At 43.0% G+C, this 118,468-nt stretch overlaps 7 protein-coding genes and 1 long non-coding RNA gene across 19 annotated transcripts; 1 reads left to right on the top strand and 7 right to left on the bottom strand.

The window, feature by feature from the left end:
• Positions 1-5,047: 5,047 nt before the first annotated feature.
• LOC134131265 (probable polypeptide N-acetylgalactosaminyltransferase 8) lies at positions 5,048-11,155 on the bottom strand. Its single transcript, XM_062563173.1, has 11 exons — positions 10,973-11,155; positions 9,844-10,168; positions 9,576-9,742; positions 8,729-8,915; positions 8,275-8,472; positions 7,960-8,074; positions 7,055-7,240; positions 6,797-6,934; positions 6,558-6,650; positions 6,247-6,417; positions 5,048-6,103 (listed from the first exon to the last, which is right to left on the bottom strand). The coding sequence occupies exons 1-11, from the start codon at positions 11,139-11,141 to the stop codon at positions 5,984-5,986; spliced, it is 1,869 nt and encodes a 622-aa protein (XP_062419157.1). The 5' UTR covers positions 11,142-11,155; the 3' UTR covers positions 5,048-5,983.
• A 10,840-nt stretch (positions 11,156-21,995) lies between these two features.
• On the bottom strand, positions 21,996-27,514 carry LOC119195553 (probable polypeptide N-acetylgalactosaminyltransferase 8). Its single transcript, XM_062563194.1, has 11 exons — positions 27,254-27,514; positions 26,420-26,744; positions 26,152-26,318; positions 25,304-25,490; positions 24,850-25,047; positions 24,535-24,649; positions 23,941-24,126; positions 23,683-23,820; positions 23,444-23,536; positions 23,133-23,303; positions 21,996-22,989 (listed from the first exon to the last, which is right to left on the bottom strand). Exons 1-11 carry the CDS (start codon positions 27,420-27,422, stop codon positions 22,870-22,872), a joined length of 1,869 nt encoding a protein of 622 aa, XP_062419178.1. The 5' UTR covers positions 27,423-27,514; the 3' UTR covers positions 21,996-22,869.
• A 611-nt stretch (positions 27,515-28,125) lies between these two features.
• On the bottom strand, positions 28,126-34,210 carry ndufa9a (NADH:ubiquinone oxidoreductase subunit A9a). Its single transcript, XM_037452427.2, has 11 exons — positions 34,060-34,210; positions 32,585-32,758; positions 31,707-31,804; positions 31,431-31,522; positions 29,992-30,133; positions 29,814-29,916; positions 29,493-29,563; positions 29,331-29,407; positions 28,755-28,850; positions 28,483-28,549; positions 28,126-28,383 (listed from the first exon to the last, which is right to left on the bottom strand). Exons 1-11 carry the CDS (start codon positions 34,136-34,138, stop codon positions 28,213-28,215), a joined length of 1,170 nt encoding a protein of 389 aa, XP_037308324.2. The 5' UTR covers positions 34,139-34,210; the 3' UTR covers positions 28,126-28,212.
• A 414-nt stretch (positions 34,211-34,624) lies between these two features.
• On the bottom strand, positions 34,625-57,219 carry dyrk4 (dual-specificity tyrosine-(Y)-phosphorylation regulated kinase 4). 5 transcript variants are annotated; one of them, XM_037452245.2, is made up of 15 exons: positions 57,043-57,219; positions 56,469-56,538; positions 44,625-44,705; positions 42,895-43,047; positions 42,513-42,663; positions 42,122-42,285; positions 41,452-41,588; positions 40,884-41,024; positions 39,977-40,115; positions 39,713-39,794; positions 39,439-39,611; positions 39,283-39,343; positions 38,958-39,087; positions 38,679-38,815; positions 34,625-36,465 (listed from the first exon to the last, which is right to left on the bottom strand). In XM_037452245.2, the coding sequence occupies exons 1-15, from the start codon at positions 57,072-57,074 to the stop codon at positions 36,194-36,196; spliced, it is 1,923 nt and encodes a 640-aa protein (XP_037308142.2). In that variant the 5' UTR covers positions 57,075-57,219; the 3' UTR covers positions 34,625-36,193. The 5 variants fall into 5 exon arrangements, with proteins under 5 accessions (XP_037308142.2, XP_037308140.2, XP_037308143.2 ...); XM_037452243.2 differs by having other exon boundaries at positions 34,625-36,468; XM_037452246.2 differs by lacking the exons at positions 56,469-56,538; positions 57,043-57,219 and adding an exon at positions 49,249-49,871 and having other exon boundaries at positions 34,625-36,468.
• Positions 57,220-58,793: 1,574 nt separating this feature from the next.
• Positions 58,794-68,052, bottom strand: wfdc1 (WAP four-disulfide core domain 1). 3 transcript variants are annotated; one of them, XR_005114329.2, is made up of 7 exons: positions 67,819-68,052; positions 60,722-60,917; positions 60,524-60,607; positions 59,940-60,080; positions 59,529-59,585; positions 59,379-59,438; positions 58,794-59,277 (listed from the first exon to the last, which is right to left on the bottom strand). XR_005114329.2 is itself a non-coding variant. In XM_037452476.2 (7 exons), exons 1-6 carry the CDS (start codon positions 67,912-67,914, stop codon positions 59,380-59,382), a joined length of 624 nt encoding a protein of 207 aa, XP_037308373.2. In that variant the 5' UTR covers positions 67,915-68,052; the 3' UTR covers positions 58,794-59,277; position 59,379. The 3 variants fall into 3 exon arrangements, 2 of the variants coding, with proteins under 2 accessions (XP_037308373.2, XP_037308372.2); XM_037452476.2 differs by having other exon boundaries at positions 59,538-59,585; XM_037452475.2 differs by having other exon boundaries at positions 59,379-59,465; positions 59,538-59,585.
• A 4,670-nt stretch (positions 68,053-72,722) lies between these two features.
• si:dkey-246g23.4 (uncharacterized protein LOC559426 homolog) lies at positions 72,723-84,992 on the bottom strand. 3 transcript variants are annotated; one of them, XM_062563196.1, is made up of 7 exons: positions 83,791-84,992; positions 78,347-78,401; positions 77,271-77,504; positions 76,714-76,857; positions 76,011-76,609; positions 75,621-75,861; positions 72,723-74,132 (listed from the first exon to the last, which is right to left on the bottom strand). In XM_062563196.1, exons 3-7 carry the CDS (start codon positions 77,500-77,502, stop codon positions 73,984-73,986), a joined length of 1,365 nt encoding a protein of 454 aa, XP_062419180.1. In that variant the 5' UTR covers positions 77,503-77,504; positions 78,347-78,401; positions 83,791-84,992; the 3' UTR covers positions 72,723-73,983. The 3 variants fall into 3 exon arrangements, with proteins under 3 accessions (XP_062419180.1, XP_062419181.1, XP_037307485.2); XM_062563197.1 differs by lacking the exon at positions 83,791-84,992 and having other exon boundaries at positions 78,347-79,056; XM_037451588.2 differs by lacking the exons at positions 78,347-78,401; positions 83,791-84,992 and having other exon boundaries at positions 77,271-78,037.
• Positions 84,993-90,886: 5,894 nt separating this feature from the next.
• Positions 90,887-112,276, bottom strand: kcng4a (potassium voltage-gated channel, subfamily G, member 4a). 3 transcript variants are annotated; one of them, XM_037451584.2, is made up of 4 exons: positions 112,019-112,276; positions 109,045-109,182; positions 108,314-108,955; positions 90,887-94,036 (listed from the first exon to the last, which is right to left on the bottom strand). In XM_037451584.2, exons 2-4 carry the CDS (start codon positions 109,150-109,152, stop codon positions 93,158-93,160), a joined length of 1,629 nt encoding a protein of 542 aa, XP_037307481.2. In that variant the 5' UTR covers positions 109,153-109,182; positions 112,019-112,276; the 3' UTR covers positions 90,887-93,157. The 3 variants fall into 3 exon arrangements, with proteins under 3 accessions (XP_037307481.2, XP_037307482.1, XP_037307483.1); XM_037451585.2 differs by having other exon boundaries at positions 109,045-109,762; XM_037451586.2 differs by lacking the exon at positions 112,019-112,276 and adding an exon at positions 111,873-112,009 and having other exon boundaries at positions 109,045-109,762.
• Positions 112,182-116,883, top strand: LOC119196129 (uncharacterized). Of its 2 annotated transcripts, XR_009956651.1 has the most exons (5): positions 112,182-112,279; positions 114,728-114,927; positions 115,087-115,143; positions 115,528-115,626; positions 116,609-116,883. It is a non-coding gene; the product is annotated as an uncharacterized LOC119196129 (long non-coding RNA). The 2 variants fall into 2 exon arrangements; XR_005114265.2 differs by lacking the exon at positions 112,182-112,279 and having other exon boundaries at positions 113,387-114,927.
• Positions 116,884-118,468: the final 1,585 nt, after the last annotated feature.

Consider the following 118,468-nt stretch of genomic DNA (forward strand, 5'->3'; position numbering starts at 1 on the left):
TTTCTCTGCCTCCGCATGTTTCAGAACAGTATTACGGGTCTCTCCGATGGTCTTTCCTCTACCTCAGCTCTGCTCTTTATTTATTTTTCTTAGCAACGCTCTGCTGGGCGGAGCTTTTTTTCCTCTTTCTCTTCTCTTCTCGCCCAACTTTCTTTTAATACTCAAACATAATAGTCCCGCGACACAACGAATCGATAATGAAATTCGTTGCCAACGCTTTTGATAATCAATTTTGATCGATTCGTTGTTGCAGCCCTACTAGTTTTTCTGCATCACTTTGAGACAGGAAGTTCCTGATTTTCGATATATTACGTAGATGAGAAAAGGCAGTCCTTGAAGTCTTCTTCATATGAGAGCTGGAGGACATATCCTGGTCGAAGGGAACTCCAAGATTTCTGACGGTGCTGTTGGATACCAGAGCAATTCCATCCATAGAGACTGTATCACGTGACAGCTGACTTCGAAGGCGCTCTGGGCCTATCATGACAACTTCCGTTTTTTCCGAGTTTAACATCAGGAAGTTGCAGGTCATCCAAGTTTTGATGTCTCCAAGACAATCCTGAAGTCTAACAAGTTGGTTGGTGTCCTCTGGCTTGATCGATAGATACAGTTGAGTATCGTCTGCATAACAATGGAAGTTTATGCGGTGTTTTCTGATAACGTCGCCCAAAGGAAGCATGTACAGGGTAAATAGAATTGGTCCAAGCACAGAACCTTGTGGAACTCCGTGACCAACATTGGTGGTCCTTGATGATTCACCGTTCAAAAACACAAACTGGGATCGATCCGATAAATAAGATTTAAACCAGCTGAGTGCAGTTCCTTTGATGCCAATCAAGTGTTCCAGTCTCTGCAGCAGGATACGGTGATCGATGGTGTCAAATGCAGCCCTGAGGTCCAGCAATACAAGAAACAAGTCCTTGGTCCGATGCAAGTAGAAGATCATTTGTAGTTTTCACCAGTGCCGTTTTGTAGAAAGTCACATAATTGATTCGTGACAGATTTCTCAAGGATCTTAGCGAGGAAGGGAAGATTAGAGATGGGTCTGTAGTTAGCCAACACCTCTGGAGCTAGAGTAGGTTTCTTAAGAAGAGGTTTAATTAGAGCTACCTTGAAGGACTGTGGTACATGTCCTGTCAACAAAGACAGATTTATAATATCCAGTAGGGTAGGCTTAGTTGGATTCGGATCCAGGAGACAAGTGGAAGAGTTGGATTTCTGATAGGGCACAGTGGGTGATTATGCTTTTGGAACATCTTATACAAATTTTATCACGTGCAGCTAAGGAGTGGTACAGCACCAGCTGACTGTAAACACTGGATGTTCACATAAGCGCGTGCATGTGAACCCTGCACCCCTGACACAGATGTTGTACACATAAGCGCATGCTTGTGAACTTTGCACCCCTGACACAGGAGTAGATATCAATACATATAAACTCTGAACCCCTCTAGAACAGAGGAAGCCCTCGCCCCCATGTTCCACTCTGTTGTTGTGTATGTGTGATGGATGCGAATAAAAGGCTGTTGTAAAGGAAAGTACGTTGGAAGTCGACACTGCATACGCTGTGTGGCTGGGCTTCCCCTTTGCAAAGTGAAATATATACGACTTGTCTGTGGTTTGTTCTCACTATCATATTTTGGTGCCGTGACCCGGATCCCAACATACCCAACGCCTGGACCTCAGCCTGCAGAGACACTGAAGCCCGTTGACGGCCCGACTCAGCGTCGGAAACAAAGACCGAGGGAGCAAAATTCTCCGCCCGGCCAGTGGCTAGAACTTCCGAGGACAAGGGGTCCAGGCGTGAATTGACGGGATCCGGCAAATCGAGGACCGAGGGAGAAGACCCAGAGCAGAGTACTTGTCTGTGGTTTATTCTCATCTCTCGGTAAGGTAGCAGAAATACCTATCAGTAACCACATTACCCGAGTCTATCAGGGCTGACGTGTCCTGGTTCCCCACCCGAACCGGCACGGTTGCTGCGCCGGGTATCGGGGGGGGGTCCAACAGGTAGTCATGATACACTTCCCTCGGCGGTGCTGTTCCTCAGTGCTGGCGGAGGGCACGGGCACATCGCCCGCAGGGCACTGCCGGGCGATATCTCTTAACTGGCCACACGAAAAACATCTCCTCTCAGACCTGTCGGGTGTTGGGCGCGGCGAGGTTCTCGGAGCCGGGCGAAGAAGGGTTGCCGGTGGCCGGACTGGAGCCCGTCCCTCAAGTCCTCGGGGAGTTGGGCTTGTCCATGCCATCATCTTCTGGCTGATCCGATGGTTCTCCAGTAGGTTAATCAGCCCGTCCACCGACACTGGGTGGTTCTGGGCTGCCCATCGCTTGGCGTCAAGAGGCAGGGCCCGGATGCAGCGGTCTATAATGACACGGTCGATGGCAGATGGACCCTCTCCGGTCACCAACCAGCTGTGGGTAAGCCTCCCCAAGCGCACCACATGGCTCCGCACGGGACCCTGGGAGTCGTACACCCAATCATGGACCCGCTGGGCGCGCCCGGCTAAATTGTGCCCATAGTGGCTGCACAAAAAAAGGGTACGGTTTATTTTAACGTCCAAACAAAAGACAAAGGGAAAAAGGCAAAAACAGGTTCTTCCTCAGGTCACTCGGTCCAACTCAGCTGTCCAGCCTTCGGTGTCCTCACTGCAGAAAACACAGAAAAAACCCCAGTGGATAATACACATGTCCCAAAAAATGCCCCGGCATGACGCCAGCTCCTACTCACGTCTATTTCCCCTTTGCTGTTGGAATGGTTGGTCCTTTATAGTGTGGCCAACCTTCATCAGCCTCATGAGCCGCAGCTGAGCCGCTCGTTGTCTCCAGGGGGGGCGTTTCCCCTTTTGGTCACCTGACCTTGGTGCTGATCTCTGCTCCTGAACAGTCTTCTGAGATGCTGTCTAGGGGCCTGCACCCGTGGGTTGCCACAGTACCGAGTGCCGCTTTTCTCCGCTACACCGTGATGCTTTGAAGCTTCAGCTTCAGGGCCACTCTCCTGTGATGGAGCGTAGCAGCATCTGCAGGGAGCACACAGACCAGAGGTGTCCAGGATTAGTTATTGGGAAATTCAAAATGCACTACTGGGATGCACAACCTTTTTTCTCCTCAGTTTAGTTTTAACGAGGTATTTTCTTTATTTTCCTACAAAAAAAAAACACTAGACACTAGAAATGGTGCCTGTTATTGAAGTATCAACATATTGTTAATACGGTTTGTATGGTTCATTTTATATATATATATATATATTTTTAACAGTGAAAGCGATTTACCTGCAGAACAGTCAGTTAACATGAATGTTTTAGGTAACCCTACTCACCATGAGCGCTTTTTTCCTCTTCTGCTGCCTCTTGTTTACCATTTGTTTATTGAGTTACTGTAAACCACCTCAGCTTGAGGATCGGTCAAATAATCACACACGATGGCTTGAAGAACTAAACATTTTTCATTGAAATTATTTGACAAATACCTCTTTTAAATTTGATTATCAAAGCATTGTGACCTCAAACATTAGCATTTATGTTGTGCATGAATTACAAACCATGGTTGGGATCTAGATTCAAAGTTTAAAGCGGGATGTGGTAGTCATGAGTCTTTGTGACACTTGAACTATGGCTAATGTAGAGAGCCATCATCAGACTATTTAGACAAATCATTATTTTTTATTATATATTCAGAGAAAGGTGCTTTCATGAAACACAAGTTTATTCAGAACTATGTGAACAAAATATTTATTACACCTAAAGTAATGAAATTGATCAATTTATTGATCATGAGCAAAAGATTATAGTAAAATAAAATAATTTGACCACTCAGTATAATATGTCATAAAAACACGTTTTAAAAAGGCAACAGGATAAAATGCCGTAAATATATTTACAATATGACATCTGCATTATTAATGAATTATTTTTAAAAAGGCATTCTTAGTTTTTGTAAAATGTCATGAGAAAAGTCTTGCATGAAAACCATGATATGTAGTCAATTTGTATTGTATATAGTTGTATTATTTTATTTTCATAATGTTTTTCCACTGTATTGAGCTGTTTTTTCAGTGAAAAGAACATGGACACAACATGGAGAAACTCTGTAAATGTGTTCACCATCTCTACCAGTAGATGACAGCATACATGTATTTAAACCATAGATTTTTATTACGTTTTCTTGTGTCCGTTTATCATCTCGGTTAATGAGACCGATGCATGCAATGCTGTTTGTTTCATGTGATGTTTATGGTTAATTTTGCAACAACAGTTCATGTGATTACTTGTTATATTTATTTCATTTAGGAACCGAATACAGCTGCAAGGAAGAAGATGTACTGGTTGTACGCAATGAAATGCCTAATGATTATTAGAAAATAGAGACTTTGGGTTTATTTCTATAAAGCATTAAGCATAATTAACCAACATTATGATTGTATTTGTCACACTTCAATCCTGAATTGAATAGTTAACCCAAAGAGGTTAGAGGATTACTGAAATGACTGAAGAAGACGACCTATTCTCTCACCTATTTACTTTTTTACTAAAGTTTTTCAGGGAAATTGAACTTTTCTCTATTTTTTTCTTCTTTGAAAGTCTACCCATGATATAAACCACCCATTTAAAAGTATAAAAGCATAGTCTTTCTGACTGAGCTTAAGGAAAAACTTTATTTGAAAGAAATTTTGAATGATGAACCTGCACTTAGCAAATGTTAAAACAATGTAATTTGTAATGTCATTGATCACCTGTTTGGCTCTTGTGTATCATGCAGGACGTTGCATTGGGACTGTAGCGTTCCGTCTCTAGCAGCTTGGGGTCAGATCTTTTACTTGAACACATGCCTTCACACTATTTCAGTCATTCACTCAGTTTAGCGCAAGTCAATTAATTTTAACCCACCGATTTGCCTTCTTTCTGTTCCCACAATGAATGGCAATTTTCCAAATAAGAGTTTGGTTACAGTAAATTATCCCACAACTGGACTTTATCCAGTAGCTGGCTTAACCAGCAAGGCAGCCTTTAGAGATGACAGGCCAGTCTCACTTTTTTAGAAAATGAATTACAAAAACCTTTTTTTAAAGAATGTTTATTTCCAAATTGTACACCCCTGTCAGTGCGTAACAACAAACGCTGTGTAGGGTTCCACTGATGTGTGCTTTGAATAAAAAAAAAAGAGACAACCAACCCACATACAAATTCACAATTAAGTCCCAAATATAGCTTTCCCTTTTGTTGACGCTAGAGGTGACAAGGCTGACCAAGACCCCCTTTAACGCTCAAAGCGATTAACTAATACATAGTTTCCATTGCATAACTTTTTTGGAATTACAAATATAACAAGACAAACCTTGAATAATAAAAAAGCCATTGTGCATCAGCTTCAAACCTCTTGGGAACCTGGTTATTGACAAAGCCGCCATGGTTGGAGGAGGCCTTGCTTAGTGGGTTGAACGCTTCACCTGTTAAATCTCGGTATTGTTGAGTTTGCCTTTATGAATGCACATGGATGTTTACTCATCTATTATTGACTCCTTTTCCTTTTACCAGATGTGTTTGACTTTCTGTAAGGAGTCTACTTCAGCATCACCCAACTTTGCACAATGGTAAGTGTAAATGAATGACAAAAAAACAACATTTATACTATATTTTCAAACCTGATATTCACCCAGTAGCACCAAACCACGTTGAATAAAAACCATTCCAGATGAAACATTTGTAATCATTAGCTAATTGTTATAGAACTAAAGCCTTAAATAGCAATGCATGTTCTATCTAACTTAGACATGCATTTCTTTTCTGAGCACTTCCCAAATAACCAAAGCTTCGTTTTTAGGGCAGATGGTTTAATTTAATATTAACAAAATATCTTATAATAGAGAAGCATTAAATAATAAAAGATCGTCATTAAGGTCATAGCTTGAAAACATACAGGTGAAAGTATCCACTGACCTATGGAAAGACAAGTGCACTTCTGGATGGCCACAGACACTCTGTTAAAAGGGCTTGATTATGTTTTGGATTTCCCATCTTTGACCAGAGCATTCTTGTATTAGAAGTTTGCCCTTTTTGATCTCCAGACATTTTTTTGAGTCTCTGTTCTTCATTTCTTTGCCCTGGAAAAGACGGTGTCAAAGTGTCAAGAAAGCTGGATGCAAAGTCCTCTGAAACATTCAAATTCTGTTTACTTGAATACAACGTCCTCTCCCTTGTCTTTCACAGACTTTGCTTTGTGTTTTGATAGTTGAACTTTTATTACCTGAGTGAAGTCCCAGTAAATCCCCATCCCTTTTTGCATAGCCTCTTTGCAATTGTAAAGGCCAGGCTCTGTGTCTTTTTTCCCAACATCAGTTACACAACGGTTGTCATTGTACTTGTGGGACTTGATGCCGCCGATATAAAGCTCACCGTTTGAGCGATAGTAGGTGAGCTGTAAAATATACATATTTTATAGTTAAACAGCAAGCGGATAGATTGTTCGAATATGATAACAGCGGCAATATTAGAATGCGTATTTTTTAAGAGACTTTAATTGTTCATCTTTAAACCATTTCAGGTTGCTTCACTCACTTGAGGTCCATAGTAGTAGCAGTTGTAGGCGATGGGTGTGTTGCCCGGTACTGGGCCTTGGTCTAAGCACATGTCAGCATCAAGATTCTTCAGCTATAAATGGGGAAGTTCATCATTTTGTCAAATCCACAGGTGCACGTGTGAATTAATCATATAAAATGAATACATTTGGCAATGCATGTGGGCCGTGAGACGTGTCTCTACTACCCGAACAAAGCACAACGTGAAACTCAACTTACTCCTCCATAAGCAACTATGTTGTCCCAGGGATCCAATTTGGGATAAACGTTTTCCAGGTACCATTTGAAAGGTTTACATTTTAACGTTTCCCGGAGTTTCTTCCTCTCTGAGATGTCCCCGATGTCAATTCCGTGATTCTGTAGACAATATGGACAGAAGTGTTCTGATATTAAAACAGAAGAAGCTCAAACACACGCTTAGATGTGTGTGGGAGCAGGCAAGGATGCCCAAAAAGGGCCTCATCACTTCGGTTCTACCTCAAATGGCAAGTTCCAAGCCAAGTTGACGTTGTGTTTGTACTCGTCCATCCAGATTTCCGCGACCCTCAGGGCGTTTCTCTTCATGGCGTGGCTCAGGTCGGGCATGTAGGGCTTGTGTGCCCTCTCGATGTGAGCGATCCGGGAGCATGGAACTACTTCTACACTTCCTCCGCAAGTCCACACCTGTGAGAGAAAATAAAACGTGAATGACTCATTATTGACCAACGATTATTGTGCCACTGAAAACATTTTGTTTAAACGTGGTCCAGTGAGCGTAGCCGGGTGGCTGCTCCTCATCTAACCGTCAGAAATCAAGTCCCTCCAGTGCGCTGCGATTGGTCGGGTAGCTGGTTTAAGTTTGTCTTCATGTACAAACCAACCACAAATATTTGAATTAAGTCGATTTCACTGCAGTGATATTGACCTCAAAGGAAGGAAAGCAAACCAACCAGGTAATATACGCACAGCACAAAAAGATATTTGTGCCACCCTGTGATGGGTTTCTCCACGAGGACTGAACAGCTGACTGTAGTCTCTCTCGTGACTAGATTACAACGCAGCATTTGATTTGAGACTTGCGTGGGGTTTCATATTTTATAATTGACGGTGCTTATGGAATAGGTTCACTTGCACAGGCACAAATAAAACTGCCAGTTTGAATCCTCATGATAATCTATAGGTGAAGTGGGATGTTTAATGAGGCCTCTCGCGTTTCTGATCCCACTTTAAGTCACACAAGTGACACACAGTATGCGTTGCCAAATGCCTCTTTTCACAACGTGTGCATGACGCGTCCTCTACATTCTCCTGTACTCTTTAAACTTTCCCCTGGGTAATCGGAGCCGGGATCTCAAATCTTTTTTTTGCCGATAACTACCATGAGGTGTAATATTTGTACTCACACGAATTCCCAGCTCGACATTCTCTCCACCGTATACTTTCATGCCTTTGTCGATGACTCCAATTTCTCCAAGATACTTCCTGTCAGCCACTAGGATCCCCATGACAGATGGGCTTCTGAGGTGAAAGAAGAGAACTGTAACAACCGTCATCCTTTTTATCAGCATTACCGTCAAATAAGTCAAACTTTCAGATTACCATGATGCGATAAATCATTGATCGTATCTTTTGTACAAAACAATTGTGTCATGAATCATTAATGTGAGCATTGGGTTTGATTTCTTTGTACATTGGCAGTTGATTCTGCTTTTACTTACTTCCCTGGCAACGAGGCGTCCTGGAGTTTGTAGTAGTCGTCTGAAAAGCCCTCGTACATGCACCATAGAGCCCAGTCGAATGCGTGCGATGCTGGTTGGTATTTGATCACCTTGAGGTCATAAAAGTTGATTCTATCAAACACGGGGGACGTCACCACCGTCCGGTCACCTTTGATCTGTGTGAGCAGGGGTTCAGCCCTACAAGAAGGGAGCAAAAGGGAGTCCATTTTCAGGATATTTTAAATATTACATTTACAAAGAAACCAGTTTGACTAGTGGTGAATAGGAGGAGGAATTGGAGTTAGTGTATATTTGGGACAACCCTAGTGGTATAGATTGTATAACAGTATACAGCACACACCTATATTTGCTTAAAAAAAGATTCAAACCACACCAAAGTGAACTTGGCTTGACACACTGTTAAACTACAAATGGGCCTGAGCTTTGTTCTCACCACAGCTCATGGACTTCGATGTGCGCGTCCAGGATGGCCACCACGTCAGCCGTAGCCACCTCCCATCCAGAAGCTCTGGCGTGTGCGAGACCTCGCTGCTCACTGTGCCTCACCCTCGTAATTCGGAGACTCGGGTTCTGCTGCTCGATCATCTTCATGTACAGATCAAGGTCCTCCTTCAAGTCATCTGACATGAGAGGAAAATGTGGGCTTTCTGTTTAATGGCCTTGAATTGTACAGGTAATTTATTATGTGTTTATAAAGGAATTGTAGTTTTTTTTTCTGCCAAGAGATTAACATCAAGGGCCATTACGACCATCTGGTCATAACTTAAGATATTGCAAGCATTACATTATTTGTTGTTTGCTCATTCATTTTTATATTAAAGTGAGAGAGACAGAGATTATTATCTTTTCAACTATGCAGAGCCATGATTTTACTATTGGGCAATTACTGTCCATTTCGGAGAAGGCAGATCAAAGTTTACGATTCTTTATGCTGACGTAAGCTTATCTGCTGCTGACTGTAATTCCATTTGTTTAACAGTGGCATCAATATTCTTTCAAAATCTTGGAAGTAAATTTAAAATACAAAACTAAAACATTAAAGCAGAAGAATTCGACTAATCTTACTCTGCTTTTTAAAGCACACATGTAAATCCCACAGACACATAAAAATGTAGCACATCAATAATCAAAAATATTTGAATGAAACCTTTATGTTGCAATATCAGCAGGAGCTGCCAATGCCATTGCACAAATAATTTATCAGCACAAAGAACATTTTGGAACAAAAAACAGGACGAACTTTTGTTCATCAAATGTAAAAACATTTGTTGCCAACCAACCATTGGAGCTGTTGTCATCCACCAATATTATTTCCTTCAGCAGGTTTTTCGATGTGCGGTCGATGATGCTGCGCACAGCTCTTTTAATAACAGACAAGGCCTCGTTCAAGTAGATCAACACCACACCCAAACTTGGCAGGTCCTTGGGATAAATCTTGTTCATACACCTATTGACAGGAAGAGACACCACATGAGCTGGAGGGTGAAGAGCTGGTCAGACGACTTCACTGTGTGTTACAGGAAATTGAACGTTTGGATTAGAGTGTACCTTTTGTCCCTGGTATCTGGAAGAGCTCGATCCAGAGGAAGGCGATCGCTGAGATAAACGTTGTATCCGTACTTCAAATACAAACTCTGTGCCTCCGTTTGGACGTCCTCGGACAGGTTTTCCCCCCACTGCTTGAATAGGGCTGAGTCTGGGAACAGTTTGTTTGACTTCTTCTCCTTGGGGGGCTTCTGTTGGTCTTTAATCTCTGCGTTAGGTTGCTCCGGCTGTTTTTTGACGTCCGCGGCTGCGCTCTGATCACCTTGGTCCTCGTCAAGCATTTTCTGCATGATTTTCTGCTTTTGCTCAAAAGCTTGGAGTACATTGACTTAACAAACCAATGACAAGGAGAAAGCAAAATGAGCTGAAGATAGCGGAAAATGAGGCAGTTTTTCCATTTTCCTTGAGATTAGTTTTATCCAGATGGATTCCACACAGCTAACCCAGAGAGAAATTAATCATCAGGACATGTCAGCACACAAAAGACACAGGCTTCAAGAAAACACAATAATGACTGAATGGAACATTGCTTCATTCATTAACTCAGAAAGGTCATCTTTTTTTCGCTTAACAAAAACACTTTTGTCCAAGATCCTAATCCATGCCATACCATGCCATATATTTTTCTGCTGACATGCGTTATGTACAAAAAAAGAGAAATTATGAGAAAAAAATTATATTATAAAAATTATATATAAATTATTATGAAGATATGCGCATGCGCAGGCGTCTTTCCAAACCCTATTGGCGACTTTTTGTCAAAACAACCAGTGACGAATCGAGCAATCTGGATTAATTGGAAACTTTTGTAGTGCCTGACGTGAAACTACATGTTGTTTTACAGTTATAGGGCTCAGCGAGTCTCACAGAAACCTCAAAATTTGCAGCCGTCATGACCACAGAGGAGCCACACGTCACGTCCAGACCGACAGTCACGCGCGCATGCGCAAAGCCGCCGCTGATTTTGCAGCGTCTTTCCTCGTTGAGGAATAGGTCACACTGGTTCCACTGGTTCCTGAACTTTCTTCAGGACTTATCAGTCGTTACTTATCATGACAACTACTGAATTACCATGTTAAATTTTAATCTAAATGTTAAGAAAGATAGAGATAAAACCGTTGCTTCAACTCACAGATATCGCTGATGTTTTTCTGCACATCCGAGAAAAAGCGGATAATCCGCGGTTCTTCCAGCTCTTTGTCAGCAGGTTCCTGCGTGCTCCTCAGAAACGTGCTCAAGTAGAAGACCAGCCCAAAGCCCCCCAACACCAGGACCACCCGCTTTAAAACTAAGGCCCTCATACTGGAAAAAAAAAGAAAAACACGCCAACCGATCGTGAAACACGACGTGAGACCGCGTGAAGTGACTGCGCGGCGCGCGTATTACAGCATCATCAGCACCTTGAGTCGTTAACTGCAGGTTATCCGCGACTGATTAACGCAGGTGTTCCCACAAGGCGAATGTTGAACGTCACCTGCTAACACTCAATCTGGAGAACTAACGCCATCATGTCATTGTTGGAATGCAGTGATGCAAGATTTGGCGTACACGTTTTTTTCTAACTTTGTGTGACTCCAGCACATCACAACATTAAATATATTGCAATCCAGTGACACAACAATCAGTTTCAGTAAACATCCCACTATGATTCAAAGCAAAAAGGTATTAACCTTTAACATAATTTTCTAGGAAACGTCGGACCAGTTGCGACGTAATGTTTTCAGCGGCGCGTATGTAGTTAATAAATCAGCATATTTTTTTCCTATTGGTCAAGGTGGGGCCACGTCCCATTGCCCTTTATGGACCAGCCGCCACTGCAGAGGAGACACTTAACGCACCATCACCCTTAAATAGTGCAGATATGCTGAGCTGAGATGAGATAATGAGTGCTGTTTAACACAGGATTTTGCCTAGTTGTATTGTTACGACCGGCTCGTAAGCTGCAACATAAGGATGGACCACAATGCCAAGGTGGAGGCCAAACCCTAAAGGGGACAGTTTTATTGCGACACAGGACCAGCATAAGGTGCAACTCAAACTCGAGACCAGGGTCTAGTGGCAGGCAGAGACTGATGGCGAAACAAGGAGGCCCTTATATATGTGAGGTCCACACCTTCATCCAGATGCCCTCCATCACTCATCAGGGAGCTGCACCTAGGACACAGACATCGAATACACACATATGCACATAGACACACATTCACAGCAGGACATAGCATAACAGTATCTCCCGTCTTTTACAGACCAACAATTTTGTTCTACAGTTGAGAACAAATTCTCATTTACAATGATGACCTGGCCATGAGGCAGTAGCACAGTCCACACAATTGACACAAACAGCACAGATACAATACAGTACGACAAAAAAAACAAAAAAAATACTGTAATGTCTTTGCAAAATTGGAAGAGAGAGAGAAATGGATATTACTAGGCTGATGGCAGTTAGTTCAATCCAATACTTTTGAACAAAAAGCCAATACTTCTACTACTTTCAATAAAAGCAGGGACATGTAAACAAAAGTGAACCCTTTTTGCCGTCCACAATCTGCTTTTTGTAATTTGCTTGGGAGGCAATCCACCACAAAAAATTCTGTCTGTTCAGGTAGTTCGTTCATACAAATTTACAAAAAAGTGTATAAGCAGAGGGAAGACGACAGAATGCAGAATTTAGTGCAAACAAAAATGACTGAAATTTGGCGAAAGATTGGAACATATCCTAAGAATATGTTCATGTGGACTAGTTTGTGTTGACCAATCAGAAGACACCCCTTTACAACCAGGACCAGGAACCAGACTCTTTAGAAATGTACCCTTTGAGACCCTTCCCCTCACTGTGACCGTTAGAAGTTGCAATTAAACACTGTTCCATTTGCACCGGCAAGAGATTGAAGTGTGCAAAGATCAGCAGAAGGACTTGGATCCGCATCTGCTCCTGTGTTTGCCTGTTTTGGGTCAGCGGGAAGCTGAGCCGTGTACAAACAGCTCAAGATCTGCATTGAGAAGAGGTGTGTCCAACAGATCAGGCAATGAAATGCATGTCTGCTGCAAGACTTCGACACAATCATGAGGTGTAGCTGGGTTAAGGACATAAGGGATAAGTCACTTGTTTTAGAGCAAATTGAAGATTTTGTAGGCTAGCCTCATCTACATAGTTTAGAAGGGCCAATTTTTTAAATTATGATACATTTTTATCAAACAATGCATTTCCCACTAAGAGCAACAACAACTACCACTACCTTCTAAATGGCCTCAACGTGACCCAAGGGTTTTCCCTGCAAAGCTGCTCCATGTAATTGCGCATGAAGTGGGCGTTTCCTTTTTGGAGAATTTTGAACGACAAGAAAATTTCTAAATTTCTCTGCCAAGAAAACCTCTAAAGGGAGGCATTTTTTATCAGATACCAAATCTCGCCAGCTGGCCCGCAGAGCTGTTCGGGTAGGCTCGCTTGAGCCTACTATCAGTAACCCTGTCCCCGCATAAATTGAATGATTACATAAAACCAAGACCTAAAAGAAAGCTAAAGTGTCAGATGAAGTACTTTGAACAGGCTGTCAACTATTTTTGCCAATACATATAATACTTTTATTCATAATTTCATCACTCGGCGCAATTCCTTAACTGGTAAATCATTGTTTCATAATATTCATTGTCCTGTTGAGATTTCTGTTGGTTCATATTGGTTTGACATGGTAGCATCCACCCGACGCTGCAAGTACCCGAGTCACCCAAACACAGCGAGGAGCGGTGCCACTGAAAATAAAGTCACTTAAAATGAACAGTATTAATCCTAATACTTTCCTTTGCCGAACTGTGATCCCAGCATTTTACTTAAAGGATGTGTGTGCATTTGTTTGTTTAATTTGTAGATTATATTCTAAAGTTAACTCACCCAATGGAGTGTGGTTTATGAGGTCTGTGCTGATCCATCCACCTCGCCCCCCCCGCTACTCCTCCCCTCCTCCACCGCTGATGTGACCTTCTTGGTTCCAATGTCCATGTTGCCATGGTGGTCACGCACAATATTCTCAACTGGTGTGTTTCAAAAGTCTTTGCGCATCAATGTTTCTTCGTCCCTGGTACAGCTCCTCTTCTCTGCCCTCGTCAGGGCTCTTACTTTGTCAGCTCGGAATCATTTGTGCTGACAAGACTTATGTTGTTCTCTAAAAGTTCTGCTTCCTTGACATTTTAATTTCATGTCAAAGTCCAAAGGAGTAAAAGTTCTTAAGACTCACCAAATGAGTCCTGGTTTCTTTGCTCGTCAGACTCCTGTCGTCTCTCGTTCAGATCATCCAAGCATTTCGTAATGTTCATTGATGGGGCTGTAGTTGTTGGTTCTTCTTCTTCATCCTTGGTGTGGTGAGAGGTTGGTGGTACCGAGGGAGATCACAGCGGGTGGCAAAGCGGAGTCCAATTCAGGATCCACTGGAACATGTTCCTCATATGATAAAAACAAAAACAGTTCTTTTATCCATTTAAGATACATATATATTTTTTGTTTACGGTTTCTTCACTATTTATCTTTCTCATTTAGGAATTGCGCTTAGGTTAAAAACATTAATGTGTGTATATATCTAGATCTGTATTCTATTACCATTAATGTAACCAAACCAAAAAATACTTGTAAGTTGACTGGTGGTCTAGGTGGCACCATTGCACACCAATCCCCAGTGTATCCCCAGGGATAGTTCACTTTCTACATGAACTAGTTCAAAGTTCAGTTCACACATTTTTAAAATGAACTAGTTTAGTTCATAGTTCAAACTTAAAAGTTCCAACTAGTTCAGTTCGTTTTTTCCAAACGTTGCTGTGAGCTATTATTTTTCAAAATTATTGCCACAGCCCATATAGATTCACAGACAGCAATTATTTTATCAGTTTTAACACTGAAGCTATGCATCAGATTTGATCTTCATATCCAATTTTGAATCCTTATCCAACCAGGATTTACATTAGCATTGAGGGGACAGCATTTCCCCATTGTTGCTTTAATGTTGCTGTCCATTCACTCCACACTAGCAGCAGCTGCAGCGTTCACCCCTACAGTACATTCTCAAACACATGCTGCTTGAATGGTCTTTTTTAAATAAGGAATAAAAACACGACAGTTATCATTAAGGTGCAAATGTTTGCAAAGAAAGGTCAGATTCCTCCCATCCTCACCGACCTTGTCAGTAACTTCATAAAACTCATTTAAATTATTATACGCCGTCTCTTTGCTACACTCAGCTGTCGCCTCCATGCATTTCTTTTTTTTTTTTATGATGATGCATGCGCGGTGCGACGCTGGAGGCTGGTGTTGCCAGATTGGGTGTTTTTTCCGCTACTTGTTAAGGCACGTTTACGGTGTGTTTTCTATAGAAATCTGGCACCCTATTTGAACTATGTTAACCTGAAAGAACGTGCCGTTCATAGACACCAGAATGAACGAGTTGCATGATGTATACTTTACAGCCGCCAAATTAAATATATTAGGCACAAAAAATATTTAGATTAGATTTTTCCAACATGTTTAAGTTACTGAATTATCGCGGTGGTGCTCCCGTGCCAGGCCATGTCGCTTTTGCATATCTTACAATCAGACATGTCAAACCTCCCGAATTTCAAAGCCCCTCCCGAAAATATCCCGGACCGACCTTTCTCCCGATTTCCACCCGGTCAACAATATTGCTGCACCATCCGTCACTGGGCGCGCTGTTTCAGACCGAACAATAATAAAGGTTACACCTTGAAGTCGAGCGCGGCGATTAGAACAGAAAAAGATGGCGCTGCAAAGAAAACCGCAGCACCCCCCCCCCCCGTTGCCCGCTAGGACCCGCACCCCCCATCTCAGTGTGAAATACCTGGGAGGATTTAGGTCGCATTGGTTTCTCTGCCTCCGCATGTTTCAGAACAGTATTACGGGTCTCTCCGATGGTCTTTCCTCTACCTCAGCTCTGCTCTTTATTTATTTTTCTTAGCAACGCTCTGCTGGGCGGAGGTTTTTTTCCTCTTTCTCTTCTCTTCTCGCCCAACTTTCTTTTAATACTCAAACATAATAGTCCCGCGACACAACGAATCGATAATGAAATTCGTTGCCAACGCTTTTGATAATCAATTTTAATCGATTCGTTGTTGCAGCCCTACTAGTTTTTCTGCATCACTTTGAGACAGGAAGTTCCTGATTTTCGATATATTACGTAGATGAGAAAAGGCAGTCCTTGAAGTCTTCTTCATATGAGAGCTGGAGGACATATCCTGGTCGAAGGGAACTCCAAGATTTCTGACGGTGCTGTTGGATACCAGAGCAATTCCATCCATAGAGACTGTATCACGTGACAGCTGACTTCGAAGGCGCTCTGGGCCTATCATGACAACTTCCGTTTTTTCCGAGTTTAACATCAGGAAGTTGCAGGTCATCCAAGTTTTGATGTCTCCAAGACAATCCTGAAGTCTAACAAGTTGGTTGGTGTCCTCTGGCTTGCATAACAATGGAAGTTTATGTGGTGTTTTCTGATAACGTCGCCCAAAGGAAGCATGTACAGGGTAAATAGAATTGGTCCAAGCACAGAACCTTGTGGAACTCCGTGACCAACATTGGTGGTCCTTGATGATTCTCCGTTCAAAAACACAAACTGGGATCGATCCGATAAATAAGATTTAAACCAGCTGAGTGCAGTTCCTTTGATGCCAATCAAGTGTTCCAGTCTCTGCAGCAGGATACGGTGATCGATGGTGTCAAATGCAGCCCTGAGGTCCAGCAATACAAGAAACAAGTCCTTGGTCCGATGCAAGTAGAAGATCATTTGTAATTTTCACCAGTGCCGTTTTGTAGAAAGTCACATAATTGATTCGTGACAGATTTCTCAAGGATCTTAGCGAGGAAGGGAAGATTAGAGATGGGTCTGTAGTTAGCCAACACCTCTGGAGCTAGAGTAGGTTTCTTAAGAAGAGGTTTAATTACAGCTACCTTGAAGGACTGTGGTACATGTCCTGTCAACAAAGACAGATTTATAATATCCAGTAGGGTAGGCTTAGTTGGATTCGGATCCAGGAGACAAGTGGAAGAGTTGGATTTCTGATAGGGCACAGTGGGTGATTATGCTTTTGGAACATCTTATACAAATTTTATCACGTGCAGCTAAGGAGTGGTACAGCACCAGCTGACTGTAAACACCGGATGTTCACATAAGCGCGTGCATGTGAACCCTGCACCCCTGACACAGATGTTGTACACATAAGCGCGTGCTTGTGAACTTTGCACCCCTGACACAGGAGTAGATATCAATACATATAAACTCTGAACCCCTCTAGAACAGAGGAAGCCCTCACCCCCATGTTCCACTCTGTTGTTGTGTATGTGTGATGGATGCGAATAAAAGGCTGTTGTAAAGGAAAGTACGTTGGAAGTCGACACTGCATACGCTGTGTGGCTGGGCTTCCCCTTTGCAAAGTGAAATATATACGACTTGTCTGTGGTTTGTTCTCACTATCATATTTTGGTGCCGTGACCCGGATCCCAACATACCCAACGCCTGGACCTCAGCCTGCAGAGACACTGAAGCCCGTTGACGGCCCGACACAGCGTCGGAAACAAAGACCGAGGGAGCAAAATTCTCCGCCCGGCCAGTGGCTAGAACTTCCGAGGACAAGGGGTCCAGGCGTGAATTGACGGGATCCGGCAAATCGAGGACCGAGGGAGAAGACCCAGAGCAGAGTACTTGTCTGTGGTTTATTCTCATCTCTCGGTAAGGTAGCAGAAATACCTATCAGTAACCACATTACCCGAGTCTATCAGGGCTGAAGTGTCCTGGTTCCCCACCCGAACCGGCACGGTTGCTGCGCCGGGTATCGGGGGGGGTCCAACAGGTAGTCATGATACACCTCCCTCGGCGGTGCTGTTCCTCAGTGCTGGCGGAGGGCACGGGCACATCGCCCGCAGGGCACTGCCGGGCGATATCTCTTAACTGGCCACACGAAAAACATCTCCTCTCAGACCTGTCGGGTGTTGGGCGCGGCGAGGTTCTCGGAGCCGGGCGAAGAAGGGTTGCCGGTGGCCGGACTGGAGCCCGTCCCTCAAGTCCTCGGGGAGTAGGGCTTGTCCTTGCCATCATCTTCTGGCTGATCCGATGGTTCTCCAGTAGGTTAATCAGCCCGTCCACCGACACTGGGTGGTTCTGGGCTGCCCATCGCTTGGCGTCAAGAGGCAGGGCCCGGATGCAGCGGTCCATAATGACACGGTCGATGGCAGATGGACCCTCTCCGGTCACCAACCAGCTGCGGGTAAGCCTCCCCAAGCGCACCACATGGCTCCGCACGGGACCCTGGGAGTCGTACACCCAATCATGGACCCGCTGGGCGCGCCCGGCTAAATTGTGCCCATAGTGGGCCAGGATGGCCTCCTTTACCGTTGGGTAGTCTGTAGCGTCCCCTGTCAGAAAAGGCGCCAGAATGTGTGACCTGTCTTCCGTTCAAAGACCTCAAGGAAGGCCTCCACATTGTCTCCGGGGGTCTGTTTTGTGAGTAGGGCTGTCGGGGAAGCGTGAGGGGCCCTTGGAGTTAAGTTCTCAGGCAGCCTGTCGAATGTCCCCTGAAGTGCAGCCATGCTCTGCACCTGGGCTTGGAGAAGCCTGGCCATTGCGGCCTCCATTGCTTCTTCCATGCTCCCTTGCTTTCAGGGTTACGGCGGTGGAACTAAAGATGTGCCCGCATTCTCGCACCATAGGTAGCAACCAACGGGGGTGGGCAAAATGATTTTCGCTCAGAGTCACAACTGGCTGCACAAAAAAAGGGTACGGTTTATTTTAACGTCCAAACAAAAGACAAAGGGAAAAAGGCAAAAACAGGTTCTTCCTCAGGTCACTCGGTCCAACTCAGCTGTCCAGCCTTCGGTGTCCTCACTGCAGAAAACACAGAAAAAACCCCAGTGGATAATACACATGTCCCAAAAAATGCCCCGGCATGACGCCAGCTCCTACTCACGTCTATTTCCCCTTTGCTGTTGGAATGGTTGGTCCTTTATAGTGTGGCCAACCTTCATCAGCCTCATGAGCCGCAGCTGAGCCGCTCGTTGTCTCCAGGGGGGGCGTTTCCCCTTTTCGTCACCTGACCTTGGTGCTGATCTCTGCTCCTGAACAGTCTTCTGAGATGCTGTCTAGGGGCCTGCACCCGTGGGTTGCCACAGTACCGAGTGCCGCTTTTCTCCGCTACACCGTGATGCTTTGAAGCTTCAGCTTCAGGGCCACTCTCCTGTGATGGAGCGTAGCAGCATCTGCAGGGAGCACACAGACCAGAGGTGTCCAGGATTAGTTATTGGGAAATTCAAAATGCACTACTGGGATGCACAACCTTTTTTCTCGTCAGTTTAGTTTTAACGAGGTATTTTCTTTATTTTCCTACAAAAAAAAAAAACACTAGACACCAGACATTAGAAATGGTGCCTGTTATTGAAGTATCAACATATTGTTAATACTGTTTGTATGGTTCATTTTATATATATATATATATATTTTTTAACAGTGAAAGCGATTTACCTGCAGAACAGTCAGATAACATGAATTTAGGTAACCCTACTCACCATGAGCGCTTTTTTCCTCTTCTGCTGCCTCTTGTTTACCATTTGTTTATTGAGTTACTATAAACCACCTCAGCTTGAGCAGAGGATCGGTCAAATAATCACACACGATGGCTTGAAGAACTAAACATTTTTCATTGAAATTATTTGACAAATACCTCTTTTAAATTTGATTATCAAAGCATTGTGACCTCAAACATTAGCATTTATGTTGTGCATGAATTACAAACCATGGTTGGGATCTAGATTCAAAGTTTAAAGCGGGATGTGGTAGTCATGAGTCTTTGTGACTATGACTAATGTAGAGAGCCATCATCAGACTATTTAGACAAATCATTATTTTTTATTATATATTCAGAGAAAGGTGCTTTCATGAAACACAAGTTTATTCAGAACTATGTGAACAAAATATTTATCACACCTAAAGTAATGAAATTGATCAATTTATTGATCATGAGCAAAATAAAATAATTTGACCACTCAGTATAATATGTCATAAAAACACGTTTTAAAAAGGCAACAGGATAATATGCCGTAAATATATTTACAATATGACATCTGCATTATTAATGAATTATTTTTAAAAAGGCATTCTTAGTTTTTGTAAAATGTCATGAGAAAAGTCTTGCATGAAAACCATGATATGTAGTCAATTTGTATTGTATATAGTTGTATTATTTTATTTTCATAATGTTTTTCCACTGTATTGAGCTGTTTTTTCAGTGAAAAGAACATGGACACAACATGGAGAAACTCTGTAAATGTGTTCACCATCTCTACCAGTAGATGACAGCATACATGTATTTAAACCATAGATTTTTATTACGTTTTCTTGTGTCCGTTTATCATCTCGGTTATGTTAGGTTCTGAAGGCCGAAGGGGAGACCAGCTTCCCTTTCTTCTCGTCCAGGCAGGACACGATGAATCAAAAGTCAACTAGCTTGGGTTTTAAAAATCAAAATGTATTTAATAACTAAACAAAGAGTAAGGCCTACAATTACAAAGTGAAATAAAATTGTGAATAGTGATATATTTCGCGAAATAGAGATTTCCCCGGCCAAGTCAAAAGTGACTCCTCAGGACGGCTGCAGGAAAAATCTAACTCTTCTTCCTTGGTGTGCTGATTTGAAGCTCCCGGGGGGGGGTTGTCTTCTGGGTGTATTCGAATGTCATTGGCTCCTTCAATGTATCTCTTCCTGGTCCAGCCTTTTCACATCAAGGTGTGAACTGCCACGCGTGACTCTGGATCCCCCTCTCTGTCTCTCTCTCCCTTACGTTCCAATGCATCACAACATATAAGATCAGAGTACTTAATGGTTTATCACAGTTTATCTGGGCAACACATTGCCTCATTCAGCTGTCTTACATTGCTAAATTAATACCTGACAGGAGAAAAAACTCCTACATCAAAACCCTCTCTGGGGAAAGGTAGGAGAAATCCATCAGGACAGAAATTAGCTTCTGTCCCCAGGTTTTAACATTACATCATGACAGGATGTTAATGTGTACAGTATTTATATGATTTATATGGCTTTAAATTGTTATTGTCTATAATACATTCACTTCATTTAACATACAAATGTAATATCTACTATCTGACATCACACAAACTACAATTCTAAACTAAGCATTGATACATGTAACCTACTTCTCACCGCTAGGGGTGCACTTCTACTCAAATTCCTAACAGTTAATGAGACCGATGCATGCAATGCTGTTTGTTTCATGTGATGTTTATGGTTAATTTTGCAACAACAGTTCATGTGATTACTTGTTATATTTATTTCATTTAGGAACCGAACACAGCTGCAAGGAAGAGGATGTACTGGTTGTACGCAATGAAATGCCTAATGATTATTAGAAAATAGAGACTTTGGGTTTATTTCTATAAAGCATTAAGCATAATTAACCAACATTATGATTGTATTTGTCACACTTCAATCCTGAATTGAATAGTTAACCCAAAGAGGTTAGAGGATTACTGAAATGACTGAAGAAGACGACCTATTCTCTCACCTATTTACTTTTTTACTAAAGTTTTTCAGGGAAATTGAACTTTTCTCTATTTTTTTCTTCTTTGAAAGTCTACCCATGATATAAACCACCCATTTAAAAGTATAAAAGCATAGTCTTTCTGACTGAGCTTAAGGAAAAACTTTATTTGAAAGAAATTTTGAATGATGAACCTGCACTTAGCAAATGTTAAAACAATGTAATTTGTAATGTCATTGATCACCTGTTTGGCTCTTGTGTATCATGCAGGACGTTGCATTGGGATTGTAGCGTTCCGTCTCTAGCAGCTTGGGGTCAGATCTTTTACTTGAACACATGCCTTCACACTATTTCAGTCATTCACTCAGTTTAGCGCAAGTCAATTAATTTTAACCCACCGATTTGCCTTCTTTCTGTTCCCACAATGAATGGCAACTTTCCAAATAAGAGTTTGGTTACAGTAAATTATCCCACAACTGGACTTTATCCAGTAGCTGGGTTAACCAGCAAGGCAGCCTTTAGAGATGACAGGCCAGTCTCACTTCTTTAGAAAATGAATTACAAAAACCTTTTTTTAATGAATGTTTATTTCCAAATTGTACACCCCTGTCAGTGCGTAATAACAAACGCTGTGTAGGGTTCCACTGATGTGTGCTATGAATAAAAAAAAGAGACAACCAACCCACATATAAATTCACAATTAAGTCCCAAATATAGCTTTCCCTTTTGTTGACGCTAGAGGTGACAAGGCTGACCAAGACCCCCTTTAACACTCAAAGCGATTAACTAATACAGTTTCCATTGCATAACTTTTTTGGAATTACAAAAATAACAAGACAAACCTTGAATAATAAAAAAGCCATTGTGCATCAGCTTTAAACTTGTTGGGAACCTGGTTATTGACAAAGCCGCCATGGTTGGAGGAGGCCTTGCTTAGTGGGTTGAACGCTTCACCTGTTAAATATTTGTATTGTTGAGTTTGCCTTTATGAATGCACCCGGATGTTTACTCATCTATTATTGACTCCTTTTCCTTTTACCAGATGTGTTTGAATTTCTGTAAGGTGTCTACTTCAGCATCACCCAACTTTGCACAATGGTAAGTGTAAATGAATGACAAAAAAACAACATTTATACTATATTTTCAAACCTAATATTCACCCAGTAGCACCAAACCACGTTGAATAAAAACCATTCCAGATGAAACATTTGCAATCATTAGCTAATTGTTATAGAACTAAAGCCTTAAATAGCAATGTATGTTCTATCTAACTTAGACATTTATTTCTTTTCTGAGCACTTCCCAAATAACCAAAGCTTTGTTTTTAGGGCAGATGGTTTAATTAAATATTAACAAAATATCTTATAATAGAGAAGCATTAAATAATAAAAGATCGTCATTAAGGTCATAGCTTAAAACATACAGGTGAAAGTATCCACTGACCTATGGAAAGACAAGTGCACTTCTGGATGGCCACAGACACTCTGTTAAAAGGGCTTGATTATGTTTTGGATTTCCCATCTTTGACCAGAGCATTCTTGTATTAGAAGTTTGCCCTTTTTGATCTCCAGACATTTTTTTGAGTCTCTGTTCTTCATTTCTTTGCCCTGGAAAAGACGGTGTCAAAGTGTCAAGAAAGCTGGATGCAAAGTCCTCTGAAACATTCAAATTCTGTTTACTCGAATACAACGTCCTCTCCCTTGTCTTTCACAGACTTTGCTTTGTGTTTTGATAGTTGAACTTTTATTACCTGAGTGAAGTCCCAGTAAATCCGCATCCCTTTTTGCATAGCCTCTTTGCAATTGTAAAGGCCAGGCTCTGTGTCTTTTTTCCCAACATCAGTTACACAACGGTTGTCATTGTACTTGTGGGACTCGATGCCGCCGATATAAAGCTCACCGTTTGAGCGATAGTAGGCGAGCTGTAAAATATACATATTTTATAGTTAAATAGCAAGCGGATAGAGGGTTCGAATAAGATAACAGCGGCAATATTAGAATGTATATTTTTTAAGAGACTTTAATTGTTCATCTTTAAACCATTTCAGGTTGCTTCACTCACTTGACGTCCATAGTAGTTGCAGTTGTAGGCGATGGGTGTGTTGCCCGGTACTGGGCCTTGGTCTAAGCACATGTCAGCATCAAGATTCTTCAGCTATAAATGGGGAAGTTCATCATTTTGTCAAATCCACAGCTGCACGTGTGAATAAATCATATGGAATGAATACATTTGGCAATGCATGTGGGCCGTGAGACGTGCCTCAACTACCCGAACAAAGCACAACGTGAAACTCAACTTACTCCTCCATAAGCAACTATGTTGTCCCAGGGATTCAATTTGGGATAAACGTTTTCCAGGTACCATTTGAAAGGTTTACATTTTAACGTTTCCCGGAGTTTCTTCCTCTCTGAGATGTCCCCGATGTCAATTCCGTGATTCTGTAGACAATATGGCCAGAAGTGTTCTGATATTAAAACAGAAGAAGCTCAAACACACGCTTAGATGTGTGTGGGAGCAGGCAAGGATGCCCAAAAAGGGCCTCATCACTTCGGTTCTACCTCAAATGGCAAGTTCCAAGCCAAGTTGACGTTGTGTTTGTACTCGTCCATCCAGATTTCCGCGACCCTCAGGGCGTTTCTCTTCATGGCGTGTCTCAGGTTGGGCATGTAGGGCTTGTGTGCCCTCTCGATGTGAGCGATCCGGGAGCATGGAACTACTTCTACACTTCCTCCGCAAGTCCACACCTGTGAGAGAAAATAAAACGTGAATGACTCATTATTGACCAACGATTATTGTGCCAGTGAAAGCGTGAATAAACCTAAACATTTTGTTTAAACGTGGTCCAGTGAGCGTAGCAGAGTGGCTGCTCCTCATCTAACCGTCAGAAATCATCTGCCAGTTTGAATCCTCTAGATTAGAGAATCTATAGGTGAAGTGGGATGTTTAATGATGCCTCTCGCGTTTCTGATCCCACTTTAAGTCACACAAGTGACACACAGTATGCGTTGCCAAATGCCTCTTTTCACAACGTGTGCATGACGCGTCCTCTACATTCTCCTGTACTCTTTAAACTTTCCCCTGGGTAATCGGAGCCGGGATCTCAAATCTTTTTTTTGCCGATAACTACCATGAGGTGTAATATTTGTACTCACACGAATTCCCAGCTCGACATTCTCTCCACCGTATACTTTCATGCCTTTGTCGATGACTCCAATTTCTCCGAGATACTTCCTGTCAGCCACTAGGATCCCCATGACAGATGGGCTTCTGAGGTGAAAGAAGAGAACTGTAACAACCGTCATCCTTTTTATCAGCATTACCGTCAAATAAGTCAAACTTTCAGATTACCATGATGCGATAAATCATTGATTGTATCTTTTGTACAAAACAATTGTGTCATGAATCATTAATGTGAGCATTGGGTTTGATTTCTTTGTACATTGGCAGTTGATTCTGCTTTTACTTACTTCCCTGGCAACGAGGGGTCCTGGAGTTTGTAGTAGTCGTCTGAGAAGCCCTCGTACATGCACCATAGAGCCCAGTCGAATGCGTGCGATGCTGGTTGGTATTTGATCACCTTGAGGTCATAAAAGTTGATTCTATCAAACACGGGGGACGTCACCACCGTCCGGTCACCTTTGATCTGTGTGAGCAGGGGTTCAGCCCTACAAGAAGGGAGCAAAAGGGAGTCCGTTTCCAGGATATTTTAAATATTACATTTACAAAGAAACCCGTTTGACTAGTGGTGAATAGGAGGAGGAATTGGAGTTAGTGTATATTTGGGACAACCCTAGTGGTATAGATTGTATAACAGTATACAGCACACACCTATATTTGCTTAAAAAAAGATTCAAACCACACCGAAGTGAACTTTGCTGGACACACTGTTAAACTACAAATGGGCCTGAGCTTTGTTCTCACCACAGCTCATGGACTTCGATGTGCGCGTCCAGGATGGCCACCACGTCAGCCGTAGCCACCTCCCATCCAGAAGCTCTGGCGTGTGCGAGACCTCGCTGCTCACTGTGCCTCACCCTCGTAATTCTGAGACTCGGGTTCTGCTGCTCGATCATCTTCATGTACAGATCAAGGTCCTCCTTCAAGTCATCTGACATGAGAGGAAAATGTGGGCTTTCTGTTTAATGGCCTTGAATTGTACAGGTAATTTATTATGTGTTTATAAAGGAATAGTAGGTTTTTTTTTCTGCCAGGAGATTAACATCAATGGCCATTACGACCATCTGGTCATAACTTAAGTTATTGCAAGCATTACATTATTTGTTGTTTGCTCATTCATTTTTATATTAAAGTGAGAGAGACAGAGATTATTATCTTTTCAACTATGCAGAGCCATGATTTTACTATTGGGCAATTACTGTCCATTTCGGAGAAGGCAGATCAAAGTTTACGATTTTTTATGCTGACGTAAGCTTATCTGCTGCTGACTGTAATTCCATTTGTTTAACAGTGGCATCAATATTCTTTCAAAATCTTGGAAGTAAATTTAAAATACAAAACTAAAACATTAAAGCAGAAGAATTCGACTAATCTTACTCTGCTTTTTAAAGCACACATGTAAATCCCACAGACACATAAAAATGTAGCACATCAATAATCAAAAATATTTGAATGAAACCTTTATGTTGCAATATCAGCAGGAGCTGCCAATGCCATTGCACAAATAATTTATCAGCACAAAGAACATTTTGGAACAAAAAACAGGACGAACTTTTGTTCATCAAATGTAAAAACATTTGTAGCCAACCAACCATTGGAGCTGTTGTCATCCACCAATATTATTTCCTTCAGCAGGTTTTTCGATGTGCGGTCGATGATGCTGCGCACAGCTCTTTTAATAACAGACAAGGCCTCGTTCAAGTAGATCAACACCACACCCAAACTTGGCAGGTCCTTGGGATAAATCTTGTTCATACACCTATTAACAGGAAGAGATATCACATGAGCTGGAGGGTGAAGAGATGGTCAGATGACTTCACTGTGTGTTACAGGAAATTGAACGTTTGGATTAGAGTGTACCTTTTGTCCCTGGTATCTGGAAGAGCTCGATCCAGAGGAAGGCGATCGCTGAGATAAACGTTGTATCCGTACTTCAAATACAAACTCTGTGCCTCCGTTTGGACGTCCTCGGACAGGTTTTCCCCCCACTGCTTGAATAGGGCTGAGTCTGGGAACAGTTTGTTTGACTTCTTCTCCTTGGGGGGCTTCTGTTGGTCTTTAATCTCTGCGGAAGGTTGCTCCGGCTGTTTTTTGACGTCCGCGGCTGCTCTCTGATCACCTTGGTCCTTGTCAAGCATTTTCTGCATCATTTTCTGCTTTTGCTCAAAAGCTTGGAGTACATTAACTTAACAAACCAATGACAAGGAGAAAGCAAAATGAGCTGAAGATAGCGGAAAGATTAGTTTTATCCAGATGGATTCCACACAGCTAACCCAGAGAGAAATTAATCATCAGGACATGTCAGCACACAAAAGACACAGGCTTCAAGAAAACACAATAATGACTGAATGGAACATTGCTTCATTCATTAACTCAGAAAGTGTGAACTCGTGAATTTTCCTTAATTAAAAGGCAGCAAACGAAAAGAAAAGTCATCAGAAGAAATTTAAACTAATATTGGGGATAATCTTTTTTTTCTTAACGAAAACACACTTGTCCAAAATCCATTTGGTCTTTTTATGTGCCATATATTTTTCTGCTGACATGCGTTAATCCTAAAGTGGAGAATAAAACAAAAGAGTTGGTTTTATCGCGAAAATTTGAAGTTTTAAAAATTCAACCCGAAAAAAACTAATGAATGAATAACTACATCAGAGAAAGAAAGATATAGATAAAACCGTTGCTTCAACTCACAGATATCGCTGATGTTTTTCTGCACATCCGAGAAAAAGCGCATAATCCGCGGTTCTTCCAGCTCTTTGTCAGCAGGTTCCTGCGTGGTCCTCAGAAACGTGCTCACGTAGAAGACCAGCCCAAAGCCCCCCAACACCAGGACCACCCGCTTTAAAACTAATGCCCTCATACTGGAAAAAAAAGAACAGAAAAACACGCCAACCGATCGTGAAACACGACGTGAGACCACGCGAGACCGCGTGAAGTGACTGCGCGGCGCGCGCATTATCAGCACCTTGGTTCGTTAGAAGGCGCGTGAGCGTGCCGACTGATTAGCGCAGGTGTTGAACGTCACCTGCGTAACACTCAATCTGGAGAACTAACGCCACCATGTCATTTACGTTGTTCTAAAACTTTAATATCAAATTGTAATATGAAAGAAAAAGTTATTTCGGGAAGAAAATCGCAACGTAAACGTCAATGTGTGTTGTGGTCTGCTAAACAAAAATAAAGATATTTTAAAGAATGTCGGTAATCAGACAGTTGATGGACCCCATTGACTTCCATAGTAGGAAAAAAAAAACTATGGAAGTCAATGGGGTCCATCAACTGTCTGATTACCGACATTCTTCAAAATATCTTTCTTTTTGTTTAGCAGAATAAAGAAATTCACACAGGTTTGAAACAACTTGGGGGTGAGTAAATGCTAACACAATTTTTCATTTTTGGATGAACTATCCCTTTAAAGAGCACAAACCCCTCTTTAATATGAGTTTTTTCCATGACTTTTCCAGACCTGGAAATGCCCATTTTAAAATGTCCAGGTTTTTCATGATCGTACAAACCCGGTCAATGGTAAAAAGTCATATCTAATAAAAAGACTAAAAAGCAGATAATGGTTAGAGGATTTTTATTATTTATTTACAGAATATGGTTGAAGACCAAACAATCAGCGGTACTGCCCGAATGTTGCTGGTAGTTTAGTAATTGACCGTCTTGGCTGGCCTCGTCTCATCCAGGTCAGCTTCAAGGTAACGGAATCTGCGATGACGACGCAGAATCTCAATTGCCTTTTGTTCGACGGTGGAGGGGGTGATGCCAAGATCCTCCAGACCGGGGAGTCCTGGGTACTTCATGTCTGTTGCGTGAAACTGGAAAAACAAAAGCACGGTAGAGAATGCGTGATGGCTGGAGAACTTCTGCGAGTGAAAGCAGTTCATCAATACATTCACCCGTCCTGGTCGTCTTACCCTCTCCACTTTGTCTGCGGTTGTCCAGGGTTCAAATGGGCTCATTGCGAAAAACCTAGCAGCAAGACTGAAAAGTAGAAACACAAAAGCCATCACATGATGATATTAAAGATACAAATTACACATAACAAATGCTTTATGCCAATGTTTCTATGATGCGTTTATGTAGCACATATGTATAAAGCTAACATGTTATGATATAGAGGTGAAAATGAATGAATGCGCGAGTCAAGAGGGCTTTTCTCTGAAAATGCTGAAAAACATCATCTTACTGATAGAGCGGGCGAGGCAACGGGTAGGGCACAAAAGGTCTGTGTGCCACGGCATAGATGTACTCCACCAGGTCATGGAGGAGGTAACGGTTGGGACTGGACGACGAGAGAAAACAGGACAAGAAATAATTCAGGAAGGAGAGCATCAGCGAAATCTCTATACAAATACATCTATATCACATTTGTCTCATCCTTGCAAGCTTTCCTTCCTCTCACACCTAAATTCATATAATAATCCAACTTCATGAATGTGTGGACCATGAAAACAACATAAAACTAAAAAATAACTTGATTACAATTTCAAAAAGGATACCAAAGTAATATACTTAAAATCACAGTATTGGTAAAACAGCATGCAATAAAAAAGGCATCAATTAAACAATGATATAAAAAAAAGAATATCTTCAACACTCTGAGCAGCTCAGGCAGACTGTTCAAAAGGGTTACTCTTGCACTTTGGAAGAATATTATGTACTTTACTTGCTACAAATATTATGGGATTTATGGAAATACTGCTATCCACTTTCAGTATTTGCTCCGTTCTTTTGCACACAATTTTGAGTGATGGACACATACCCCACTAATGCATACGTCTTGCCATTAGCATCAGGGTCTCTGACAGCACTGATGATGGCCTTAGCCACATCCACCACCTGAGGAAACAAACAGGCGGGTTAGCTGGGCTCATTTGATCATCGATTATTTTGCAAAACAGCCGTCCCTTCACAACCAACGTACATGAACGGGCTGCTTCACGGTCTTCTTTCCCATGGATATGAGCGGAGTAGCATTGCCAAACCAGCGCATGTCTGAGAATTACAACCACACATTACATTTTCACTGGTTATCTGGGAACCGTTTTAATTCTGTGAAACAAGTCGTCCAATAGTTTTAGTAACAGCTCCACTTGTGCTCGCAGGCTTCGTCCACGAAAGACCACTCGACGCATAAGCAAATCACAGAAACCGAATCACTATCTGATGTGTTGCCCCACTAGTCGATTATAATCAACAACTGAATTTTCAGGGTCTCTTTCACTCACACCAACAACCGTCTTACTGGCATAATAGTTGAAGAAGCGGTCCTCCCGGCCAAACATCTCAGACGGCTTCATGATGATGGCGTCGGGAAACTCGTCTCTAACTGCAGCTTCGCCTACAGCCTGTGGGAAAAAGTACAACGATCAAGATCATGTATACAGATACACCAGTTTGAATGAACCAAAACGGCCCTTCACCTTGTTCCTCAGGTATTTGGACTGGCTGCGTATGTCAGCGTTGAGGTGGGACACGTGAACGAACTTTGTGATGCCAGCCTCTCTGGCCGCCTTGGCAATCTGCTGAGGGATGGTCACGAAGACATCGTCGAAGAGGTAGTTGCTGTTCAAAGAGGAGGAATACTCGCATGTGAATGCTCCCCTATAATTCAAAAGGCCATTCAGCAACCGACACTCTGTGTCCTCCCTAGGGTTGGGTTACTGGTACTAGAAAGGTACCGCGGTACCCGTACGTTTAATACGGTACGGTTCTGACTATTTTTAGTAACGGTACTTTATTAAAAAAGCCCACTCAGTGTTCCGCTGCCTGCACGCATTGACTGGGTGGGCGGGGCTACCAGCTCACATGCAACAGGCAGCTGTCACTCAGAGTCATCTCAGGGAGACATGACCTCATGCTGGCGCATCTGCGACTATTCGCGCATGTAGCTTTCAAAGAAGCCCACGCGAGAGCACTTAATAGTAGCATCAATGTCCGTGTTATAACCAGCTGCTAACATCGCTAACGAGACGTCTTGCTAGCGGCTAAACTTAGTGAAACCCGTTGAAATCTCCTTACTTTGTTTATGACAAACAGATGCGCCATTTACTGTAGGTGAGGTTGCAGATGAAGCAGCGCGGATTGTGTTTTTAGCGTGAGACGCAGAAGCGTGTCTGTCACGCGGGGAAACCGTGAGAGATGGCAGCCTGTAGCGGTGTTGGCTAGTTTGACAACAACTTTCCTAACAGTTAAAACATCAAGCAAGTGCAACACCAGACAAAGCAAGACAGCAAATAAGTTACTGAATAGTCCAGCAGAAATATAAACATGCAAAATGACCTACAATTTCACTTATGTGGGCCTATGTGATCATGAGGTCAGAATGCACACAAACTTGTACAAAATAATACACACTAGATGCAATTTTCATTGTCGTTTTTCAATAAAGGGGAGAAATTGGCCTTTAATTATGTGTCTATCTTTAATGTACCCAACCCACATAGCTTTCGTTTTTTTTCCACCTCAAACACATCTGTAAAATTATGTCATTCATACTTATGTAAATAACTATATAGTCATAAAGATACGGACATTAGGTCTACATAGCTGTGTATAATCAATGTTTTTTACCATGTCATTTTCATTAAAATCTAAAACTAATATGAATGCCATTTGTTAAGTGTTCAAAAAGCTGAGCAGGAACAAGCTGCTAAAAAGGGAACCTTACAGATGTTTTATTTATTACTATCATAGATAAATATTCCAGTATCTTATTTGTAGTATGGTATCGAAAAGTATCAAGTATCAAAATATTCTGCCAGGTATAATATCGAAGTCTGAATTTTCTGTCCTCCGCCAAGTGGACAACATTGGCCATAAACCAGACACCGGGCAGGACGTCTTTGCAGCCTACACATACCTCGTTTCCCACTCTCTGCCGACAAGGTTGATGACAACATTAGAGTTTTCCAAGGCCCGTTTGATGGAGTCTTTGTTCCTCGCATCCCAATCCTGTGAGAGGGCAGAGACAACGCCTTTTCATTTCACTCAAGACTTTAAATGTATCATTCCTCTAAGTGAGTACATGCAAATCAAAGAATTCACCATCAAAGATTGGCAAGATTTCTTCAAGACACCTGTGTGTGTGTGTGTGTGTGTGTGTGTGTGTGTGTGTGTGTGTGTGTGTGTTTCTTACCATGAAAATGATCTGTCCAAGATCCCCCATGGGCCTCAAGTACATGACGTCATACTGATCACAACGGTGAGGGATAACAACCTGAGAGCCGATGCGACCTGCAAGTCATCAGTTAATAAACAGACAATCACGTCTTTGCGTCGTTCTCTGAACATGATCCTCATTTTGGCAAAGCAGGTTCTATTAATTTCTACAGTTATATTGAATAACATTCAAACCACTTCATATTAGGAGCTTCTTAAAAATTGGAAACATTAAAATATACAGGGTAAATTTCCCCATTAAGCCCACTTAACATATAAACTAACTTCTAATTCAAATTCTTATTCCTGGTAATATAATGTTGTAGCGACACTGCTTTGTGTGCGTTATGTCAGGTCACATCATTCTCCTCACTCTGGCCAATCGGGTGGGCCAGCGATTGGGGGAGGCGGTTTTCCCGAGTTTTGGGACGAGCTAGAAAAGTCAGGAAGTTCCGGTTGTTGTTGTCGTTATCGCTGGAGCAGAGAGTATAGTATTAAAACGCAATTTACACTTTTATGTTGTTATTGGTTTCATTCCAAAGAAGAGTCCATTAGGTTCCCATTAAGCCAGGCCTCAACATGTTTGTATATGTATTTGTGTATGATCTGTTACACATGCTTTTGTATTTTTTCTATCTCAAATAAATCACAATAACTCAATTCTGACAGTTTATATTTAAATGTTCGACATGGTAATTTACATTTTTTATTTTTATTTATCCTAATAGCGCTGAGATGAGATCTTAAATGAGATATTGGGCACGTCATGATATGCTCAAAATACACAAGATTGTATAGACATATACAATAAAATATAGACATCAGTCATTATTTAAACAATATTTTTCAACTCACCCAGCCTGTTGACCACGTATCGACCCAGAAAGCCTGTAGCACCAAACACTGTTGCCGCTATTCCACTGGAGGAGGAGCGCCCTCCTTTACCTTTGGGGACGACAGCATGGTGTAGCTTCCTCTGCTGGACTTTGGTGACGCAGGCAGCTGAAAGCACAGCAGGGGAGCAGCTACCTATTGAGAGCAAAGGGACAGCGTTCAATCCACATCATAGAGGTTAGCAGTGCTCCTAATATCCATTATATCAATAATTACATGTCATTTAGCTGACGCTTTTATCCAAAGCAACTTGTATTGCATTATAACCCATGCTTTACATTTTGCCTGGGGAGCAATTAGGGGTTAGGTGTCTTGCTCAGGGACACGGATTTGAACCGCCAACCTTGCGGCTCCCATCGCCCCACATATCCCAATCATATTAATAGGGACTAGGGAAAAGATATTGCAATTCGAAACAATATAGTTCAACAACATTACTAAGTACATAGTTGAATCATCAAACAGAGATCCAGAAGTGGCCGGTGGTAGACTACTGTGACTCAGCGGCATGCACCGATACAAAGAGTGGAGTGGACCCGGGTACAGGTGTGTCTGTCTATAAAGGACTCCAGCGTTCAAGATGCACCTGCATTTAGGAAAAGATAAATGCAGTTGGAGAATGAGTGCCATAACACATCTGTACCTGACTGAGTCAAAGTGGTCAACCAACGGCCACTTTCTACAATCCCGGCATTCAAAATTGCAATGAATCTTTTCACGTTCTGGCTTTTTTCCTCTTTGTTTCACTTTCTGCAAACATACTTGAAATTAACTGTAAAACATTATTACAAATGAAAGTGACGCAATGGGATACTATTGTATGCACTGGCCAGAAAACACGCAAATTAGCAAGAAGGTTTGTTAAAAGGCTGCAAGCTTCCTAACTAAAATTCATGAGGAGCCTCAGACTGCGTTGAGTACTACAGAAAAAGACCTGATGAAAAAATATAACTAACTCTTAACACTTGTGAAGACACTTTACTTAAAAAAATCCCAACTGTAACACAACATATAAAGCGCTATTGATATTTTAAAGGTAAAAAACACCTCGTGACGTTAAGGTAAATAAAGTAATAATAACAAGTGAGCAAACATGACAGACGCAACGTTAACGTTAGGCCACCGTGCATACAGATGGCTATAACTCAGCCTAACTTAACTAACCATTATTTCATTAACAAACAAGGCAATGCAGGTTTGTTGTAGTCACGTAACGTTAGACATTCATATTAAAGTAATCCAAAAATCTAAATGTCAGCTACTAGCAAGCTAAAGCCCTTTAGCCCGAGCCGGTTAGCAAGGTCACTGGAACCGACTGTGTGATCTAACTGTGAGACCGGGTTGGCATGGACTACGTGTTAATATGTAATATAACAACAATATACTCCCAAATGTCAATGCAAGCACCACAAGCCTTCCATTTTGACATTACTCACTTGAAATCTTGGGAAGGACACTCGCAGGACGGCTAACCAGTGCTACGGTCGCCATCTTTCCTACTACGGCAGAGCGCATGGGCCAAAAAGCCTACGTCAATTCACATTAGCGGCGCTTGGAACTGGGCCGAGGTGCGAAGCACACTTTTGAAAGCTGGACGCGGTGGTCCAGACACTACTGAATGTACAAAAGGTTTATATATCTATACCTTTTTGTGTGTATATATATATATATACTGTATATTCAATAATAATGTCGTGATTAAGATAACAAAACCTATTTGCATCTTGTTTGGTCTTGCATGTGTCTTTTCCGATTGGCACCAATATTTAAATTAAATACAGTCCAATACTATTCAAGTGGGCATGGACGGGGACTACATGTTAGGCTTACATTTTTATGAACAAAAAACGCTTTTAAGCATAGTTTATTCTTAAGTCGTTCAAATCATTTTAGATACCTGTTTGCATACGTATATGACAACATGCAAACTGTTATTCCAAGTGGAAGCATGGAAACAAAAACACTGAAATCTGGGTAATTTTAATTCAATATGAAAGCAAATGCTCTTGAAAACAAACTTTTATTCATCATAAAAGACATAGAGACATAAAAATGTTAATGAGCACAACATAACTTTTCTTGTTTGAGCTGCAATCCACTCTCTTGGGATCACTTGTTGCTGAGCTAGATATAGAGCATGCGGCCTATCAATGTCCAATTCAATCTCCGTTGGCGACTTAAGACATAAATCCATTGTAAATATGGTATTTTCTGTATTGTTAGACGAGAATTATTATATCAAATGAAAGGGATTGTGGCAGGTTTGAACCCTTGTTGACAAGAATCGCACAGTATCTAATCCAGGTGTACGCACACAATAATAAAGTGCAAGATTTCTAATACTGCAAGGCACAAACTATCAATAACTTGATTTTATTTTTGATACTAATAAAAATTATATTATGAATAACAGACCCAAATATTTTTATACAGTAACAACACAACAAGTTAAACCTTGTCCAAACCCTCAACAAATATCGGGAATATTCTTTTAACATGTGTTCTGTATTACACCATAAAACACAGCAGAAATATATACATTCAATTATATTACAATTACATATTTTGTAAAAGTTTGGATTAAATTGTTGAACAAATATGAAACAGGCTCAAACATACTCCATAATAACTATGTTAAATCATTATTAATCAATATGTCATCGATAAAATTCTGCAATTAAAAAGGGTATGACAATTAGTTATTTGAGAACATGATTTAAAAAACTCCTTTTTTGGCTCAGCCTTTATTCCACACACTTAAAATAGTTTAGGATTATGAAAGTTATGTGTAAAATAAAATAAAATGCAATCCCAAACAAAATTTTCATTTTATAACCCTGTAGTGAGTTTAAATTTGATTTTAAACTTAAAAACTGAGAACATTAAAAGTATTATGGTATTATGGTATAACCTGTTTATCAAAGATGTCAATGCACAGCAAAGATTGGGTTTAATAAATAATACAGAGGACAGTGTACTATTAATTAGTTTTTCTTTATCAATATTCAAAATATGCAATTGTATTTGGCAGACGGCTTGGTATCTCAATGGCGACACGCAAGTGAAATGTCTGCAACTGCACCTTCATATAAAAAAGGACAACTGGTTGATTGACTTCCCGGTCATAAAAACTCAAAGTTTCACAGAATAAAAGAATGCGCTACGACTGCATTCCTAAAACAATAAATAGGGGATGTCCCCTTTTTGCTGATTATTGTCTAATTAATACATTTATATTTTATTCACAGCATGTGGGGACTGGTTTGCTTCCTACCTTGAGGTTCAAAACATCCACTTCTTTCGGACTCGAAACTCAGAAAATGAGACTTTCCCTCTGGCTCGGACGTCTCTAACACATCGTTTTTGTGACACAGAAGCAAAATGGCAGTGTTTGTAGTAAATGGATTAAGGAGATCTTCACATGTTCTGTTTTTTGAGGGCCAAACAAATGGCCCGTTTTTTCTTAGCTGTCCATTTCCTCGCACTTGACCAACTCGATCGCTCTTGGAACACTGAGCCGAAAACAACAGTTCCCCAATGTCATGAGCGCAGCGCGATTGCCTTTGCCGGTTATATGATAGGGGGCAAACACTGAGACAGCTCTTGGCTGTCTTTTCTCTCCGTGCCCACGCCCTCTTGCGGCTTGATGATGATGTGAACGGGCCTCTCTCCACCTCCTTCTTCGTGCTTGGTATCCGTGGACATCTTCCCCTCAGTCTCACCCACCTCCTCCTCCGCTGAGGCCCCGATGGGCCGCAGGCGTTCGCCAGGAGCCGTTTTTGCGGCTGCTGCTGCGCCGTCTCTTTTCAGCTTGTCGCTGCTGCTTTCTGAGCTGTCTTTCTCTGCTGTGCCGTGGAAACAAAAGACATTAAAGGAACACATTCAAGGGGAATGCAAAACAACTTTATTATGTATTATGCATCTATTTCAGCTTAAATAAGGGTTATATTTAAAGTACATAGCATGGGTGATGAAATGGACTGTTCCTTGTATGTCCATCATACAAATGAAGGGTTCTGATTGTGATCCAACCCAGTCTCCAAAAAAAGCGTGAAATGGCTACGTTGGTCCACCGTGATAAACGTAGTCATGTTACGTTTTCCCCCAAAATAACGTTACTATGTTACGTTTCTTTTGGCCCATTCATTTACATTGCTTTGCAAATAGGTCACGTGACTATCAAGTTTCCCGTTAGTGAAAAGAAAAACATGGCTGACGGTCAGCATAATCTCCGTGAAAAACACAATATTTTAAGAAAGCATCAGCATTTGTATGCATTTCGATGGCATTTCTAGCGAGAAGTATGCGTTATTCTTTCATAATCTTCTATCAGAGACTGTAGAAGACCTTCCGTTTATTCGTTTCTGCGAAGATTTGAGTGTCCCTTTGGGAAAGCGTGGCTACGCAACGCCTTTAACGGCGCATTATTAAAAAAACACTTCCAGTGGGGGCGTTACCGTAAAGAAGCGTTCAGCCTTAAAGCCACTAATCGCCAAACAAAACAAACTCAAAGCACTCGAATCACATTATGACTTTTTAAACATAAATTCCGTTATTTTTATGAGTTTTCAATGAAAGAATGCATCATTTCCGGGGGTAGGCAAGCCCGGGACATCCCGAATTATGGGCAATTTTGATTTGTCCAGCTTTTTGACAGCTCCAGTCCCGACTTCCAATCACAGCCTCCTAAATCAATGACGCGCCTAAAACTCTCGGTTCGAACATTACGTCTTGTTTACATGGGAAAGGCGGATAGGGGCCCCCGGACCGTACACTGCTGGGCATTTACACACTAAAACTGTATGATTTATGAAAGCAAAAGGTTTATCTTGAAATTTCTTGTTGTCATGATAAAAGGGAACATAAGTGAGTGTGTTTGGATGTGAAAATCAGTATATATATTTTGATATTTGTATGGAACACACAAAAAAAGAAGAAACTCAGATTTGCTTGGGAAAAAACTACTTACAGGGGCTTTATCCCCATAAAACATAAAGGACGAAGCCTGGAAGTCTCCATTATGTTAGCCTAGTGTGTGGACAGTATATCTGTAAAGGTTTTACTTTTATTGAGTAAAGCAGAACAAATAGAGAGAGACTTTAGTGGAGGCCTCACGGCCACTTCACGCACAGTGGAAGCAATGCAGCTCAAATCTCTCCGTTTGCCGGGCAAATTATAAGTCCCGCCTCTCTATGGATTCGTCAGAGCCAATGGAATGGAGCCAGACCCACGTGGGATAGATCGCCCGTTTTCCTGGCCAGTAAAAAGAGGAGACGTGTGGAGCGAGAAATGACGCTCCGCTCTGAGGGCGAAGCCCCGCCCCCCTTTCCCATGTAAACAAGACGTAATGTTCGAACCGAGAGTTTTAGGCGCGTCATTGATTTAGGAGGCTGTGATTGGAAGTCGGGACTGGAGCTGTCAAAAAGCTGGACAAATCAAAATTGCCCATAATTCGGGATGTCCCGGGCTTGCCTACCCCCGGAAATGATGCATTCTTTCATTGAAAACTCATAAAAATAACGGAATTTATGTTTAAAAAGTCATAATGTGATTCGAGTGCTTTGAGTTTGTTTTGTTTGGCGATTAGTGGCTTTAAGGCTGAACGCTTCTTTACGGTAACGCCCCCACTGGAAGTGTTTTTTTAATAATGCGCCGTTAAAGGCGTTGCGTAGCCACGCTTTCCCAAAGGGACACTCAAATCTTCGCAGAAACGAATAAACGGAAGGTCTTCTACAGTCTCTGATAGAAGATTATGAAAGAATAACGCATACTTCTCGCTAGAAATGCCATCGAAATGCATACAAATGCTGATGCTTTCTTAAAATATTGTGTTTTTCACGGAGATTATGCTGACCGTCAGCCATGTTTTTCTTTTCACTAACGGGAAACTTGATAGTCACGTGACCTATTTGCAAAGCAATGTAAATGAATGGGCCAAAAGAAACGTAACATAGTAATGTTATTTTGGGGGAAAACGTAACATGACTACGTTTATCACGGTGGACCAACGTAGCCATTTCACGCTTTTTTTGGAGACTGGGTTGGATACTCTTACCAGGCTTGCTGGTCAAACTGTCTGAGGCCTTCTTCGCTGGCGGCTTGGTTCTTGGGCGGACTCTGTTGAAATTCCCCTCCAGGATCCACTCATGCTGTAGCCCCTCATCTGGAGTCATGCGCTTGGTAGGGTCCCAACTGAAAACACACACACAAAAACAATTCAAGTCTGATCAATAATTTATCTTCAATAATGTATCAGTGAAGCAAACAAATGAAGTCACATCCAGTTGTTTTGATCTCTGGTAGACAGTGCAGCAAATGTTTGGAGTAAACATACGTGAGGCAGCGCTTGATGAAGTCTAAGAACAAAGCGTCATTTGTTTTCAATGTGGCTGACAGGTCCTTGGAGTTGGGTCGTCTCTTCTTCCCTTTGCTATTGGTGATGTTCCTGGGATTTCCTTTTGAGTCTGCACACAATCACCCAACACACCATTGATTTGTAATCTCGGCACATTGTTCCTATGGAGTAGTGTCACACCTATTGCAAAGCATGGCCTAGTTATTCATCGTATTCGGATGTTTAGCAATCCTTTAGTCTACCTTGTGTGCTACAAAACGTAAAATATGATATAAGAAATATCTGAAACTCAATAAATCCTCACCAAAGAAAAGTCTCCTCCTTGCAGCTGACTGAACAAAATCATTTGGGGGCATGCCAAAAACCTGTAAATAAAATATCACATCACCAACTCAACAAATATTAGAGGAAGTTTAAAAATAAACAATAAATGTGCATAGTTATTTTTTTCAAGTCGTGCCTCCATTATGCAAGCTATCTGCTCCACTTCGCTCTCTCCTGGGAAGATAGGATAGCCTGTGTAGAGCTCAGCAAGGATGCAACCCAGACTCCACATGTCAATGGCCATGCTGTACGGGTGACCCAGGATGACCTCTGGGGAGCGGTAGAAGCGACTCTGGATGTAGGTATACACTAATGGTTGAGACAGAAGAGACTATGAGGACCATTTATTTGAATAGCTTGACATGGTTAAGTTTAATTACATATTAATAAATGTAGTTCAATGCTGTAACCTCTTTGTTGTTCATAACAGCTTGATCCAAAGTCAACCACCTTGATGTTCCCCGGCCCTCTCTGAGAAAGAAGGATGTTCTCCTGTTGAAAAGTAAGCAAAGCAAAAACCTTCATACAAGTTGCTTTTATAAAATGCAGCTGCAATGTTGCTTCGTTCCACAGGATGGAGAAGTATTTGCACTATTGTTGTGAGGGAATTCATCTGATCATCAACAGCGGGACAATGATTCAGTGCAAAGGAGTGGTCCACATCAGGTCAGTACCGGTTTGAGGTCGCAGTGGATAATCTTCTCCCTATGCAGCATCTGCAGGCACCTGAGCAGAGCGTGGGTGAACCGACGGATGAGAGCGAGACTGAAGCCCTGGAAGTTGTTTTTTTTAATCAGCTCGTACAGGTTCACTCTGACAAAAGACACAACAACATAAGATACTGTTAGTTTATAATGCTGTTGAACAGCATTTTTTTTTTCTTCACAATAATCACCATTTAAGTACTTTGTTTGATGTATAGAGAATGAGGTCAGAACTAATTCACTTTTAAAAAGATGCACCGCAGGAATCATTTATAACAAACGCCCCACACTTTACATCCCCATCAATGAAACATCCACTGAGTGAGAAGCACATCAATTAATAATCCTTGATTCCGCTCCCATTTAGAGAGAAACTATCCCGCTACTCTTTCATGCTACTTGCAATAAGGATTCACCTCTTGTGTAATTTGAGCCTTCACACCATGAAGCAAGAAGAGGTAAGAGGTAGGGCTCTAATCAAGGCCTTAACTAAAGGATTCGGGTTACAGTAATGTAAGACGAGGGGGGGCACTCCCAGACGTCCTCTAAAGGTCATTCAGCCTGAGCGATACGCAAAACTCCCTTCAAATAGAAGTTGTGTCTCATGCCTTAAGGTACAGGTGATCACTTGGCACCTGATTGACTGTGGTCCAGTGTTAAGAGTCAATGAATTGAGACCAGTAGGAAATGCCTTCGTTACGACAGCACAGTGATCTTCTACCATGGAATGACAGTAAAGTCTTCATATTCTCTTGTAGCTTATAAGCGTGCAGGCCTGGTTGCTCTCATGCGGAATACGTAGTAAGTAGGTAAAAAAAACAACTGAAGTAGGTAAAAAAATGTCAACAGGTGAGGCAATGCACAGACACGCACTAACCCGAGGAGCTCAAAGGAGATGCACAGGTGATTTCGGAAGTAAAAGTACTCCTTCATGTGGATGACGTTGTGAAGGTTGTCTTTGTCTTTCCTTTTTATCACATCCAGGATCTTCAACTCCACCAGGGCTTGCTGATGAAACCTACAGACCCATTTACAGAGAGTGTTAGATAGGTTGAACACTAAAATATTACCTGAGATTTACAAACATTTATTTCTGTAATTTCAAGTTAGGGAAAGGGCCACAATACAGTGATATACATCTTTGATGATGATATAAATTGTGACATACCAAAAATGGATCAAAAGCACTTTTGGGAAATATTTTTTGTTCTTTATGAAAGTTTCTGCCGTTGATGATGTCTGATGGGTTTGTCAATCCCTGGATATGTAGTATTGATATATATATATATATATATATAATGCTCTCGGCAGAGGCCTTTGGCAAAACCTCACAACAGATGAAAATGAGGCATGCCACAAATTTAGTCCTTTCTTCAATCAAAAGTGACATTAGAGTCAGAAAAAAATGAAATAAATCTAAAATAAATATGCGAGTGTAGTGGTACCTTTTCTTATTGCGTATCATCTTAATGGCTACGAGCTCATTGTTCTTATGGTCCAGGCATTTCAGGACCTGCCCAAAGGAACCTTTCCCAATCACTTCGAGCACTTCAAACCTGTATCCAATATGGTCATGCAGCACCTGCAGAAGACAAAGGAAGGGCACTGTGAATACTGGAGCATTATGCACTGCATGCTTTTCATTGAAACAAAAATATGCATCATTTCATAATAACAACATGAAAATACGTGTTTATTTTCTCGGGGACAACACAGTTGATGGGCTGTGCATCACGCTCACTCCCACTGATCCGCTGTGTGCTACAGTTTCCACTGTGCTTTTCTGATGCTGACAGCTCAGCCTTGCAGTAGTGACGTGAAAGTCGCTAAGCCTTAAACAGCTCATTCATCACACATTGTCTCATGAATAACCTGCCTATCAGTCACCTGATTAATACAAGCCAGTTCAGCCTGTTGTCACCGGGCAGGATAACCGCAGTTCAGTTCATTAGGTTTAGTCACTTCTGTTACTTTGCAAAAGTTGCAAAACCTTTTTCCTCCAGGATGCTTATGTGCATCTTTACAGTTTGCGAGTCAGGCTGGAGTTTCAAAGACAACATTTCTAAATATAAAACCCTTTGACATTCAAAAATAGCGACAGACCAACCATCTTACCCTGACGTAGCTTCCATGCTCGTCATCATATCCAGAGTTCTGCGGTGTACCTTGGGATCCCTCGATCTTCTGAGAGCCCAGACCAAGGAACCAGATCTCTGCATAGTCCATGATTTCCTCCTGCTCAAACTCCGTCATCCGTTCCTTGAAGTTCTTGAGTGCCTCTGCAACCGGGAGTAAGGAGGAGGGTGAGATGAGTCACTATCACATGGATGACACCTCTGCGAGCAGAGGAGGATTGTGAACAGTCGGCTTCAATGCTATTTTTACGGGGGATCAAAACTGCATGTTACTTAGAGCCTAAGCCTCTCTTAGAAAACCCTGAAAGACTCAATGTGACATAAAAACTGTGTAATTATCTCGTGTTGTATCCTCATCCACAGTACCATACCTGTGGGGGACATGGGTAACTTCTGTCCTTCATATGCCTTCTCTTTCTCCAGCTTGTTGCTGAAAATCTTGCTGTTGCGGGAGACGGACACTTTATCCACTGCTGTACCGATGCGCTTGCTGAACGGCTGGGTGGGCTTCGACCTCTCATCCTGTACAATAAACACAGACAGACAGCAAAGTACCACTGTAATTATGGGCAAAGAAAAAATGAAGAATGAACCTTTTCCCGGTCATTGCATCTAATTTGCTGTTTTTTTTAGTTTGGAGTTGTATGAGCTACTGTGGAGAAATATTGATGCTTCATTTTTGATGAAACATCATTAGGCACAAACAGCTGCCACTACAGGACATCACAGTGTGCTGATGTGCGAGGGTCTCACCGGGTGTGCCTGGTAGTTGTTTTGGCCCCCTTTGTTGGCAATTTGGGGCAGGATGTTGTCTGACTGCTGTTGCTGGTTTTTGGCATTGCTGACCACAACCTGGACCACCGGTGGCTCAAGCACGGGCAGGGTCCCCACACCAGTGCCGAACTTCTGTGAACCAGAAGGATTTGTTTCATTTCACTACATCGACTAAAGAAACTGCTGTTAGATAAAACACAACCACTTAACAGACACACAAAATAAGGGCTGAGGATGGAGGAAACAAGATCGTTCGACCTATATAAATGTCTGGCAAAGTGACCAAGGACTCTGATGAATGCAGACCTCATTCTAATCCCCCAAAAAATAGATAGTCAGAAAAACAACAACAAAAATGGCCAATTTACACAGCTAGAAACTTTTCAAGTTTTTCCCTGTATGGAAGAGCCCACTCTATTCCAATATCAATTACTGAACTGCACATCTCCACACAACAAATGCATCCAGAAATACTGCATCAGCAAGTGTGAATTCTAAATGAATTTTTCTTTTTTACACCGCAAGCCCTCTCATGTTATCAACAGTATGCGTCTGTGTCGGGCTCAAGCTGGTCAATGGTGCTTTGTGATCTACATCCTTTTCGCATGCATCCCGTCTAAGACGGCTCAGGTGACCAGGACCCCCAGCAGGCGGCGGCTGGAATTACTGATCAGGTTCAAAGTGAGATGGGGACAAAGCGAGTGAGGCTGGGTCCTGACAGAGTCTGTCTGTGGTGGCTCTGCGGGGGAGGTGAAGAGCAGCAACCTGCTTTTCACTGGCTGCCATGCAGCTTGCTCCGAGAGCATGATTACATGTGTCACGGTCTTGCAAGGTTCAGCCACGGCAATGACGGGCAAAATTAGACCTCCGCTCTGTGCCAAGCTCTCCGGGAAAAGTGAGGAACCACAAAGAATAGTATTTGTGTCACGAGAGGCATCATTTAGTATTATAAGACCTGTCGACCTGTTTCCTGACTGAGCTGGAATTCCACTCAAATATCAAGTAGAAAACCTCAAACCTCCTGGGTCCTTGCATGTACTGTATTAGCAACATTATTTATTATTTCATATAATAATTACTAACAACATTTAGGGAAAAACGTGTTCTAATCCATACAGTGAATAGTCTGCACATGTTAGGGGCTGCTGCAGGATCTGCCCACTTGATTATGACGCATAGAGATAGAGCTAAATATAGTAGCCAGCACCTGCCACAACAGGCAAAGGACGTAAACATAGTTATGTGCCTGTGACTTACCAGGGGCATGCTGCTTTTTAAAAGCTGCACTTCTATCTTAGGAAATATGTAACGCTTTACACCCTACAACAGCATAAATGAGGGCAAAAACTCTGCAGCCACATTTAGGATTTCCGGAGGAGTATGTCAATATAATAACCCGAATTGGTTAACATGTTTTATTTGGGTTGCTGTTTTTCAATGAGCTGCTTGGTTAATGATTAAAACAACATAAGAATCTGAGCATGAAGCATATCTAAGCCTTTTATTTCTAGTAGGAGACGCGATTCCGGATTAGCTCAATGCATGTCAATGAACAATAACAACAAAAAGGAGACCCTCTCTTCAGCAACATTGATGAAATCACAGAGTTAAAATCTAACACCAAAATGGAAATGATGGCCTTGTTGGTTGTTGTGCTGGATCAGTGCCCAGCTGCTACAGCCTCTTTCTGGGGGGGGGGCAGCGCTGACCTGTAGGCAGGGTCGGTTTGTTCCAAGACGGTTGCTTTCGGGGAGTCTGTGAGGGTGAGGGAAGGCCTCCGGGCGAGACGTCTGAGGAAGGAATGACAGCAAATCATAAAGAAAACTAAAACATACCAGCTGTATTTTATCTTCAAATAGCACAATGCATAATTTAATCCTGTCCCTAAATTGGATTTATAAATTATTTTAGGCCAAGAGGCAAACCAAAGCAGCCTGTGGGCAGCAGAGCGGTTATTGCAACGAGGCGTCACAATGATCCTGAAATAGATTTCTTCTGTGTACCTTCTGGTTTGCGCAGGTGTGTGAACATGTGCAGGTCCATGTGTGTGGCTGTGTGTGCACACGTGTCACTAAGCCTGCGCGCACTACAGATCCACTTTCCCAAATCCTACAAGTTAAAAGGAAGCGCTAAGTACTGAAGAGACTGAGCTCTGAACCTACTAAAGCAGCACACGCATTTGGAAGGATTGTGTGCGATTCTCTCGGACACCAAGCCAGCTTACGCGTGCCTTATTACGCGTGCCTGAGATGGCAGGCGATGGGAGACACCATGTGGGTGAAATAGAGCTTAGGGATACCTGCTAAACTCACTCTGGACGCCTGCATTTGGGGAGTAAGGGAGTGACAGGCTGGGTTACGGTCTGTAGGTGCTGGAAAGGAAACAGTTTTCACAATGCAACAGTAAACCCTGACAGCTGTCATAGACAAGAGGACAAGACGCTGAACTGACTTCTTACCTATATTTACTGGATACAAGTAAACACACCCTGCACACACTCATCGGCTCGTCGACTGACTTATTTACAAGAAACCTTTGAACCAATTTCTGAAAAACACAATATTTGAAGTGGGGGCTTTGTGTGGAACTCTTTGAGGTGAAACTGTTAAATGAAATCAAAAAAATCGATTAGTCAATCAAATCAGAAATGTTTGCCAACTAAGAATTTCGGTAATGGAGGACGGACCCAGTATACACAAAGAAAGGACTTCAACAACAACGTCGTCATGTTACAATGTGAGGAGCACACCGAGTCATGCAGGTCAATGTGGCCGGTCGGCTTCCAAAACATCACCTGTGATTGTCCGCCGTCAGCCTGGCTAATGAGCATCGAAAACCAGTGACATCATAACCTACGCCCCAAGTGAACACATTTGTGTCTTTCTGTCTGTCTGTCTTTTTCTTAGAAACATCTATCATTGATAGCTAAAATGAATGTTTGCCCATGCAAGAAAGCGTATAAGAAAGTAAATCATTATTCCTGTGTAGCCGTGAATACAGACCATTTGCACCAGGCACTAATAGAACACATGAAAGCGGGGATTAGCTGTCCCAATGGGTATAAATAAAATTGGATGAATAGATGAATGGAGTCAAAGCGACAGGAACAGATGTCGGGAGAAATGCTGACTGTGCTCTATGTGAATGCGGGTTTATAACTGGAGGTAGGATCGTCCTACGGGGTGTGAGAGACACTTTGGGTCCCAAAGGGTCAGTTGGTCAGAGGGTCAACAAAGCAATGAAACCAGGAGTAACATCAACATTAAGCTGTGAAACCGTACCAGCTGTCCAACATATATTCACACTGCCCTGTTGTTTATATGCACTCAACAGGTTGTTCCATTTTAAGGGATTACGATTTGGCTCTCGGATAATAGGTTTGTCAATGCGCACCTTCAGTTTCCTTTTCAAGCGGAAATTCCAAAAACGGCACGGTTTAAATTTGCAAGTTCCCATGTAAGGTGTTTAAAATACACCAGAACGCATATAGAATCCTGTCAGCACAACAAACACTGAAATAGAAATGGATCAAGTTTTTCATCACAACTTGGCAAAGAGAAAGGAGGCAGACGAAAGATAATGTGAATAAATTCAAATTGAGAATCTTTATATGTATCAATAGAAGCAATTAGATGATGGACAGTTGTTTTAGTTCATCAATGTAAAAGAATACCTGTGGAGGGTTTTTCCCAAAATGGAATTAGCCTGGAACGAAGCCCTGTATCTGGGCAAAATACATTCATATTCCATGGAAAAGCAAAAATAGTAAATCTGTAAATGTCCTATAGAAGAATGCTTAAGTTACATAACGTTTGGTTGTAACACAATAGAAACATGACACTTTGATTGGCCAAACACTCCTTTCAAATCGACCACAATGCAAACCAGAGCACCACTTTCAAGCTCTTCTCAACCACAAGAAACTATTTACCAACCATCCAAGTTGCTAACAAAAAGTGGCTCACCTTGTTATTTATTTCTGGCAGCATGCTGTTCGTTATCAGTGGCAGTCTCTACACAATCCACACACGGATAGAGAGTTTATAAAATCCAACGAAGACACATCGTATCCGACCCCGCCAGTCCAGCCTCACGACCAAGACGCGCTTTCCACAACTTCGGCACCAGTACTGAATCAACGCTGACGAGTGCAATCCCGAGGACCGATCAGTTCCACGGACCCCGAAAGCTGCCCGGTTTTACGCGCACGGTGCAGGCGCGCTGTCGTCAGAGATCCGATTAGCGAGCGAGCCGCGCGCGTGAGGCTCTCTGCGCCTTGGCACGTTCCGCTAAGGCACCGGCGCAGACCACCTGTTGAGCTTTCCGCCGCTGACAGCTGGAGATTTATCGATATAGATCCGTTTTATATGCGTCCGCTCTCATCCACCCACTCACCATGCTGTGTGACTGATGCGCTGTGCGACACCGACGCTTTTTGCAGGCGAGTGTTCCTACCGACGCGCGCACGGCGTGGTCAACGCTTATTTACCTAATGGGCCTCTGTGACAAGAAATGACGGTTTCACTCGTTTCCAGCTGCTTTTCGCTTATTTCAGAGGTCTTAACTCTGGAACGAGCAGCGATTGCAAAATATGAGAGGCCTCTTCCTGTGTCGAGTTTCAGGTCTGGGGCCCTGAAAATAAATTCCCAACATGCAATAATATGTTTTGGAAACATATACTTTTTCCTGAAAGTGAAATCTGTTCATAATTGGTGTACAAGCGCAAACACAGTCAATGGCCACCAATCCATCAACTGTCAGAAACAAATGAAGGACCCCGTCTTTGTCCTTTTTGAGACTGAACTCGTGCGGCCAAGAGCTTATCTGTTTTTTCTCAGAGCTAAAACTTGTAACCAGAGAACAGACACTGCACGTTTGTGTTGATGCCACGATGCATGCGTTTAAATGACCAGTCCTCACTGCACGAAACTCCTCCATTGTGCAATGCAACTTGGAGCCCAGAACAAGTAATATGATGATGATAGCAGCAGGGGCCACTTCATCCGCCTCAAGACAGAACGAGAAGCCATTGAGGAAGCTGCACTCTCCTAATCAATTGCCCGATGCCCTAATATTCTGTTATGTTTAAGGAACTTAGTTGTAGAAACATCACACATTATCACGGTTAAATCAGTTTAGACGCACGTTGCATGCAAGAACTGACACACAAATTCAGGACTCATGCTGTGATCGGCCCCTGCTGGTGGAGTGGCGCTTCAGGGGAAATAGAAGGAGGAGGAAGACAGGGGCTACTCCAAGAGGCGGGAGGCTTCTTTACATCTGGACTGATTATTAGTGATAAGGGTCGCAGCTGGAGACCTTCGTCTCATACAACCGACAACCGGAGTCCATGTATGCTGTTTTTGTACCAACGCTGCAGCATTATAGCATCTATAAATATCAGAAACTGTTTTTTTTATACTGAGTCCCATTCTATACAAACTCAAGATCAACCCACATTACAACATACTTTACATATTCAGAGGACACAACCACATTCGCTCTCTTCACAGGCGACTCATCCTCAGCCTACCAACAAGCTGTTGCCCTTTTCACCTCGTGGTGTACTCACAGTCAGCTTCTCTTCAATGTCACCAATGCGACACAGTTCATTTTTGACACGCGCATAACATCGCTAGCTATCACAGCACCCTTTTCTTACGACAGTTGGATACCACTCTACTTGTTCTAGAGTTCGACATCAACCTGCACAATGAAATCAGCTTTCATCCTCACGCCACATCCATCCATAAATGCTGCTGACAAAGGCTCGCTGCCATTCGCAAACTAAGGGCCCTCTCAGTCAAACTACACCATCAAGACATCCTCCTGTCACTGACTCCCCTAAACAAGCACCACGCTGATCACCTCTGGCTGCAGATGTGGACAGCTTCTCAGCCATCACTGCCTTCAAAAGGCAGAGGGAATGTGGTAATAGACTTGTGTTGGTTTGATGTTCTTGTTCATTAATGCTCTCAGTGTTCAAAATGTCTTATTCTGAGGACAATTAAGAAATAACCCGGATTCATCATCCAGGTCTGCACTGTTGTACAGTATCTTGTAAATGTATAACATCAAACTACTGAGAAGTCACCCACTGACTATGTTCACGTGGGAGATTCTCTGCTGTGTGCATTTTGTTCCCCGGGTGACCACGCATTGGTGAGCAAAACAATGCAGATACGGTATATATCTCACCATGGCAACAGAAAATAGACGAAACATAAAGAAGGAGGATTGTGAGCAACTCTGAAAATAGAGACTGAACAAGAAATACAAAACAAAGGAGAACGAAAGAAGGAGTGTGTGTGTGGGCACTGCCTCCCAACATACCTCAGGTTGGATTCTCCTTTTCCTGCTCCAGCAGCAGTCATGGAAGAGGCTAAAACCACAGCAGGTAGGCAAGGTCCCGTCTTCGCACATAGCACATCTCCCTCATGCTGCCGCAAACACACCCTGAAGCCAACCTCAGCCTCTAGAGGAGGGCAAGTCACTCCACAGGTCAGAGACGCCCTCAAAAGCCAAATGAAGGACGGTGATGATTCGGATGCCTGGCCTGCATCTCCTCCTGCGTGTGGTCTAGAAAACGGTTGGTGGTGGTGTTCCCCGTGATGGTGATCCCCGTTTCCATTTGACAAAATCGAATTATTCTCGAACTCAACTGAGCTATGATGCTTTGTCGTCTATAGATGTGGATCCGGAAGATGTGACTGACGTCTCAACGCAGAACTTCCTGTGGTTCCCCCTCACTCTGGACTATTTACGGAAGGCTACATTCTGGTCGTTTGAGACCTGGGTGTCCTTTCGCTTTCTTCGTTGCCGCGTTTATCCAAACTACATTTCTTTAGTAGAGAGGTGGGCTGGAGGCAGACGGTGAGAGGAGGCTGTTGCTTTGTGCCGTTGCTATAGTCAGCGAGGGAGTGCTCTCTGTGTTTGCCGCTGCCAGTGACGTATGGATGGAGCTCAACAAGGGAGCCATCCCTGAGCCGGAGATAGAGCAACAGGGGCCTGGCACTTGGCTTCCTGTAAAGGAGGCCTGTGGGATTGCAGTTCCAGTGAGGGAGGGGGTTACAGTAGATACATAAACCCAACATCCTCCCCGGTGACCCACTTGATGGGGCTGTGGAAGTCAGGCAGGGAGGACGTACAGCCCTAATGGGCCTCTGTGCCTTCTCATTTGCCACTGTATCTTGGAGACAACGCCGGAGGGGCTGTCAAACCCCCCCCCCCCTCTTCCTCTTTAACTCCTCCACCGTTCTCTGCTTGCTTTGCTGCTTCCATAAAAACCCTGAGGGACGCCACAGTCTGGCTGACAACTCGTACGTAGGTGAAAGCTTATCCCACCACGCCCATGGCCTCCTGCCTGCTGCTGCACACGGCGGAAGGGAACAGCGGAGTCCACAGCGGGACAGGATACGATGACTGAGTGTGAGCCTTTGCAGGTAGTCATGGGGGGAATGTTGTGATTGCCCCCCTTAATCGTTTCATTAACTCTTTGTGATTATATGATTTAGGGGAGAGTACAAGGTGGGTAAGTGCCAGCTCTCGAGTCTGAAGCTAAAGTGCAATGCTTCATGTTCATGTAAGTGTCATCACACCAAAAGACATATCCTATTAGTGATTACACGTATGTTACACAAATCATGCTGACAAAAATAAACTCCATTCATCACCTGGTTTTGGTGACAAGAAAAATGTGTCTATTTCTGTACCCCGACTCGTCAGGCTACTGTATTTCATTACGGTCCTGTCAGCCATTCTTGAAGCATATATGGCACAGAGTCGTATCTGGATGCTGTACCTCTTTTCTTTCTCAACATCTTTGGGTTTTGTTTTTAATTCTAATTTGCTTTAATGACAGTCCTTTGACTGGCGAATAGCCGTTTGAACCATCAGGCCGGATCTGGATAACCCAGAATATGATTGGACGCCAGATGAGACTTGGTCAAAGAAGGGCCAAATTACCTCCTTTTTGAGGACCTGAACCCCGTGTCTTAGATTTAAGGTGCCTACTTTTAGACCCCCGCTAATCGCTGCCAGGTGCCAGAGGCAAACTGAAACGAGTTGAGCCGCCTGCCAAAACTGACAGTCTCCTTCCATTTGGCCGAGAGGAGTGTGGGTAGCTTGACCTGGCTGGCAGGTGGACTGTGGCATCTGCAGTCTGGAACGGGCAGCAGGTTTCTCAGCAACATATGGGTCAAGTTCCCAGATTGACACGAGTGCATGCACATAGACACTCACAAACACGCAGACAATTAAAGGTTCAACTGGGCCTCAACTGGGTTCAACTACAACCTGTCAATGGATCTGAGTAATAGATATTGCTGTGAATTAACAACGATTTTTCAGGTTCCCATAGTCCTTTCCCAGGTAACAATGAATAGAAATTCTGCAGAAAAAGATCGAAAGGACACTGCTCTTCAGCCCTCGCAGTGTACCTGGAAATCATGGCAGACATTCCTGCATTTACGATGCTGTAGAAGGCTTTGACTTAAAGATGTGCAACAAGACAACCAAATGAATCCATTGGAACCAGCCTTGCTAGCTCAAAGAGAAGGGTGATTAATACGGCTTCAAGATGTCCCTTGACCTCTTATTTAAAGGTATCTGACTGAAAATGGGATCTATACACCCCGAGAGTAGCCATTTACGTTCAGGCCAGCTTTATGGTAAAACCCATGGATTTGAGGTTCCTAAACAGTCTTGAAATTGCATGGTTTGTATGAATGGAAACATGAGTTTCTTACGTATTTAATGCACCCACGTACATTACGTGTATGTGCAATGGTATTATATCTCCATATTTGTCATTTCATTGTAGTGAAATGAAAAAAGGAAACTTCACGTCACCATATAAAATGACCTGCTGTCATCGCAATGATAATCCCAGCTTGATGAAACGTTACAACCACAAACTAGAGACCGAGGGTATTCAGAGGATACGGTGTTACCCTACTTTGAGTTACACAAACATTTGACTGGCAATCTCCCCCTAAAAATCAACTTTGCCTCCCTCAAAAGGAAAACATGATGCGTCACCGGTAAATTGTTGACAGGCCTGAGAACATTTCTGATGTTACCACAAATACTGTGACAATGATATCTGATGAAAAACCAGCACATAAGTGCATTTATAGAACCTCCAATACACTGTTACTAATGCTAAGTCATTACAATCAAGTCCTGAATCTCTTGATTTTTAAAAATCATTATCTATTGAAAGTAGTCAGTAATAAGTGATCTTGTGGGTTTCTTCAAGTTTAAGTTTTGATCAAGTAAATCCATGTGTGTTTGTTTGTGTCTCTGATAAACAGACACAGCTAAGAAAATGGATTGAAGCTCAGACTCAATGAAAACGCAAGAGTCATGTGGAGAGGCTCACTTCACATTGGTGTGTCGAGCAACAGTAACAATCAGCAAGTATTTGATGGTAGCTCGGCTCTGTCAAAGTCTAAATCGGGTGGTGCATCAGTCCCATTCTACGTTTACTGCGTAGCTTCAGTTAGGAACATTCTGTACTGATGCAACTTGTCTATATATATATCTATATCTATATATATATACATAGATATGACTGCTCTGTTTTTAAGTAGAGTGCAACATAAAGTTATCTTTTAATATTACATTACATGTTTTAACTTTATTCATTCTTCTTTCTGAGATGCTTGTCGTTTTTTCTGTCACATACATTTCCAAACTTTCCCCAGAACTTTGAACCACTTCCGCGTATTTGCACGTATGATTGTGTGGGATGGTTGATGGAGGTGGATGTTGACCTACTACTTCATATTTGTGAAAACCGTGCCAGCAAGTTGAGTCCACCTACATGCAGAGTACACATTATACTCTTGTGCTTTATAATTCACGAAACGTCCCTTTATGTCATAAACAAAAAGAGAGCGTCCTGTCCGTCTTCTTTGTCAAACAGGGAGCATAGCCCCAGACTCTCACAACATTTACAAGAATTGGGCCAAAAGCCATTTTCCATGGGCTTGTTTAGCAAGTAGAATTAAAACATTTTTTTTAATCAAACGTGAGTATACAAAATTACTCCTCCACCTTTGAGCCTAATCTAGTGCTACAAACTCCAACCCACTTGACATAATCATCTTAAACACGCTCAATGACTGTTTGTAACTTCTTCTTGACATCCGGTGTGGTATACCCAAAAAGCAAACATTTTAACAGTTATATACAGTTATGTACTCAAATCAATCAGTACAAAAAACTAAATTCTTATACGTTTGCTAGCGCATCATCTCTCCCCCCGAAAAGAGATCCCTAAATATTAAATAAATCAGTACGCCCACAGATAATCAGGCATAACTCTTCTTCAACACCATCATCTATACTTTTCAGTTGAACATAATCATAATTCCTAAACTATGAAGAGCCATACCTCATTAATCACTTTATCATCCAAGATGATCCGCTTCCCATCCCTGGAAGGAGACGCGACCGAGGGCGCCATGTCGGGTTCTGCTTGTGCCTCGGAACCTCGAGACTCTTATTTCAATGAAGCTGATCACCTTAAATATAGACGGCCCACTTGGCAGAGAGCTGAGGCAGGTGTGGCATAAGACAAGTGCATGTGTGTGGGAGATTACTCAAGTTTACCTCCAAAATCCTAAAAGTCGTGTCACAGGTTTCGGTGCGTGCCGCTCTACTGGCGATCGTGCACAGCGGGGGTGCTGACCTGGACTCTGCCCTGCCAGTTCTGAGAACCTGAGGATGGAGCAGTTACACCCGTGCAGCCAAGCCTGCGTGAGTGATGATGGGTCGGCATCTCTGGTGCGACACACCTCGCTGTCAATTGGCTCTGACGTCGCCCACCTCCAGCCAACCCAATTCACCACAGCTCATATTCCACATTTACCTTCAAGACCCCTTCTGTCGTATTACTTTGCTCAAATCTTTTTGCCGTGAGTCAAGGAAAGGCTGTGGCACTCTGCCCTCTGATACCGCCTGCCTGTCTCCTTGCTCTTACAGAGGCAATGGGCAAAGGCGAGCTTTGTCACGCGGGTAAGATGAGCGTTGTCCGCTCCTCTTTTGACCTCATAAGCACTGACTCTCCTGTCACCTTCAACAACAACCTCGCAAGGCGATACGCTTTTGTCGGCACCTGGATACAAAAGACCCAGTGTCCGAGCTCGGCTGACACAGACCACACACTGGCTTCAAAATGTAACAATTAGGGCAAATTGCGGGGATTAATCGGATAACATGTTTGGCAGATGTAGACAATGGCTGTTTCTGGGTGCCAAACACAAGAGGCCCCAGCGTGCATCACCGTTTCACCCAAACACAGTGGAGAGACAGTTTCTCCCTTTAGACTTTAAGGATTTATAATCCAGTTTTTTTTAGCAGCAGCTATTGCTGTAAGGAAAATATGATTATATCTTCGTGTATGACGGAATAAGTGCGCCTAACAGGGTCCTACCCGACGATCTTCTTGTACAACAATACTTGAGACCTCACAACATCATTACACAACGCTGCTCTTGGGCCTCAGGAGACGGAAGGAGTGCCGGCGACGGGGGAGGACGTTGGCCTCCCCGCTGTGGCCGCTCAGCATCGCATGACTCACCGTCAAAGGAAAACAGACGCTTTGTGCAACCAAGTTAACCACTCATTAACAAAACTCCCAGGGTGGCTGTTTACCCAGCATTGTTTAAAAAGTTCAATTAATGTTTATCCAAATTGGGGAGCGTCTCAGTCCAGTTGTCCTCTCTGGAGCACCTGCTCTGCGTGAAAGCCTGCTGCTGTGAAATAGCAGCACAAAGACCAGCCTCGGCGTTGTCAGTAGAAGGCCAAACAAAGCCCAGGCTTTCACAGTCCTGTGTGCACAACCAGTGGGACGGATTACAGTCGTCCACAGCAGGGAGGATGCCGCCAGCCATTACGGTGCATTCACATGTTGAGAAAGCGAACCACAAACCACAAGACAGAGGAGTTTCAGTTGGCAAACATGGTCTTATATTACACACGGGACAACACAATTTTATGCACACGAATGCAGAAGTAAAAACAAACAAAGGGGTTGTTGTTGGATAGCATTATATATGCTATTATCATTTTCTTGGCGACACTGATATCAGCGGGGGTGAGCTCTCTCTCTAAATGGCCACTTTTATTTCAGGGGGTCGGGTGTCAACAAAGGGCAACGCTATGATGAGAAACCCGATCAGGGGCAGGGTTCATCACAATGATGGGGAGGCACACTTCTTATTCCCAGAGGAGTAGAGACTGGAGCAGGTGATCAGGTCTGCTGTCATGAAGAGCACAACGAATGATCAACAGCTGAAGCGGGTTTTGAGTAGATTTGTTAAACGACAAAGAGTTGATATGTTACTATTTCAATTTGATTTGCAAAAAGCATCTTTCGTCTCCAGATTCTCGATGAAGACGTTTTTCCACTGTTTCGTTTGATTGTAAACTGAATGTTGTGGACTTTTGAGAACTTTGGGTTCTGGAAAACTGTGACAGACATTTCCCCTTTTTGACTTTACAGACTACTAATAAATTAATTGGGGAAATAATCAGATTAAAAAAAGGTTCATTCTCCTAAACGAGAATATATACAGTATAAATCCTAACAGATTCAAACGACGCCTCTGACGGAGCTCTTTCCTATTTCGCAATGATGTTCAAAAATGTTGATCCTTCTTATCTTCTCCTAAAGAGAATATATATGCGAGGAGCCTCTTTCAAAGTGCTGGGAGCAAAGCGGATGAAAGGGCCTCGATGGGATTAAGCACTAAAGAGTTTGGAGGACACACTGCAGCACTGCTGGGCAAAGTAGTGTTGCATAGGTTTAATTTTCCCATTTTTTAATGCAGCGTTAGGGAAAATTAATGTACTTTTTGGAATTTAGCAAACTGTTCCATAATTTGTTTTTGCCAACGGGGCCATTATATCCACATTTCTGATGGTTATTTTTCAAGTATAATTGCGTAAACATCTTATAAAAGCACCAATGATCAACCTCACAATAGTATTGTGATATAGTTGAAGGGTCATAACGGTTCATTGTATCTCTAAACAAATAGTATATATTTCACCTCATCTGCCTTTCAGTATAAATAATTATTGACAAATTTAAATAAACATTAAAGAAAGTGTCCTAACTGACGTCTGAGGAGGGAATCGGTCCATTCCAGCATTAACGTGTTATATTCATTGTGGGACTTTCCACGAAGAAGAAATGTCGGGGAGGAGCACTTCAGATACCGTATGTGGCTTCATAATGGCTCAGGATTTGGTCCTTTTGCTCTCCAAACATTTGCCATTAACAGCAGGGAACCTCTCTCAGGGGGCTTAGTGGTGCAGGCCAAGAACATCACAAGGTATGTGATTCTGCTGAGTATTTGCAATTACCCAAATAAAATTTATTTAAAGGCCTGCGGATCAACATGAGGTGTAGGGTTCCTTGGAAGCACTTAAAAACATGGCCCCCCACTGTAAATTATGGTAACATAATCTGTCTGTCCTGTCCAACAAGAAAAAAATAAAGAAATAATACAAGCCACACGACAAGTTAGCTAATCTCTTACCTTTATCAGAAGTGGGAAGGTGCCTTTTCTTGTCTTCAATATCTTTTCCAGCTTATTTTTAGAGCCAATTCTGTCCAGAGGAAAAACCTTAGTTTACTAAAAGAGCACATTCTGCATTTGCATATGAACTAATATTCAGTGATGCTTTACAACAATATATAGACCCATATTTAAACAAACAACAAGACACTTTAATGGGCTTATTCTCCTATTGACAGATCAACAGCTTTTTCCAGCGCTGCAGACCTTTGCATCAAACTACACCGACACCTGCTGGCCACATCGCATCAGCTTTGTCTTAAATTCAGCACATTAAGCTCAGTCTGTTTCATGGAGGTGTCACGTGAGACAGACTGCTGCTTAACTACAAATAAAGTCAAGTGTCTAAACAAGTAGTCGAAAGTAATCCCACGAAGACAGGTCACTTTTGTGAAATGCTCTAAACTTACCCGAGTTTGGCTGACCGTTTAAATCTATAGAAGGGCTTCGGTTTCAAACACTATGGAGCCTGCAAATACATGATGAGAAACAACACAGAAACCCACTGCCCCCACGCACGCACGCACGCACTAACCTTTTTTCTGAGGATTTCTTCGGCGCGCTCATGGTGAAATGAGTCAACAAGGTGGCAGCGATGAAGCGGTCACGCGCAACATGCCTCACAGTGGGGTGTCAACACCAAGAGCCTGGTCGCATAATATAGTTACACTCGGCACACCGAGCACGCGCTCACTGTTTTTCATTATGGCTTATTTGCTTCTTAAAAAAAAAAGAAAAAATTCTGACGCAGTTTTTCATGCAGGCTACCGTGCACGCTAACGTGCGTGCTTGCGTGCGTGCAGTAGAGAGAGAGAGAGAGAGAGAGAGGCATGGGAGAGTGGGGACGACAGAGGGGAGGGACAGACATCCACTGGGCTATAGGTGTTCCTCAGGTGCAGCATTGCATCAAACCACCGGCTAAACGAAGATTCATTAGACTTTGGGAATGCAAACTTTCAGGTGCTTTACTGTGTTATGAAGAGACGAATAAGAAGTCATCTTAAAAAGTTCAATTCTGTTGAAAAAACAGTAAATGTAGATGTTGTGAAATGGGGGACATTGGCGTCCAGTGAGACATACAAAATGAAGGAAATGGAATGGAATGGAGGTTTAATCATATGATACTGTACTGTAAACATGTACGATTAAAAGACTGAATGATTGCAATGGAATATATTTTAAAAATATATTTGCAACTAAAAAGCTGATGAAAACAGCTCAATTAAACACCTGAACAGTGGGAATTTCTTTATAGGGCATTTGTCTAATATAAAAAGAATCTCTCCTAATAACTGAAGTCGTAGCTACTACATACAGAACTGTCGTTAGCACGTTTGATTTAAAGTATCCTCTGCAAACGAATAAGAATACAATCTACTGCACGTTTTCAGGTTGCATCAACAAGCCCGTTATTTGGTGCAGGCCTCTTAATCTAAAATCAGATAATCTAAGGACAGCAATGGGCTCACAGCGTACACCTTTCATAATAGATAATAAAATATGAACCTTTCAACATAAAAGCAAAATAAACAATTCAAAGAGTAACTTTACCTGACTTCTCAATGTTTTTTCATCAGTGTTTCTTACCTGAGATTTAAGATCACTTCCATAAAAACAGAAAAAAGCATCACAAAACTTTTTATTTATTTTTATTTTATTCATTTTATTTCAACAATGTGGTTTATATATATTTCACAAGGCAAAATTGCAGCACCAGTCAAACAACGGCTTTCAGACATCACTCTATCACTCTGTACACATAGAGAATGGTCACGAAGCCTTTTGTTTGACACCTTTCAGCTTATCACGTGACCAGCCTACTCTCCTGTTACTACAAACAGCAATGAAACTGAGCACCATTTGAGTGGACTGAAGCCAGGCATGTTTGAAAATGAGGATCTTTTGACGAGTCTGCATTGCGACAATGAGCAGTGAAAATCAACAGACAGACTGTTATTTGGAAAGTAGGCAGTATTATCAGTGAAAGATATGAAATGTTTCAACAATCATACTGCAAATCTAACCCCAAGATCATTAAAGTATCACATTTTCTTTAAATCTTCCTCTCCCTTTCAAATGAACCACATTTTAATCCTTTATAGAGATGAAATCACACTCTGCATCTATTGGCTTGAACTAATCTACAGTGGTTTCAAAATCCTTTAAAACCGACACTATCCTCACACTCATATGGCACTTATTATTTTATTTGGACTTTGAGTTATATCTTTGAACATTAAACCCTATTTGGATTAGATTAAAAGAAGAGAACCACAGCAGCTGGACTTTTTTTCCATTCTTTTTTTACTGTTTACTGTCTTTAAAACCTTCCAGATTTCAGATCAGGAAATTTGAGCACCATTTTCCTGAGAACAAGAGAAACAAAATGAAAAAACGCGGCCACATGGTCCTGATTTTCCCTGCTGGCCGGCCTTGAAGGTTAGAGAGTGTGTTTGTGAGAATAACAATGAGCTGCGGGGAAGGGGAGGGTTGCAAAGAAATGCCGTGGGTTCCTTAATTCTTTCTAAGGCATACGACGGGCAGCTCCGGTGCACAGCTCCGCTTCACCATCAGCTGCTACATTCCCTCACAGACCACAGACGGGGAGACCAAAAACACTGTGTGAGGACAGGCTGCACTACGGGGCTTTAGAGGGAAGGAGGAGGTAGCCGCTGGAGGTCTGGTAGTGGCGATGAGAGCGGATGGAACAGGACTGGGGCGATGTGTCGGGTTGTGTAGAGGCCGCGGGTGAGGCTGAGGTCGGGCCGATCTGAGGGCAGAGCAGAAAACATCGGGCTCTGTTTAAAAAGAAGCAAAGACGCAAAAAAAAAAGAAAAAAAAGAGGAATATTTATTGCGACTGGAAACATACTTTATCCCAGGTGCTTGTGGTGATTTTTTTCGTAGTCCACTCCGTTGGTGGAACTGGTACCTGTCAGGGAACGAGCCATCAACGGGTCTGCAAGATTGGCGCCGATTTGTGATTCAGTAAATGGTGGAGTTTTCAGGTGGTGCACATTACCTCACTTACCCAAGTAGTCCTTTGAATCCTTGAAGTATTTGTGCCTGAGACGTCCTTCTGTAAAAATTATCACAATATCACAAACATTGGACTTGGAATTGAACTCTGGCTTGAATTGCCATTTTGAGAGGCATTCGTTCATGTACAGAGGGAATCCTTTTTGATGACCAATTTTAGTTTTTTTTAGATTCATTCTAATTGGAGAGACTTGGCTGCTAGCAGCATGTGATGTGCCAAGACACCCCAATGGCAGACTCAAAAAGTCCTGTCCATCTGGGATTTAAAGGAGCACACACTTCCCCATTCAATCAGACAAGCAAGAGTTTAGTTTTAGGGTAAGGATTTAAGATAGGAGACGATGTGTGTCAAATGAATGGATAATTGTCTGATATTAAACTGCTCCTGCCATACCAGAGTTGCCACGTTGCTTGATACACTGTCCCCGGTTTGGGATGCCAGCGGCAGGGTTTCCTGGATTAATGATGTGGCACTCGTAGCCCGTGGGACAATGAAGAGGCTCGTCTCCATCTTCGGTCGTGCTGCAGGCCTCAGCTAGTGGACAGAAAATGTACTGAGCATGAGAAGAAATCCAAAATATTCATTATCACGTTGGTATGTTTTTTTCAGTTTTTTGTTTACTTTTCGTTCCCCAACCTACCATGTCAACCTGCAACAACCCTTCGTTATATCCGTCAAAGAATAGCAGAACGAATAATGTCCAGCTGTGATGAATCTCGTGAATGCATTCATTTAAATTTACAGAGACTAATGGTCTGGTAAATTGGTCTCCATGCCCCTTCTTATTAAGCTGTTTCCCCCTTTTTGGTCATCGACACCAGATGTCGAGCTGTACTAAAAAACAAGCCAAAACGCTCAAAGGCAGGATTGCGGTGGAATCGACAATTTCAGATACGTGATTTGTGTTTCTTTTTCATCTGGTGCTGCAAGCGTTTCCTCTGACATCAGCAACTCGGGTGTTTGTTGTGTGCACTCACCCTGCAGAACCTCCTCCGGGCCATCTAACAGCCAGCCGTTGCCCCCCAACCACCGAGGCTTGGGCTGCACCAGCCAGTCCAACACTGTTCAGAACACGCACAGACCCCGTTCTTATTGAAGGGTTATCAAGAGAACAACAAACACACGACTCATTGCTCAAACACCACTGTGTGTGACTCTCTGGTGGTCCCGCTGACCTGGTGGAGGCTGGACCGACTCCAGGCAGGCGTAGATGCATCCGTTGTAGCAGCAGCGTTTATGGCGCTCACACTCCGAGTCCGAGCGGCAGCCCGGCACCTCGCAGGCTCTCTCTGGCAGCATCTGGGGTGGCGGCGGACACCTGTCGTTCTTCTGCTGCTGCGTGGACTGGGGGTGGTTGGGGTACTCGTAGTCCTGGAGGACAAATTCAACGAGTTCATGAGAATGCATATGTGGTTGGATCAAAAAGCTGTTTTTTTGGCATTTATTTAAAAAGCAGCATGGCTGAGAATGACTCCTGACGAGTCATTTAGAGCAGTGGTTCTCAACTGGTCTGGCTCAGGGACCCACCATCACCCCTTAATGACAAGCCGCGACCCAAATCGAGTTCATAAGCTGAATTTAATATTTTATATTCAGAATGGTTTGACCCAACCTGGCACACGCTGCTGAAAACATGGAAAGACGAGCCCAAAAAAACGACACTCCGCTGCATTAAAAAAGTCCCTTCAAAATAAATAAATACATTTTTTTGTGATTTATTTTTTTTTATTCAAATTTTTATTTTCCCATGCAGTGGGTCGTGACCCACCAGTTGCGATACACTGAGAGAGGCACTGGACGCTGTGTGTGCTTGAAAACGTCATAGAGTTACACTCTCTAGCCACTAGAGGGCAGTAATAGATCTGAGTGATTACTTTTCAGCACAGCAGTTTTGTCCTGCGTGCTAAAGTCTCGAGGATGTGACTCACTGTGCCATCAAATGCTTCTCTGGTGTTTCTCCGAGGGAAAAGTAGGCCACGGGACTCTGAGCCAAGCGGAGACACCTTTCACACACTTTGACGGCTTTGGCACCGTTAAGTGCAGGCCCTCATGCTTCCAGCGTTGCTGGGAACATCTACACGAATTCTTTGCAGAGGATAGATTAACGAGATCCGTTCCACAGCCACGGTGTCTGGGGTTTAATAGCTGTGTCTCACTAACCTGCTGCTCTTCATTTATTCCTTTTTTGAACACATCTAGGACAGAAATTATATGTATGTGGTCACAAATAGTTTTGTGCCACAGCACAAGCATCCATTCCTTGTTCGTTGTCCTGTACACAAGTGGAATATTAAAACAAAATCCTTATGTTGTTGACTAAACAGTAACTCACATACTTTCTCAAACACGGGCTTTGCTTTTAATTCATCTGGTTCATTCCACTCCTTTCTTCACCATAAATAGCAATTACCAACATTGTGCCCAACTAACATAACTTCTATCGATGCCACAGCGACCTTTGAACTTTTTGCCCTTCGGCGGACGCGCAGTTATTTTGCTGGTTGGATATCAAATCCTTTGTGCTATAATCAAAGGTAATTCTTGCAGAGTTGTCTGTCATAACAACTCGTGCTATGTCAAGGAAGCACAACCAGTGTCGTAGTTTTTCTGCATATACTGTGTGTCTTTTGCAATTTCTTTGACTTCCAGTGCACTTAATTTGATACGTGTGAGAGAAAGGGAGAGAGAGAGAGAGAGAGAGAGAGAGAGAGAATGGGTGTACTAGATTAGCAATTAGATAATCGGCTTGTGGGTGGCACACGGTCATTAAACCGGTGCTGTTTGTTTGGCAGGCCTACCGAACACTCCCACAAACCAACGGGAAAAACAAAAGCAAGTGTTTGGCGTAGATGGAGGGATCACACACACTGTACGGCCGTTCACTTTAGACCCGCGTTAATTCGTTGTGGCAGCTGAGAGCTTAGTGGTTGGATGGTTTTGGAGGGGTCGGCCGGGGGGGGGGGGGGGGGGCTTCACACCACGAGAGAGACGGAGGGAACAATGCAGTCCGAGCTTGTAAGCGTTACGCCGAGGTCCTGCACATTACAGGAAGCAGTCAGAGGTTGGATTGTACATCCCTTGAGGAGCTGGGTTTCAAATTTCAAATGTTTTGGGGGAAAGTGGCCGAAATGTAGTTTATTAGTAGCTGTGAGTGAGTCGTACTGCTCTCTTCAGCATTGTTGCAACAGGCAGCTGGTTTTGATCTGAAGAACTTGCTGTGACGAAGTTATTAATAAACAAGTTCACACAGTAGAGCGTTTAGCAGAGACAGATTATTTTCTCAGGAGTTGGTGGAGACCCAATGAGAGGTCAAATTAAAGTAAAATATTGGACTTCCAATCATCAGGTGACAGGAAACACAACCCCAATGAACCATTTGCTATTTTAAATGATTAAATGATTCCTCAACTTTCCACGGTACTCAAATCTGCACTTTGTTTGCAGAGTGAAGGAAGTTCTTCACATATTCGAACTAGAGTTGCTGAGAATTTCCTTTCAGTTGCTTGAGATGATATGATGTGGAAAATCTCCCTGCTGCCAAACAAAAGGAATGTCTGGCATATCAGAGGCACAGTGTGTGTATGCCTGTGTGTGTGTGCACAGTGCTTATGGCATTCAACTGTGATCTGTAGAAACACTGTTTGCTCTCTCAACTTTATGTGAGGATAAGGTGGTTGCAACTTTTGCGCTGCCCCAAGTGGCCAAAAGAATAATAATCTGGAAGACCTTAGTAAGCGATTGGCTACAGTTGATGCCGTACGGTCGCAGAGTCTCGGGATCTTGGTTGCATGTACTACTTGGCACCCAAATGCAGAAGTCATGTTGAGAGCAGTGTCAAAATCTAAACCATGACATTTTACAGCTGCTTCTCCATAAAAAAAACACTGTAAACTACACGGCTTTCAAACTCGTCATTCATGGCTCTGAGAAGATAAGTGGAGCCAAAGTGGTTCATAATGTCGTCTTGTGCGATCAAATCTGTGAATGAACCCTACAAAGTCCCTACAAAGTCTGCGATTGGACAACGACACAATGACTGGCCTTAATCTCCCTGTCTCATATCCGATCTGTCCCTAAAGACTCTCCAAATGTGTCCTACAAAAGGTCAAGTGTGCCCTTCCTGTTAATGTGACCGTGTGCGTAAAGCGTGAGTATCCTTGTACACACGTATGTGTAGTTTTTCTGTTTGCCTACTTTTTGGCTGTTAGTCAGCTCTTACTGTAACTGCTTCTTACGCCTGAAGGGCTGCCCGGCTTTACGTCGTCAGATCTTCTGTACAATCCAGCGCACATCTCTTTGATGTTCCACAATGGTTATTTAGTGTACACTCCTGGCTGCTATGCTGCTCTCCAGTAGACACTGGCAGCGGGCCCCTGTGGGATGTTCATGTTTATCTGTGGGCATTCTTCCCCCTCTCTGTCTGTCGCAGTCATTCTGAAACTCTCTGTGCTTCCCCCCCCCCCTCTCTTTTTAGTGCTCTTGCTCTGTGGTTTTATGGGGAGTTGCACTGGAGACCCTGTCTGGCTCCCTGGTTGTTCTGAGATCCGGCCGTTCATGCTTCCACGCAGATATCTTGGACTGATACTGAGATTTTCGGTTTCCTGTGCTTTAGGCACACAGAGACAGGCGTACTCCCAGAAACACACTTAATCGTTGCATATACACTACTGCAGGGTCGAAGCTGCGCACATATTTGCATCAACAAGGAAAAAACTGTGTTATTTTAAGATAAGTGTCAACTTAAATGTGCCACACCTCCAATATCTTCTACTGGATTAAGTAGCACACGGCCCACATCTGGCTATCTCTTGGGATGTCAGGACTTATTTCCTATTTCTATTTCAATAGACAAACATAATGTACAGGTAGATAGAACAACAGTAAGCTCAACTGTGAGGGAAACAGCCTGTAAATTATTGAGAAAGGAGCGTTTCACTGAGTGACAGGGTCGACATGCTGATATAAAAACTGGTGGATTGACCAACAGAATGAACCCCTATGAGGTGTGGTACATGCGACAGGATGGAGCTGAACCAACCATGAATGCAGCCAATCAGTGGTGGGAAAACAGGGTCAGTCAAAGCCTGAAGGCAGCAGGGACGACACGTATAGAGATTTTCCCTGAATTCATCTGTTACTCCACTGTTATGTTTGCAATACAAACGTATTTCATTAACATTCAGTGAGCAGTGTTATTGGGAAGAATGAATCTGTGTTCTCACTAAGACACAGATTTGCGATGAATCTTCCCTCGGTTGTAGATTTATCGTCGCTGTTGCCACACAAAAGGAACGTCCGGGACGTCAGAGGAGCGACAAGGTGAGAAAGGGGAAGAGGCAGTGGATGTTGGGATGTGATGGTCTGGTTTGGGCGTATGGGAGCCTACTGAGAGGCAATATACTCCAGTGTTAGTCCAATAATACGCTTGTGCTCAGCACACTCACATCATCTGACCGAGATTAGTCCTGCTCAGAGCCATTCACACCAGTTTGAGTGGTAAGATGGATAACTGACTACAAATAACGCATTACAGAGAGCCACAAACTGTGAACATCACAACAATTTGCTTAAATTGAAATCAAATTGAAGAAAATCTCACCATTAGAAGATTTTGCCTTTTTAAATGCCACTATGACCTTAAAACAGCCAATACTAGCCAGGGCTGTACTGCATTTGTCATGCATTCCCAGGACGTGCTGAAGAATTCAAATAAATTCCTTGCGTTCAGCAGTAAATGTGTCCGTGCAGTCACAGTTAAAAAAGCAAGAGTCAGGGTGCAGTGTATCAGCACTTACTACACATGTAATTGTGTAATTATATTTGATAATTGCCGCTTCTCAACCATTGCGATCAAAACAACACTTTTCATCCCCTTTCAACCCAGCGCAAGACCTGAACACCTTGGTTTATTCCTATTTGATGGCGTCAGGGAATGTTACATAGCGTGGACATTTTGTCATAGCCTCCAAACCAGCGAACCAGCGGTCTGAACCGGTTTAGTTTTACGTAGCTGCCCAGGGCCGAGTAAAAGTAAAAAGTAGGCTGTACGTGGTCCCGGGCCTCTGCAAGGCCCCTGTTTAAATAGCAGGTGCCGTCAGACTGGTTCACATCAAATCCATTCAAACTGTAAAGATGTAAGATGGTAGCCTCAGACTCTGTGCTCACCGACATGCCCAGGCAGGTGTCGGAGACAGACTGTGTTGTGGCTATATGAGACTAAATAATCTGTGTGGGGGTGTGTGCTACTTGTGCTGCCTACTAGGCATCAAACGGGCTTCTCTGGGTTGTAATACCCTCTCACGTTTTACATCACATGTATTATTGAGCAATATTGATCAAAATAAAGAGGAAATTCTGAAAGCGCTACTGGTGACCTTTTAACCTTCGGGAAGGTCTAGATGAGAGAGCAAAGAGGACATGACTTTGCTCCTTAAGACGATTGGACCCAGAAGTCAAACAAACATCTTCAAAAAAAACTCCTTTTTTATGACGTGCAAATTACAGATCTCTGCATGTGATAATTGAAATATAAAAATAAAATCTACATAGGGGAATTTTTTTACGCATCATATTTGAAAATAACACAATCGGGTGATCATAAGGGAGTCAGCCTCCTGGTGGCCTTGAGTTTGTTTAACATTTTTACCAATTTTCCTTTCAAGACCCACTGACTACTTCGCAGCAGCAGTGCCTACGTAAAATTCTCGGTGACTATAATTTGTCTTTCCTCACGGCCCCGATGTTATGAATGAGGCAGAGGCCGTGTGTGTTTGCTTGCGTGTGGGGGAGGTGGTTGAAAAAAAAAATTAAAGATTTGGGCGATTGAGAGATGAAAAGGTTCAGAGGGAAAGAGACAGACTCCTCCTGCACAGCCGTCTCAGCATGTTCCAATTACAGCCGCTTTGAAGCAGAGTCAAGCAAGACGGTGCTCTCGGCCCATCCTGGGAGGAGATGAGAGGAAGAGATTTAGAGGAGAAAAAAGGGGGCTGGTGTGGGAATGGTGCGAAGGGGAAGGAGAAAGCAGGGGCAGAAGGAGGCGGAAAGGGTGACTGTCTGATTCGTGCGACTGAGAGAAAAGGGCCAACGAGGGCACAAACCAGCTAGAAAGTGAGAACATTGACGCGAGGGAGCGAAAGAGAAAGAGACGGAGGCACGCTACAGTGAGCCTTTGTTAGAGATGATCAATCAGCTACACTGAGTTGAGTTAACAAGCAGGGGCCCAGTCTGCAAGCTCAGTTCCTGCCCTAATAATTCACTCCACACACACACACACACACACACGCACACACACACACACACAATGACAAAAGTTGTACATTGTGTGTGCCCCTCAGTTACTCATATGGAAACACAAAAATCCGCAACTTATTCCAACCTGTTGCACACTTTACTTTCTGCTCCTCGTGAAAACGTGTATTTTCCAGACTTCCATATCAGAGCGCGTCTGTTACTGTGTCTTCTGTTTCTACTCAAAGCAATATTGCAAAGCAGTAAAAACCAATGTAGCAAACCTAGCAAATAAAAATACATACAACAAGAAATAATCCTTTTCTCAAAGGGCTAATAGCATTTTTTTTAATTGTGCAACATAAGTGTGTTACAGATCTGTGCAGCAAATAGTGGCACAGCCCTCAGCCGGTTAGCTTTTTGTAGGTCTAGTGGTGAGGTATTCCGTTTATGAAGCCAGAGTCTGTCAAAAAGGTTTGAAACGGGGAAAAGTCAGTAGGTTTTAAGTCCAAACATAACACAAAGCAGCAGTTTTTTAATCCACTCAAAAAGAAGAAAGAAATGTAAGAACACCCAGTTTGTGTTGTGGATGTCACTACTCCCAAGAAATACTCCGGCACACAGCCCCTTGCCAGACATGTGTTTTAATACTTTATATGTGTTGCGCTAAAGTGACGTCATGAGTGAATTTGTGAGCTTTGGAGACGCTGCTGGCAGGTGGTAGAGTAATTTAACCCTTCAGTCAGCTGTTTCTGATCTTCTGGTGTAGCTCGACAGGTCCCTCTGATCGTTAAACTATTCTTTTAATCCCAACACTTTGTTACAATTGATTTAATTCCCAGCAATTCCCTTTCAACTAGAGCACGCATGACATGCCAACGTGAACCCGTCTCACCTCTGTCACGGAACTGCGCTCAGCGTGTTACAGAATTGCGCAACACAGCTGGATTTGTGCCGCAACGCTGTGCGCTTTTCTCCACTTTGGAGTATATTCCGAAAAGCAGCGAAGATATATTTTTTCAAAAGTGAGGTTAGCATCCCAAACCTTATGGTTGAGTCCTCTTTTCCTGACTCTCCTGCTGTCACTTCCTGTGGACAGCAGCAGCAGGGACAGCAGCAGCAGCAGCGCAGAGCCCGACATGGTGTGCGTCCTGCTCCCCGACTCCAAACTCCGTCCGTCCGCGTCCCCCGGCTCGTCCTTCTTCCAAAGCGTGTCCTTTACGCGTCCCCGGTGCCCCTTTCCAGCTGAAGCAATAACTTTGTGCAGCCAGAGATTACACAAGCCCCCCCCCCCCCTCCCTCTCTCTCTCTCTCTCTCTCTCTCTCTCTCTCTTCCTCCGCCTTAGGGAAAGTGCAGGGCTGAACGACACGGGAGAGGGAAGGAAGGGGGGTGGGGGGTGCAAAGCACCGAGGGGATGAATGGGGGCGGCGTAGGGATGACGCGAAGGAAGGAGCAATAGTTCGTGGAGGCAGCTGGGCATCGGTCGCTCAGAGCTGCAACTGTCTGCCGGCACAACGTGCGCACATGTCTGTGGGGTCCAGGAGGGGAGGGGTGAGAGAGGGGAGGGGAGGGGAGGGGAGAGCATCACACGGGGCAGTGTGTGAGCGAGACCTCCCCCTTGCCCCCTTGTTGCATCTCGTTGCGCATCTGGTGGACCCTACGCGAGTTAGACAGAGTGGTGTCCGTGGTCGGTCAGGCGCATGCGCGGCTTGGCTTCACGTTGTTCTGCTTGCGTGCGCTGTTGCGGGAGGACGGATACACGGATGTGTCAAGTGTGGGGTTTGACAAAAGGGGGGAAAAAAACAAACTTGTTGAATGATGGCTCACAGTTGAAGCAGTAATTGTAAGTATTAACTGTAGTATTAACTGTCCAACATCCGTGTTCACATTCCGGACTTTTCTTAAAGACAGGACACGCGTTATTTATATGACAGAGTGGCAGGGGACAGTTGTGTATGAATGTGTCCGTGTGTGTACAATCCTTTCTGTATAATATATATATCTGGAATGTTGGGCTTGTGTGTCATTGACCTATACACATGAAGGCATGTGGTGTATTGCAGAGAAAGGGCCTCTCTGCCTTTTTTTTTTCACAACTCTCTCCCTCTTGCAACTAGGACACCCCCCCCCCCCCCCCCACACACACACACATCTTTCTCCCCATCCCCTCCCCTCACTCCATTCTCAGTGTCTTGCCCTGAAAGGGAGAAAGAATGCTAAGCCTGCACAAATCTCAGTCATTATTAGTTTTACAGGAGCAGCGCTCATGTCATTGGGAGGCCCACGGCTTCCGTTACACAAAAGACAGAGTAAATAGTTAAGAGTGGGAGGGAAAACAGGGAGATAACAGAACATGGAGCTCGATAGAGTGGAGGAGACAAGGGGTTTGCGCTGTTCCTGTCAAGCTTCAATTCTTGCATGCAAAATAATACATTTTAATTTGAAACTATTATATATATATATAATATTTATTCATATTTACCACTAAGTAGTTTTGACTGAGATCAACAGCAGCAGACGTCTCCTTTAACCCCCGACTGCTGATTCTGCCGGCTGACACTACAGATCTTATGAGCTTTGGCTGTTTAGCAAAGTGTTCCGATTTCATGTTCCTCCTAACAGGAGGCAACAAACATAGAAAATGGATTCAAACTAGTTATAACATTTATTCACAGGTGCCAAAACGTTTTTAGGATTTGAGAAGCATCTGGCATGGTGGAGCGGAATGAAATTGTCTGGAATAAAAACAATACTGAGCTCTGTGTTGTATCATCTTGTCATGGTTGTATATAATTGTACCGCACCCTGAGCTGTCTGCAGTTCTTCCGCAATGAATTGGGGAAAGCTCCTTCAGCACCCTAATATTCCCTTTCTCACATACATCTCTCACATCCAGCCTTCCTCCATACTGGAATGTAAACACAAATATTGAACAGACTAAGAGGTGCAGCATCACATAATCCGGCCTTTGAGTATAACAACTTTAAGTGCACACACACACACACACACACACAGTGCTCAAATGAAACTCATACATACAAAAGGTACGCATAACGACTCCCACATTCAGTCTGGACACAGTATTCATTTTGTGCAGTTGTTCATGGTGGTAAAATATTAAATAAATAACATAACTGAGAACGAAGGGAAAGGAACACGTCAGAGATAACGTCTGCCGAATGTGAAAGGGATTTGAGATGGAGTCTTCACTCAGAAGACAGAAACTCCTCTCACCTGACAGGCGCTGGCTGATTGCAGCTATTTCTGCAGGGCGGAGTGTCTCAAGGGGCTTCACATCACCTCTGCTCAGTGATGGTCAAGATTCATTTCAGTCTGATTCTGGGTTTGATGGGTCTGGGACGGGTCCTGTCTGGGCCGCTCCTCTGCCACACAGGGAGAATGATTTTATACAAGGCGAATGGGAAAATGCGTGGCATGTGTTTCAAAATGAGGTCCAGCTCGTGCATCCGGGTGGAGTTGTTGACTTCGGCAAAAGTGCTAAAAGGATGCTGTCATTGCCTGCGTACCCGAAAACGTCTACAAAGATGCAACGTGTTTGCATTTAATACAATTAGAGGTGCAAACATCTGGGATTGGACTCGTACTTGCTTCTGTTACTCACCAGATTTCTGACGGAAGTTGGATTTTGCGAAGGAAACAGACGGAAATGAATTAATGGCTATTGTGAAACATCCTATCGCCACGCTACAGCTTCCATTTTCATTTCCACTCAGTTTTTTTTTCTAACTATTTTGACACAGGATTTGTCGCAGTCCATTTGAAGTAACTGCTATCAACCGTCATTTTTGTGCTAAAGGACAGTGTTAGTGACTGTCAGATGCTCAGCATTATCACTTATTAGCTATCAGAATAAAGGAAGCTAATACGGGGAAAATGGCATTCATCATATTATTGCACTTTTAGTGTGTATTTGCACGCTTCTCCGGTGGTTCGCTCTTGTGTCGGTGTGCTGAGGCCTGAAAGGAAGCCGGTCAAAGCCATTCATCACAAATTGGGGCTGTCAGTGGGTGTCAGGGACCGGCCCTTAAGGGGTCAAGGGTCAGCTGTGGTTGTTTGGTACAAAATAGCTGCTTTGGTGCGTTTTACTGTCTCCATTCAACAAAAAAAATTCAGCTGCTTCCCGTAATTGGTTTTAAAGGGTGCCTGATGTGATTTGAACCTCCAGCAGCTAAGCAGAAGAATCTCTAACTTAATGATTTTGAAGTTTGTGATGGGATGTGTGTTTGTATTCATTATTCAGTTTGAGTCTTAGTGATGTGGTAAAACCCAAAGAACACAGTATGGAAACTCAAAGACAACACTGTCTTGTGGATTCATTTGACAGAAGACACAATCTGCTCCACTGTTTTATCCAGCAGAGAATGCAGGCAGGAGGAAAAGCAGACAACTGACCATGAAGACCAAACATCTGCCTTGTTGTGTACTGCTTTTGCTTGGGCTCATTTAATTGTGTTGTGTTGTAAACGTGTATGAAGAACCATGCTTACTAAATTGCCAAGTTGAACTTGGACTGGGGAACCAATCAAAATAGAGAAAATGAAAAGGCATCCAGTCTGTGGAAGAATTATTCCTGTATAATTCATTGGAAAGGTTTTGCAGACTGAGAGCTGTGGATTGGGGATATTTTGGCTTTTACAAATATAAAGCTAAAGCTTTTCAATCTAGGAAATCCACTTAAAAAAACAAGGTTTCTTAAGATGAGGATGCCCTCAGGAAATGTCACTTCAGCAACAAGAAAAATGACTCATGCAACTGTCCATTCCCTCCTTGTGTTGAGGTGTGTGCTCCCCCTGATTCTCATTCCCAGCATGTCTGTCCCATTTCTTCTAATCCTCGAGTCATGACCGATCTTAACTGCTTCCTCTTCTTCATGATTTTTTCGTTCCTTTTTCGTTATCTTTCACCCTCTGTTGGTCCGAACTGGCAGAAAGTCTGATGGTGCTCAACTGCCGGTGAGGGTTTCTTATTCAGTAAGTCCTTCTTTTCTGTCATTCCGCTCGCTTTTTTTCAGCTTCAGCATGCCTCCTTTTTCTGTCCCCTTTTGTGCGCCTCCTTGGTTTTAAGTTTCTCTCTTCCTTTTGGCCTCTCCCATCTTTCTCCCAGCTGGTTTCTCCTCTTTCCCATGCAGTTATCTTCCCTTTCTGACCTGTCTTTTGCCCCATTTAGGTTTCTTCCTTTTCCTCACCCTTCTACTTCTCCTCTCACCTCCGCCGTTTTCACGTAGCGCTTCCGAAGAGCTTTGAACTCAGGTAGCCGCGCAGCATTCCTCAACATGACCCCTGGGAGCCAGGTCAGCAAAAAAAAAGAGGGAAAAAAAACTATTATTTCAGCTTTCTCTTTGCCGATTCTGAGCCCAGGGGTCCGACTTCAGGGTCAAAGTGACTGGGACGGGCCGAGTGGACTTCAAAGCTCCTCCTGTGTTTTCGCTTTATTAGACTTAATGTTGAAAGGGTCAAATAATGGGATGTATTCATTTATCAGCTCCACAAATCAACAAATATAAATATATCAAATAAAGGATATTCGTCTCCACACAGCCTGTTTTGCTTACTGCAGTATAGAACGTGCTGTGTAGAAAGTGTGTAAATTAGGGTGTTAGCAATAAAAATAAAAATAAATCTCAATCTGTGCACGGAAGCTTTTAGGTTCACTGTATTGAAAATCCTCCTCCTTACCTTTTATAATCAGTGGCCTCTGCATTTGGCTGGCAGTCTGTGTGTGTGCTTTATTTTTGAGTTTCACGTTTCTATGAAACATGAACAACTGTCGTTGTTCGACTCGGGCAGATCAAATGCTTGTGGCATGTTGTGACCAAATGTTTTATTTTCCGTAGTGTACGTATGACAATGAGGGTTTGTAGCTTCTGTCTGTTAGTAGCGGGGGGGGGGGGGGGGGGGGGGGGGGGATTGCAACGTGGAACTCTTTTTGTGTTTCTTACTGCAGAGCGACAAGTTTCTGCAGTTGTTTATTGAGGGCCTGCCGTTGGTTCGCGGTTATGAAAGCTCGTTTTCTTGTTGGTTGCACATACCAAACATTCTGCAGCAGAGGGAGAAAAAGAAGGAAAGCCTTTTCTCTCGGGCTTCAGGCTTCCTTGGGATTGAACTTGAAAGAAAAAACAAACACTGGACTATTTAAAGCTTATTTTGTTGTTTCAATGATGCAAATCAACACTGCCAGTTAATTTACAGATCTGCTTGTGTGTTAATGGGAGCATGCTTCATATATTTTACTTATAGCAGCAAAACGCTCCGTGGTCAGTTTGAGCAGTGATTTATAAAACAACACAGTTCAGTGGTATTTGGTTGTTTGGTGCACATGGAGAATAATATCTGGGCTTATCTGTACTTTTCAGTCCCGCTGTTGACAAGGTTAAAAATACAATATCAGTAGCTTCACACTGGAGGGAGCCACAGTCTCATTTACTCTGCAATCCAGCATCCACTCTTACACGGAGCTACTGCAAAAACAGACAAACACGTTGAATAACAAAGTGTGACTTTACGACAGTATCTGTAACACATCCTGTTGAACCCACTCACACAATTTTTAGAAATTCATGGGACAACAGCTTCTGTCCTGAGTGATGTCACTACAGTTCAGTCCATAAGGTGAGGGAGTTCAATGTTCAACATGAACACCGTACATACATCACCAAAAGAAGAAATGCTGTGGAAAGTTGCTTTTTTAGAAAGACCCTCCCATGCATTAATACAATTTGACCTTTGACCTTTTAAAAACAGACAACTTAAAAATGTAAAATATAAAATTACTTAATTTCCACATTTAGTCCAACTACTAAACAGATAAAATAATGTACATTGCTCAATTGTCAAATGTATGGCCAGCAACTGGTTTGTCAAATATTCAACCTCGTCTGAAACTACAAGAGCAACATGAGTGCTACACCACCAGTGTGCTCTTGTTTAAAGAAAGAGAGAAGTGAAAATACATGAACAAAAGTTCTAAGCTGCCCTGAGGACTGAGAAGTCACCTGCAGAGCTAATCGTATCAGTAATGGTTAAAATAAATCAAGGAGTTTGATCCTCTTGTAAATCTTTTGTTCAGTCCACAGGGGGGTTGTAAAAAGGCTTTAGTTGATTTATCCTTTGTCCGTAATCCAGGTCTCTTCAAAAACGCAACTGATCTGATCTCACCTCCTGCTCCTCTCTGGCTTTGTCCCATCTTCTGCTAATGCATATCAGTGTTTTTGGAAGTTGACCCTTGACCCTTGCGGTTTGTATGATGGAGGAGGAGCAGGAAAATGGCAGACACGATGAGAGAGACTCCTGCCATTAGGAAACCCGTTCCGTAGTCACTCATCTTGTCTATGAAGAATCCTAAAGTGGAAAATGAATTTGAGTGATTTACAGCTTTAACACAGCCCCATTTTAATCATCTTATTTAAATCATCTACAAACATTCTTTGCTGACGCTGATGCAGAACGCCGGCCTAGCACGCCAGCATCACCAATTATCAATTTGTCAATATCATTTTGGCTAAGAGATAAGGAGGAGAGGAGTGCACAAATATACATGTTATCCTCAGGCTGTAATGCCAGCCCTTTCTTCCCATAATTGGAAGGCTTTGATGAATCCTCCACATCCATCAACTCCCTGGTCTTCAAAGTATAGCCCAAGTAATGAACAGTACAGTAAATAAGTAAAGAAATAGCCTGTGTCAGATGGGCCGTGTTAGGTTTTAAATAGAAACCACATTCCCCTTAATTAGCTTTTTGCTTGAGGTCAGCTCCAGCTATTAGCATTAACTTCAAATTGATATTCACGTGTGGTTAGTAATAGAAGGCTTTCAGGAACATTTGAGGTGGAAGGGAAATGGAAATGGTTCTTACAAAATATATCTAAAAAAAAGAAAAGGTACAGAAAAACTCCACAAAATGAATAGCTTCATTTTAACAGAAGAACACTGTGATTGAGCCAAAACAACAGAAATATGCACTTAATATGGAATGTGTCTGCTGATGATTTGTATTAGTATAATCAGAGCAAATGTCATTATCACTTGGCTCTGTAGATCCTCCTCAGATCCCATGAGTAATCTTTCAGCTTATTTTATTGGTTTCATAACCCACAACATTACTATTTAATGATTCACTCTCACCACTCTCATTTTTTTTTTCTGCCACGTCAGCTCACTATTTAGCCAATGTCATCACTTTGGTCACCAGTTCGCTCATCCCTCTCCCTTTGCTGTGCCATTTCCCTCATACAGCTATTGTTGATGTGTTCTGGAGGACACATTGTATGACTTGTGGAAAACATCAACAGAAGTGAAAACCATTGGAGAAGAAACTCCCTTTGAGGGATAAAAAAATCTTCGATAAGCAATCAGCCGTGAAATGAATCATGATGTTATAATTTGTTGCACAGTTGCTCCCTGAATGAAGCTCCAGGTCCTTTTCAATTCAATCCAATCAATAACTGATTAATTGAAAGGTTCTGCTGCATGCCATGAAGGTATGAAAACCTTATTTTTATTGAATAGGCTCACTGGGCTGTGGTTACAATGCAGAATGGTGTGTAAGCATTTCTATTCTGTCCAATTCAATGTGCTGGGAGAATAGGCTGACGGACACCATCATGTTGTATAAAATATTTCAGCTTCTTCCTGAGCTAACAGACATGTCAACAGTATGCAGTATAATTACTTTCCATCTACTCTGTGCAGCTTCTTGTTTATTTCTTGATGACAGCCAGTTCGCATGATGCGAGAGATCACAAGGAAAAAGCTGATATCCGATCCTTTCACATGCAGAGTACGCACTCTGTGTACTTGCAGCCAACCATCAAAGCATCCGCCAACTCACCAGCAATGGGAGGTCCGAGCAGGCCTCCGCTACTGCGTATGAGCATGAAGAAACCCAGCGCGCTTCCAAACCGGTTGACTCCCACAATCTCAGCCAGCACGGTGATGTGGATGGAAACCGTGGCGCCGTACACCAGGCCGTAAACTGCGCTGAAAGCGGCCAGCTGTGAGAACGAGGAGGCCAGCGGGCAGAGGAGTAACACCGTTCCCAGCAGGAACACTGTAGCCGTCAGCTGCCGCTCCTGGTACAGATACGGGAGAAACAAGTGTGCATCGGCTAATTGGCAAGAGGCTGGCTTCATATTCCCTGAAAGGACAGGATTATGGAATCTTCTGACATATCTGATTTTGAAAGTCGTGTTCTCCGTTTTAACTCTTAAACTGAACGTACCGTCTCCACCAATCTCAGGTTTGCCAACCAGCCAAAAAACACCCTTCCAAAAAGGTCCAACGCTGCAGAGATGGACATGAGTGCAGCTGCCTGGTACTCCTCAACACCCTTGCTACGAGCATATGGAACCAGAAACAGAGCCGGGGCGAAGAAACCCAATGCGGCAAAAAAACCAAACATTGAGTAAACCATGAATTGGGGATTGGAGATGAGAGTAAAATCGACGTATTTGAGGACTTTGATCCTTAGATCGGACTTCCTGGTCGACTCCGCATTTGCGCAGCTTGTTTTGCTTTGCTCCGAGTAGTCTTTCGGCGGCCATTGTGGCAAGCCTTCCTCCGCTGTGTTCACCTCACAGGTTGCTTTGAGTGGCCTCAACAGCATCCCGCACACACAGAGGTTAAACTGCAGAGCCCCCAGGATTAGCAAAGCACCCCTCCAGGAGTAGCTGTCAATCAACAGCTGGAACAGTGGTGTGAGGACAAAAGTGAGGATGCACTCCCCAGCACTGGCCACGGCGTTTGCCATCGGACGCCTCCTTTCAAAGTATAAGCCCAGCATGGTGACTGTGGGGGTCCATGTCATTGCATAGCCCAAACCTGCAGCAAAGGAGAACAGTGAAAATCATGTTTGGTCTGCCTGGTTCTGGGTTTGTGTGTGTGTTTGTGTGTGTGTTTGTGTGTGTTTGCTCCAAACCACGCACCATTTAGGAACCCCACTGTTAGGTAGAGTTCAATCAGGTTACGAGCGAAAGCCCCAGAAACGACTCCTACGCTGCATATCAGTCCTCCCATCATCGCTACGGAGCGATGGCTAAAGCGAGCACTCAGAGCGGATGCTACGGGAGCTGCAGAGGGACACACAGGACATTTATTAGTAGTTAGGACATTTAGGGGGATATCATTCTGGGCGAAACAATTGCAGTGTACTTAATGTATACGTCACACCAGTTAAGAGGTCATGTTCCTTTTTATAGCGGAATTAAAAAAGACCTTCCCTTACCTTATATAAATATTTTACCAATATTCTCATTGAAAACACCACAGATCTTTTAAAGTTTTTGTATGAATCCTATTGTATCTTGCTGCTTGGGTACGGTTACATTTGAGGCAGATAATTTAATTTAACCACACACTCAAGTTTGAACTAATCTAAAGTTGAGTTTACTTTTATCTGAAATAAAGATTTGAATATGACTGAAAATTGATGGTTATAAAACAAAAAAACTGATGCTCACGGTGCATATATTCTGATAATTACCCACAACATGAATGGTTGCCACGGCAATGGAGGTAATCCAAGATGTTCCTGTTGCCGTGGTTTCAAAGCTTTGGTGTATCTCAACGTAGAATACACCAAATGCCTTAATGACTCCAAAGGTCAGGCCAAATACCAGGAAGCAGGAGAGCAGAATGAACCAGGCGTGGCCACCATCAGGGGACGCTGCGGGGGCCACGGCTACCCTCGCCTTGGCTGGGGAGTGCATGTTCATGTCTAGGAAGAAAATACATTGAGTTCATTTGTCATGTCTTGGGTATTCATAATAAATCATGAACTTTACATAAGAATTTGTTTGTTTCAAGAATTGTTGCTATACATTTTTAGAATAAAATAAGTACATCAAAGTGTTGATGAGCAACAAGGGAATAAAAAAAAAAACTCAAGAATGTCAGTCAAATTCTATTTCTTTTCAAAAAGTAATGTAACGTGTGTATCCAGGTTCACGGTTCAGTCCCATTTTGAAGTCATCCAAGGGGGACACATCACGCTGAATTAAGCTGCTGCTTGTTTAAATAATATGATGCCCGCAATGTCGCTTCATCGATAAGAAATGCTTACATTTTGAAGTATTTTACAATACCTCCATTTCATACCTACATACATACATGTTATTAAGCATGTGAATTATAACCAGCTATACTTCCAGCAGCATCAATCACAGAGGGGTGAATTGATCATTTCTTTGCCTCTGTGGCTATTTGTGTGCATTTTTATACTATGTATGTGGACTGTACGCATATTCAGATATCAGGATTTCCATATGACGGGTGTTTATACAACACTTTGAGCAATAGCACATTAGAACCATTATAGGGATTATGAAAAATACACAGCACAGACAATAATAACAGTAAGCGTTGAAGCCTCCATAACAACCAGTTTACAGAGGATTTTCAAGCAATTTAATTAAAGACCGCAATTGATTGGACAGAAAGAGCTGCATCCAAATCCGGAACATGACCCCAAAAGCTCACAGCACAAGCCAGGGTGAATCAACACAATACATTTGCACTTTTTCATGGGTTATTGTATATAAAAAGACATTTCTACTGTACCTGCTATGGTCAAAGTGAAGCTATCATGCTGCAGGAAGACTCTCCGGGCTCAGTGCTGATAAATAACCCAAAAGGTACAAGGGTCAAATATGTACATGTCTCTGAGCGTAACTAATACAAAAGGCAAGTTGAGTAAAACATTGACGGTGGATGGTGTAAAATCCAAGGCTGAAGTTATGCATAACACATGTGCGCTTGAGCTGCTAAGCTGCAAAGACATTTGCAACCCACTCTCTCCCTTCCGTAGTGCTGAGACGCTGAAACGAGTGCAGGGCAAAGGTCCATGAACACAGCAACAGAGTCAAGAGCCACAGAGAAAGAATAGATCTATAGAGTACAGAAACATTGTTGTGTTGTTTTGTTATAGAGAATAAATATACAACATGCAATATTCCCATTTACAACATGTTGCAGGATGTCAAATAGGAACCATTGCGTTAGTAATCGTACATTGTGATGCAGAGCTCAATCTACAGGCTCAGACAACCGAGTTAATGCTGTGCATGCATGCGGATACACGGTGGGGCGCCCAGCAAGTCCTTTCATATGTGATGAGCTTCCTCATGTTCACATCCCTCCTGCAGTCTCACACACAGTTCACATGGATCCTCTAAAGATCAGAATGTGTCACAAAACCAACATGCTCTGATAGCAAAATGTTTTGACAACACATTAAACGCAGACATGAGAGTTATTGATATTGAGTATCAAGGATTTCAATACAAAACTACAATTTACATGTTGTCAGCAAAGAGTTGTGATCTTGTTGAGTGTTTTGCTCTCAGTGAGGGAGGAACAAGCAGCTTGGCAGATATTTTTCTAACCATCCATCCATCCATTCATTCATTTATATCACAGACTAATATTTCAGGAATGAAAGGCAGTTAACCAGTTTTCTAATGGTTGTGAGTATGCATGCTTGGATTTGAGATGGCTTCATTATGCCACAAACAGCTCGGACAGATGCTTCATAAATTCCCTTCAACTGCCTCTCAGGGGTCCAGCCTGCCAATAAACTTTTGCAAACTATTAATTCAGCCTATGAACCGCCTCTTTTATGGTTCACCGAGGCTTTGGGTGTCTCAATTCGTTACTGGCGGAAAAGCATTTTTAAAGGCGACAGTTTTGCTTTGGGCTCCTGACTCAGCAGAAAATGGCAAAGACATTTTTTAGGGCAACACAATATTAAAATGAAAGGCGTATTGATCAGATTAGATAGTTATACATTGGATAGCATAGTTATACGTGTACCGCTGAATGTTGTTGATGGAGCACTTAGTTTGGCTGAGGTCTGCTGAAGGTCACTGTTGGCAGCTCTTTTCAGGTATCAGAACTTAGACAGACAGAGGGTGCCTAAAATCAAAAATCAATCTTCTGCATCCGTACAAACACACAGAAAATAATTTTGAAGGGGTCTGATCCGTTACGTAACATCATTAATGACCCCTGCTTTTTCAGAGAATCTTCGGCAATCTGACTTTCAAGGACCCGGCTTGCATTTGGTGCACTCATCGTTGAATTATACTTCCCCTAAGGGTGTTCTACAAACAATTAAAGATTCATGGGCATGGGTGATAAATTATAGATCTATGGTGGGGAAAACTGAGAATGGGAGCGCGGTGGTATAGATGGAGAGGAACGCCCTCTGAATAATGAATATGTGTTGTAGAGGCCTGACATGCTGGCCACAGAGGGACGGACTCCTGGGAAGTCTTCTACACTCGTTTCACGGCATCGGGGCTTCACGTTTGAATTGTTGCTGCAGCAAAGGCAGGTTTGCCTGCCCTAAATGTCATCAAACAAGTCCTGAAGAAATAACATCTCAAGGTCAGTATTCCATTCACATTCTCAGCTCTTTATGAATGCAAGCGCTGTCCATGGTAACCCTGCAGCATGTGAAGAAAATACCACACACTCCAGATGATTAATTCTGCATCTGGGTTGATGCAAAACACCCACATGGGCAGTATTTCCATCAGTCATTGACTTTTTAAAAATGATTTTACTCAATTTAATTTAAAAAAAAAAAGAAAAAGAATAATATCTCTGAGATAATTCACGAGCAATTTCTGAGAAAACATTGCTGACAGAATCTATTCTGTTGTTTATTCGTGATTCAACATTTTGAAAACTTTTTCTTCATGCTATCGATGCAATAAAGCAGAAATACAGTTTACTCTTCAGCTTCTTTTTACTTATGTGTGGAATGAAGAGGTCTTTTGGTGGCACGCTTTTTCTGAGAAAATAGCTTATTTTCCAACCACGGTAGTAGCACGGATGTGGCTCTGTGGGAATGGCAACGTCAGCTGTTTGGAACCATACTGAAACATCTCCACAGCTATTGGATTGATGGCCATAAAAGTCTGGACTGACATGGGAGGATTTTTGTGATGCTCTCGCTTTCCATAGCTCCATCACATCTGTTTCCACTCATTCAAAAGCATTCATGGCCTTCAGAAGATTCATCTAGATGACTTTTGTGATTGTCTGACACGACAGCCCCACCATGACCTGTTGTGTTAATTGAGATGTCGCTACAATTATTGGACTGATTTTTTTGGAAACAGATAGAACATTTGATATTTATAAGATATTTATAATAAATAGAGCATATAGGCTCTTTGAATTGTAGGCCTTACTTTACCAGGGAGTGGTCAGGTCAGTGAGGGATTTCAGATTCGACCATCAGATGGAGCCAGTAGGGAGAGTCATGTGATGCCTTGGAGCAGAAAGGAATTAACGAGGGAGGAGCTGGGCTTGAATGTGCAGCCAATCACACACAACAACAGCACAAGGGACACGCAAGGGGGAATTAGAAGAGCTGAGCTGGAGAAGGAGCAGGAAGAAGCCTCCTGTAAACCAATATTTATGGTCATATGAGACTGGACGAGGGGACTTCTCTATTTACCTACAATTTATACTTTTTTGCACTTTGTAACTGTATTGCTTATTACATCTTTTGATTTTTATATTCTTCTTCTCGTCTCAGAAGGGGAGAGTGAACAGTAGTGATCTTTAATCAGAAGTTCAGAACTCAAAATTAAAAATTACAATGGTTATCAAAATAAACAATATACGTAAATATTTTAGCATACACTAACCAAAGTGAGCATATAACCAAAGCATGATGAAAATACACTTGTGACTGTATATTTTCATCATCATCCACACAACCCATTTGAAGAAATACTGACCTCAAGCTAACATCAGCCAGATTTCAGTTTACAACAAGACAGATCCATGGCGGAAAACATGATATAACTTCTCTGCTTGCTGATGAAACATGAAAATGTCCAGCAGCCACTGACCCATGCGCCCCAGTAATTGTAATAAAAGCTAACAAGCCAGTCAGTGTGTCAGTGTGCGATTGTGCGACGAGCCAAGGTCATTGCAAAAGCCAACGCAGTGGTTCTCATCCAAGGAGGGCGAGTTGGCATCGACTGTCGGCTCTAATTAGTGGTGAAGCCAAAAGTCGGACAAATCAATGTTTGTTACTACTCGTCGCTGTGTGTTTGTCTGCAATAAAAGGTTCACTGATCCAGCAGCCGTCACGCCACACACACACAAACACGCCGCAGTTTGGCGCTTTTGTTCTGGGGGGGCGGGGGGGGGGGGGGGGTATACAATGATTATGCACACATAGCTATCCAGAAACATGGAGAAATGTATGCAGAAATACAAGATGACACACTGATTGTCCTTGGGGTTTAACCAGGAGAATAGCGAGGTAGTGAACTCCCTTCTCTCTGCTTGTTTGATGGCCGCGGAGTTGAGAGAAGTCACTGTGAGCTTATTTTTAGGCTGGCCAGGTTCTGTAAAACTGGGCCCACAGCGCCTTCCCCACTCTGTCTTTCCCGAAAAATGGCTTAGTCAATAATCATTTAAGATTCCACCCTGCTTGGAAACCAAAGCATGTACGACCCCCCCTCCCCCCCCCCCGCCCCCTCCCACACAGCAGCACACACGTCACATCTGCAACACTGGAGCTTGCAGATACCCTTTCATCTATCTCTGCGCTTCCCTCGGCCCCAAAGAATGTTTCCCGCGTCGGCTTTGTTTTTAGCTGAGTGTGAACTATTCTGCAGAACAGGAGAGCGGAGCACACGCGTGTGGATGAGGGGGGGGGGGGCTTCCTCTGGAGGGCCACTGACAGTCAGTTGTTCTGCAGACGCACGCAAACTGAGCCATCACTCGCTTACCTTTTAAATGTTGAAAACCATTCATCTATGGATCAGGCGAGTGCGTCGCTCACCCGTCTTCTCCTTCCCCAAACATTTTTACCAACGCGGCTGACCAGATGCATTAATGCTCTGGTGGAGTGAGGAGGCCACAACTTGAGGTAAAGCTTATATTGCTCCATCACGCCATAAAAATAATAATCTACTTTCTAAAATCAATATCACCTTTCTAAAACGTACGTGAAGCAACGACTTCTCCTCCTTACAGTACCAGCTTCGCTTGTAATGTTTTCGAAATTGTATACAAGATACTGCAAAGCGTGTCTCTGCTTGGGTGTGAGCTGTGGCGTTCGGCCCTCCACCTCCGCCTAAGTACCTCACAGTGGCACACTCCCAGAAAACACAGGTGTGTGTGTGGGCTTTACCCAGGTGACGAGCAACGCAGCCAACTTTTCTGATTGCACGTGGGTCATCCACCGGCCATGTGAAGCTATTAGAGGTGTTTCTGCCTTCACTGGTACATGAATGAAAGTGTGAGGTATAACTCACAGAAAATAGTCTAGAACAAAATGAATGACCTGGAATTTGTTATATATATGTGCATTCCAGCATTTAAAGGAATAGATGGGTGGGACGGTCAACCTAGATCTGTAAAGTTAAGTGTGCAGCTGGAGGTAAATAGCAGGGGAGGGAAACAGCTGCGCCCAGAGACTACTCTGTGAAACCATCAATTGTTTTTTTCTTTTTACATTTCTTCAGCAAATAGGAAACAACACTAGTACACACTAAATAGAAAGCTTGAGCCAGCAAGTGGTCATCTTAGATTAGGATAAAGATCACCCCCCCCCCCCCAAAAAAAAAAAGATTTTTAATAGGGGTAATGGGGAGAATGGAAAAGCATTACCAATATATTTCAGAAAAATAAATTTAAAAAAAACTTTTTTTAGGCGCTACGTGCAAGTCCCTCCTAACACCTTTCTGGAGCGTCACTTTGTTGTCCTACAAAAAACGGTTTGCATCCTTCGTGCAGTGGATGTAATTTAGCGCACGTTCACATCATAGGACGCAATTCACTCTAATTGCCGACGCTTTCGTTACGCACTGAAAGAAAGACTCGGCAATTCTTCTGCGCATAAAAAACATGCAAATACGTTCACAGACGGTTCAACAAACAGCGGTATTTGTTGTGATATTTGTTTTCCCTGGGAGGAAATGCTTCAAAGAATACAGTATGCACAGACAAACTACGTTGCTGGTCCGTCTCACCTGTTGATGTCCAGCTCTGGAGGGAGGTGTGTCAGGATGTTGTTTCGGGGAAGTGTAAAAGTGTTGACAGGTAGATGCGGGAGGGAGGAAGCCTGAGACTCAATTGGTGGGATCCGCTGTCGGAGAATTTCAGCTCTCTTTAGTTTGTTAGCATCCTCCTTTCCTTAAATGTTGGACTAAGATAAAGTTGAAAACCGATGATGAAGCTTTTTCTTGTTTTTATGAAGAGCAGGATAGAGCGTCAGTCTTGATAAACCACATCCAAGCTGGTTGCATTTCTTCAGTCCGCCTCAATCATGCTGAGCACTGATGGAGCACTGATGGAGCACTGATGGAGCACTGATGGAGCACTCAAGCATAGATTGATTATATAATCAAGTGTTGAACAATGGCTCCTGATCTCTGTTCATAAGCAGAGAAACAAGCCAAAGGTCACACAGTGGCAGTCCCCAAGGCAATTTAATGACTCTGAGAAACTATTAATACTAACATAGATGTGTGAATGTCTTAATAAATATCACTATATTCTAATCACTGTGATATATCTTGTCAAATGCACTAAAAGACCCCCTGTAGTGGTGTCTTGTACTTTACTTTAAGGCTTTGGAGGTTTACAGAAACCTCCCTATTTACTGCAGATTCTTACCATTTATGACATTAATATTTTTATATCTTGCATTTTTATGTATAAGATACTTTTAGGTAAAGGAAATATTCCTGATCATCAGCAGAGGTCAAATTTCTGTCTGATTTAGGGGAACCAAATTATGGAATGGTGTCAGTGCCTAAAAAAAATCAAATTACTGTTTTGTATGAGTCAATGTATTCGTTTTGTTCTTTTTGGTTATATTTACAAATCTATATGTGTTTCAATTTGCATTTCCATTGCTTATAAATGAACACAGAGGTTTAATCCAACAGCCCTAAACGATCTCAAGCCATGCTTACTTTTACATGGACACACATGCTCACATACACCCACAACACAATGACTTCATTTATCTTTCTTTCTTTTCCTTCTTTTCCTTTGTTGTCTTACATGCATATCTTGTTTTATGTTTGTAAAATATTTTAATACTATGTAGGTGGAAGCTTCAAATTAGCCCAGTTGGCTTTTTGCTTCTTCCTGCACAGTGATATTCATTATTTCTATATTGTTTGTTTTTTAAGTCTATTTTATTGCTTGAATTGTACAAATAATTGCAAAAATATTTAATTAATAATGTAATTAAATTAGTTACACTGAATCTCTAACAAAGTCTTGTCCACATGTTTTGTCCATGTAATACAACCTGGGACACAGTGTATATATATATATGGAAGATATGCGTAATTGACCTTAAATGAGGTTAAGGTGAAGGAAAGCTTTGTTTGTTTTAGTGAAACGCACATTTGTACATTTGTATCCATGTCGTTGCATGAACATGGTGCAAGTTGAAAATTCAGTCAACTTCCTACTATCTAGCAAGTAGAGTTACACATAAATCACTGACTCATCAGCAGAAAATAAAAAGCATACTCCCACGATAACTGAAATACTGACCTTCCATTCGCCCAGAAAGACAACAAAGTGTCTTTGACGTCCCGCCGCTGATCCATCGCAATCTCTGGTGTGACCTTGCTGACACAAAACAAGCCAATAAACCAATTAGCCACTCAAAGGAGCCCACTGGCTCCAGACACGTTTGAATGCACGCGGTCCGATGAGGTGGAGGTCGACTGCTTTGACTGAAATGTTCTTCCTAACAACAGGTTGGAACCTGCTGGTTATGAACTTTCATAGAAAGTAGGCTTTTCTGTCACCTGAAAGTGTTTTTCGTCTTACTGGAACACGGGGGCCAGTAGATCACCAAAAACAGAGATTATTAAAACCAATCCATCAGATGGGAAAGGTCACAGGGACAATATAATGAGGTTGCTGCAATTCAGTCTGCTGGATACAAACCGTGTCAAACTAGTCAAACACAAAAACACATCGATCAAATTATGAGTGTTTCAGGGGCCCGACCCTCCAAGGACCAAGGCCCAGTCCCAGCACCATTTTTAAACTAGGACACCCTTAATGTCTCTCTTTTCTCTATCCAGTCTTTCCATCCTCTATGTCTACTAAAGATAAAGAATAAATCTTCTAATAAATATAGAAATATATTTAAACAAATTATCGGCAGAAACTCGAGGGCCACGTTTTTTTTAAAACGTTAAACTTCATTAAAGTCATTTGCATGTCCGTGTTTGTACGGTTGCTATTTCTTCCGCTGAGATGTTCTTCTCACCAAACTGAGGAAAAACCTTGTGGAGTATTTCCTAATCAATACTTTTGTAGAAAAGCCTGCGCAGAGAGAGAAAAACATCCCTCGTAGTTGAGGCGAGTTTTACCCCACATCTTCTTAGAAACCACAACCACCTCATTTATTTCCGGGCACAGGAACATCTCTTCTTCGTCCAACTCCACCACCATTACTTTTCCAGGAACCATGTGTGGAACCCTTGAATCCCGCCAGTGGTATAAATCAAAGACCACCTGAAGGTGTCGAAAAGCCCTCAAAAGGGAATTAGAGGGTGCGATTCGCCACAGCACCCTGTGCGTCTGCCGTGTGTGAGAAGCACCTGCACCACACAGAACGCATTGGCGCACAGCCGCAGGGGTACAAATTAGGCATTAACCTCTGGAATAGTGATTCGGTGTGAAGAGCCCCCCGGGGGGGGAGGACTTTTGTATTCATGACAGGCTTCATTGGTGTTGCTTGAGCTGTCCTCCTACTGAGCTTGAGGGAGTATCAGCCTGCGAGTCTCTGAGGGTATTTTCAAATTTTTTGTGCGAGTATGTGGTAATATATGTTTTTTTTTTGTTTTTTTTTAGGGAGGACTGGATCATGAGGGAAAACCACATAAAGGGAGAAATCCAAGTCCGAGCACACAGTCCAGCTCATAATGAAGAAGCTCGATAAAGAGACTGTCGTTCTCTGTGTCAGCCTCCTCTGAGATATCTTACCACTTGCCCTTTGTATGTATCGCTTCATTTCTGTCACCACAAAGGCAATCTTTTTTTTCCCAGTGGTTTTACATTCCTATCACGCCCTCACTTTCTTCTCTTTTTCAGCGGCGCTCTCCAATAAACCAACTTTTACACCGTTTATTTCAATTTTGATGGACACGTTATTCCATAAATCAGTTCTTGTGTCCCTACAGCGAGGCAGACTTTTCCATTTCATTCCCGTAAATACGGGGAAGAAGACACTTTGAGACTTTTCAGTCTGAGCCCGTTTAGATGTTGCGATACGGCCTCTATAGAGGTTTCTATCCCGATATTCCGAGTCTGTTTAATTGTATCCCTGTCTTATCTAAAATCTCGGGCTTGTCCATCGACCTTGAAGAATGCAGAAAAACAACCCGTTCAAATCTGATGACAAAGGAGGAATTCAAAAAAGACATTTATCACAAAGGAGAAGAATAAATGCCTGCTGGCATATTACCTTCAATTTGTGACTCACAGTAAAAGGACAGTGTGCAATAAGAACACATCAGTTCAATTTAATTTATGAGGAAAATTATGACATCCACTGAAACTGACCCCACATATCATTCTATTCTAGCCGCAAACAAATGCTAAAATGATTTTTGGTGTAGTCCTTCGGATAACCTTTACTTGCAAGATTTGTTCTACCATTTGCATCTTCTATTTTCTTAATTATAAAATGATTTAAATGGAGAACAGTAAATTAGGTTATCTTGTGATCCATTTATCATATGATAAACAGAAGAGAATTTAATAAAATATATATATATCTCAATATATGGTGATGTATTGAGCTTGAATCACTTTAGTTGTGCTGTTGTGGGATTATTTAACTTAATAGGTCAACACATATGTTTTGCAAGCTAACATAATCAAAAATAATGCAGTAGTGTGTTAACATGTGTAACGTCTTTATTAAACCTGGATCAATTAGTGGTGAGTACTGAATGCCGAGTGGTAGCGTTGCCATGAACATTACAGCACTTCTTGCAACACCCCTCAGCTATGACGACCCTGCAGCCCTTAAATGAATGAATAGAGGAAAGTGAGAAAGAAAGTAGTTGGCTCTGAATTTTAAATATCCTTCAGCGGCTTCTCGTTTGCTGGAGACATGTGGGCGTCCATTGTGAAAAAAACTGAAAAAAAATCACTACCTTGCTCACAAATGTAATTCCGCTCGCTAACAGCTGGATTTCTCTCTAGATGCAAATGTGTGCTACCACACAACTTGTATGAAAACATTGATAACACATATCTCTAAAGTATATACAGCATGCCGCTTAACAGAGCACAAAGTGTGGCTGCTGTTTTCAGTTTTCATGCTAAGTTAGGCAAAACATTTTCCAAATAGGTACATGTGACCACACAGTTATGGGAGCGTTATTATCCTCTCTGCAAGGAGGCACCTTGTCCCAAAAATTCTAACTCTTTCTGCATTTGTGTTTGACCACTCATTAACTAAAAAACACTTCAATATCTCACCAGAGTAAAAGTTCTAATTGTCAAGAACATTCAGAATCTTTTTCTCTTTTTTTTCTTTTTTAAATATTGCTGACTTCCTTAATTAATACATTTACTCCAGTCTCTGGCTCACATCCTACTCAGTCTCTTGGTAAACCCAGAAATCCTCAAAGGAAAATACACTCACCGGCCACTTTATTAGGTACCCCATGCTAGTAACGGGTTGGACCCCCTTTTGCCTTCAGAACTGCCTCAATTCTTCGTGGCATAGATTCAACAAGGTGCTGGAAGCATTCCTCAGGGAGTTTGGTCCATATTGACATGATGGCAGCACACAGTTGCCGCAGATTTGTCGGCTGCACATCCATTGATGCGAATCTCCCGTTCCACCACATCCCAAAGATGCTCTATTGGATTGAGATCTGGTGATTGTGGAGGCCATTTGAGTACAGCGAACTCATTGTCATGTTCAAGAAACCAGTCTGAGATGATTCCAGCTTTATGACATGGCGCATTATCCTGCTGAAAGTAGCCATCAGAAGTTGGGTACATTGTGGTCATAAAGGGATGGACATGGTCAGCAACAATACTCAGGTAGGCTGTGGCGTTGCAACGATGCTCAATTGGTACCAAGGGGCCCAAAGAGTGCCAAGAAAATATTCCCCACACCATGACACCACCACCACCAGCCTGAACCGTTGATACAAGGCAGGATGGATCCATGCTTTCATGTTGTAGACGCCAAATTCTGACCCTACCATCCGAATGTCGCAGCAGAAATCGAGACTCATCAGACCAGGCAACGTTTTTCCAATCTTCTATTGTCCAATTTCGATGAGCTTGTGCAAATTGTAGCCTCAGGTTCCTGTTCTTAGCTGAAAGGAGTGGCAGCCGGTGTGGTCTTCTGCTGCTGTAGCCCATCTGCCTCAAAGTTCGACGTACTGTGCGTTCAGAGATGCTCTTATGCCCACCTTGGTTGTAACGGGTGGTTATTTGAGTCACTGTTGCCCTTCTATCAGCTCGAACCAGTCTGGCCATTCTCCTCTGACCTCTGGCATCAACAAGGCATTTCCGCCCACAGAACTGCCGCTCACTGGATGTTTTTTCTTTTTCGGACCATTCTCTGTAAACCCTAGAGATGGTTGTGCGTGAAAATCCCAGTAAATTAGCAGTTTCTGAAATACTCAGACCAGCCCTTCTGGCACCAACAATCATGCCACGTTCAAAGTCACTCAAATCACCTTTCTTCCCCATACTGATGCTCGGTTTGAACTGCAGGAGATTGTCTTGACAATGTCTACATGCCTAAATGCACTGAGTTGCCGCCATGTGATTGGCTGCTTAGAAATTAAGTGTTAACGAGCAGTTGGACAGGTGTACCTAATAAAGTGGCCGGTGAGTGTATATTCATCCAAGTAATTTAAAAGACAGTGAGTCAACAGACTAAAAAAAATCCCCCCCGAGCTGGATCATTTACTGTGGAAGACATTTAGACAATTAGCATTCATCATCATACACCATCAATGTGTCACTTTCCCCCCCCCCCCCTTCTATTAATCTAACTGCACTAAGGGATCTCTTTTATGTCACAGTGCAAAGAGGGAGGCACGTGACAGACATCCCAGTCAATCCATCTGGCGTGTCTGCGGAGTCTCCATCATCACCTTACTCCATATATCACCTCCCTTACTTACCAGTGGCAAAGGACACTTGTTTGGATCTTAAGTTTATTTGTACAGCCTTCCTAATCATTGTTACAGTCTGAAACGGCGCCCCAACACCCACATTTGAACCAGAAGCAATGCATGCGGCCCCCCCTATCAACCTTCAGACGTTCAATGAGGAACGATGGTTAGTTTACAGGTTTCAACTTCTCTAGTAAATTAGACATGGTAACTTTGGTCATGACGTTTCAGCTGAGCAGTCATCTCAACTTAGCAAATTAGTCGCCTTAGTCGGAGACGAGACCAAGACAAGCGGCAAAGAAAATAACACAAAGGAAAAAAGAAAAAAAAAGAAAAAAGTGGAAAGAAAGACAATCCAACATAAAGTATGAAATAGCGTACTGTGCTGTTTGCACCAGGGAGCCTGATTCTGAGTGAAACTGTAAAAGCCGTGCAAGTGTGTGTTCAGCAGTGGAGTGCAAATGTCTTTGGAAGCAACAATGTATGTGATGAGCCTGCAGGCAAGATCCAGATGGAAGGCTGAACGAGGCACTAGACAGGAGATCCATGTCATCAAGCTCCCAAGAAACCACCTTTGCCTTACCTGTGTCTTCTTGTAGAAAATACTGAGAAGAGAGTCAATAGGAGAACCAGTGAAAAACACCTGTGTAATACCTTGATCCATATAAATCTCCCATGAAATAGTTGCATTTAAATGAGCAAACATCTACCAGCAGTTTCTGGTGGAATTTAAGTGCTTTCATAATCTTAGACGCAGTTACATCATTTTTGCCAATCACATCCAGCGATGCGACTATTGAGGAACCCCCATTTGTGTTGTGACCGACAAGAGGCTCAGCTGAAGTGAAGAACCTTATAAATACAGTCAATTAACATAACTAATGTGAGACTATTATTAAGCCTAAATGAGGAATAAAATTGACATTCGGCCTTGATGTCTTCATGACTTCCTTTGCTATGAATCAATTGTCTTTTGCAAGTGTTGAATTGAGGATTTGTGATGCCGTTCACACCTTTTGAATCGGGTCCTATGATGGTAAACGCAGAGCAATGATTTTGTGAGCAGAAGCCTGATGATGGAAGTCTGTAGTTTCACACATGATGAGGTGATTGTTAAATGTAACTGTCAAACGGGATAGAAATGTCATCTATTCTTTGTCTGTAAAGATGGTTCATACTTGAGATATCTAGATTGAGATAGACTATTACTTTCATCAATTCCAATTCAAAACCAGAATCAATGGATGTATGGGTGCAGGTGCTCATATGACAATTTGAGGCATAATGATACTAGCGGGGATATTTGTGAGCGTTTAACACAAAGGCAAGCTGCTTCCTCCTGCTGTGCCTCTTGCATTTTGGAAAACAAAAAATATCCCTGAGGGAGGTTATTTCTCATGTAATTGTAATTCCTTGTGCCACTTCAGTGAGTTAAAAGAAAATGGCGTTTTGGTGTAGAGTTCACTTTGTTTTACATCAGCATGAGCGATGACTTGCGCAACTGGCCCTTTACTTGTGTGGAGTTTCATCAATAAACCTGATCCAACCATCCGAGCAGCTAAAAACCCATTTATTACCAGTCGTGTATCTTTATTGCTCTCATTAGGATGCAAGCCCATGGTTTTCAGAGTTGCGATCCATGCAGGTTTTAATCGGTTCTGCGAAATATGTATTGTTAATCGTGATATTGATGTCTTTTAAGCCATGAAGTGTACAGATGGATAATAGCCTGAGTCTCTGTGATACATCATGACTCATCATGCAAAGTTATCGCCGATTGCAAATTCCACTTCACCTATAAATCTCACTCAAGCTATGAAATGTGATGCCGTTTGGGAGAGAAATACACCAGAATGTCAAACCTGACTGCACTGGAATCCCTGGCATCCTGGGGAGAGAAAAAGAAACTCAAACTCAAATTCAAAGCAACTGGATAGAGTTAAGTTTCAGGCGGCAACTCATTTGTTTACGGGCCTTTAATCCCAACTTTAATCTAGATTAAATCCACATCTGGCATGTCCCCTGCATGCCTCCACATCCTTCTTGGACCCCAGGCTGCTGACCACTCTTCTCAGAAAAGGGAGCATGACACCACCCTTCTTTGGAGTTCACCCCAGGATAGAATGGATGAGTTTTCTTTTATTTATTTTTTATCCCGGGCGTGAAGATGTAACGTTAGGCTGAGCCTTCATTCGTAGATGTGTGGAGAGACATGGCCCCCTGCCCGAGTGGTTTAACAAGGAGGATGGAAACAAGGAGGTGATGTAAGAGGGAATTGTCATCTGTTATCTTTGCATTTGGCTCGCACAGCTGTTTCAGTCTTTTCTCTCAGTTAAATTCAACTCTGATTGAGCATCCTGACGTGCCAAGGAATTAGACTCATACGCAGAACAATCCCAAAAAACTGCAGCCCCAGAAAATGAATTTCTCTCAGATTACTAGGAGAGCTTTTATTTGGAGCGTTGCAAAGTACACGTCATGGTGGTTACTGCTCATCCTCTCGCGCTCGCACACCGTCTCTCTCCCCAACACAAACACGCTTTCTCTCCCTCCATCCTCTCGCTTCTCCGTCGCACTCGGTTAAAAACAACCTGCACCAAAAAGTATCTTCACACCGCTTACCTTGAGTTTGCGATAGAGAGTCTGTGTGTCCGGGCATTCAAACATAAACCAGAAAGATATAGATGGTTTATTTATATGGCCATCAGTTTCTGTGTATTTATTCTCAGAACATGGCTTCAAGCTTCTAAGAGGAGCACTTCTTTGAATTCATGAAAGAAAATGATTAAGTATGAGACACATTTTCAACTCATTCTGTAGGCAATATATTGAAAAATAAAATAAAACTTAAAAAGTTGCAGTCGGGCTTATAAGTATTTTCACAGTGGAAGGAAAAGCAACTTTGGATTGAATATTGCATGTTCATGGAAGCAGCTAATTACTAATAATGCTGCAGAGGCTTTCTGGTCAGACACACTGAACTGTCCAAGTTAAAGGGTTTAAAGTCTTTCCGTTTCTGTGCAGTTTACAGTGTGCACACTTATTCTATGCAGAGCAAAAGAAATGCTGTCTGTTCAATCTCCCTTAAATCCATGCCTTCACAACCTTATGGGAGGTGAGGCCTTTGAAGCAATAGTCTTAGCAGTACTTATTGTATGCAACACAGAATGGACTCATATCTTCTTGTTAGGTCAGTCAGTTCTGTTCAGAAGGCTGCAGGTGGCAGGTTGTGGTTGTTATTTCCTGCCGCTTTGCCACCTTTCCCTAACAGAGAAAGAGACTCCAGTGAGTGCACACTATCCTCGTCTAGACGTAATCCCAGCCCAGGCGGAGCCGAGTTCTCCCCCCCTTCTACGCCTCCCGCCTCCTGCAGCTCCCCAGAGGCAGCGGCAGCAGCAGCCGCCGCGCACTCCTCTTTGAACAACCTGTCATGCTCCATCTTGAGCTCTTGGTAGGACCGGGAGAACATGTGGAAGATGGAGGTAGCAGGGAAGGCCATGATGAGGATCCCGCTGAGGATACTGCTCAGCGCTACAACCTGTCCTGGAATGGACCTGGGCACCATGTCGCCGTAGCCCACGGTTGTCATGGAGATAATTGCCCACCAGTAGGAGGCTGGGATGCTGCTGAAGTCGTGGGTGCCCGTGAGCTCGCTCTCAGCCAGGTGGACCAGCGGGGAGAAGAGCGTGACGGCCACGCAGAGGAAAAGCAGGAGGAGGCCAAACTCCCTGGTGCTGCGCCTTACCGTCAGCCCAAGGGTCTGCAGGCCGAGAGAGTGGCGAGCCAGCCGCATCACGTAGAGGATCCTCAGCGCCCGCAGGATCCGCAACACCAGGCCCAGCTTGTCCAAGTAGCCCTTACCTCCTCCTGGCTTCTCGTGCTCCAGGGACGGGTCGTCCTCTGACACCACCAGGGAGACGTAGTAGGGAAGGATGGCCATGGCGTCGATGATGTTGAGCGGCCCGCGGAGGAATTCCAGCTTGCTGGGGGCCTGAATAAACCGCAGGAGGAACTCCAGGGAGAACCAGGCCACGCACACTGTCTCTATGATGAACATGTTGTAGCACTTAGATGAACACTCACCCTGCGGTAGAGAGGGGGCAAAGGCGAGAGGTTGGGGGAGCAAGACAGAGAGAGAGAGAGAGAGAGAGAGAGAGGATGACTTACAGAGACATTGAGAATGAGAGGAGCAAGAGTGTGACAGGGAGCAAGACAGATGGGGTGGGATGGAGAGGAGACAAAAATCCTGAGGTCAGATAATCACCCTTTGTAATCATTCATAAATCACGAGGTCCAGTCACTCAGAAAGCTAAAGCTACTGCGGCGGCGTTGATAGTTAGCGGTCAATTAACTTATCGTTACAAAGATGAATGTGAACGTGATACTCAGTGCGAACAGCAAGCAATCAGGTCCATTTGTCCTCTAACTACAGCATCAAGGAAACACAATGAGATATTTAAAAAGCACTGTTTAAAGATATACAGATTTGGCTATCTCTGTCACTTTAAATGTTATTATTGATTAGCCCATATTCCCCCTCCTCGTATTCCCTCTACAGAAAGTATCTTCAATCACTGAATGATTACTTCACAATGCATTTCCATAAACAATGACCTTAGAGTTAGCATTTAGCAACCCGTTTCTAGGATTAAAGTGAACTGGCTAGTTGTTTGTCTGAAGGCAAACATGGTTACAGATATTCAAGATCACAAGAATTTGCCACTAACTGCACACAATTTTTCAAAAGATTTCTCCTTAATTTTTTCTGTTGCGCTCATTTGTAAACACAAAAAGTGAAGGTGAATGAAAACATAGCTTACAAGAGAAGAAAACGTTATTTTCTACATAACATAACTATTATGTCACTCAGATAAAGATTGTCTTGTTTTCTTCACACAGAGTATGAAACCAAATTACTTGATATATATTAATTGGGGCTGGGAACGGTAACGCCTTAGAAATGCGTTAAAGTAGAAATCCGACAATGATTTCATCGTTAACAGCATTTTTTTGTGAACTGGGAGGGGATTAGCGCTGCTCGACACATTAACCAAGAACACGGAGAAAGGTACTGCACTTTTAAATGGACATTTTCATTTGAACTCTCTACCAGACGGCGCTCTTTGTTACTACTGCAAACTGGAAGGATCTTACCATCGGAGTACTACGAGCCAGAAGTACTATGAGCATGAAGTACTACAAGCATGAAGTTCCACTTATAGCATTATGCAGCATTGATGAAGCCTACTAGCAACCCAAACAACTAGTGGAACCAAACTGGGGCCGACCACTTTGGATGAGGCGTGCGGAGAGAACTGTCGACAGAGCAACATTCGGAGGAATGAAAAAAATCAATTAAAAATGTAATTCCAGCTGTGTACTTTTTCTTGGGCTAAACCACTTAGCCTCACTCTAACATAAACGTAAACATTTTTTATGGTACCTGTCCAGAAAAAAAAGAAAACAGATTTATATACTGAATGTTAACTTGCTGTTGCTCAGAGGGGTCCTGTTATATTGTTCTGATCACATTACTTTAAACTAAAACTGTGCAATACACTACTTTCTAATTAGGTATTGAATTGTGCACATGAAGTGATTAATCTCTGTTAATCACAGAAAAATCATCTTTACCCAGCAGTACTATAAATAAAACTGTTATTATTTGTATGCTCTCTCAGCCTATAAATCGTCTTTTCTCAGTGTTCTCTTTGTCACTGTGTCTCTAATCGGCTTTCCTCCCTTTTACCCATCTGCTCTCTCTCTCTCTCTCTTTCTTTCTCTTTGCCCCGATTTCTGTTCTCCGCCTTCCTCCGTCTCCACCTTCTCATCACTCATTCGGTTTCGTCGTCCATGACCCTCTCTGGACGTACCCCCTCTCATCCTTCACTGTCTGTTCGCCTCGCACACACCGGCCTCTTTCTTGCTTTAATTCATTCAATCTGTCAGAGTTCCTCTACATGTTAAACACAGCTGCCATCACCTTTCCTCTACGCATCATGCAGCCTTCCAAAAGCTACTAGTAATCTGGGATTACAACGATATCCACGTTTGTTGTTTAAGTCCTGAGGCTGACATTGGGAGAGTGACTTTGCGAGGCCTGGACTTCTGGACTTTTGCTGAGTTTAACTTTAGTGATGCTAGCTGTCTTTGTAGTGAAGTAATTGGCAACATTGAACATTTTATATAGCATGCTTTTCAAAACCTTGAATCACAAAGAATTGCAGAAAAACACCTTCGGCAACAGGACTGAGGCGAAACTCATTCAAGCAAGACTAAATAAATAAAATGACAGGCCAAGGTGTCTAAAAGGAGAAGGCTAATGGTAAATGTACCCACTAACAACAACAACAACAACAAAGTGTTTCACCCAGGGGCCCGTTAAAAGGGTTCTCAGGAGAACGTCATGAAAAGCTGGCCATAGTCTTCTGCAATCCCTTCAACTTTTCACTGTACGAACACCCATCATCTTCATCGTGTATCCTGAGCATTGCTGGTGGTGAAGAACTTGCTCGTTCGACCCTAGCTGGGGGGCTTCGTTGCCTCACGGGACCACTCCCCGTGGCCAGCAATCAGCAGAAAGGTGTTGACGCTGCCGTGCTGGCTCAACTGCACCGCGTCCCATCTGGAGCAGTAGAAATCTTTGGTCAGTATGAATGTGCACGAATGTGTACGTTGGGAACCGGAAGGTCCGGTCATGTCACCACGCTGTACTGTGCACAGACAACTGCAGCTCAGATCCAGACCAGGCGATCCAAAGCCCGGCAGAGGTGAGGGGCAGAATCCCGTTCTCGGTGCCAGGACCTCGAGTGCTGAGGCCGGTCACGCCGCTCGGCACCAGAAGCTCAGAGCAAACTTTCCTGGAATGCTACGAAGTAAAATAAAGATTTTACAAAAGGAGACTATGGTGTTCAAGACCATTGTTGGTGTCCCAAAGTGATGCCACAAATTGCTTCACAAATCAGCAACAGTTCAAAATATTTGATCATACTCAAATATACACAAAACTTGTTTTCACTTCATTAAGTTGCATTTTAGAGGATTCAACAAAGACAAAGCCCCAATAGCATTCCTTAGGAGTCAAGTGAGTAAAAGGAGACGTATGAACATAAAATGAAAGTTCACTTTTTTCATAGTTTTGGCATCAAATGGCTCCCGATACAAACATCCGGCTGTTTAGCATCTAAATGTTGACTTTATCTGTAATACCAAGAGGGTTTTTCAAGGCTTTATAACTAAAAATAGCTCCTGCTGCACCTGCCAACGACCTTTATAAATGCAGAACAAATGAGCTAAAAATGGCTCAAAGTAAAGCCGAGTGCAACTGCAAGTCCACGGTTTGAGTAGCGAACCTTTGCGTTAAATTGTTTAAAAAAAATGTATTCACAAAAATAAATTATATTTTACACCCGTTCAGTTTAAATAAAAATTAGGGCTGTCAAAAATAGCGCGTTAACGGCGTTAATTAGCTGTTTGTTGTTAATTACGTCATTTTTTTTGACGCATTTCACGCATGCGCAGTGTGACAAATTATTCAGGTCCGGAAAGAACCTCTTCTTCTAGGGAATGCACTTCATCCTATACAACTCATTACTGCCACCTGCAGGCATACGTCAGGCCGTCAGGTTCAGCAAGTCGTTTGCGCCAGAGACCCGCACCCCCCCCCCCCCCCCCCTCCCCCCGGTTCTCGCGCAGCGGAACAGAGAAGAAGAAAAGCTCCGCCCAGCAGAGCTTTGCTAAGAAAAATAAATAAAGAGCAGCGCCGAGATAGAGGAAAGACCATCGGAGAGACCCGTAATACTGTTCTGAAACATGCGAAGGAAGAGAAGCCAATGCGATCTAATTCCTCCCAGGTATGGGGATATTTCACACTGAAATGGGGGGTGCTGGCGGATTTCTTTGCAGCGCCAGTCGTTCTAATCGCCGCGCTCGACTTCAAGGTGTAACCTTTATTATTGTTCGGTCTGAAACGGCGCGCCCAGTGACGGGTGGTGCAGCAATATTGTTGTTCGGGTGGAAATCGGGAGAAAGGTCGGTCCGGGAGATTTTCGGGAGGGGCTTTGAAACATCGGGAGGGTTGACATGTCTGGTCATGTCTGGTCATCGCAGGAGCACAAACTCACAGCAGAGTGGGATAAACTGCAGAGGCTCGAGACCCTTCTAGAGCCATGCAGGGAAATCAGTCTGTAACTTATCAAATAACATTGATTTGATTATTTTCTGGAATGAATTAAAAAATTCAAATATCAATAACATGTATTTATGTAAAAAATAATAATTATGATAATAATAATGATAATTATGTATCTGTGTCCTGTTATTTATCTTTATTATGCATTTCAGAAAGAAAAAATTGTTAGGATTCAGGTGATTAATCATGATTAATCCACTGAAAATTCTGATTAATTTGATTAAAATTTTTAATCATTTGACAGCCCTAATAAAAATGTGAATTCATCATTTTACTCTGCAGTGTATGGGGGTAGACGCAGGTTCCACAATGGTTCAGCTCAGCGGTCCATGATTTCTCCCGAATCTGAGGGACGGACCCGGGGATATTTGTTCCTCAAGCTGAGGACGTTTACAAAAAGAAAGTACACATTTGATAGTTCACGGCTCTCTTCCATGAAGCTGACACTGTTTTCTCTGATGGTCCGTCCTGCTGAGATCTGTCTGACCTGTCTGATCACTTTTTCCCTGAAGCCTGTGTCTCGCGCTGACATTAGGCCCAACAGGGCTCTGTGACACCGTTCACAGGCTTGGCTTGATAGGACATTTGTTACAACTTACCTCTTTGATACACACACACAACCTGCCACAATTCCCACCATCTCCCTGACCTTATCTCCCTTGTACGACTCACACTGGAACTAAAGTCTGTGACAGCTCATTTCACCACAGACACTGTTCACCCAGCTGCTGTCTAGTGTTTCGCATTACTGTCCCCACTAACACGTCTCAATGTCAAATTAAGACAAAGGACGTGGCAAGAGTGGAGTTATTGCACGGGGACGGGTGCAAATGCAAATGCAAAAAAATGGAAAAGTTGACAAAGCTTTTCAAATCTTGCAACGCTTTGTCAACTTGTCACAATAATTGCCATGGATACTTGGATGCAACCAGGGGGTGTAGCTCACACTGGCGGTTGGTTGACAGACCAAATGCAAAATTGGCAACAAGGTCAAGCGTCTGGTCATGAAGGTGTGGGTTTGTGTTCATGCTAATTAGCAAAAGGAGGTTGTGACAGTGGGAGGAGCTTAAATCAAAAAGGCAATTAACTTCTGAACACATTTAAGTACCAGAGCCAAAGTCATGATCGGTTTATTTCCAGACTCTTGTGGGAGGCACAATAGCACTGAAAGGGGAATTAATTTCAGGAATGACGTGGTTTGACAGTTTATGAGTTCAGAAAGGGAACCAATATCTTGTTGAGACTTGGAGGCGACGTCTCTGTTTCATGTTGTCAGGGGAGGTCAATTGTCTTTGAGGTTTATTGTGTTGGCGTGTCTGTGGACGCATGCACGCATGGATGGATGCATTAAAACTCACTCATACAGCAGAAAGGCCTAAAGGCAAACTTGTTTAATCTTCCTTTCATAAAAGCCCCATCTGACCCTGTTACCCCAAGTTACTTGAATGTGTACTAGGAAATCACAGCTTGATGAATATCCAGCTGTGACTTTTACTTTCTTCATTTTCATGCTGAAATCGGCATCTATATGTAAATTTAAATAACTGTTTCTGCTGCTGAATCAGTTTGAAATCCTGTATAAATAGTGCACATTCCCATTCAAAGTCATTTATCTGATAATAAATAAATAATAAATGTATATTGTTCAATCACAGGATTAGTTTAGTGACATTGTGGGCTCCATGGTGGCTCGGACTCCTTGAAAAGCAGCAAACACGCGGAGACGTGTAGATGTGTGTAAACTGCGCTGTGTTTCGGGACTGCCCCCTTGTTCTAACTTCTAATTGAATTCTCTGCCTTTGTCACAGCGTGTCTCCAACTCGACAGTTCTCTCTTTCCTCTCGCAATCAGTTAGAAAAAGACCCCCCATTGTGATCCTACGCCAATCCTCGAGTTTGGGCACACGAGATGAGACTCTGCCTATCAATCAACTCTATCTTGCACCAGACCTTGAACGCACTTTGCAGCACTGAACATCATTTCTAAAAGCTGCTGTACTGACCTTGGCACCGACTTTTAAACAACGCACAGGCGACGAAGACAAAGACAGAAAGACACACAGAAAGAATTAGAGGGTGTGGTTCCACCGCTGGCCTTCACAGAGGTACTGCCCATCAAGTGTTCACTAGTCATGGGTTATTAAAGGGGTTTTATCATGCGACACCTCTATCTATCATCAGGCCGGTCTCCGGTAACCTGAAAGCTGACTGCATGTATAGGTTGCATGCTACACCCTCAGGGTGAGCATCCCCAGTACCGGGGGCAGGCCAATAACAAATGCATTCATGGCATCATAAGTTACCCTATTGGTAATCCTTTATCTAATGACAATGGTATGTATATTGGCTGAAACTGTTCTTTCGATTTCAGACGAATGATAATCATTATAGCCGTCAGATTGTGACAGACACCAATAACCAATAACATTTACATTCAATGGATACCTCATAATTCACTCTGGGCCTTTGCATTCGAGATGTATCTGTCTTATAAATATTCATTAATATGTGTATAATTGTATTACTAAATAGATTTAAGGGATATTTATATTATGTTATTTATAACATGACTACATGGATAGAAATAGAGTTTTGAAATTGCAAAAATCATAATTAATGCATGTGGTTATGTAACTTTAGTTTCTTCCTAGAAAGGGGCTTGAGAGATGGGAGTTTAAGGTTTAAACCCTGAAAGGTGAAGCCAATGCGGAAGTAGCTTTACTAGCAATAGCTATGTCGTTACTAAACATGGTAACTTGGGTTTATGGATAGTTTCGAGGTGTCTTCTGGTTCAACAGACAAGATGGTGACAGCTTAATAAGTCAAACTAAAGGCTTCAAATGGCATGGTGAAAATGTCTATACTTCTTGAATATCCAAGAATCACCCATTTGTTTGCAAAAACCTTTGATGTTTATCAATTTAGAGCAACGAACACCCCGCCACTCTTGCAAGACCCAGCGTACACTGACTTTAGTGACACTCCGACGCTACTCTGAACGTAGGGTGTATCAGATTCATCTCTACTTGAGGCTGCTGTACAGGCTGCAGGATCAGGGGACAAAGACCAACAGCTTGTACTTGCACATACACTCTAATGGAGAAAAATGACCAACGAATGGTTAGGAGGACAGAGTGATAGAATAGAGAGAGAGAGAGAGGGGACAGTGGCTGGAGGAGGAATAGTTAGGCTTAGCGGGGAGGAAGGATTCAGAAGAAAGGGATTGAGCTGACACCGCAGAAGTCTCAGTTCTCTGTCAGGGTGCTGCCCACACAAACACACATATATGCTTTCCAGTTTGTTAGGATTGAACAATCCTGGGAGAGAAACCCTATGCTGGATGCCAATAAGCATTGTTCAAAACTCAAAAACATGCTCGGACAAAATATCGCAAAAAACTACACACACATCAGTACAATTTAAATGAAGCCTACAGTTTGTTCTGTTAGTTTGTTATTCACTATTCTCAAGCAGTATGCGTATTATCAAATTCAAGATAGAGGTGCATTAGCAATTTGCTCACAAAAGAGACTTTGTAGACACAAACAACAAAAGAACCATATACTTTTAATACGTTAAAAGGTTCTTTGTTTGCACAGATTGTGATAATACAAAAGAAAGATGTTTTGGATCAATAAGCTTTGATTAAGAGAAATACATACACCCACACATCTGCTGCTGGGTCTGCAGGATGCACGTAGCAATGCAGAGGCACGTTGCAAAGGACGTGTTTGCCAACAAGGTGGAGCTGCGGTGTGGAGGGTGTGTTTTACACTATTTTCAGGCAAAATAGTGCTGCAGTGATGCGTTAGCTGTTCACACCTGCAAAGTTGCCCTAATGCTTGCGAAATAACCTTAATGGAAGCTGGTGGAATTGTATGTTTCTTTTTTTGGGTCTTTTGCATTAGCCGAAGCAGTTTTCCCCCTCCATTATTGTCTGCCCCCATTTCTCTTTCCATGATGTTTCGGTTGTGCCTGCCTGTCATTCCTCACCTGTCCAATAGGGGTCCTCAGTGTGCTCTCATGCCCTTCCCAGCCCCGTTCCTCGGCCCCGAGCCTGCTCCTTATCACCAATTAGTCTTTCATTGCTTGCTTGCTAAACTGCATCAGCATTTATAAAAAAAAATCCAATATTACTTGGAAAATGAAAGGTTGCTTGACATTTATGACACAATTTGTATTTTTTAAGATCATAAAACAGTTAAAATTGACATAAAAGAAAGAACACAGTAACTGTGAAAAAGCAAGTTAAGAAGTTAATTTGTCAAACAACTGCGAGATTTCTATTTCGTTGCAATATTAACTGACAACAGAAATGTTTAACAGTCTCCAGTGCTAAAAGAGAGCCATTCTGCATTGAGCTGTAGTCCTCTGTGCTGAGTTATGAGTACAATCCCATCCTGACACAAACAGGATAAACACCTCATACTTAGCGGTTCTCTGCCATAATCCCGTTTGCAGAGGCACGCAGCACATCAGACAGAAAGAATACAGCTCATAAGCAGATGCAGGCTGCAATAGGAATGGAATCCGCTCCACACGGATTAGGCCCCACAGCCAACGTTACAACAATCACACATAGGAAAGGCACAGGCCTTCTAATTATTGGTGCATGTACGTTGACATCGGAAAGAGCTTTAATGGAGTTTCCTCATTAGTATAGTTCAATCACACAAATATTCACAGATCCTCAGGTGGTTTGAAGGTGTTTGGGATTATATATCGCTGCTGGGCAGCTGAAACCTGAGCAGTTTTTTTTCTTCTATCTATCATCTTGAATTGTTTATTTCCCATTATCTCAGTTGATGAAACAGTCATCTGCAGTTGGGTCCGCTCCCTCCAAATATGTGTGTGAGAAATAATGTTTTTTTTTTGTTTAACACCCAACTCCCCTTTCCCGAATCTGATTTATTGTGGTTCTCCTTCTCTTTCCTCCCCAGTCCTCGGCATGCCTCGAGTCTCATTTACTTCCTTTGACTCATAGCTGCTCTGACTCACTGCCAGCATCAGTCCCACCATGCTGAGCCAACAACGCTTACAGACTCGGGCACCTATTTAGGCTCCTTTAGTGTTTGTATAATCGAGTTTTGAATTACGAGGGGGCGGTAAAAAAGTGTGGCACATAATACTCTGCTTCTTAATTAATTCTTAATTTTGTGGCCCTGTTGTTACACACCCGAACAAGGCTCGGGATTGATGACGGTCCTTTGTCTTTTTGGCTCAGCAGGTGTAAAAAGCGGACCGTACAAACACACACAGAGTATATGAGTTGTTAGTTCTTTGAAACCCCCCCATTATGGTGTTTGTTTCACATCTCACGTATGGAATTGTATTCCCTTAGATGTACTTATATGCCGTGAAGAAAATGGAGCTTTGCAATTGGGTTATGCCAAAACAGAGTTCATAATGGTTTATTATTGCACATCAGACTGTGGGCCGTGTGGCTTTGAGCAGCAGGGTAAATTCATTCATGCTTTCATGTCCAGCCAGTCACAAATGTTGGATACCGAATCACAACTCCCCCTCAGGGATAATACGTTTGGAAACTGGCTTTGTTGAATCACATAATGCAATTCTGCACAGTTCAGAAGCAGGAGGGGTGCGCACATAAGCAGAAACTCTTCTGAGATTTTATCACAGCCAACACTTTGATCTTTTCAAAATGATTCTCAATGGAGCTGGACATTGGCGCAAAATGAGAGATAAAATCACAAACTGTCTGTTTCTGGCTTTTTGGAGATATGACAAGCAGGCAATCATAGCAAAATATCTGCTTTTTTTACATCTTTAATCAGAATTGTGTATGTCATATACAGGTAATGAAACTTCCTTGGTTACCCTCCTCATTAGACATCTATACAGACTGTGACAACAACAGGGAGATCAAATGATTTTCCTCATGAGTCAGACGCCAACAAAAATAATGGTTACCACTCTTAAAAGAGGGTTGGGGACCATATTATTATGGACTAACCTTTACTGTTGAAGGCTGTAACATTCATGTTATGTCGCTGAGTCTACGTTTAACACGATGAGCATGAAAGGCTCGCCTAACAGACGCAGTGTGATTAAACTAGTACAAAAACGGACTTTATCTTAATGACATTAGCGCTGTTGTAATGTAACAGGGTGTATGCTACGCCGACTTATTGCCTCCTCTGGAGCCTCTGCAGCTTGTGTGTGCTGTGGGATTATGGAAATGAGTAACCACAACAAAGGTTATTTTTGCAGCTTGTTGAGATCACAGAATTAAACTTGAGTCCTCATGATGAAGAGCGACCCTTTGGTGAGCAAAAATGTATTTATTTGTTCAGCTTTGGCAAAAAAAAAATCGGACAAAACTGAAAATAGTCTTTTTTACTTATGATCTCCATTGCCTTCGCTAACTGCTTGTATTTTTGCAGTTTTTTTTATGTGTTGATTCGGGTTTCTTGAGCATTGTTTAAACAATACAAAATATAACTTCCGGTAGTTCTAAAAAAAAGCCAAGGAAATAAGTTCACGTCCTGGGAATGAGTGTGCTCCTATGTGTCATCCTCATGTGCCCAGGTGATCCGGCTGCTCAGGGAGGAAAGATGAGTCTGGGAAGGAGGCTTCACGGCTGGCGTAGTGTTTACATTCTACCCTGTCACTGTGTTTTCTAGTTATCTCCCACTCCTTCTCAAGGACCCAGACTCTGTTTCCTCCCTACATCCTGGTACCTGAAGAATCACCGTATCTTGGCCTCAGGCGTCATAACACACATTATCTTCATCTCACTCTTTTCTTTTTTGTCTCTTACCAGAACAAAAAATCCCACGTCCCAATCGATACTCACTCGCTCCGACCGTGTCAATGGTTCAATATTGACAAGTCTCCGCTTGAGAAGAAGATATTAGTCAATCAGAATAAGTTTCAAAACCGCAGTCCGAAGCAGAAATCATGCAGTCCGCTACTTGGCTGGATCTTACTCCATCACTCTCTCCGTCCTTCTCTCTCTTCAGATTCTGGTGATTGATGCCCTGTGACGTGATTATTGAACAGCAAATCCCTTCCGATTCATGCCATTAAGGACATGAAGCGGCCACTTCAGTTACTCCCCGGGCCGGGAGTACAAATAAATAAGGAAAAAGGAGTGCAATTCTGATGAGGCTGTCTGAAAATACTCCATCATTGTGAAAATATTGAAGGAAAGTATCTGAGTGACACACGCTGAGAGTAAAAGGCCTTTGATGTGTGTGTATAAAAATGAATGAAGAGAGAAAGTTGTTGCTTTGCTGAAAGATTAGCAAGAAAAAAAGGCGGTCTCTGTGGTAGAGTTTTGACATTTGAACAGGAATGAAATGTAAACTCAGAAAGGTCATCAGTATGTTCAGAGAAAAGCTTTTTTCACCAGAGAGCTGCATACACCCTGTTCCTTCCAATCTAAACACTGTTGCTCTCCTGCAGGAGATATGGACGGTCCGTGCTCAGTTAGGAATGTAGTCAAAGTGGAAAAATGTCTCATGAACTACAGACTTTAAGGTTTTTTTCTACCCAGAATAAAAGCAGTTAACGGCAAATATACATTGGAAGACATTACTTAGTGCTTGTTATTTTACAATGATTTAAAAATATCAAGAGACTCTGGATATTGATTTACAACAACCTGCACTGCTGTGTTACACTCATCCAATTCGTTGCTGTTTCTGTGTAACCATGTAGCCGACTAGACATGCAGTAAGAGGACGTACCCACATTTAATCCCACCAAAAGATCTGTTTGGTAAAACCTTTCTATATTTGGGGAAACTGCAGATTTTGACGTACTCTAAAGTGGTCTAAAATGTACTTTTAGATGAACTTTTCTATAGCTTACTGTTTTGACTACCTGAATATGTATCAACATGTAATGCATTCATCTATTAGCGTTGCAGCTATACACTGCAGGATGGAATAACAGTGGCTCTATAATCATGTGGAGAGATTTTACATAAAGAGCAGAGCACTTACTTCGTGGAGAGCTACACACACACACACACACAGCAGGAGATGGAGATTTTGACGGATTAGTTATTATCAGGGGTCCTGAGAAGGATTCGTAAGATAAATGCCCTTCCTGAAGCATTTACTTCATAGTGATATATTGTTTGATAGAAGGGATCCACTGAGCATATGCAGTAACCTATTACACACACACACACACACACACACACACAGGCTAGAATCTGACTCTAATCCGGCCTGCCTTTTTAATTCTCTCTCCACTTTGACTGTTCCTCTCCCAGACACACTGTATATCCTCTATCTGTTATCATCCATCTGGCATCTGGCACTTATTCCATCCCTCCTTTCACAATCGTCACCCAAAAACGAGTCAAACACAAGTGCAAAGGATGAATGATGACTGCACGAAGGAATGTTGGCCCACTGCAGCACCTAGCAGACCAGAGAAAGAGACAAACAGCAGAGCCGCGTGAATTAAAGATGACAGCTGCACTGCCGCTCCTGCCCGAGCAGGCCGGACGGTCGGCGCCGACGGAGATCAGGAGCCAAACACACAGGCGCATGTAGGGAGAAACGCAGATGGATCTGCCACCTTTTGATGTGGGTTACACAACCTAAAATGTCCTTAACAGCCCATAATGTCCTCGGAACCTTACGGAGAGAAGCTGAAGCCCGAGTGAGACTTTCAGCATAAACACAAGTTCACATTGAGACGTGACAGGGAAACTTTACACTATGTATCAGGTTTCTCCCTATGGCAAAGTTGCAATCTTAAAGCTACCCAAAGATCTCCATTTTCTCTGCCCGTCTGCGTAATTCAAGAGTGTTGATATGCACAGAAAGGTGAAACCCTGAAAGACGAAGATGAAACCTGCCCCCCCCGCCCCTCCCAAATGGCCATGTTGAATAGTCTGACATCACTTTGGCCGTGCGGACACTCGCAACCCTCTCAGATGCTGCCAGGATGAAGCACGTTGTCCTTACAGCCCATCACGTCCTAACAAGGCATGTTGATGTTGGACACCCCCATTCAAAGCTTACACATACACAGCAGATTCAAGTTTCACAATGCTCCGAAACATGAGGAATCAATACAGTATGCACTGTGTTTACCCGAGGCGTTTACAAGCAGTAAAGCCCAATATCTTGTCAATATCAAAATCAGGAAATGCAATCTTTTTGACATCCAGCAACACCTGTTTTGTGTGTGTCTGCTTCTGCTGACCAGTGCAGGTTTACAACCAACAATGAATCCGATCCAGGGATTCTATCCAAACCCTGTCCATCTGTGTCCGTATGACAGTAACCGACTCATCCTGGCAGAGAGCGTTCTCCGCTCATCAGGCATTCTGCGACGGGCGCTCTCCTCTTCCACTTCCCTTAATTCTCCAGGATCACACCCTCATGCACATGATGCTCTGGCTGCCTGCGATTGCTCACTTGAGCATTGATACAGGGGTGCTGCAGATGGCAACTTCTTCACAGCTGTTAAACATATGTGTAGAGTTGTCTGGCAGCAGTCTTTGCAAAGGATGCATTTACATATACTATTTAAAGACACAGACAGGATGGGTAACTTTAAACATGAAATATTGGCCTGAAGGTAAAAACTTAAATGTAATTAGAAAAGCGTAAATGAACTGAGGATAAGCTGCAGTAGGAATTTAATGTAGTTTCAAGGGCACAGAAGACTAAATGTGTGCGAAATTCAGAGAAAGCCATATCAGTTTTAGTGGATGAGTTCACTGCTATTGTATGTGCATGTAACCGTGCATGTTTACGTACAAATGTGTGCGACTGGTAGTGTATCTACACACTTCTGCGTGTGCACTTTGTTTGTGTGAGAAAGTAAGCCCATTTGATCATTCCCTAGTATTTACTGACAGATACTGGACAGGCCTCAGTGAGTAGCTCCGGCTTCATTATCCCACGCTGTTATGAATAGACGCAGATCACAGGACACACACACACACACACACACAGAGCATCCCTTCAGTGTATACGAAGGTGTGATGTCAGGGAGTTGTTATATTTGAGTTTTGAAGCCTGACTTTTTGCTGCACTTTGAGTTTTTCCTCACTTCGAAATGCACACAATTGTAGGTTCAGGTATTATAATGGATTATTTAGTATCAGCTTGACTTTGCTTCAGGAACCCATCCTCCTGACAGCTATTCACGACATTCTGAAACACACTGGTTCACTCACCCTGTCCTCTTCTTCTCTGAGGTCTGGCATGGTGCTGATGCACAAGCTGATGACAGTCACCGCAACCATGATCACAGACAGGCAGGCAAAGATCTTCCCCGGTAAGCCCGACTGCGGATTCTCCACCATGTCTCTCAGCCAGTTCATCACCTTCCTGTACCTCGTCTCCTCCACTGGCACGCGCTGCATGGCGTTTCTCTGCCTGCACTCCTCCTCCCGCCTCTCCAGCTCGTTCACCTCCTCGATGCGGGTGTACATCTTCCTCTTGCAGCAGCGCTCCATGTACGTTATCTCCACCCCCCAGTAGGTCAGCTCGTCGTGCAGGGAGAGGACGCACATCTCCCTCAGCAGGCGCAGCTTCCCCGCGGCCAGGAAGTTAAGTATGACCCTGAAGGCGGATGGCGAGCGGTCGAAGAAGAACTCCTTTTGCGCCTCGTCATAGTCGTCGCAGACCCGCGCGATGTCCTCAGCCGATCGGCAGCCGCACAGTCGACCAAGTCTTGTCAGAGGGAACTGCTCCAGAGTGCTCCAGGGGAAGGTGTAGCGGTTTCCCCCAACATTGATCACCGCCAGTAGGGCGTGGTCAATGGACACCAGGTCCTCTGGTCGACGGATGAGCTGAGCCCTCTGGTAGTACACGCCCTGGAGAGAGAAAATGTTTAACCACATTTGAAATATTGGCAAACAACTTGATCCCCTACTTGTTATAGCTAATCAATTCGTATTCATACCTTGATGGTGGCAGTCTCAGGTATTTCTGTGAAGATGTGGTCGAGGCTGCTGTCATCGCTGACGGACAGATTGCTGAAGTCATGGTTGGCGTTGCTGATGATGGGCATGGCGGCATCTGGGAAGCTTGCCGCTCCGCACTGGGCAGCGCAGATCAAGTAATGGAGGCAGAAAGAACCTAGAGTGTGTCAATTTTGTTTTTGAGACTCTATCTCAGCCTCCTGAAACTTATGTTAAATCTTGTAAACTTGAAAAACTTTCCTGCCACAGCCCAGGTCTAATGCAAACAATCTGAGCATAAAAATGGCTGCACCTTTCAGTCCTTTGGGCCCGAGCGCCCCTCATAACAAGGAGTTATTTCTTAATGATAGACACGCTAAGGTTTGGACTGCCAACTAACAGAGGGAAACCCCAGGGAGAAGAGAAATGAGCAGTTTCAGAATTCCCATTGACATTTCTTCATGTGGTTGAGTCTCGGCGGCTCCATCACGATAGATTCAATTGGTGCATCAGGATTCCGAATCAGATGAGATGGCGATCTGAGTCTGAAGCAGGAAAAGGAAAACCCCAACAGAGAGAGTGGGTTGAATTGTTCAGTGTCTTGTAGCTGCAGAGGATGAACTGGATGAGTCATGAGGTGTCCTGGGACTGAGGAGGATCCTCTGGGTCGCCCAGGCAGGATTAGGGAGGGCCTAGAGCCGAGGTGGCATCTTGCAGGCACTGAGAGAGAAATAGATTCTGTCAGAAAGCAGCTAGTATTAAGTGTGAAGAATGCAGGTTACACATAACGGAGAAAGACATGCACAAAGACTAGTTGGGAAATGTGCGAGAAGACAAAAAAAGGTGAGAAAGAAGTGACAGAGAGCAGACCTCTATGAGACCCCGTCTTCCTTTCAGTGCGAAACAACGCAGTCGGACGCATCAGCTCTGCAGCTATAAATGGCCCCTCAATATGGTTGGGCGCGAGACTTGATCAGAGAGCAAATGAACTTACACTGACATCAATATCCAATAAGGATGGTTTACACTATAGTAAGTGTGCAGAAACACCAATGAGCAAGTCGAAAAGAACCGTCAGACTAGATGGGCAGTGGTCCTATCAACAGACACTGAAGCACAGGGCCCAAAATGTTTTTCTTGGCAATTTAATTGCCTTGGCACGGGAAAAGCATTGCAGTTGCCCAGAATGTCTTGTGTATCAAACCCTTAAATAGTTGTGATTGATTTTCAAAGTGGGTCTCATTATCACATTATTTGTCACTGTGACTAACTTATAATTTGTCTTTTGTCCTTGAGTTGCCTAATCACATGTACAAAAACCAACTGTCACACGGAAAAACCTTGTCAAGAGCCTTTTTTAAGAGCTGACATTTGGAATTTTACGAAGGTCATTGTGGGAAAAGCCAGAGCTGCACTCCAGTTTGCCATTGTCAATGCAATCAGGCATGGTGCCTTTACTTTGACAGTGTGTGCATGAAAAAAGGTCCATCCCAATCATTATAGCATAACTCTTAATCTTTGAAGGTGTGTCTTGATGTATTTATTTTTACGCATGGGAAAAATTGGACTACATTCACTCAGATCCAAGGCCTCAACAGAGCAAAGTTTTAGGATCGAGTTCTATAACGCCGAACAGCTGGAATGATCCTAAGAGACTCAAATGTTTACCTTCTTCTTGTGGGGGGGGGGGGGGGGGCTGCCCTGTTCTTTTCTTATGCCAGCTTTTGTTGTGGATATAAAGCTATAATATAATTTTAAACACATGCTACTGCTTTTTTATAAGCTACAATCCTAAGGGGCAATTCTAATCTGTTTTCTAAAACATACAACACAGGCCCACATGCAGCACTCATCTGTCACTGTGACTCGGCCTGACTCACAGCCCTGAGGAGCACGGTGTGTATATTGCTCACTGTATGCATCTAAGTATCATTTGTCCTGAGATTATTCTGCTCGGTGTCTATCTACAGTAGCCTTCGAGCTGATTGAATGCAGGACTGGACTGTGGAGACACGTTAAAGCAAAGGGGCAGAGCCAACATGCATCACTAATTCAGACACAGGAAGACACGATCCGGTATTGGTGCAACCAATGAATCACGATTCATTTCCACATCACAGGGGGAAGAGGGAATGATGAATAACTTATTAATCAATTTGTATTCCCTGTGAATGCGGCAGTTTTTCCTTGGTGGAAAGTTCATTAAAAGAGGTATTTTCTGGTGGCACACTGGCTTTGCTCCACACAAAATGGACAGAACAGAAATAGTAAAGGAAGGATGTCCTGGGAAATGGAAAGCAAACTTTTATTCTAATTTTATTTATCGCCTTAAAATGATGATTTTGTGCGAGATGAGTAGAGCCTGTAAAAAATAATAGTGGTACCATTGAGCTAAAATCGTTATGCTGTAGGCAAATTGAAGCATGTACAACAGTCATTAAGCTTATATTGTTTTTACTGGCAGGCAGTGTCTCATGGATTGGGTTGCCTCGATGCACCTGACACCATATATATATTTCCCTCTCCTTCTCTGTATGCCTCTCTCAACCCGCGCGTGCACACACTCACATGCGCGCGCACAAACACACACACACACACACACACACACACACAGTCCCGGGACTGTTTATGTCTAATCTCAAGACATTTTTACTTGATCTTATATTGCTACTCATTCTAATAAGGAAGGATGAAAACTAACTAACTAAAAAGCAATACAACAATCTTTTGTTGGCCCAATTTAATATCAGGAAAAACTTTGTTTCAGTAATGGAGTTAAAACCTACTGAATCGAATACACTGGTTCTGGAGACAATTGGACTTTTCTTACCGTGTGTGACCGTGCTGACGGGATAGAAAGGCAGCAGCCTCTCTCGTTCTAAGTATTGTGACAGCATTGTAACTTCCCCACAAATATCGAGCCACACGCGCAGCGTCGCGTCGAGCCTCGGCGGAAACTTGAGAAGTGCGTCTTACCGTCACAAAGACCGGCACTCGTCTCCGGACGGCCGCTCCGGCTCGGCGTGAACTCCCCCCTCGGGGCTCCGCAGTCCCTCCGATCACTCGACCCGCACTCAGGGTGCCACCGACCGTTCCGGAGCGCTGACACGGGAATGCCTCTGCGGCGTCCGCATCGCCCGCGCCGGGGGGGAGCTTCCTGTGGAGAGTCTGGACGTGCCAGAGATGGATGCGGCGGGTGAAGCCTCGGTGCCCTGAGAAGTGTCCCGTTACAGCTCGGTTAGTGCTGCTGCAGTGGAGGAGGAGGAGGAGGAGGGGGAGGAGGGGGAGGAGGGTGGGGTGGACGCTGGGGCGGGGGGAGTGTGAGCCGCGGTGCGTAACAGAGGAGGAACCTATACCCAAGTTCAGGTTTGCGTAAAAGGTGTCGGAGGGAGGAATGAGGTCTGTGTGCTCCCGATTGGACAATAGACAGAACTGTAGTGACAGTGTGTTTGTTAATACCCAACATTTCTCCCATTCCTCTTTAGAGATAATGTGAAATTCAAGGGCAGTGAAGAGATGCTCTCAAACATGTTGCCTCATCGTTTCACGCACCGTGGGGGGCGCGGATAGCTCCCCGTTGCTAAAGGTTGACTCTTCTGAATCCACAGGGAAGCACCAACTCAGAGTCCAAACGTTTCAGTTCGAGTCTCATTGTGCTCAAGGTAGTGTTGTTGTTAGTGCATTTTTATGAATGAGCTGTCATTTTGTGTTCAATTGCCCTTATTGGGGAACTGCACTTGGTTGTTCACATGTGGCATATTTAAGAAGCTAATTTTAAAATCCAAATCCCCTACTCTGTTAGTTTGGTTTTTCAGAGTGTGAGGCAATTATGAGAGTCTTTGTGGAAAAATGTGGCTGCCGGGGGGGTTTATATGCAATGGGATCGAGCTAGAGATTTGACCTTGTAAACGCTTAGGGTTGCAGATTGAAACCTTCTTGAAACTTCTCCCACGAGACAGTTAGTAGAGTAGAAGAACCACAGGGCTTAGTGAGTTAGACGTAGGAAATCCTGGATCTGTGAGTCCCTTTCATAAATAATGTCATCCAATGTCACCTTTTCAGGTATGTAGAGACCTAGAGACGAGCAGGGAAAGGCACAGGGCAAAAACGTAGAAGGCAAAAGAAATAGCACAGAGCAGCTGAGATTCAGACTTCCACTGAGCTGACCAAACAATCTGGAGATGAGTGGGAAGAGAACCGGGGTGCTTGAACTACTTGAGGTTGATGTTCTGATTGTAAGCACGCACACACACACACACACACACACACACACACACACACACACACACACACACACATCTAGTCGTATCTCATTTGACTTAAAAGCACATGATCAGAATAAACTTCAGGGTTTTTTCAGTGTACATTTCAGAAATTATATTATGTATAAATGTATTTCTGGAAAATGCAATTAATAAACATTACCGATGTGAGATGGACACAGCTTTTGGCATGACCCAGAATAGGAAATAACTGAATGGGACAAACTCTGATCTCTGTCCCACACGAGTGGAAATGCTGATAAAAAGCCACTGTTGGCTGTGTACATAAACTTCTGTGCTCCGTACTTACTTTGAAAAAACTGACCGTTCCAAAGCAGCACCTGCAGGAAAATGTCAACCCCCGCCACACCGGTAATGAATTTACACAAGGTGAAAGTTCAAAGGAAAACAAACAAACAATATCCTTCCCCATTGGTCTGCTTTACTGGCCTCACACACACACTTTGTCCTTGGGAGGCCGCTCATTAGGTTGCATGCGCCTGAGGCAACTGCTAAAACAAGCAAACGCTCCAGGCCCTTATGGCTGCTAACGGAGCATGCAACACATTAGCGAGGGGTAGAAATGGAAACTGAAGAGGTGAGGGTCTGTATGTGTCTGTGTGAGCTGAGAACGGCAATGTTTCGACTTATTGAATCCCTCCATCACTATTCATTAACCTGAAGCAGCATGTGCCCCTGGCTGGTTAGTGTATGCAACATGAGACTGATCACACAAGCCGGGCTATTAGTTCTCATGGTGCTTTTTTCTTCTGACAAAGGAGACGGCGTTTCAGAGCTGAATGGATTAGGTCCCCTGCAATCTGCCCTACAGAGACAGTAATGCAATATTCCTTTTTAAATTCCTTCCGCCATTTTCTTCATCATGCACACATACACACCTGCTGCAAGAAACACAAAACACCTACAGGCACCACTTTTCAGAGCGGATTTTGCACAGGTGGTAGATAAGGGGACACCAAGGTTGTCCAACATTGAACCGGCTAACTGCTTTATGTTTTTGCACCACTCCCGGCTCCTTCCTATGTGAACCTGTCAAATGCTTTTTTTTTTTAATTTATCTCACACACACCCGCAGCTGCCATTTCACACACACTACCATGCAATGAGAGGGATTGCGGCACACACATGCAGCAGAAAACACAATGACAGGGGCAGCCCTGTCGGTACTAATATCAAGCCTCGGTCTGCAGGATAAAGAGTTTAATCCCTCACAGGCATGAGGGGCTGAGATGAGATTGTATAGAGCCAGTGTGTGGCAGAGTCCGACGAGCAGTCGTGTAGGATGTGTGCAGGATAAGAGCCATGAGTCACCCAGCTATTAGAGAACAAACTTTCATGCAGATGGCCACCAGAAGGTCCAACCCAGATGGTTCTGTCCAACTTTTTCTCCCTTTCACCTCAGAACTCTTTCTTCCGACTGTCCTCTGATCCTCCGGTCCCTCCTCTGTCTGTGATTCTCTGCTGAAAGGAGTTGGATCGCAGCACAAACAAGTTGTGATCAGGTGCATTGCTCCCTCAGAGGACGTGAATGTGAATGATCAACCCGGCTTAATTGACCAGCTTAACCACGTCCAAGATGGAATAAAGAGCAAGACGAGGCAGGTGAGAGAAAGGACAGGAAATGGACTGAATTGGCACGATGAAGAAGATACAGGATGGGGAAAAGAGATTTTAAAAGGGAAACGATAGGAAAAAGCTTGACAGCAGGGAAGTGCCTCACCAATCTCTTAATGACTTTTGTCTATCTGTGTTCCCTTCCAGGACTCTGAAGCGGGCTAGAAAGATTGCAGCCGACCCCTCTCACCACGGACATAAAATGTTTGTGCCCCTTCCATCCGGCAGGAGGCTGAGGTCCATCAGGACTAAGACCTCCCGCCACACTAACAGTTTCCCCTCGGCATTCGGGCTCATCAACAGAGCCGCCCCCCCCCCCCCCCCCTGACTGACTCTCACTCTCTACATGTACATCCACTTTGTCACTTTCACCTGTCACTTTCTGTTAGCTGGTGCACTTAATCTTTATTTTTATTTTTATCTTTATTTCTTAACTTAACTAACCCATAGCCTATATTTTATTATATTTTTATCTTATTCCTGCACTACGTTGCCTGTTGTCGTACTGTCTGCCATCACACACCAACCACCAAGTCACATTCCATGTATGTCCGACATATTTTGGCGATGTTTCCTGATTCCTCACAGAGGGCGAGGAAAGAGATGGTGATGTGGCTACACAAGTGTGGAATCAGAAGAAGGTTGACGAAACACCAGGCTCATGCACAAAGACAGCTCTTACATCAGGTCGGTTTCAATGAGTGTCACGTTGTCACTGTAGACCAAAAATGTCAACAACAAAAAAAAAAGGTAAACACAGTAAAAACAGTTAAGCCTCAATGACTTTGATCAAAGAAAGTACAGCCATGCTTGAGGCTCCGAGCGTCAGGCTGTACTTGAGCTCCATGCTAACATCGGCGTGCATGTAACATGTAACATACTGGTGTTTAGAAGTTATAGAGTTTAACATGTTCACCACCTCATCATTACAGTCTGTCGGCATAATTTCTTTCACAAATTAGCATTTGAAAGAAAAATGTACTCCTGAAATTGTGAGTATATGATGGTGCTAGAAAAAGCGTCAGGGTATCAAAGTGATTCCTATTGATTGGATTCAAACTGTGATGAGATGTATCAGTCTAAAACATGCAGTTGACTATTTGCTTAAACAAAATGTTAAATTTATATGATATTTATCCTGGTATAGATATTTGTAGAACCACTTCTCAGCTGTGTCAGCTAACAGCTTGCCTCCCACACACACGTGTTAATGCACAGTTTTATTTTCTTTACACTCTCCATGTCTTGAGCTGCATTTCAAGTGGACTATATTCAATATGGAAGTATATTCAAATTACTCATTGGAGGGACATATATGGGGACATGATTTTGAGAGAGGGGGTGGGGGGGGGAGAAAGGACCCTCTTTACAACTGTTTACATTAATAGTCTGTATGATACAGAATCAAATATTATTATAATTGGTGTAGACTTTGGCAATCCCTGTGGATATTTATGGTTCTGTTCTTGCATCAAAGCCTAATTTTACTGCTGCAGGGTCTAACAATCTTCTCAATCTTGGAAGACCAGGGGAGGATATTTTTGAAATTAAAGAACCCAATTTGCTTTTTTGTCAGGTCGTTCTTTGTGTTTTATGGTTTTTATAGTCCATGGAGTTTATGATGTGCTGTGTCTTTAAATGTTTTTTGTTGGTGTGTTTTTCCTTTCAGGGGCTTAGAAAACTTGTTATTGTGACCAGTTCAGGTTCAGGATCCCGATGTCATTGGACGATACGAAGGGGGGGGGCACCCCAAAACCTGAGGATCAGCGACCTTCTTCACAGCAATCACTTGATGAGTGATGTTTTGTTTTAAGCGCCATGAATAATGGAGAGGTCTTTAGTTACTGATTGTCATGTCAGGTTTTCAAGCTTTGGTATGTAGGCAAAATTTGAATATCCAATTCATTTATTTGAACTGTCTTGAATACTTATAGTAACTTTAAACCTAGCACATTTTTCATTTGTCCTGAATGAAAACTTCTGAGATAAAAAAAATAAACTTTTAATTATAGTGATTTTACATTTAAGAAATAAAATTACATTCATTCTTGGCCATTGGGGATTATTATTATTATTATTTAATTATTTATTTAATGCTTCATTGTAGCCAGAGGCCAGCAGCAATAACCTGCCATTCTTCTTACAAGCCTGTCCTGCATTATTAGATTAGAAATCATGAAGCAAGACTGCCTGCTCCTGAGTATTAATTAATTAAGTGGACCAAAACCAATCTGAACTCATCCTAGAGCTTCTTCAAAGCTTGAACTTTCTAATGTTTTTTTAATAGTTTAGACATGATATTATACTTGGAACAGATCCTTGGTTTAAGGCACTATCATCCTTTATCTGGAATGTGTGCTGGCTGTTGCTGTGTTTAAACTGGATACAACTGGACTAAGCTGGAGCTAATATTGCATTATACGATAAATAATTCTCATGCATCCATCCAACCATTTTCCTCCACTTATCCAAGGTTGGGTCGCGGTGGCAGCAGGTTGAACCAAACTTTCTTTTCCCCCTGCAACATTTTCTAGCCCCTCCAGTGGGAGGCGTCCAGGAGGCATCCTAGTTAGATGCCCTCCTGATGTCCGAGCTCCTAACGCATCGCTAAGGCGGCGCCCGGTCACCCCGCTGAGGATCAAGGCCCTAATTTACTCTGACGCAGTCTGTCTCGGCATGGAGGGAGAAATCTGAGCGGTCTCCAGCAGAGCATTCTCATTAACCTCAACCGTAAAAAGGATGAGCTATGACTGATATGCAGAATCCAAATAAGTGCTGTTTTCTTAATGTCAAATCTTAAAAACTGCACACCCTTTGACGGGCAAAATCAGTCCCAACGAGTGAGTGTTGTTCACAGTGCAGAGTGAAATAATTCATATTCAAAGCAGGTTCACAGCAAATAAAAAAAAAAAAAAAACACTCCCTGCTGACTTCAAAATCCCTCTCAGCACAAAGGGAATCCGAGAGCAGGCTGCCACGTAGGAAGCAACGACTGCGGTCTCAGGCCTCCTAGCTTGTCCATTTCTGTAATTAAATTGAATCCCTTTTTTTATTTTACGAATCATGTTTCACATGCTTATTCAACTTGTGGCAACCCAGGGGAAGGAAGGGCCGGATTCAGGTATAAAACAGGAGGCTCCGAGACAGGAATTATATATATTATGTAACAAAAAGGGTCCTTTTAATAACAAGGTCCAATAATGGGCGCTAAGGCCAACTTTCAACAGAAATATAGTCCTCCCGCTCTGGGTTAGTGACTCCGCTCTACTCCACTGGGCACACAGTCCCTCCGGCCTGTTTGGAGGTGATGTGAGGTGAGGTGAGGTGAGGTCATTACCTCTGTCAGCTGCTGCATCTATGTCCGCCTGTCTGCTCCGCTCCATGGATATATCCTCCCCCACCAATTAGTTAATGGGCTGCAGCACCTGCGCAGGACGATATATCCCCTCCGTCACTTCCTCCAATCAGAGCTTGGGGATCCGCCTCCTGTGCTTCGTTCCTCCCCCTGGTTTGCTAAAAACTCTTCTTG

This window comes from Pungitius pungitius, chromosome 6, assembly GCF_949316345.1.
Source record: "Pungitius pungitius chromosome 6, fPunPun2.1, whole genome shotgun sequence".
In the NCBI taxonomy this organism is placed as follows: Eukaryota; Metazoa; Chordata; class Actinopteri; order Perciformes; family Gasterosteidae; genus Pungitius; species Pungitius pungitius.

Coding starts and splice junctions, on each gene's coding strand:
- LOC134131265 (XM_062563173.1), bottom strand. CDS start 11,141: ATGAGGGCCTTAGTTTTAAAGCGGGTGGTCCTGGTGTTGGGGGGCTTT. Junction 8,473..8,728: donor ATCGAAGTCCATGAGCTGTG/GTGAGAACAAAG, acceptor CCCTTCTTGTAG/GGCTGAACCCCTGCTCACAC. Junction 6,651..6,796: donor ACATAGTTGCTTATGGAGGA/GTAAGTTGAGTT, acceptor CCCCATTTATAG/CTGAAGAATCTTGATGCTGA.
- LOC119195553 (XM_062563194.1), bottom strand. CDS start 27,422: ATGAGGGCATTAGTTTTAAAGCGGGTGGTCCTGGTGTTGGGGGGCTTT. Junction 24,650..24,849: donor GACCCCTCGTTGCCAGGGAA/GTAAGTAAAAGC, acceptor CTTTCACCTCAG/AAGCCCATCTGTCATGGGGA. Junction 23,821..23,940: donor CTTGGAACTTGCCATTTGAG/GTAGAACCGAAG, acceptor TATTGTCTACAG/AATCACGGAATTGACATCGG.
- ndufa9a (XM_037452427.2), bottom strand. CDS start 34,138: ATGCGCTCTGCCGTAGTAGGAAAGATGGCGACCGTAGCACTGGTTAGC. Junction 30,134..31,430: donor GGCAGAGAGTGGGAAACGAG/GTATGTGTAGGC, acceptor CTCTTTGAACAG/CAACTACCTCTTCGACGATG. Junction 28,550..28,754: donor TTGCCTCGCCCGCTCTATCA/GTAAGATGATGT, acceptor TCTACTTTTCAG/TCTTGCTGCTAGGTTTTTCG.
- dyrk4 (XM_037452243.2), bottom strand. CDS start 57,074: ATGAGCGCGCCGAAGAAATCCTCAGAAAAAAG. Junction 43,048..44,624: donor CAAACCGACCCTGCCTACAG/GTCAGCGCTGCC, acceptor TCTGGTTCACAG/AAGTTCGGCACTGGTGTGGG. Junction 40,116..40,883: donor ATCTCCTTTGAGCTCCTCGG/GTTAGTGCGTGT, acceptor GTCTTTTGTCAG/AGTGAACCTGTACGAGCTGA.
- wfdc1 (XM_037452475.2), bottom strand. CDS start 67,914: ATGTCGGGCTCTGCGCTGCTGCTGCTGCTGTCCCTGCTGCTGCTGTCC. Junction 60,918..67,818: donor AAAGAGGACTCAACCATAAG/GTTTGGGATGCT, acceptor TTTGTCCTCCAG/GACTACGAGTACCCCAACCA. Junction 60,081..60,523: donor CCCGGAGGAGGTTCTGCAGG/GTGAGTGCACAC, acceptor TCTGTCCACTAG/CTGAGGCCTGCAGCACGACC.
- si:dkey-246g23.4 (XM_062563196.1), bottom strand. CDS start 77,502: ATGAACATGCACTCCCCAGCCAAGGCGAGGGTAGCCGTGGCCCCCGCA. Junction 76,858..77,270: donor GGCAACCATTCATGTTGTGG/GTAATTATCAGA, acceptor GTCCCTCTGCAG/CTCCCGTAGCATCCGCTCTG. Junction 74,133..75,620: donor GCTCGGACCTCCCATTGCTG/GTGAGTTGGCGG, acceptor TTTCCACTTTAG/GATTCTTCATAGACAAGATG.
- kcng4a (XM_037451584.2), bottom strand. CDS start 109,152: ATGCCCATCATCAGCAACGCCAACCATGACTTCAGCAATCTGTCCGTC. Junction 108,956..109,044: donor CTGAGACTGCCACCATCAAG/GTATGAATACGA, acceptor TTCTCTCTCCAG/GGCGTGTACTACCAGAGGGC. Junction 94,037..108,313: donor TCAGAGAAGAAGAGGACAGG/GTGAGTGAACCA, acceptor TCTCTACCGCAG/GGTGAGTGTTCATCTAAGTG.